This window comes from Balaenoptera borealis (genome assembly GCF_965194805.1).
Source record: "Balaenoptera borealis genome assembly, chromosome: 4".
NCBI classification, from domain to species: domain Eukaryota; kingdom Metazoa; phylum Chordata; class Mammalia; order Artiodactyla; family Balaenopteridae; genus Balaenoptera; species Balaenoptera borealis.
Genome location: NC_138861.1, coordinates 75,968,408 through 76,112,586, shown reverse-complemented (window position 1 = coordinate 76,112,586; position 144,179 = coordinate 75,968,408). Strand labels below are relative to the sequence as shown.

Below are 144,179 nucleotides of genomic sequence, written 5' to 3'. Positions count from 1 at the left end.
GTTTATAGTATAAATGGAAAAATGGGCAAAGGGTGTGGAGAGGCAGTTCACAGAAGGGAAAGCCCTACTGGTTACAAAGCGTATACAGAGATGTCCAACCTCACTAATAATCAAAGCAATGAAAACTTTTAAAACACTGAGATTCTACTTTACATACATCAGGATGACAAATACTGCACAGGAAGATAATACCAAATATTGGCAAGTGACACAAGTTGGAATCTCCAAATAACAAACTCTCTGCTTAAACTTAGTGTGCAAGACATTTATTGGGAAGTGCTGGTAGGATCAACATCTGTGGAGGGAGGTAGAGAGGAGATAGGAGACACGAGTTGCATTGCTGTCCCAAAGAAAGCTTCAGCCAGCCCCATGGGGGACACTAAAAGCTGGGCTCACCCCTCAGAGTTGACCCAGCCAGGGTGTAAGAGATTTATATCCCCTCAATTGGATGATGGCTCACTGGTAGTTTTTTCCAGCTGAGAACATTCCTAAAAGGGCTGACGGCCAAAGACCCTCTTCCAGCACTCTTCCCAGTAGCTGGAGGATTAAATTCCTCATTCCTGAAGGGGGATCTGAAAGTCGTGCAAGTATAGGGTTGGATGTTGTCTTTATTTTTAAATATTAAAATTTGGTGCATACTGGATTTCTTGCATTAATTTTATTGTTAAAAATATTGCATTAAAATATTATCTTAAACAGTGCTGCTGTGAACATTGGGGTGCATGCGTCTTTTTGAATTAGAATTTTCATCTTTTCCAGATATATGCCCAGGAGTGGGATTGCTGGATCATACAGTAACTCTATTTTCTGTTTAAGGAAACTCCATACTGTTTTCCATAGTGGCTGCACTAATTTACATTCCCACCAACAGTGTAGGAGGGTTCCCTTTTCTCCACACCCTCTCCAGCATTTATTATTTGTAGACTTTTTGATGGTGGCATTATGACCAGTGTGAGGTGATACCTCGTTGTGGTTTTGATTTGCATTTTTCTAATAATTAATGATGTTGAGCATCTTTTCATGTGCCTATTGGCCGTCTGTATGTCTTCTTTGGAGAAATCACAATAGCCAAGACGTGGAAACAACCCAGGTGTCCATCAATAGATAGTTGGCTTAAGAAGACAATGGAATATTAGTCATAAAAAAGAATGTAACATGGTCATTTGCAGCAACATGGATGGACCTAGAGAATATTATACTTAGTGAAGTAATAGTCAGACAGAGAAAGACAAATATTACATGATATCACTTACATGTAGATCTAAAAAATAATACAAATGCATCTATATATACAAAACAGAAACAGATTCACAGACATAGAAAACAAACATGGTTACCAAAGGGAAAAGGTGGGGGGAGGAATAAATTAAGAGTTTAGGATTAACAGACACAAACTACTATTCACAAAATAGATAAGCAACAAGGATTTACTGTATAACACAAGGAACTATATTCAATATCTCATAATAACCTGTAATGGAAAATTATCTGGAAAAATTTACATATAAAACTGAATCACGGGACTTCCCTGGTGGGGCAGTGGTTAAGAATCCGCCTGCCATTGCAGGAGACACAGTTTGAGCCCTGGTCCGGGAAGATCCCACATGCCGTGGAGCAACTAAGCCCATGAGCCACAAGTACTGAGCCCGCGTGCCACAACTACTGAAGCCCACACGCCTAGAGCCTGTGCTCCACAACAAGAGAAGCCACAGCAATGAGAAGCCCGTGCACCTCAAGGAAGAGTAGCCCCTGCTCACCACAACTAGAGAAAGCTCGTGGTGCACAGCAACGAAGACCCAGCGCAGCCAAAAATAAATAATTAATTAATTAATTTAAAAAAGAATTGAATCACTTTGCTGTACACCTGAAACCAACACAATATTGTAAATCAACTATAGTTCAATTAAAAAATATTATCTTATTACTAAGTTTGTTGGCACTCCCTTAAATTTTCCCTCCATTTCCCAGCCCTGCCTCTGGTGACTGTCTAAACTGGTTAGCCATTCGGGGAAACAAGCTGACAATACTTAGTGACATTACATGTGCTTATGCCCTGTGATGTAGCAATCGGCCTCTTGGTGTATACTCCAGAAAAATTGTCTCATTCTTCAGTAAGGGCATGTGTATAAGGATGTGCATCAGAAAATTGTTTCTGGTAGAGGCGATCTGGAGACAACCTAGAGGTCCATTGCTAGGGTATGGATAGTAAAATGGTTTGGATGCATCCTATAGAATACAAAGCAGCAGTTGGATGTAGTGAACGGAATATACAAAGATCAACATGGATAGATCTTTAAAACAGAGTAAGAAACAGAGGATATTTATAGCATAATTCTATGTGTGTAAATCAAAAGCAAACATACAAAACACTAGTGAAGATCCACTCATTTTAAGGACATAGAGGAAACACATTAGAGAGAGTCCCCACGGAGGCAGTGAATGGGAGTGGAGACTGGAGATGAAGAGGGAATATATAAAATATAATAAAACATGAGAAGGACCTTGTATGGGTCAATGACGACAATGTTTTACAAAGTAAGGAGGATGATTAACTCAATTTGCTAACCTGTAAGGATCAAAATAAAAGAGGACAATTAATTTTAAATTTTAATGGCAAATTACGGTACATTAAATGGTTTCAAATGCCTTTAAGGATTGCCAGCTTGTTGTTAAAGCTATAGTGCAGACTCGGTTTTTGGTGTGCCACAGCTGGTTCACCCCAACTGTTTAGAAACAGATTTGTCAGTCCAACTCAACTAAATTTCAATTTTGTATGTGTCTTACATTTCAGACACTAACCCCTTCTCAAGAGCTTAAAATACAGGCAAAATATTTATTTGAACTAGCTGATTTACAAATCTGTGAATTAAGAGACATACTAAAGACAGTGAACTGAAATAAAATGTACTGAAATAGAGAAACCTGTCCTACCATTCATAAAATTCTTGTCATCCAAAATACATTCAATCTAACTTGAAATACCAATGAAATTCTCATTCCCCATAGTCACTGACTTAAAGTATAGAAAAATCTGGAATATAGTGAACTTTGGTCACAAAGATACAGCTAGACTTGAACTAAAATTAAGTTAAAAGTAAACCAAAGTAAAACTTCAAACTCATCAACTGATATTTCATGAAAATCTTTTAAACCTGCTAAAAATAACTCCATCCAAAAAATTCATGTACGCATTATGAACAATGAAAAGAAAAAGGTACATTGATAAACAAGGCAAATTTGTTTGAAAATCTGGCTCACCCTGTAGAGATTTGCTCTTCAGTGAATTGACCTGGAGTATAAGGGACTAATTAATCATTTCCTCTTCCCTCTTCAAGTCAGCCTTTGACATTCATCAGAACTGTGGGCGCCTGGATCAAAATGCTGGGGGTGGGATTGGGGGAGGGGCCATGAGATTGGCCCTAGATCAGCTCATCTTCAAGGACGGTCCCAACCACCACGTGCCAGAATTTCAATACATCCCCATCTCCCGGAACCTGACTGCAGGAAACCAAGTGGAAAAAATTAACCTTGGGCTGAATCCAGTCCGCTTGCAGCTGCAGCCCAAATGGCCTTTTTAAAAGCACATGTTTGATCATGCCACTCCCCAGCTTAAACCATTTCAAGGACTCAGGATCAAGTTCAACGGCATCTCAGGACTTACAAGGTCCCTCAAAGTGGACCTGCCTCTCCAACCTAAGCTGAAGCCCCTTCCTCCTCCCCACTGTCCTGTTGCCTATGCTCGGGCTGTGCTTAGCTCTTAGTATTTCCTAGGCACTCCATGGTTGCTGGGCTTTTCTTTACTCATGCTGTTCCTTCTGCCAGAAACACTCTCTTCCTATACCTCCCACCCCAACGTGCCTGCCTTGCTAATCTTCCATCCCCAAATGCCTGCTAGCTAACTTTTATGGTTCCTGTTAGACATGACTTTTTTCAGGAAGACTGAAATGAAGAAAACTGCAACCAGTACTACAGTACTGGGGTCTAATTACATGTATGTACATCTTGTAAGCAGAAGCACTCATTGCCCTTTATTCCAGGCTCGCTTTTCAAGAATGTTTGTATAGCAAACAACCTAAGAAGATAGAGATGGTGACTCCCTGCAAATCAAAGAGCAGGTACACTTGTTGCCCATTTGAAAACATTCGAGGGACTTCCCTGGCGGTCCAGTGGTTAAGACTCTGCGCTTCCACTGCAGGGGTCACAGGTTCGATCCCTGATTGGGGAACTAAGATCCCGCAAGCTGCGTGGCGTGGCAAAAAAATAAATAAATAAATAGAAATTTTAAAAAATAAATAAAACATTTGAGTCCCCTAAGTTCAGGGCTCCTCTCCTGTAAGGCAACCCACTATGTGTGCCTGCAATGATCTGAGCTTAGCCATGTTGCCCCCATAGGACCTGGAGATAAGAAAAACTGACACAAACATGTTGTTCCTACAACTTGCTGCACAATGAGTAATCAAGTCCTTTGTCTCTGACCCAGGAGTCTTATGACTTCTGCCCATATCCGTGAAACTGACATGCTAACATGTTGACTTGCAAGGAGGATAAAAAGAAATCCTTTTTCAGTTCTTGAAAGTAATATACCAATGTTAATAGCCTGATTTAGGTGATTGTACTGTAGTTTAATAGCATTATGTCCTTGTTTGTAGGAAATACTCACTAAAGTATTTAGGGGTGATGGGTCACCACGTGCGAAAGTTACTATTAAGGAACAAAAAAAAAGCTTTATTTTTCTAACAGGTAAACAGTGGTAACTCATTGTTTTAATTTGCCATTTCCTAATGATGTATAATGTTGAGCATCTTTTCATATGCTTGTTTTCCATCTGTACATCTTTGATAAGGTATCTGTTCATTCTAAAAGCCACTCCATTTCCACAAATAGGTTGGCCAGATTCAACAAAACAGTTGTTTCTCTTCTTCTCAAGAAATTGACTTATATTTCTAATACTACAGAGTGAGAATTTATTGTTGTTAAGTTTGTCCACAGATGCTGCTCTTGCATACATGATGTAATTGCCATTTTCTTTTTGTCCTAAATTCTTAGATTCTCCTGGAGTGCACTCTGTTCCAGAATCAGAACAGAGTCTTTTGCCCATTTTTTTAATCGAGTTGTTCATTATCAATAAGATAAGTTGAGTTTTAAGAGTTTAAGGGTAGAGTTTTGAGGTTTAAGTTGAGTTTTGAGGTTTAGGGTTCTTTGTATATTTTGGGTAACAGTCCTTTATTAGACATGTCTTTGCAAATATTTTCTCCTGGCCTGTGGCATATATTCTTATTCTCTTGACCATTAACTTTTTACTTAATGGTTTTGGCATCCATTGAAGATTATTGCCTAGACTCATTATTTCATTAAAGATTCCCCAAATGATGATTTTCTAATTCAGTTATCCCTTCTGAATTTATTAGCTGTAATTTTTACATAAGGAAGAATTTTTCCTCATCAGGTATTTGGTTGCTCTAAAATTAAATTTATACAGGAAAAGCAGAAAAACTGCCTGACTTTGTTCCTTTATTTTCAAAGTTCTGATTTGTTGCCTTAGGGAATGACCAAAGAAATTTGTTTTTGATTGTTTGTTTGCTTCAGATGGGCTCATAATTTTTATGCATTTAATGTTTTCAATTCATTGCAGTCATTTTTCCTTTTGATATTCAAATTTCCCATCTCACATCAGTGAAAGCCCCTTCAAGATTAATCAAGTGGGGTTCCCCTGGTGGCGCAGTGGTTAAGAATCCACCTGGCAATGCAGGGGACACGGGTTCGAGCCCTGGTCCGGGAAGATCCCACATGCCGCGGAGAAACTAAGCACATGTGCCACAACTACTGAGCCTGTGCTCTAGAGCCCGCGAGCCACAACTACTGAAGCCCGCATGCCTAGAGCCCGTGCTCCGCAACAGGAGAAGCCACCGCAATGAGAAGCCTGCGTACCACAACGAAGAGTAGCCCCTGCTCACCGCAACTAGAGAAAGCCTGCACTCAGCAACAGAGATCCAACACAGCCAAAAATAGATAAATATAAAAATAAATAAATTTATTTTCTAAAAAAAATTAATCGTGTTTTTTGTCATGATTTTATTAGTTTTTTATTGCTTCCTTGTTTTGGGCACAGTAAGATATTACAGGTTCATCTTGGACATTTCTTTCCCAGCTCTGAAATCAGCCATTTCTCTAAGAAGCACTGATACCCTTTAGTAGGGAACTGGTGTTTACAGGTGGAACTCTAAGAGCTACAGGTGTTTGTTGCTACTGAGTTGTCATTAATTCCTGCCTTTTCAGTGGGCAGAGCTAAGACATTTGCATTAAATCATGAGTCCATGCTGATACCTACAAGGTTTATATAACTTCTTTGATTTTATCCTTTTTCCTACATACTGAAAACCCTGGTTCCTAACAATCTTAATACAATTATTTATTTATCTTATACTACACAATATATACTTATACTACAAGTATACTATAATGGTTTCAGAATAACAATACTTTAGAAAACACTAGGTCTACAGATGCAGTTAAATATTTCTTCTTGGTTCTTATTTGTCCCTAGAATAGATTTCACTAGGGATGTACAGTCAAAATATTGGATTTTATCATCACTTGTTACGGACATCAACAGCCTTGTTTTGCCCAGTACTGAGGGGTTTCCCCAGATCCATTCTAAAACCTGGTCACACCAGGAGGGCTGTTCACCCTACTTGGAGTAATTCTCTACTTTTCATGATTAGCCACCAACGTGACATAGAGTTAAGCTCATTTGTTTCAGATCGTTGTCAATTGTTGAAAAATTCTTTTTTTAATTTATTTTTTTAACATAAAACATTTACATTGTTCCAAACCCAAAATCATATGATGAGTCACATTCAGAGAAGTGTTGTTTCCATGTCAATCTCCTTCATTTTATTCTCTCTCTCTCCCCTTAGAAGTATCATTTTCATTAGGTTTCTTGTTTATTTGTTTATTCTACCGTTATTTCTTTTTTGAAAATATAAGCAAGCACGTAATATAGTGGTATCTCCCTTTCTTACACAAAAGATAACATTCTATAAACACTATTTTCATATACCGTTTTTAAAAGTTTCCCCCAATTGGCATCGAATCTAGAACTGCAAAGCCATATACCTAAATAATCACACTTGTCATCCTCAGAACGACCCTCAACCTAAGATTCCAGAATTGGGGAAGAAAATCCAACAAGCCAGGGACTGAATGATATAAATAAGGCAGGTTAACTGGGATAGAAAATGCCAAATTTTTTCTCCTCACCAGACCCTTAGCATTACCTACTCAACCCCAAATAGCTTTTTAAAATTATTGCTGAGCTCAGACCTAGGGCGTGTAGGAATTTAATATAATGATGAGTCTTAGATGGTGAGAGGAATTGCTTTCAGCTTCCAGCTGCTGAGGATGGTAAACAGGTGACGAGAGGGAAGCAGGAAGGGCCCTCTCGTGTGGCCCAGTGTTGGGGCACCAGCGCCCAAAGTCAAAGGCACAGGGACTGCTTAGCCTTCTGCTGTGACGGGGCCCACGAAAGCTGTCAGGAGCGTGTGTGAGCTGCTTGCTTGGCTGTGTGAGATTCCACACTGGAGCTCTTTGTATGGTGTATGCACAAGAGCATCACAAGTGAAAGATTTTAGGGGCTGGAAGAGGAGTCATGGATGAGATCCAATGATTTCCTTGAGCGGAAAAGAAGAACAGGCTCCCATTTTTTGAATTTGTGAGGAGCCATGCTCACCTCTTTGCACATTGGGCCCTGCCGCCTGCAGACTGAGCACAGGCCAGCTATGGCTGTCAGTGTTCTAGGCAAGGCTGGCATGATCTGCGGGCCTAATTGGTGCTGTCCTGGTGTAACTTAAGGACAGCCGCAAGCTCCTCCTGCCCTCTCAGATTTCCTTCCTACCAGGGCCTTTGGAAAGGACACAGTCTTCTGAGCTCTTTTTGACAATAAAAGGAGGATATCATCTCTTGAAGGTCACTCTTTAAATGCACTTTTGCCAGTAGGGAGAAGGAGATATGGAAGCTCTCACCAAATCCAGTAGGAAATTCAGATTCAGGTGTGGAGGTGGAGGAGCAAAATGGTTAGAGCCAAGCCCCTGGAGATTGACTGCATGGGTTTGAATCCTAGCTCCACAATCCTCTTTAGGGACCCTGGGCATCTTTTTTTTTTTTTTTTTTTTTTTCCTGTGCTTTGGTTTCTCACTTGCAAAAAAAGAAAAAAACAACGGCTTTTCCTAACTTACAAAGTTGCTATGCTCCTACAGCGGGTTGAAATGTGGCCCGCAAAAGATGTCCACTGAAACCTCAGAATGTGGTCTTATTTGGAATAAGGGTCTTTGCAGATGCAATTAAGTTAGGGACCTAGAGATGAGATCATCCAGATTTAGGGTTGACCCTAAGTATAATGACCAGTGTCCTTATAAAAGGAAAGATAGGGAGATTAGAGACAGAGAGACAAAGGGAAAGTTCTGTGAAGACAGAATCAGAGACTGGACTGATGCATCTACAAGCCAAGGAATGAACGCCGTTGATTGCCAGCAAACACCAGGAGCTAAGAGAGAAGCGTGGAAGGGAAACTCCCCCTGAGACTCCAGAAGAAAACAGCCCTGCCGACACCTTGATTACTGTCCTCCAGAGCTATGAAAAAGTAAATTTCTGTCATTTCAAGCCAACCTGACGGTAATTTGTTATGGTAGCCCTAGGAAACCAATACAGAGCCTCAGAGCAACAAAGCCTGGGAAGCAGTTCACAGAGCAAGAGCTCAGTAAATGCTAGCAGGGATTACTTAGCTCAATTGAAACAAAGCAAAATCGGCTAATGGGATACATCAACTGGATGATAGCGGTGGGAACAAAACAAGGACCAGGCAGGGAAGAGACGCTTGGATCATCCATTCATTATCCACTGCTGCTCAAGTATGCGAAGGAGAATACGAGCTGATTCTGGGCTTTGACGCGCTTGTTATCGAATGGACAAAAAGTCTCACTACGGTGTGGCTTTCATCGACGTACTGGTGACTCTCAAATGTTTATCTCCAGTACAGACTTGTTGATTGATCAACTCCAGAGTTATGGGATCCTGTGAAGCTGGGTTGGAGCGTCCCATCCTCACTTTCCAGCTGGCAAGCTTGGGTAAATAATTCAACATCCATGAATCTCAGTCTCCTCAGGTCTTAAAATAGGCTGAGGAATATCTGCTTCTCAGGTTTTTAAATGAGAATACCTATTCAGGGCACCCCGCTGGGTGCTTGACACGTGGAAGTGTTCAGAAACATTCATCCCTCTGACTATCCCTATGCAAATTCTTACAGGATACCCAATAGGAGCTTCAAACTCAACACAGCCCAAAGTGACCTCCTTTAGGAACTTCTCCCTTCAAAACCTGCCCTGGCCCTTAATTTCCTGATCCAATTAATGGCATTGTCACCTTACTGTCTTCCAAATCCAAACTTAGAAATTATCCTCTCCTCTCTTCTCTTTTCTTAGCCCTTGCATCCAGATAATCACAAGATCCTGCTGATTTTACCTTCCAACGAGCTCTCACATCTATCACTTTCTTGCCAGTTCTGCTGCCACTGCCTTCATTTGGGTGTTTCTCAATGTCCTTCCAGCGGTCTCCTTGCTCTATTCTAACAACCAAATCCCAGCCCCCAGCCCCCGGGTCCTAGTCTTTCCTCTGCTTTACCATTGGACCTATGGTATAGCTATAGTCTTCAAATCTGATCTTGTTATTCTGCTGTTTTTAATCTTCCCATTGTTCCTGTTAACCTAGATGGCAGAGGTCAGGTCCAGCATGTACTCTGAGAACATGGGAACCCTGGGAGAATTAAGAGCTGATGTGTTAAATCCCAGACACTTAGATGCCCAATGAGACAAGAAATAAGGGACAAAAGGTAAAGCAGGGCAGCCAGACTCAGACAGACTCACGGTCACACCTGTCTTCTGCTTGCAGGGCTGAGTCTTGAATTAGTTGTAAGGAACGGGGCTGCAGGAAAGCTCAAGCAAGATTATCCTCTCTCTCTGAATCTGGGACTGAGAACCACAGAGTCAGGCTTAAATAAAATGAACAGGGGAATGTTCCAAAATTAGAAAGCTGCTGTGATTTTCCGGATTTTCTGAAGCCTTAGCCGCAACAGCTGTATGTGCAATAAGAAGTAAGAAAATACTTTCCTGCCATTCTCCCACCTTCCCTGAGTAAGACAGTCCAGTCACAATTCTTTCCAAATACATCACACTGTTTTATGCCTCAGGGCCTTTGCACATGCTACAGTAAGTCCCCCACATATGAACCTTCAAGTTGTGAACTTTCAAAGATGTGAACATGCGTTCCCATGTCCAATCATGTAAGTTAGTTCACATGTCTGGCATATATTGTCACATGCGTGCATCCTCTACAAGTGGTTGTGCTTTTGTGTACTTTACTGTACAGTACTGTATAGAGTACAGTAGTACAGTATCTTTATTTCAAGCCCAGGATGTCCGGAAGCAAGCTTAAAACAGCAGATGTAGCTGGTACTACTGTACTTTTCAAGGTACTGTACTGTAAGATTAAAAATGTTTTCTTTATTTTGTGTGTTTGTTTTTTATGTATTATTTGTGTGAAAAGTATTATAAACCCATTACAGTACAGTACTATATAGACGATTGTGTTAGTTGGGTACCTAGGCTAACTTTGTTAAACTGGACTTACGAATACGCTCTCGGAACTGAACTCGTTCGTATGTAGAGGACTTACTGTATCCATATTTATTTCTTTAATTTGGGACTGTCTATCTCCATTAGAATGTAAGCTCCAATGAGACCAGGCCTAGAATAGCGCCTGGTACATAGCAGGTGCTCAGTAAACACACAGTGAAAAAATGATACTCTTCCTTCTTCTTGGAGTACCCACCCCCTTGTCTGCCTAGGGAACGGCCTACCAATCCTTCAAGACTCAGCTTCTACATGGCCTCGGACAAATCTCCCTGATCCTGCCTCACTCCCCCTCTCCTAATTCACTCCCTCTTGTGGACCCTTTGGGTTTCGTCAGTGATCCTTTAGGATTGAATTTGTCCTGCCATTTACAACATCTAGGAGACCATGGACCACAGAAGGCAGGGCCCAAGTCTTGCTGACAGAGGGCCCCAGTGCCCGCCCAGGGACAGCCATTGCGCACTGTTCATCATGGATGTTTGGGAAACCAGGAAGGGGAGTATCCAGCTCCGTCTGAAGGGTGTGGGGAGGTGAGGTAAGGGAAAGATTGCCAGGAGAGGGGAGGTTGGCAGAAGAGAGATGGGAGATGAGTCTTCAAGGGGGACAAAGGGACATTCCACGAGAGAAAAGACATCCCAAGGTCTACTCTAGGGAATCTTTTGAGAAAAATGCTACTAAGGACTCCTGAGCTGTCCAACCTGAGTCCAAAGAAAGGGGGTTTAGCGGGTGACATCACTGCCTAAGAAGCAGCATTCTGTGTTTTCCCCCTGAGCCTACAGTCTCCTCAGCAGGCCCCTATTCCCAGCCTGGGTCAGGAGGCAGAACAAGAACCTGCAAATTGCTATTCCAGCAGCAGTTTTGCCTGCAAGCAATTTCGGAGACCACTCAATAGAAGTTTTCAAATAGGAGGTTTCAAGTAGCCACGGTGTAATGAGATCAAGACTGCCAGCATGTAGCATGACAGGAAAAATATCATTTATGGCCGGCTTATGAATCCTATTTGCATAAAACTTATGAACCCGAGAGCACACACTCCCTACGCAGGGAAAATCAACAAGAGCTCTCCTGGCTTTTGTTTTGTCTGGATGGTGGCAGCCTATCAGGTGAATAAGCCTTCGTGAGGAGAGATTTCTCCAAAGCTGAACAATGCTACTCATAATAGATTCCTAAATACACGAATGCATTCATTCAGACACTTCCTTTACTGCTGCATTGTAAAAATAAAGTTTTTCCGCTTAAACTGTTTTACAACTCTTAAATCCCTGCCCACCCACTGACACACCCTTCATACCCCACCTTCATATCCACCCACCCATCCAGGCACAGAGCATCACACAGCCTGTACCCAGTGTATCCAGAGTATGTGCATATCTACAGAGGCTGGCCAGGGTGCTGAAAATTGTCTAAAGCCCTCATTCTCCTGGGCTGATCTTGAAGCTCACAAGGGCATAGTCCTTCAATCCTTTTAGAAGAAAAACACCCTTAACAGGCTCAGGTGAATTTTTTCCTAGGTAAATTGAAGCGGTTGAATTATACGAAGTTTGAAGTCCCTTCTCACATTTTAGAATTCTCAATTCCCTTCGCTCCACACTTCTCAACCTCACAACACAGCATAATACAAGTTAGCAAAGAGTAGGCATAGCGTCTACTATGTAAGGACCTTCCTGTGCCTTGAGGGGGGCACGAGCTTTTCTGCTAAATCCCCCCAAACCTTGGTTTTCATTGGTCCCAGTTGCTACTGCACTCAAAGAGTCAAATAAATAAAAATGAATTGAAACCGTACTCTGGACACTTAAGATAATGCCCTTTATGAGTGTCTCTAGACCCAATGTGTCTTCAAAGCCCCTTGGTTTGACTGACTAATGGTGTGGACTAAAGGGAGCCAGTATTAAGATGGGGTAACATTTCTGGACCTCAGAGGTGGTTAGGACCACAGCCAACAGCATGGCTCTGGCGGGTGGATGGGGGCCAGGAGGGTAGACTGGAACCTGTAGAAGGTGGGAGGGTCTGCAGAGAGCTGAGCAGGGAGCCAGGGAAGATGCATTAGGGCAGAGAGGAGAGTGAGGACCTGAACGTGGGCTCCTCCTGTGCGGGGCTTGCAATACCCCCTGCCCCCAGACAGCAGCATGGTTTAAAATTCCCTAGCCTAGTTGGGGCCAGAACAGGGATTGTAGATTCAAAAGCTTACCAAGGGATGGTGGCATAATCGTGGGAGACCTTGCTCCCCAGGGTGGGGGACAGAGCAGGGAGAGAAGGGGACTGTGTAGAGAGCAGGCACCTGGCTCTAGCCAATTGTTGATTTTAACGCACAGGGACTCAGCATCCCAAGGTCCGTCATTTGATGTGAAATTTGCACATTTCAAATATTAGCAACTAGAACAAATTTAGAATATTTTGTGTTCCAGACAAAACAACTCAGTGGGCCGATTTGGAACTCCAGTGGGATTTGTACACAGGCCAGAGTAATGAAAGACATTTCACCAGTTGATGGGACATGAGGACCTGGCCTGGGGAAGGGCTGTAGGGACCTCAGATAATCTGTGAAAGGAAGACAGGTCACCATTGCCAAAATAAACCTCAAAGTGAGGAAGACTAAGAATATTTGGAGTAACGGAAAGCTTGGCTTCCTCAGGAAAATTGTATAATCAGGGTCCGGGGACCCATGCTGTCCCAGGATATATATACCTGTGGTCAATACTGGTATCCCAGGAAACACTCAGGGGGAAAAAATAAAAAAGAAAAAAGAAAACCTCACTTCTGGAATACATGAAGCTTAAAAGAAATTGCTTCCAATTTATACCAGAAGAGGGAAATGAGGTCAGAAAAAGGTGAGAATAAATCAAAATACTTACATTATAGAAAGAGCTACACCCACCTGTTTCCTGATTGCAGGAAACTGAGCAATGCTTTTGGGAGGCCGGACTGCAAAGCACAAACCTGTTTAGCTATGGCTTGATTACAGGCAATTCATGCCCCGAGATCCCCCTCTCACTATGGTTCAAAGTTTGTGTCCTTTAAATGGTGAGCTGATGATGTTGTATTACTGTGAATGCAGATGGATGTTACAAATAAAGTGGGGTTGGGAAATCAATATTTTTTGAGCACCTACTATGTGCCAGGCCCTCCGGGGGTGCTTCAGATATGACAACTGCTTTTGTTACTCACAGCATCTTTATGAGATAGGTCATTTTCATCATCCCCATTTTATATATGAGGAGACTGAGGCACAGAATGGGAACATGACTTATTCAATGTCAGGGAGCTAATAATAAGTGGAAGAACTGGAATCTAAGCCAATTCAGTATAATAATAACAGCAGCTAATACTTCTTCTCTCCTCTAAGGGATCTCTGAGCTACCTCTGACCTGTAACCTTCCATGATTAACTCCAGCCTGTCTTTAGAGGGCTGTGAAGCTGAAAAGAGGTGGCACATGTAAGCACTTAACACACTGACCTGCCCAATAAATGCAATTAATAGTTGTTATTATTAATAGAAGTAACTGGATCTGGCATTCAGAAGGCTCTGGTGACTGCAAGGGAGAGAGACAGGAGGGACAGAGACAGATTGCCATGGACTGGGAGGTGGCTAGAGATGAAAAAGAGGAAGCAGCATGTATAGACCACTCTATGGAAAAGATTGGTGTTTGAAGTTTGTTTTCAAGAAAGTTGATTTACCACAACTGCTATGGACTGAATTGTGTACCCCCCAAATTCACGTGTTGAAGCCCTAACTGCCAATATGATAGTATTTGGAGATGGCCTTTGGGAGGTGATTAAGTCATGGGGTGGGGCCGCATGATGGGATTAGTGCCCTCATTGAGAGAAGATCTCTCTCTTTCCACGACCAGAGGACACAGCAAGCAGACGGCCACCTGCAAGCCAGGAAGAATGCTCTCACCAGACACTGAATCTGCTGACAACTTGATCTTGGACTTCTCAGCTTCCAGAACTGTGAGAAATAAACGTCTACTGTTTAAGCCACCCAGGCTATGGTATTTGGTGACAACAGCCTGAGCTGATTAAGACAATGACTGGGGCTTCCCTGGTGGCGCAGTGGTTGAGAATCTGCCTGCCAATGCAGGGCACACAGGTTCGAGCCCTGGTCTGGGAAGATCCCACGTGCCGCGGAGTGACTGGGCCCATGAGCCACAATTACTGAGCCTTCACGTCTGGAGCCTGTGCTCCGCAACAAGAGAGGCCGCGATAGAGAGAGGCCCGCGCACCGCGATGAAGAGTGGCCCCCACTTGCCGCAACTAGAGAAAGCCCTCGCACAGAAACGAAGACCCAACACAAGCCATAAATAAATAAATAAATAAAATTAAAAAAAAAAAAAAAAAAAAGACAATGACTGTAAGTGGAAGAAGAGAGGCTGATGCTGCAAAGGACAAACGTGCTGGTAAATGAAGAACAGCCCCAGGGGCTGGAGGGAAGGGCACCAGGAGCCCAGACAAGGTCAGTCCTGGAAATGGGGAAGGATGTATATTCCCCTGAAACAGGGGAAAGAAGAAAGTGGGTAGATGACCTTGATATATTTTGATGTGAAAGGAAGAAAATTGAGGCACTAAAGTTTGACCTAATTCCAATAGAAGTGGAGAAAATGCCTCTCTTCAGGGAGGAGAGAAGGAAAGTGCTGGGCGTGGAGGAGCTAGGAAAAGGTGGCATGGTTTCCGTGGGGAACCGTAACCAGGGTTCCCTAGATTTTCCAGCACAGCCCTGATTTTAGGATTCTCCCCCGTTACCCTCTATAAGTACATTCATATGGACACGCATACTTGCCAGACCTTATGCCCAATTTGGGATTCAAAAAAATAGTCCTATCAACCAAGGGTGAATAAAAGTAATGATGAGCAGCCTGAGACACACATGAGATTAGACTGAGCAAATGTGCACTGGATTCTATCAGTCAGGCTGGGGGACTCTAGCTCCACAGAACAGTCCAGAGAACCAGAGGCAGGGAAGGCTTTGCAAGGGGGACATGGTGGAAAACCAACAATGATAGGATTCTATGGCAAAGATGAGAAGCAAGGTATTAGGATGGGAGCACCTCTTTCCCTGTCCTGACCCAAAGTAAAGAAAGCTTACCTTATACTCAAGATTTCTCAAAATGCATTCCCCTTGGTCAAACAAACTTAGGAAGCACAGTGTATTTTCTCCACAGAGGATTTATATTACAAGTCACTGTGTTAAAGTCTCTGAGAAGTCCTGCAGTAAAGAAACTTTGTGTCTGATAATGAAACACATGCATTTTAATGAAACTGATCTCTAGGAAAATACTAGAGGTACTTGGAAGGACTACTTTAATCATCTACTAAGGGTTGGGGTGGCATTGAGTCGGTAAGGAACCTGCTTAAGAAACAACAGATGGGCCCTAAATGCCTGCTATGGAGAGTGGGACCAGTGAACTGCGGGAGTTTTGTTTTACTGAATGCAATATGCAGGTTTGGGGCCAAGACAAAAATTTTCTGGACAGAGAAGAGGAAGCTGGATTTGAGTGGAAAGGACAGGTAGAAGGACTTCCATGTGTGCCAGGAAAATGGAATCTTGGAAAAGAGGTACATCTAGTGAGGATATTTAAGATACCTTTCTATGAGTATGGGGGACAAAACTTCTTCTTCATTTTTTCCAAGAAAATTTCAGCAAAGGCTGAAAAATAAAATCACAAAATAACTGCATGTAGTTGAAAGTCCCTTTGAAAATGGTAAGGGAGCTGAATGCCACATGGCATGGAGTTGACATGGCAGCGTATTAAGATGGGGTAGGGGCGATGTCTGTCCAACTGGGTTCTCTCTGTTCAACCCCGTATTTCCCAAACTTATTTGTCCAAGAACCTGTTTTCTTTTCTTATAACACCTATTGACATCTGGCATTGAGAACTGGCATTCCTCAGATCCAAATCTGGGAACACCTGGTCTTACTCATTCCACTTTCATATAATCTGACTAAAGTAGGGAGCTTGAGAAAATTCTAAATCTGACTTCTGGCAGAAATAACCAAGGATAATATTCAAAATAACTAACAAGTCCAGCATGAGTTTCAATAAATGAGTGGGTAACTGTCAGACCTGAACATTCAAGCTGAATATCAGCCCTACAAAATCCTATTCTTTTCTTAAATACCTAACAAGTCCAGCATGAGTTCCAATAAATGAGTGGGTAACTGTCAGACCTGAACATTCAAGCTGAATATCAGCCCTACAAAATCCTATTCTTTTCTTAGGCTACATTTAATTCTGGCCCTGGAATTTAGACTTATCTCTTAATAGAACTGGAAGGGACCTTGGACACCTTATTCTTCAACTACCTCCTTGGATACAAGAGATAATAAATGGCAGGTTGGTGGCATAGTTGGGGCTGAAACCCCAACCCACTAATTATGGGGAACACTAGCAGTTACTCCATGAACTGCAGTGAATAAATTGCTACTAGAAATCCAAGACCAAAATCATCAAATGCTGCCCTCTTCCTCTTCACCCACCCTCCTCACCTACCATCTGTTTCGGGGCTACAGTTATGCAGAAACCCTGCATTTAGGAGCAAGACCACAGCAGTTGGGCTTTGCTTGGATGTGGAAGAAGGAACTCTTTGGACCTGTGTTAGTTAGGATGGATTAGGCTGCAGTCATAAATAGATCCATACAGGTTATGGCTCAGCACAACAGAAGCTTATTTCTTGCTCACATGATAGTCCAGAATGGTTCCAGATCTGGGGAGCTGGGAGATGGCGGTGGGAGCTCTTCAGTTATTCAGGAAACTAGGACATAGGTTCCTACGTCACCTTCAGCATGTAGCTTCTGAGGTGGCTCAGGGGTTCTCCATCTCAGTCAGCAGGATGAAGGAGGACACATGGTAGCATGTGAACTAGATTGGAAGCAACACACATCACTTCTGCTCCGCTCCCATTGGCTGGAACTCAGTTACGTGGCCACAAGAGAAGATGGGATTGAACCGAGGAAAGCGAAGGAAGACATTTTGGTGAGTAGGTCCTTTGACCTTCATTTTCCCATTAACTTATGAAGCATGAGGATTTAAGACATCAGCTTCTCCATCTGTAACTGTGAATAAAATAGAAAGAAATGACAATCAGCTTCACTGGTGTCTTTTTTTCTTTTTAACTTCCTAATGTTTCCGGTAGCCTGGTTTATGTTTAGGACAAAAACTGGCAAATGCTGATAGTAATGTAGAGTTCTTCTCCGAATCCTTATATGTTCTGATCGCCCCCCTCCGTCTCCTCCATTCTATGAATGAAAGAGAAGTGCTGGATACTAGAAAGCCTATTGATCTAACAGACAGAAGATTTAGGTTCAAACCCTTCCACTTCCTAGCTGTATGACCTAGGGCAAGTCCATTAGCCTTTTGGAGCCCCAGTGTCCTTTAATTATAAATTAAAAATGTACATAGGAGCTCCACCAAGATATCTAGTCCCAGAAAGTGTAAGAGTCCCCTCCATCAGTTCCCGTATACATTCATATTAGGGTCCTTCTTGGAGGATTCATTTCATTGTTCACATAGGTTGACAAGTGCTCTATTTTGGGGCTGGGGGGGATGGAAGGCTAACCCAAAGATGCCATCGAAGTGTCACACTTGAATGGGGCTATTTTAGTGAGTCATCTGTCTCTCCTTGAAAGTAAAGAGAGAGACCAGTTTTTCTATAAACTTGGTTTTGTTTTTTGGGTTTTTTTTTTTTTTGCCATTTCCAAGCCGCTGGTAGTCTGTCTAAATTTATAGTCATTTTGTGTTTGAGTCAGTCCTTAAATTAAGATACAATGCAGGGGACTTCCCTGGAGGTTCAGTGGTTAAGAATCCGTGCTCCCAATGCAGGGGGCCTGGGTTCAATCCCTGGTCAGGGAACTAGATCCTGCATGCATACCGCAACTAAGAGTCTGCATGCCGTAACTAAGACCCGGTGCAGCCAAATAGATAAATAAATAAATAAATATTTTTTTAAAAAAGATACAATGCAGAACATAGACTTGGAGAACTGGATTATGCACAGAAAAATCAGTGAAACTCATATCATGAACTTGGGGCACATTTTTATTTTCCAAGATACATCAAGGTTCAGGATAAATTTTTTTGTACTTGTAGTGTCAGTGATGACGATGATAATGATGACAATGGTGATGATTTATGATGATGATGATGATTTTGCATTAAGGATATAACACTGATTTAACAGGAATACAAATAAGGGGTGGTGGTTGGGTAGAGATGGTTGTGGTTAGACTTGTCAAAGGGGAAAATTATGAAAAGATACATGCACCCCAATGTTCAGAGCAGTACTAAGTACAATAGGCAAGACATGGAAGCAACCTAAATGTCCATCAACAGATGAATGGATAAAGAAGATGTGGTACATATATGTACAATGGAATATTACTCAGCCATAAAAAAGAACAAAATAATGCCACTTGCAGCAACATGGATGGACTTGGAGAGCATTATGCTAAGTGAAATAAGGCAGACAGAGAAAGATAAATACTGTATGCTATTGCTTATGTGTGGAATCTAAAAACTACAACAAACTAGTGAATATAACAAAAAAGAAGAAGACTCACAGATATAGAGAACAAACAAGTGGTTACCAGTGGGGAGGAGGGAGGGGCAATATGCAGGGTGGGAGGCACAAACTCTTGGGTGTAAGATAGGCTCAAGGATGTAGTGTACAACACAGGGAATATAGCCAATATTTTCTAATAACTGTAAATGGAAAGTAACTTTAAAAATTGTATAAAAATTAAAAATTTTTTTAAAAAGAGGACAATTATGAGCAAAATAGTAGAAAGGCAGAAATAGACATAGTTTACTAAAAGACAGTGGAAATTGATTTGGTTAATGAACACTTCTTTTTTTAAATTCATTAATTAATTAATTTTATTTTTGGCTGTGTTGTCTTCGTTGCTGCGCACGGGCTTTCTCTTGTTGCAGAGAGGGGGGGCTACTCTTCATTGCGGTGTATGGGTTTCTCATTGCGGTGGCTTCTCTTGTTGCAGAGCACGGGTTTCAGTAGTTGTGGCACGTGAGCTCAGTAGTTGTGGCGCACGGGCTTAGTTGCTCCGTGGCATGTGGGATCTTCCCGGACCAGGGCTCAAACCCGTGTCCCCTGCATTGGCAGGCAGATTCTTAACCACTGCGCCATCAGGGAAGTCCCTGAACACTACTTTGGTAGAAGGAGCAGACAAGAGGAGGGAGAGAAGGTCAAGAGAGGCAAAGAAGGAAAACCGACAAGGGCAGAGGAGACGAGGGTCAACCGGCATTTAGAATCCATTTCTATTGCCTCCTAGTATATATGTGCACAGCGGAAGCTAGAAAACAAAACACGACATTCCTCAGACATTTTCCCTCCCTCCGAAAGTGGGGTTGTGGATGTTAGCTGGGTTCTACCAGCAAGGGCCAGCCTGCTTTGAGCATGCAAGCTGTGTGAGCAAGGGCCCCTTGCTCAGCAGGGCTCCAGGTTCAGTTTAATGCTCTGCTGTCAAGGTCTGGAAATCCTGAATAATTTTAGCTTTGAATTTGTGTTTTATAAGTGAAGTCCAATGGGACAACAGAGCACGTGTGTGAACAGAGGAGATACACACCAATGTGGGTGTCTGTTACTGTTCCTTGCTGCCCATTCCCATGTAGCTTTAGGGGGACCTCATGAACAAAGAATCTACGTAGGAGGACATTTCCCCCTCCTCCAAGCCCCTGGCAGCCACTAATCTACTTTCTACCTCTATGGACTTGCTTATTCTGGATAGTTCATATACAAAACTCAAAATGAGTACCCAGGAAGGACATTACCTACACAACTGAATAAGCAGGGCTTTCCACTTAGGCAGAACTTCCTTGAATACAGAAAGAAGGTACAGACATTTTAAGATACATGAAGCACCAAGGTACCGTTATCATATCGTTTCTTACTTGCATATTTTTTACTTTCCTATAATCAGGCAACCACTTATGCTGAAAATGAGGGAAAGGGAAAGCTATGGTAACCCATAGTTCCTTTTCTTTCTGTCTGTCCTTGCTCACCAGTAAGCTGAAGGCACAGAGTATTGGTGGAATGTGTACATGTCAAAAAGTGAAATAAAAACAGTTGAGTTAGGGAATTCCCTGGTGGTCCAGTGGTTAAGACTCCGTGCTTCCACTGCAAGGGCCATGGGTTCGATCCCTGGTCGGGGAACTAAGATCCCACATGTTGTGGCATGGCTTAAAAAAAAAAAAAACACTTGAGTTAGTTATGTGCAGTGTTTCCATTGCTCTGATAAGAATAAAATATATATGCATATAGAAGCTATAAAATACAAATTGTGTGATTTTGGTGATTCTACATGCAAATTAAATGCTTTTATATTTGTATTTGAAACTGGCATTGCACAATGTAAAAATGAATGGTAAAACTCATGCTAGTAAATTTTTAACTTTTTCTCTCTGAGAAAGACATGAAATAGCAAATAAAAAACACCACAATTCAAGAGAGAGACTGCAGAAGAAAGGAAAAAACTTTTTATTTTAGTACCCATAACAGTACTTTTTTTCCTTCTTTTTGAACAAAGGGCCCTGCGTTTTCAATTGCACTGGGCCCCATATATTATGGAGCAGGCCCTGTCCGTCAGTTTGATTTCCTCATGTGAGATCTGGGAGGCAAAATAGTGTGGTCGCCATCTTCCTTCATCGCCACTGCTTTCCACGCAATTGCCACTGCCTGACGCAGCCATGGCTCATGGTTTACGCTACTTTCATCACAAGATGAAAACAATAAGAATCCTAGAGTAAGGTTTAAATTAGGTAGGGTTCCTTCCCTATTTCAAAGGTAATTCAGGGTTTTGAGTCGAATACTATTTTTGAATTAATTTTCATTTTTATCGAGGTAATACTTTTAAATAATGGAACATTTCAAATAACATATGATTTTAAAAATTGAGTTGTAATTTGCATACCATAAAATTCACCTTTTCAAAGAGTACCATTCTGGAGTTTTTAGTATAGTCACAAGGTTATGCGACCATCACCACTATCTAATTCCATAATATTTTCATCACCCCCAAAAGAAACCCTCTACCTCCTGGCAGTCACGCAACATTGCTCCCTCCCTTAAGCCCCTGGCAACCACTCATCTCCTTTCTGCCTCTGTGGATTTGCCTATTCTGGATATTTCATATAAATGAACTCATACACTATGGTCTTTTGGGTCTGACTTCTTTCACATAGCATAATGTGTTCAAGGCTCGTCTTAGTGTCAGCAGCTATCAATACTTCATTCCTTTTTACGGCTGAATAATAATCCATGACATGGATATGCCATGTTTTGATTATCTATTCATCCACCGAAGTATAAAGTTTAAGTGAAAAGAGTAATCCCTTGCTCCAGTCTTTCCTTCTCCTCACTCTTACTCCCCAAAGGAAGCCACTTTCTACTCTTGAGTCATTTCTCCTGGTCTGTACATCCCTGTTTCCACATATCCTCTTTATACTGCTATTTATTTGTAATTTTTAGATATTTATTATATTCCTACTTGGGAAGATGTGTCACTTTGACACCTCCACAGAGACCTATTTTTTCTTCCTCCTTTCTCTTAATACAGTTACATGGACAATTTTTGGTTAAATCAGTATGTATTTAGTGGTCAGATTATCGTGACCATGTAAAATGCTATTCACTGCTGAGCCAAGAATTATACCATTATTACTTCTACTTTTCAGAGCCAAGAGAGTCATGTCTCTTCCTGATCTCCACGTGCTGGAGTGCCGCAGGCTCAGGCCTTGGACCACTTCTTTTCTCTATTTATACTCACTTTCTAGCCACCCTCCTGGCTTTCAGTATTATCCAAATGCTTATGACTCCCAAATTTATATTGTCAGGCTCATCTTCATTTGCATTCCAGACACATGTCATCCATTGCTGACTTGACATTTCCACTTGGATGTCCCACAGGTACCATATATTTAACTTGTCCAAAACAGAATCCCTACCTCCTTTCCTCTGGAGCCACAAAATTCCCCATTTCAGGAAATGGCGCTTGCATTCTTCCAGTTGGTTAGGTTCCAAACCTTGGAATTATCGCTGTCTCTTTTTTTTCCCCTTTCATACCCTCTATCCAATCCACAGATAATTTAGTCAACTCTACATCAAAATATATAAAAAATCCAACCACTTCTCATCATTCCCTACTGTTACCATCCCAAGCCCAGGACACCGTCATCTCTCACCTACACTATGGCAACCACCTCCTGACTGGTCTCCCTACTGCAATCCTTGCCCCCCAACAGTTACTGTCTACACAGGAGCCGGAATCATCCCTTTAAGACGTGAGTCATGTCACGTCACTCCTCTGCTCAAATCTCTCCAATGGTTTTCTGTCTCACTCAGATAAAAGGTGCTGTAAGATCTGGCTCTGCTGTGTCTTCGACCTCATCTCCTTCCACTCTTCCCCAACTTACTCTGTTCCATCAACATCGGCTTCCTTGCCACACGTGGAACACTTTAAGTGCATTCTAGCCTCAGGGCCTTTGCACTTGCTGTTGCCCCACCCAGAATGCTTTTCTCCCATTATAGCAACATGGCTGGCTTCCTTACTTCTCTAATGTCTTACCTGCTCAAATGTCACCTTATTGGGGTGGCTATTCCATTAGGCTGTATAAATCAACCCCCTACTGTGACTCTCTCTATACTCCTAATCTTGCTTTATTTCTCCTCCAATATTATCTCCAATATTGTTATCACCTGACACATTATATATTTGTTTATTGTCTGCTGTCTTCCCCTGGAAGGCAGTCATTGTCTGTTATATGTACTACTGTATATCCAGTGTCTAGAATGTGCCTGGAATACAGCAAGCACTGGAATACAGTAAATATTTGATGACTGAATGAATTAATTTAAAAGTGTTAATAAATGCACGTGTTCAATCTACAGGTTGAATTCGGAAGCAGAATTTCGTATTCTGCAATTAAAAATTCTATGTAGTTTCCCCTCATAAATGCCTCCCTAGTGTGTAGGACTCTGTGTTTATGTCTCATTCTCTTCCACAGCCTGAAGCTCCTCAGAGGAATTCTCAGTGCCTGGCACAGAAGAGACCCTCAAATGTCAGTGGGACTGTAATATCTCAGGGATTTAAAGAACTAATGGGTATGGCTGCTCATAAAGGTAACATGTGGCTCATCCTTCAGATACATTTAAGGAGTGAACCCAATACATCTGAGATGGAGAATTCTCCAACCTCGTTCATCCATTCATCCATGTATTCATTCAAGCATTCAATCTGATATGTATTGAGCACCTTCTTTGCGAAAGTCTCTAGTTCCTAAACACTTTCTATTGTATCTAAATGACCTGCCCTCCCCCCTTACTGGTCTAAATGTTATTTCTTGCTCTGACCTCAGTGAAGCTGGAGGACAGCTGGGTACCAGCATCTGTCTAATCACCCTTCATCCCTTGGCAACTATTAAGACATGCCAGGATGCTCTTTGCTGAGACCTCTCAAATTTAAAATGGGGACACTTGGTATTCAAGATAGAGAGCCTTGACATTCGAATACTTGCCCCTCTTTTTTCCTGCCGGAGAGAAATGTCTGGTTGTTGACTCTCAGGGTCAGGCACAGGCAGCCCATCCTTCTGTAGGGCTGGTGTTTGGTTTGGTGGATTGATTTCATAGACAATGGGCACATTTTCATAAGTCGTCACAGCAGGAAGTACCCACCTTCTTGGAAGCAAAGATGTGGCAGCATGAGAGAAGAGGGGTCATACCTTCTGTATGGAACTTGAATTCTATTCAGCTGATATGAGCAATTTTTTAAATGTGGGCATAGAGATGAGGCCAAATTGAAAACCAGACCCCCAAGTCTAGCAGGAGGGCTATTTTGTAGTCAGGTCTTTAGAAGTTCTCTGCAAAAGTCATTGGGCTGGCTGTACATCCTTGCAAACTCCCTGCTTTAGTTGGAATGAAAAGGTGTCCTTGGAGTGAGTTTCCTGAAACTCTGCTGTGTTATGTAAATAAACTTGTTTTATAATCAAATGGTGGGGGGTTTTTACTGTAGGGCCTTGTTTTTAGGTCAGAGATCAAGAAAGCAGGGCAAGGACCAATCAACATTATTGTTTTGCAACAATTATTCACTGTTTATGTTATCTTCTAAAAGGAGACCATTTGCAGGGTAAAGGGATGTTTTACTGCAAGAAACCAGAGGCAAAAATTCATTCTTAAAAAAACCCAAAAGCTGAACCTAATTCTTTTATATTAAGAGGGGATTCTTTGAAGCTCTCCTGTTGTATTTTAAATGATTCAGTTTACACAGATAGCTACGCATATACATACAATTTGTTTTACAACCAGCTTTTGGTTTTTGTTTTTTGCTGCCTGGTTCAGAGCCATTGTGTAAAAGACTATCATTTGTACGTGAGACATTAATAGGGGACATGGGCTCATCTGCCTGGAAAGGTGAGGGGGGGGGTGGTGTCAGTATATAAAACTGACTCCAGATTCCTATCGAGTGCATTTGCCTGTGAAAGGACCTATTCAGCCGTAGTGAGGTGGAGTTACAGCCCTGGGCCACAGCTCTTGGGAAGTGTTCCTGGACCCGCAGGTGGGATGGGCCTGGGGCCGGTTCCTGGCTTAGACTAGGCTCCTTTTGTTTTCCTCTGGGAGGTTGGCTCCGCTCTCCAGGAACCTGCTTGTGGCTGGTTCTCCTGCTAGGTGCTTCCGTCCTTGGAAAGGTACGGGCCATGAACACAGGGGCAGCTCAGTTAGGACACACAGTTTGTAATTTAACCGATACATTTCTCTAGATATGCACAGCCTTCCTTCAGAAGTATTCTTTCCCCTTGACCTCATCCCTAGAAGTTACTTTCTTTTGCTCTAAGACATTTTCAGAATCCTGTGTTTATTAGCCTAACTTCCCAGCTCTTATTCTGTTCCGCATCTTACCCGAAAGTCCCAGATCAGAGCTTTCCACCCACCTGGTGCCCTCAGCCTCCATGGGAGCTACATCCTCTTCACAAGGATGGAGGCAGGTTGGGGAGTCTTCTGGATTGAGTCCCTCAAAGCTCCTGTGCAGTCAAGTCACCCATTGATACCGGGCTAAATAAGCACTGTTTGTGATGGTAGATAAATGATCAGGAATAGATAGAAAAGAAGCAAGTTTCAGGGAGTTAAGTAACAGGCAGACGACTACAAATTTCTTTCTTAATTCTACCATCAACTGCCTGTGTGACCTTGAGTTTCTAAGATGTATCATAAATGCAGAGAACCTCAGATAACTTCCCAGGGCTATTTTGAGCAATACATATTAATTGGCTAAGGAATGCGGTGATTACAAATGACTTTGTAAATGCAAAGCTTTATACATACTAAGTAATTTTTCTGCATGACTTACTAACGATTGGACTAAAAGCTACAGAGGGAAGTCCACATTGTCTCTATAATAATATATATACATATAAAATAAGATATAAAATAATATCTTGTATAATAATAAGAGCTAACAAATATGAAGCCTTTATGTCCCAGGAGCTAAGCTTAGATTACCTCGTATAATTTCCCCAACAATGCTTACGGGTCAATATTTTCATTTTCCCCATTTTAGAGATGAGGACACGGAGGCACAAAGAAGTTAAATAATTTCCCAAAGTCTTGCAGACAGAAAGGGCCAGAACTTCAACAATTCATTTTCATAATTGCTCTTCCCCACTCTGCTGTAACGCCCACCTAGATCTGGAAGTCTCTTAAACTACTGCAGAAAAGTTTGGTAATTCTGTTTCATTAAAAGCTTCAGTCCATCAGAGGAAATAATGAATACCTGTTGAACGATTATTTTGGCAGTTACACATATTAAACCATTTAATTCTCACATCAACCCTAAGAAGTTGGTACTTATTCCCTGTTTATGGATTAAGCACAAAGATGTTAAGAAACTTATCCATGGTCACAGTTAGCAAGTGGCAGAGGCTGGCTTTGAACCTTGGGTAATCTGGATCCAGAGTTTGTGTTCTTTATCCATAAGTAACCCAACCAATGACCAAAAGTGTAGAGCAACATGTAGAATCCCATTCCTGTCTCAAGGAGTGGACTTGACCAATAAACTCACTGTGTGATTTTGGACCGCAGTTTCTTCATCTGTAAAATGGACATTCTCCAAAGACCCTGCCAGCTCTGTAATTCTGTACTTTAACAAGTCTGCATTTCTTTTTTCTTTTTTTTTTTTTTAGTATTTATTTATTCATTTATTTAGGCTATGCTGGGTCTTAGTAGCAGCACACGGGATCTTCATTGCAGCATGAAGGATCCTTTGTTGCAGCATGAGGGATCTTTAGTTGTGACATGCGGACTGCTTAGTTGCAGCATGCATGTGGGATCTAGTTCCCTGACCAGGGATCGAACCCAGGCCCCCTGCATTGGGAGCGCAGAGTCTTACCTACTGGACCACCAGGGAAGTCCCAAGTCTGCGTTTCTTAACAGGAGTCTGGAGAGCAATCTTTGCAGCTTCAGGAACAAGTGGGTAGCAAACATCGCAATTGTAGGAATTTGAGAAGAGAAAGTCTACACAAGTTTGGTGCTTCATGCAGGAGCCGTGGGATGCTTGAAACCAGAGGTGTTAGTGAGACTTCCAGGAGGTAAAGCCTCTTGGCAAGAGAACAGTGTTGCGTTCCCAGGGGAAGTGAGAGCTGGTGAGGGCTTTAGAGGTGTGGTACAGAGGGGCCGTGGAGGACTCACCTAGAGTAGAAGGTAGGAAAATGTTTAAAACAACAACAACAACAAGAAGTAAAAGTGTTTTGTGAATTTGGATGTGATATTGGGAAAGGAAGAGAAGTTGCAATCTTATCATTCATAAAATGCAAATCTTATAGTAAGGGCAGCACCTAAAGAAAGAGCATAAGGGCTTTGGAATGGGACAGACGTGGGTTTGATCCCACTTCTGCCACATTTTAGCTTGTGATCTAAGTGCCTTAATTTTCTCCTTGGTAGAATAGGGGTCACATAACACGGAGCAAAGACTCAATAAATGCTGCTTTCCATTCCAACCAGCCAGGATTGCTTCTCTCCCGTCCCCACCCTCACCCCAGACCTAAGACAGTCAAAAGCCAATGAAGTCTTAGCGGTGATGAAAAGCTTTGATCTTAAAAGAGGAGTGAAGACATCACATCCGCCCCCTGTTTTTCCTTTCAAATTGCACTAGGCTCCCCAAAGAGCTTCACCCTGAGCTCCAAGAGGAAGGGATGGGAAGACCGGGCTGAGCAGCAAAAAAGCAACCCGAGGCTAGAGGAGACCAGCTTGCACCAAAAAGGTAAACCCGGGGAGTCTACTAAGGAAAGTCGTAATCGCAGTTCCTCCCTCCTCGGTCCTGTTTCCCCACCGGCACCCGGGGTCGGGCCTGGAATACAGACGCTGGCCAGCAGCTGACTGGCTCCACTGGACAGAGGGCTGTCAGAGCAGCGGCCTCCATCCTTCCGCTCAGGGTCCTCACAACAGAAGCAGCCTTGACGTTACTCAAAGGGAGGAGTGGGATGAGGCAAGAGTGTCACATACATAGATGCCAAAGGGCAAGTTGCAGAGAGTGGAAAGAGCCTCCCTGTATCAGTTTCCTGCTGCTGCTGTAACTAATCATCACAAACGATGGTTTAAAACAACACAGATAATTATCTTACAGTTCCGGAGGTCAGAAATCTAAAATGGCTGGGAAGGCCAGCTGTCCTTCTGGAAGCTCTAGGGGAAAACTCATTTCTTTGCCTTTTCCAGCTTCTAGAAGCTACCTGTGTTTCTTGACTTCTGGTTTTAGATTAGTCCCATCTCTGCTTCTATCTTCACATCTCCTTCTTGGACTCTGACCCTCCTGCCTCCCTCTTGTAAGGACCCCTGTGATGACATTGGGCCCCCCTGGATAATCCAGGATCTCGCCCCATCTCAAGAGCCTTAATGTAAACACATCTGCAAAGTCCCTTTTGCCTTGGAAGGTAGCATATTCACAGGATCCAGGGATTAGACATCTTTGGAGCAGGCCATTATTCAGCCCGCCACACTATCTAAAATTTGGTAACCAGAAATCTGATTTATCTCCTTATTAAATTTGTAATCTCAAAACAACTCACTTCACTCTAAACCTTGCTGTCTCCATCTGTAAAAAGGAAGTGACACTATTTTACTTGATTCCTTTTGGGCTCATAGGGGTCATCTACATAGGCTGTCCACTCTCGTGTCTCGTGTGGCGTAAGGGAATGGTAAATGTTGGATCGTCTCCCTCTTCTCTAGCACGCAACGGATAGGCATTATAGGGTTAGGGGCTGGGAGGAGGCACTGGGACCCTTGGGAGCTGTCACAGGTCGAATTCCTGGGAAAATAGACGTTGAGACTGAGATTTGTATGCAGGAAGTTTATTGGTGGGTGGTCTCAGGATCAGCACCTGTGGGGTGTGTGGGAAGTAGAACTGGGGACGTTGGGCTGTGATGACGATGCAACAAAGGTCTCAACCTACCCAACGGGGAGCTCAGGGTTGACTCAGGTTAGGCTGAGGGGCTGAGCTTCTATATCCCTGCAGGTAGTCATTATACGAGGGTTGCCTGAGGAGGGGCACGACATTGGCCTAGGGGGCTTTCTCCCACCGAGGGTACCCCGGGAGGAGAACACATCAGCAGCCAGTGCTTCCAGAAGCTGGAGGAATGTGTGCCCCAGTTCTGCAGCAGGGACCTGGGGAGTGTACCCTGGTATCCACTATAGCAGCTAACCTTTCTGTCTTATTGCGTGAAGACCAGAGAGAAAACAGACCATAAGGGTCTTGACAGGCTGTATAGTGCACAAGCTCAGAGGCTCAGAGCTTGTGCTCTCAGGCAGGTAAGTCTGATTTCATATCTCATTTCTACTTCTTCCTGATGTGTGATTTGGGGATGTCACTGTACCTCTCTGTGTCTCTGCTTCCTCATCTCTAAATTAGAGGATAATAGTATTAATCTTGGAATTGTCGTAAAGATTAAACAGATAGTCAATGTAGAATTCTCAGCACAGTGTCTGACATCTGATGGGTCCCATACATGTTAGATTTTCTGGTTAATAATATTCTCACAACTCCTTTCCTACTTTGTCTTTTCAACCCAAACCCAAGTGTTTAACATGTGAGCTGGAAAGGAAAGGGAAGAATCCTACAAGAATACCCATCGTGACTTAAGACACATCTCACTAAAGCCGGGGGTGGAGGGCAGAGACTGGGGCTTAGAGAGTGGGAAGAGGGGCATTAGGAGCACACACCTGGAGCCAGCCTGCCTAAGTGAGACTCCATGCCACTCACGAACTGGCCAGATGACCTTGGAGGGTCATTGTGGGAATTAAATGACATCATGAAAGTAAAGCTCTTAGGACACTGCCTGACACATGGTAGGTACCATGTATGTTTGCCATTATTATTCTTAGGCTACAATGTATCCATAAAGGCAATATCAAGGGAAGAAGCCCTTGATTTAGACCTTGCAGGTTTCCCAAGAAGTTTAAATCACTTGGATGTCCAGACTGAATTTCTGAAGTTGGCTACAAACTCTGTCTCTTCTATTACTAGATTAAACCTCCAGTAGCACCAGTTCCCTGGCTTAAGTGTTTAATCATTTACAGCTGTCACCAGGTTGTCAAAGAGGGTGATGCTAGCTTTAGTTTGAGCTGGGACTGGATGAAGAAAAGGGGCTTAGGAAAAATTACTCCAGGGATCAGCTACAGGGATTGGTGTTCTTTGAGAATCCTGGACCTCCCTTCAAGGTAAAATAAGGGTTGGTAAGAGAGACTAAACCTTTTATGCATTTTATGTCTTTTTCTTAATTCCTTTTTTTTTTTTTTCTTAAAGATTTATTTATTGATTGATTGATTGCTATGTTGGGTCTTCGTTTCTGTGCGAGGGCTTTCTCTAGTTGCAGCAAGCGGGGGCCACTCTTCATCGCGGTGCGCGGGCCTCTCACTATCGCGGCCTCTCTTGTTGCAGAGCACAGGCTCCAGACGCGCAGGCTCAGTAGTTGTGGCTCACGGGTCTAGTTGCTCCGCGGTATGTGGGATCTTCCCAGACCAGGGCTCGAACCCGTGTCTCCTGCATTGGCAGGCAGATTCTCAACCACTGCACCACCAGGGAAGCCCCTCTTAATTCCTTTTTTACCTGGAATGTTAAAACTTGAGGAACTTCAAACACCCCAACCCTTATGTATCTGCCACTTTCTCTTATGTTGACGTTCTCCAATTTTCTTTCTCCCCAGTCCAAACCCATGCTGGAAAGGGTTACAGAAGATGGGACTGATCAGAATAAAACTGGGACTACACTACTGAATTAGGAGACAGAGAGGGGGGCTTTACCTCCTTGCGGAGAGTCCAGGCTCCAGGCTGAGAGCTCCTGCCCCATCCTCCACTCTCCTCTCCTTGCTCCTCTCTCTGTGTCAAAAATATCAGATATTTACTTTGATTTTCCTTTTCAAATGTGCTTGATTTTCAAGCCCACCTTGTTGGGTGCCTACCACACACAGTAATAAAAATAAGCCACAGGAATCCCAAGTCATGGAGCCAGTTTGTTGGACCCATTTAATCTTTCTCCAAGACTAACTCATTAGTTTTATTTAGTTAAGAGTCACAGGAATGTTTCTCCTGCAACTATGGTGTCAAATTTTTTTTAAGCAAGTTAAAAAAAAAAAAGCAAAGTACGCAATAAAACAAACATGCAAAATATTTTGATAAGAGGGGCAATCATGCTGTCTGTATCTTTCAGAATCTGAAGAACTCCTAGTGATCCAAGTTTTTGGCATTAAGAGAGATACTTAGCAGACAGGATCATGGCCCTGATTTTTAACTTTGTGGACTTAAACTCAGTGAAAGTCAGTTCACAGAGTTATTATTACTAGGCTGGAATGGACTGTCCATTTCCTGTACTGGCTTTTCATATCAGGAGGCAGAGTTGACCTTAAATCTTGTGATTTTTATTTCCCAGAAAGAAAAAATGAGAAGAATAGGCAAACAGAGAGAGTCATGGGACTTGAAGGGAAAGCCCCCAATCAAAATGTGTCTGAAATCTATGCCCTACTTTCTACCGCCAATGCTGCTCTCCTAGGGCAGTCTACTGTTACCTCTAACCGAGACTATTACTTACAATGGCCTCCTAATTTATTTCCCTGTATCAATGCTTGCCTGACTCCTGTGTGTTTTTCCCACACACAATGGCCAAGGTGATTTTCAAAAAGTTTAAATCAAATTATGTCACTCCCCTGACTAAAAGTCTATACTAATTTCCCTTGCACTTCAGGTAAACCCAAAATTCTTTCTGTGAATACATGGCCCTGCTTGTCCTTGTAGGCTCAACCCACTATTTTCTAGCCCCACTAGACTTCACTTCCTTAAGTAAGATCTTTCAGGCCTCAGGACCTTTGCACATGCTGTTTCCTTTATTTAGAAAGCTTCCCTCCATCCTATTCCCTTCTTTCAAGTGACTCTCTCTACTCCTCCTTAGACCTCACCTTAAATGTCACTTCTTCAGGCAGAAATTTCCAGACTATTCTATTTAAACTAGGCTTCTCATTCTGGTCATTAGTCTCTGTTTTAGTCTTTACATAGTATTTATCATGATTTGGCATTATTTATTATTATTAATTTTTCTTTTTTTCTGATTTATTTTCTGCTTCGTGCACTTGAGTGTAGAGGGCTAAAAGCATGTTTTTCTTATTCACCGTTGTATTCTTTCTGTCTAGCCGGGCAATTGGCACAAAGGAGGAACTCAACAAGTATCTGTTATATCGAGAAATACTTTATTCTGATAGGAGGTTTTTTAGAAGGCTGCATTTTCAGGACTTCCCTGGTGGTCCAGTGGAGGACTTCATGCTCTCTATGCAGGGGGCCCAGGTTTCAATCACTGGTCAGGGAACTAGATCCCACATGCTGCAACTAAGACCCAGCTCAGCCAAATAAATAAATAAATTTTTTTTTTAAAGGCTGCATTTTCCATGAAGTAGTCTGCTTTTAAATTTTTAATTTTATTAAACTCTATATGACATGCTGAAGTGTCTGTTAAAATCATCTAGCTATAAATTTCACTGAGATTGTTTTCATCCCCTTGTTTCTCCTGTTTTCATCCCCTTGTTTCTCATGTTTTCTTGTCTTGTCCTTTGTGGATTTTACGAATATGAATGTTTGCTAGAATGTAAGCATCACTTTGCCTGTTTTGTTCACTGCTGCATCTCCGGTATCTAGAACAGTGCATGGCACATAGTAGGCATTATATATATATATATTGCTGTTACATAAAAGCTATCCAGGGTGATAGTTCAAAACTGATTTAGCACTAAGACTGTAAACCCACAGAGCAATGGTTCTCACAATATAGAGTTTGCAAACTGGCAGAATATCAGCTAGAAGGGTCCCACAGAAGTGTCTTGTTTAACCTGGGTAGTATTTTAAATTGTTTTAAATAAGTTACCTTTATTTAAAAATTGGCATATCATATAAAAATCCCAACTCCAACTTTTCTTGAAAAGCCAGAAGATCGAGCCACACCAGAACCTCGGCCACATGGCACAATGGGCTGAGGCTGGGGAGTACCTGCCCCTTTTGGAGGCCCACGTCCCTTCCATTTGCTTTTTCTAACACTTTGTGTTGACCCAAGGATCCCACCCTATTGCAACTGTCCTTAAAATAAGTGTGGGATTTTTTAAAAATACATCTTTATTGGAGTATAATTGCTTCACAATACTGTGTTAGTTTCCGTTGTACAACAAAGAGAATCAGCCATATGCATACATATATCCCCATATCCCCTCCCTCTTGAACCTCCCTATCCCATGTCTCTAGGTCATCACAAAGCACCGAACTGATCTCCCTGTGCTATTCTGCTGCTTCCCACTAGCTATCTATTTTACATTCGGTAGAGTATATATGTCAATTCTACTGTCACTTCGTCCCAGCTTCCCCCTCCCCTCCACCTCCCATGTCCTCAAGTCCATTCTCTATGTCTACATCTTTATTCCTGCCTTGGCATTAGGTTCATCAGTACCATTTTTCTTTTTTATAGATTCCATATATATGTGTTAGCATATGGCATTTGTTTTCCTCTTTCTGACTTACTCCACTCTGTTTGACAGACTCTATGTCCATCCACCTCACTACAAATAGCTCAGTTTTGCTTCTTTGTATGGCTGAGTAATATTCCATTGTATATATGTGCCATATCTTCTTTATGCATTCATCTGTCAATGGACATTTAGGTTGCTTCCATGCCCTGGCTATTGTAAATAGTGCTGCAATGACATTGGGGTACATGTCTCTTTTTGAATTATGGTTTTCTCAGGGTATATGCCCAGTAGTGGGATTGCTGGGTCATATGGTAGTTCTAGTTTTAGTTATTTAAGGAAACTCCATACTGTTCTCCATAGTGGTTGTATCAATTTACATTCCCGCCAACAGTGCAGGAGGGTTCCTTTTTCACCACACCCTTTCCAGCATTTATTTTTTCTAGATTTTTTGATAATGGCCATTCTGACCAGTGCGATGTGATACCTCATTGTAGTTTTTAATTTGCATTTCTCTAATAATTAGTGATGTTGAGCATCTCTTCATGTGCCTCTTGGCCATCTGTATGTCAAAATTCAACACCCATTTATGATAAAAACTCTCCAGAAAATGAGTAAGAGGGAACCTACCTCAACATAATAAAGGCCATATATGACAAACCCACAACAAACATCATACTCAATGGTGAAAAACTGAAAGCATTTCCACTAAGATCAGGAACAAGACAAGGATGTCCACTCTTGCCACTCTTATTCAAGATAGTTTTGGAAGTCCTAGCCACGGATATCAGAGAAGAAAAAGAAATAAAAGGAATACAAATTGGAAAAGAAGAAGTAAATCTGTCACTGTTTGCAGATGACATGATACTATACATAGAAAATCCTAAAGATGCCACCAGAAAACTACTAGAGCTAATCAATGAATTTGGTAAGGTTGTAGGACACAAAATTAATGCACAGAAATCTCTGGCATTCCTCCACACTAACAACGAAAAATCAGAAAAAGAAATTAAGGAAACAATCCCATTTACCATTGCAAGAAAAAGAATAACATACCTAGGAATAAACCTACCTAAGGAGGCGAAAGACCTGTACTCCGAAAACTATAAAATGCTGATGAAAGAAATCAAAGATGACATAAACAGATGGAGAAATATACCATGTTCTTGGATTGGAAGAAATCAATATTGTGAAAATGACTATACTACCCAAAGCAATCTACAGATTCAGTGCAATCCCTATCAAACTACCAATGGCATTCTTCACAGAATTAGAAAAAAAAAGTTTACAATTCATATGGAAACACAAAAGACACCAAATGGCCAAAGCAGTCTTGAGAAAGAAAAACAGAGCTGGAGGAATCGGGCTCCCCAACTTCAAACTATACTACAAGACTACAGTAATCAAGACAGTATGGTACTGGCACAAAAACAGAAATATAGATCAATGGTACAGGATAGAAAGCCCAGAGATAAACCCATGCACATATGGTCACCTAATTTACGACAAAGGAGGCAAGAACATACAATGGAGAAAAGACAGTCTCTTCAGTAAGTGGTGCTGGGAAAACTGGACAGCTACATGTAAAAGAATGAAATTAGAACACTACCTAACACCATGCACAAAAATAAACTCCAAATGGAGTAAAGACCTAAATGTAAGACCAGACACTATAAAACTCTTAGAGGAAAACATAGGAAAAACATTCTTTGACATAAACCACAGCAGGATCTCTTTTGACCCACCTCCTAGAGTAATGGAAATAAAAACAAAAATAAACAGATGGGACCTAGTTAACCTTCAAAGCTTTTGCACAGCGAAGGAAACCATACACAAGACGAAAAGACAACCCTCAGAATGGGAGAAAATATTTACAAATGAAAAAACAGACAAAGGATTAATCTCCAAAATACACAAACAGCTCATGGAGCTCAATATCAAGAAAACAAACAGTTCAATTAAAAAACGGGTGGACCTAAATAGACATTTCACCTAAGTGTGGGATTTTAAAACTAGGTAAATACAGAATTTCACCAGAAAACCCATCAGGGATGAAGAATCAACTCGGAATATTTGTACAAGATTGAGATGCGTTAGGCCTGATTGGTCCTTCAGAGATTCATTCAAGGCACTCTGCAAGTGGTGCAGTAGGTTAGTGGCTGGAATAGAAATCTATTACTATTCTTGAGATTTTCTTTGTTGTTAAATTCTGGGCATGGTATAAGAAGCTAGATGGATTTCTTCCTCTTAGGACCAAGGTAACTCAGCTTATAAAAATTATTCAAGGACACCATGTCCCCAGAGAAAGGAGGAAACAAGAATAGGCATTATTTATATCTTGCCTGGGCCATAAGCCTTGACGGTTGGCAAGCAGCCAGTGCCTGGACAAGTCAAAGTGCTTACTGTGTTGATAGATGATGAGTTAGCAACAGCAGAGGATCACCATCACCGTCACCATCACCATCACCATCACCATCACCGTCAATAGCATCATCATCACCGATGAAATCTGAGTTTTTAATCTAGGCATTTGAAAACAAGTGAAGCCTCCATACAATGTAAGCAATCGTCTGAGCTTGATATAAAGAGCTTCAAGTTGCATTTGATCAGGAAATACTTTGGCTCTGTCTGCAATCAGGGTCAAAAGAAAAGCGATTTACTAGATCTAGAAATGAGTTATTGGCCTAAGCAAATCTGGGCTGATTTCAAAATGATAATTTATGATAAGCATTTTGCTTTTAGAATTTTATTTTTTGCCTCTATTCCCTTATTGTTTTGGTCACTGTGGGGAAAAAACTAGGACTGATGAGGGTAAAAACATCTAAGTACTGCAGAGTTTGATTTAGCCTAGCAATTAGATACATTTTTACAAGCGCTACTAATTGTCCCCTAAAATAAACTGTAATGCTATGAAAATGGATGTCACAGTCGAAAATTACTCATCTATTTTGAAATCTAATTCATAGCATCTACTTAAATATTTACAGAGTATAGTAAAAAAATACAAACTATTAAAATTATAAAATGTGTAAGTATAATTTATGAGGAATTTATCATTCGTGATTTAATTAAGTAGTTCATTGCAGCTGTTCAGGTTCATTCTTGAACAAAAATATCCTGCATCCAGCAATACTATTGAAAACCAAAAGTTTTACCACAACAGGGTTAGTTTTCTTTCTCCTTTTTTTTTTTTTTTTTCTTTTCTAAAAGTGTGGAAAAAAACCCCCAAGAATCTAGGAAGTTGGAAGCTTTGTAAAACGTGGTAAAAATTAGCGGAAGAGTAGCAGTGCTCCATGTTCAAGACCAGAGCCTTGGAATGGGATTCATCTGTAATTCCTGGTATGGCCCATGTTGGCTCCCCAGCTTAGAGCAGCTGAGGTTTAGTATCGTTGAGAATCACTGATGGGGCTTACTAAAAATATACATGTGCCTGGAACCTCAGACTGCTAAATTCTAGGTTAGAACCTGGAAATCTATAGTTCGTAATGTTCCTCAGGGGTATCTGATGATCCGCCACATTAAGGAAGTGCTAGTCTAGTTCCAGGGGATTTGAGAGATAGTAGAGGGACCTGAAATGGATCCATTATCCTGTTATCCATCAAATTCAAGCGAGCTTGGAGCCTATGTTCTGAACCAGGCAAGAGCCCTCCAGGCTTGTTCGGTCCTTACATTCCAATGTCTCAGATTCCAATGCTGAATCCAAGGTGAATGATGATAAGGGGATTGGCAATTAGAGGGCTTGGGGTCTAGTCTTCTTTTTGCTTCCAACCAGCTGTGTGAAATCAATCTCACCTGCAGCATATCCATCTATAAAACGAAGGAGTTGGGCTAAATGGTCCCTAAGAGGAGGACTGCAAACCGGTGGCCTCAGGCCACATCCAGCCTGAAGATTGATTTCTCTAGGACCTACACGATGCTTGAAAATGAATGTCAATTCGTTTCCCAGTAGGGAAATCGCCCCCTCCCCCCCGCCCAGATCTAGATTTTCAGTTTCTCTTGGTAAATCGGAAATTCTGGGCAACACTGGGCCCCTCATTCTTACCCAACAAGTGTTGCCTGGTAGGGTAGGTTTGTTCCTTTTAAAAGGACCATGAGGAACTTACCTGGTGGTCCAGTGGTAAAGAATTCACCTTACAACGTAGGGGATGCAGATTTGATCCCTGGTCAGGGATCTAAGATTCCACATGCTGCAGGGCAACTAAACTCACGTGCCACAACTACTGAGCTCGCACACCTCAACTAGAGTCTGCGTGCCGCAAACTACAGAGACCACGCGCTCTGGAACCTGCGCGCCACAAATAGAGAAGAGAAAACCCAAACGCCACAACTAGAGAGAAGCCTGCGCACAACAAAAGATCCCGCATGCCTCAACGAAGATCCTGCGTGCTGCAACTAGGACTCAACACAGCCAAAAATAAATAAAATAAATAAATAATAAATAAATCTTTAAAGAAAAAGAAAAAGGCCACGAGCTCTTATATTCCAACGGTAACCACACTTCCTACCCACCAGCCTACTCATACATTTATGTTTCTGCTTGGTGCCTGCAGAGTTTGGAGCTGTTGATTCTTGTCCCAAGGTCATTCTCAAGACTAACACCCTTTGTCTCTAGATAGCATCATAAGGGTGGGTCCTTTAACCAGGCCTGTGTCCAACTGGCACCACAGCAGCTGCTCAGTTCTCCTTAAATTTTGAGTAAGGAAAGCAACTTCTGCTGTTCCTTTTTCAGGGCCTAGGGAGTCTTTAAGAAAGAAGCAGGAGAGTAGGAGCTTGAAAGAATGTGGTGACTGCTTCTTCAGAAAGGATCCAAAAAGCTGAAGTTTCTATGTTTACAAGTTCCCAAGTACAGTATACCCAAGTGGGCCTTATTTAGGCCAAATGTTTGTATCACTTGTTATGTGCTGTTCCATCAATTGCTAAACTGCCAGGTTTTTGCAAATTATAATGAAAATTGTATGGCACTGAGTCCAAAATCCTTGTACCAATATAATAATTGCTGTATGACTAGAATTACTGAAAGGAAGTGGCTTTTCTGGGAAAACAAAAGTGGGAAAAGTTCTTTTTTGCTTTTTCAGAAGCATCTTCAGCCTAAAGGTGGGATAATTGGGGTTGAGGGACTTGGGAAATACTACTGAACTGATATAAACCTGATTGTGATTTAATCAGATCTCAGTTATTGGAGGGATTGACCTCCCATAGGATGACCTATTCAGGACATGTTTTTCACACCACTTCCTCTTAAACACCTTCAAAATACACCAAATGCAAAGAGTGGCCAGTGTAGATACTATTCTCAGCTTCCACAGGCAAATTAGTGCCAAAAGCACACTCCCTATGATCACTTCATTAAAATCAAACATTTCTTGGTTCCCAGTTATGGGCATAATTCTATGTTATAAAAGATGGATAAAATTTGAGCCCAGAAGCTAGGATATGTTACAAATATCTATGCAAGTGACAAAAATACCCATTAGATGTTTTGAAGGATTCTACTGTTGAGAAAGGAACAACTATGGGAATGGGAGGAGGGTATCATTTAGGTTGGGCCTGGAAGGATAGGATGAATTGGATGGTGAAATGACAAGGAGCATTTAGGCAAAGGGCCTGACAATAGCACATGTGTTTGAGGAAACTTGCACCGTCTGCTATGACTGGAATGAAAGCTTCTTGGGTGATGAGAGAAATAAAAAAGCATGAGAATTGGCAAGAAATAAGGCTAAATTACAGCCAGATTGAGAAGGGTTTGAATGTCATATTAAAGCATTGGAGCATTCTTTTTAGGTAAGAGTGATACTCATTGAAGGTTTTTGAGATAGACATTGAAATTAGCATATTTTTATTTTAGAAAAATAACTCTCCCTGCAGAGTGCAGCATGGATTGGAGAGGTGGGGCGAGGGAGAGACAAAGTTATTTTGAGGTTTCTAATTTAGATTTGTTATTATTATTTGTTATTATTTTCTTCCTGAGATGTAAAAGATAAAATATTTATTGATTTAGATTTTGTTCAATGATGCGGTTTAATGTTAGCTTAATATTAGAGTAAGAGACCTCCCTGGAAATTGAGTTGTTTTGTTAAAATAAAAGATATATATTATTTTATTCTAATATACTTTTTTTATTGAAGTATAGTTGATTTACAATATTATATTAGTTTCAGGTATACAACATAATGATTCGGTATTTTTACAGATCATATTCTGTTAAAAGTTATTACACGAAAATGCTTATAATTCCCTGTGCTATACAGTATATCCTTGCTGCTTATCTATTTTATACATAGTAACTTGTATCTCTTAATCCCATACCCCTAATTTGTCCCTCCCTGCTTCCCTCTCCCCTTTGGTAACTACTAGTCTGTTTTCTATGTCTGTGAGTCTGTTTCTGTTTTGCATATATGTTCATTTGTATTATTTTTTAGATTCCACATGTAAGTGATATCATACAGTATTTGTCTTTCTCTGTCTGACTTGTTTCACTAAGCATAATATTCTCTAGGTCCATCCATGCTGCTGCAAATGGCAGAATTTCATTCTTTTTTATGGCTAGTATTCCATGGTATATATACACCATATCTTCTTTATCCATTCATCTGTTGATTGACACTTAGGTTGCTTCCATATCTTGGCTACTGTAAATAGTGCTACTATGAACACTGGGGTGCATGTATCTTTTCAAATTAGTGTTTTTGTCTTTTTCTGGATATGTACCCAGACGTGGAATTGCTGGATCATATGATAGTTCTCTTTTTAGTTTTTTGAGGAATCTCCATGTTGTTTTCCATAATGGCTACATCAATTTACATATTCTAATATACTCTTTCATTAAAAAGTAGTGTAACTAAAAAAAAATAACCACAGTTCAATTATTTAAGGATTTCCCCCTCCTCTTTATGAATTTCCTAGGGTCTTTTCTTCTTCCTCCCCTTTTTCTTTTTCACCGATTCTAAGCAATTTTGCAGTACTTTGCAGTATAAAGTGTGGGCATTGAACCAGGGATGGTAATGTTTCAGATACAGGTTAGGGGTCTGAATGATCCTCGAGATCCCTGTTCTCTCCTGCTACAGATAGCTGAGAGTGTGATAAGACATATGGGATGGAAACTATCATGTCAAATGTGGAAATAAGCCAATAAATAAGAGATCTGATCATGACAAGAAGTAGGAATGCAAAAGAAGCATAACCCACTGAGAAGGGGAAGAAACATAACACGCATACTAATATTTCTAATATGTTTTACACTGGTCCATTAAATATGGAACCTGTTTCAGCCTCATGGAAAATGGGTGATTTTCAGTAGAGTCTGCCAATGAGAGGCCTTTGGGGATTTTGAAGGAAAAAGGAAGGCCTTACGTATAAAATACAATTACAACCGTGTGAAGTGTCTTCTTGCTGGGTCTGGCACTATTGCACTGCACTGAAACATAATTAAAAGTTCAATTCTTGTAAAATATGGAAAATGACAGCTGATAAGGACTATAATGCTGTTTCCTGAATTTCATATAACTTGGGATATATTCTGCCCACTGAGATGCAAGGCTGAAGAAAAATTCCATAGAATGAGGAAAGGCCGAACTTAATATTTCATTATGTTGCTATTACTTTTATTATTTTGGAGAACTAGTCACAAACTGCTTTATGAGTATTTTCATTAAATATAATTATTGCTAATTATAAATCCATACTATCTTCATAAAAACAATACAATCTCAGACCGTTTTAGTTGGAAAGAGGGCAAAGAACAGTAAGCACACTCACAGAGTTCACACTTTGAGCAAAGCGAAGTCACCTGCCTCCAAGTTCCTACAGGGTTCCAGTGATGGACACTAGGGTCCTATGCAATTCTCTGTTATGTAATCATAAAATCCACTGCTAATCCAAGATTATCTGCTCCCTTCCCACCAATACACCATGGCCAAGGTTAGGGCCTCCAAAGTCAGACAGGTTTGGGTTGCAAAGCTGCTCTGTTGCTTACTAGCTGCGTGGTCTAGAGTAAGCTAGCTAACTGTCCCATGCCTCAGTTTCCAAATCTGTAAAATGAAGACAGTAATCTCTTAGGGTGGTTTTGAGTGTTAAATGAGAAAATTCATCTAAAGCAGGGTTTATCCACCTTTGCACTGTAGACATTTGGGGCTGGATAATTCTTTGTTGTGGGCCAGTGGTCCTGTGCACTTTCAAATGTTTAGCAGTATCCCTGGCCTCCGTCCACTAAATGCCAGTATTCTCCCTGTGCTCCCCTCTCCCCCAGACGTGACAATTAAAAATATCTCCAGGCATTGCCAGTGTCCCCTGGTGGGCAAAACCACCTCCCTCCCCTGAACTGATGATTTGAATAGGATACTTGGCACATAGTGGGTGCTCAGAATACATTAGCTATTATTATCATTTTGTATTGTCGTTAAGAAGCAATCTCTTTGTTTCTTTCCTTGGCCTTGATGAGAAGGTGCAGACAAATGGTCAAATGCATGGAGTAGCAAAGGATGAGCCACAAACCGTACCATCAGTTTCTGACAGTTTTGTTAAACATTGTGATTTCTTATTATTATTTTTTTTTTTCTGCCACTAAGGAGAAGATGGTGACCCAACCCTTGGATCCTTCCTGATATTTTCAGATCTTACCAGGCTCCGCAGATGCCCGAGTAAAGAGAATGTTGTCACGTTACCAAGCCTGCTGCGGAGAAAAGGGAAGATGATAATATGATTAAATCACTTGCCCGCTATTCTACAAGTTGCGCTCGGGTGAGCCAAGCCATCTGCAAATGTAATTTCCATGCATTTCTTCACCTCTCACCTTCCACCACCGCTATTACTTAACCCATTGACCCAGATAGCTGCTTATTAACATTTAACACATGTTGAAATGTTAGTGGGCTTTGAACAAAACGTGAACAAGTTTCTGACTTGCTTTTAGCTCTTTGCCCTTGAACCATTACATGAGTAATTCTTAACACTTCTGCTCTGCCATTGCTATAAACGTGGCTAGTATTTTTTTTTAAGATAAGAATGAACGATTTATGAAAAGAGTTGCCACCCCCCTGGCAAGCTTTCATTTGTTTAGTGAATGTTGATGAGCCCCTATTATTGCTGGACATTGTGTGCTAAGGTCTCAATGAGCAGACATGGTGGTGGTTTTCTAGTTGTTGTGGTAGGGTAAGCAGGGGAGGGGGGTCCCGGGAGACACAGACAGGTAAATGGGCCATTATAATACACCATAATACAGAGCGAAAAGTCCTAAGACACAGAAGGTGTGTCACCCAACTGAAACACATAGTTGGACCCCTAACTTGGGGGCCTAACTTGGGCCCCTGGGACCACCAGGGAAGTCCCAGGACTCTATTTTTAATATTAGCACAATGCTATTACCTTAAAAATAACAATAATCTCATCAGCCTGTCAGTCTTTAGGGGTTAGACAAGTTGCCTCTCTTCAAACACAAATAAAAAGAAAATTATCCCCACTTCCCTCATAAATAAATAAGTAAGTAAGTAAATCAATAAATTAATCAAGTAAGTAAGTAAGTCACACTGATGATAAAAATACAAAACTCTGGGGAATTTCCTGGCAGTCCAGTGGTTAAGACACCGCATTTTCACTGCCAGCCTGGGTTCAATCCCTGGTCGGGGGAACTAAGATCCCGCCAGCCTCACGGTGCAGCCAAAAAGAAAAAAAACAATACAAAAACTTTGTCTGACTTACTTCACTTAGTATCATAATCTCTAGGTCCATTCAGAAGCTAACACAACATTGTAAATCAACTATACTTAAAAAGAAAAAAAAACAAAAAAACCTCAATCAAGGGGGAACCTGAATGTTGGTGACATCTGAAGTGTGTAGCCCTGGGATATGCAAAATGCAAAAGTATTTGAGTATAGGAATATTTAATATTTATTAAACATAAATATTTCTTAATTCCTAAGTTCCTTCCAGAAAATATCTGATGCAGCTAAATTTGGCAAATAGCAACTTATATTTTATTTTTTACATGATAAAAGTAATACATGAATTTACTTGAATAAAAGTTCAAAGAGTACAGAAAGAAGCAAACTCCCCTACTTCCTTCCCCCTTCCCCAAATCTACCCTCCTTGCCTAAGATTAACAGTTAACAGTTTGATGTGTATCCTTTCAGAAATGTAGTTCCGTATTAGGTGGAACCATACAAAATTGCTGTTTTCGTTGGTCAAAAATGGTCAAATTATCAGTACCTTTGTGGGATTCCACCTAATATTTAACATGATTTGAGTCATCTTACACATATTGCTCTGTGACTTCCCTTTTTCTTCAACAGCATATCTTTAAACTCTATGTCAATAAACAGAGATCAACCTTATTTCTTTGTCACATAACATCTCTAAAAGGATTATTTTAAAAAATAATCTTGAGATGACAGATTAAGGCTGATGATGGTAGAGCTGCTGGAAAAGTTACTCATCATTTGCTACCATTTGAAAAATAAACTGCTTGCCTGAGGTCAGCCTGACCAGAGCCCCAGTGCTTTCCAAGGGACCCAGTGTGCATGGTTAAGAAGCTTTTCAGTTTGCAAACAAAAGAACGGCCCTTCCCCTCCCCTGTGCTGGGCTGGCTCTTGCTGCCTCATGTAATTTACCTTTCAGCCATCCAGCGTTCTCCGACTGCACTGTTCTGGGCTCCGGGCTGTCTGGGAGAAAGGCTGGCTGGCTCCAAGACCCAGAGCCCGTAGTCTGCAACTCAGACTAAGTTTTTGTGTTAACAACAAATGTTAACTTGGTTTCTGATGACTGCCGGAGTCTTAGGCTAGTACCAGATCCTCCTAGTTTGTTGTCTAGTATGATTTTTCATAATTGCTATTTTTCATAATAATGCCCTCAGAGGGCAATTTGAGTGGAAGCAGCCTTGGATTTATGATCAGAAAACTTGCCTTTAAATGTCTGCTCCATTGTTTATTAAAATGGATAGACTTCGGCTAAATCACTTCTCCTCACTGAACCACAGTTCATTTTAATAGCTATAAAATTAAGATAGTAAAAAAGATCTCTCATTTATTGGGTGCTTACTATATGCCAGGCACTGCTTTTAGCACTTTGCATATATTAACTCACAGCCGTGTGAGGTGGCTCTGGCCCTATTTTTACCCCATTTTACAGATGAGGAGACTGAGGTGCCGAGCTTAAATAACTTGCCCAGAGTCACATAGCCAGGGAGTGACAGGAATGAAAGCCAGAGGTGCAATGCTTGAAGAAGCTGAAAGAATATGAGCGGTTTTACCATCTCTTCTTGGCCACCAGCACGAAGTGTTGGTGGGGTTTTTTTCCTTTCAGTTATTGCCCCCAAATCAGAGAATCATCAACATTTTGGAGCAGGATGGAACCTCAGAGACTGTCAAGGGCAAACCTCTCAGGTTAAGGGAGAAAGATGCTGGACCCAGAGCATTTAGGAGACTTGGGCTCAAGCTTGCTGATTAGCCTGTGGGGGCGTTGACCTTGCTGCCCACTGCCCTCAGCCGTTCCCCTGCTTTTTCCCATCTGGTGAAATACTGCAAACAACTTAAAAAAAAACACTGTTTATTGTGGATAAAGTTAAACATCTACAATAGTATAATGGACCCCAGGGGTCCCACTACCCAGCTTCAACAATCATCAGAAAAAGAAAAAAAAAAAACAACAACAATCATCAGCCACTTGGCCAATCTGGCTTTGTCTGTATTCCCACCCACTCCCCACCTCCCAGCCCCCACCGGGTAATTTTGAAGGGAATCTCAGACATCATACATTTCATCATAAATAGCTTAGTATATATCTAAACTATAAGGACTCAATTTTTAAAAATGGATATTTTTTAATACATTTATTTACTTATTTATTTATTTTTGGCTGCGTTGGGTCTTCGTTGCTGCGCGCGGCCTTTCTCTAGTTGCGGCGAGCGGGGGCTACTCTTCATTGCTGTGAGTGGGCTTCTCATTGCGGTGGCTTCTCTTGTTGCGGAGCACGGGCTCTAGGCGCGCGGGCTTCAGTAGCTGCGGCACGTGGGCTCAGTAGTTGTGGCGCACAGGCTTAGTTGCTCCGCGGCATGTGGGATCTTCCCAGACCAAGACTGGAACCCGTGTCCCCTGCATTGGCAGGTGGATTCTTAACCACTGCGTCACCAGGGAAGTCCCAATTTAAAAAAATATTTATTGAAGTATAGTTGATTTACAATATTGTGTACAGCATAGTGATTTGGGGTTTCTTTTTTTTTTTTTTTTTGCAGTTATATTCCATTAAAGGTTATTACAAGATGTTGGGTATAATTCCCTGTGCTATTCAATAAATCTTTGTTGCTCATCTATTTTATGTATAGTAGTTTGTATCTATTAATCCCATATCCCTAATTTATCCCACCTCCTTTTCCCCTTTGGTAGCCATAAGTTTGTTTTCTATGTCTGTGAGTCCTTTTCTGTTTTGCATACAGATTTATTTGTATTATGTTTTAGATTTCAAATATAAGTGATATCATATAGTATTTGTCTTTCTCTGTCTGAGTTATTTCACCAAGCATAATATTCTCTAGGTCCATCCATGTTGCTGCAGATGGCAATATTTCATTCTTTTTTATGGCTGAGTAAGGACTCTATTTTTTAAAAAAATATGTATGTATTTATTTATTTGGCTGCATCGGGTCTTAGTTGCAGCATGCGAACTCTTAGTTGCGGCATGCGTGCGGGATCTAGTTCCCTGACCAGGGATCGAACCCTGGGGCCTCTGCATTGGGAGAGCGGAGTCTTAGCCACTGGACCACCGGGGAAGTCTCAGGACTCTATTTTTAATATTAGCACAATGCTATTACCTTAAAAATAACAATAATGTCATCAAACAGCCTGTCAGTGTTCAAATTGCTTGTCCCATTTAACGCACATTTTTTTAATAGTTGATTTGCAGCAAGCAACTTTTGAACTTTCAACAAGTACAAGACACTGTGGAAGACACAGAGATGGTGAGAAACAATCCCCGCCCTTTGGTTCTGAACAGTTGAGGATGAAGTTGAAAACCTATTATCAAAGTGAAACAAACATGCACTGTGTGCCGAGGCAAGCAGCACAGGATGGATGTTTGCTCATTGGCTGCCTGGGTTCAAGCTTACCTCCACCACTTACTAATCAGGTGACTGTAACGAAGTCACTTGACCTATGGGTGCCTTCCTCTCCTTATCTGTAAAATGGGGCGAATGATAGACTGACCTCTAAGGGTTGTTTGGAAAAGAAATGTGTTAATACAGACAAACACTTCAATCAGCACATGAAACATCGTAATTACTTAATAAACATTATCTATTATTATTATATCCTGAAATGGTTATGACCCATTAATAAGTCTTAAAGGCATTTTATAGTAGAAAGGTGGGCAGTTCTGGTTATTATGGCATGAATAATTATAATACACAATAATAATTATTATGTATGAGGATGATGATGATAATTTTGGCCAGGACTGATTTTTTTTTAATGTGCAAGTCAATGAAAATTAATGGACTTTAGGGGCTTCCCTGGTGGTGCAGTGGTTAAGAATCTGCCTGCCAATGCAGGGGACACAGGTTCGAGCCCTGGTCCGGGAAGATCCCACATGTCGCAGAACAACAAAGCCTGGGCGCCACAACTACTGAGCCTGCGCTCTAAAGCCCACGAGCCACAACTACTGAAGCCCGTGCGCCTAGAGCCCGTGCTCCGCAACAAGAGAAGCCACTGCAATGAGAAGCCTGCGCACCGCAGCAAAGACCCAATGCAGCCAAAAATAAATAAATTTATTTAAAAAAAATTAATTGACTTTGTCAATCACAATTTGCAAGTGATTTTGCACTTGCATCCTCTCTCTCTCTATCTCTCCCTTTCTCTGGGTTCACACCTCCTTCAAGCTGAGGGCAGAAAGACTCAATCCCTGCAGACACATGTCCAAGGCGTTTCTGTCTTAAAGGGCCCAAGGGATAGAAGAGATCTGATTCCTAATTGAAATGAGGCGGCTGCCGAGAGGTTGCTATCATCTTTATGCTCAGGATAACCATTCACCCCGGAGGGTTTGGTTTATGCCTGTTGTCCCCTTTCACTCCCCAAAGTGTCTCAGACCTCTTCCTCATGCCCGTCCCTACCCCTTCCTGCCCTGTATATATACCCCCATCTCCACAGACACTTTAACCACTGAAGGCCTGAGGACGAGCCACGAGCAGAGCTACTTCTGTCCCTGGAAATGGTTTCTGCTACAGCACTGGTGTAACAAGGGCCATGCTCGCATTACTATCCCTTCAGTTGTGGAAATAGTTCCTATCAATCAAGAATGAGGGGACTTCCCTGGCGGTCCAGTGGTTAAGACTCTGCGCTTCCACTGCTGGAGGCACGGGTTCGATCCCTGGTCGGGAACTAAGATCCCGTGTGCTGTGTGGCAGGGACAAAAAAAAAAAAAAAAAAGAATGAGGGGAGTTTGGGATTAACACATACACACTGCTATACATAAAATAGGTAAACAACAAGGACCTACTGTGTAGCACAGGGAACTATACTCAATATCTTGTAATAATATATAATGGAAAAGAATCTGAAAAAGAATATATATATGTATAACTGAATCACTTTGCTGTACACTTGAAACTAACACAACATTATAAATTAACTATACTTCAATTAAAAAAAAAAAGAATGAGGGGTGGGTCCCTAATCTGAGATTATTTAGTTGCAAATTTCAAGAACTGTTCAGTAGATTAAACAATTCTGCTCCCTCCCTCCCTCACCAATCAGGAGACCTGATTTACATGTACTCTTTTTTGTGTGTGTTAAATACGTTTTTCCTCCCAGTATTTTCTTGACCGTTTAATACTTTTAATCGTAAAGCAAGTTCTTCTTCCTTCCTTACTTCTGCAATGTGACTTCTTTATCAGATCCTAAGGAAAACGTCAAAAGGTGAAAAGATCATGGCATTCAGTATGAGATTAAGACAGATTTGGATTATACAAATTTATGACAATAATAATTCCAGAAAAAGAAGCTGGATTTCATGGAGGCTGAATAAGCCCTGGTAAAATAAAAATTATAGGAAAAGGCACCCAGTTACATAGTTCATCCGTAATTCCATCTTGCAGACATTCGGTGACGACTGTGTGCATCGTGGCTTCGTTTTGGGCAAGCCCTTCAGCGAGACCCACAGCTGAATTACAGCACAGTTTCCTCAAAGAATGTATTATTTAGTGGAGAGAGGCTGTGACAAGGTTACGAATAATTCTAATAAAAGGCAGTGAAAGATATATGACTTTAAGAGATGCCTGAACAATGTGCTGTGGGGATTTATGGAACACAAATGTGACTCTGAAGTTTAGAAATACTCCTAATTCTGGGAAGTAGCATGGATTTAGATAAGAGGCCCTATTGAGTTGTTTTCTGTTTATTCTTTTTTTTTTTTTTTTATAATTTTAGGAGAATTCTTTTTTTTTTTTTAATTTTATTTATTTATTTATTTATGGCTGTGTTGGGTCTTCGTTTCTGTGCGAGGGCTTTCTCCAGTTGTGGCAAGTGGGGGCCACTCTTCATCACGGTGCGCGGGCCTCTCACCATCGCGGCCTCTCTTGTTGTGGAGCACAGGCTCCAGACGCGCAGGCTCAGTAATTGTGGCTCACGGGCCTAGTTGCTCCGTGGCATGTGGGATCTTCCCAGACCAGGGCTCGAACCCATGTCCCCCGCATTGGCAGGCAGACTCTCAACCACTGCGCCACCAGGGAAGCCCCTGTTTATTCATTTTTGTACAGTGCCCCAGGAGGAGCAATTGCTGTTAAGTATGATAAAGTAATCTTTTAGTGTCATCTTTTAAGTACTAAAAAAATATATATACATATTTAAGTATTAAATATTAAGTACTAAAAATATATATTTAAGTACTAAATATTAAGTACCAAAATATATGAATATGTATATATTTATGTATACATATAAATGACTCTAGGATTTTAAAATTGACACCTCCCACCCCCCTGCAACTTTTCCCATTTCTCACTGGACTCCTCCCTTCTGTTTTCTAATGTTAATTCCTCCATCTTGACTTTAGATTCTGGTTTTTTTGTTTTGTTTTGTTTTTTGTTTTTGCCACGATGCCCGGTTTTGGGATCTTAGTTCCCAACCAGGGATCTAACCCGGAAGACAGTGAAAGCACTGAGTCCTAACCACTGGACCACCAGGGAATTCCCTAGATTCTGTTTTCATCTCCCCTTCTCAATCATCCTCCCCCACCAGCTGGATCTTCCAAATCTCCCTCTTCTGGTGTTTTCACCTCAGCCTACAAACTGCTCAAGCCCTCCCAATCTCCCTTTGATCCCTTGCCCCATCCCCTCCTTTTTTATACCATTCGATTTCTTGAAAACGTACCAAGCAATAAATCTTGGATCCATCTCTTCACCTCTAATGTATTGCTCAACCCACTGCAGCCTGAATTCTGGCGTCACAAACTCTGTTTGTCTGTGTGTCTGAGTGTGAGAGTATAGATTTAGTCACCAATGACCTCTAGGTTAACCAGGGAGGTGAGTTATCACAGGAATTAAGTACAGGAGCTATGGAGTCAGCCTCCAGGGGTTCGAATCCTGGTGTAAGTTTATTGCAAGTTACTTAACTTCCTTGAGCCTCAGTTTCCTCAGCTATAAAGTAGGGGAGACCAAGAGTACCTACCTGGTAGAGTTATTGTGAGGGTGAAATGGGCTAGTTTATGTAAATAATTTGGAACTGGCTAGGCGTTGCCAGTTCTTATTATGATTACAGACCAACTGATGCTTTTCTGTCTTTATCTTATTTAACTTCCCTAAGAGATAGGCAACACCTGAACACTCCCACTCTCCTGAAAACTTCTTGTGCCACAGCCCTCTCTGTGTTTGCCTTTCTGACCCTTGCTTATCAGGATCCTTTGCGGGATTCTCTTTTTCTGCTTGTCCCTTAAATGTGGGTGTTGCCCTAGGTGCTGACATCAGCCCTCTGTTTTCCTCAAGGGGGACACTCCATCTGGGGTGACCTCATCCAAACCCTCGGCTGCAGCCACCTCCCTATGGCCTGGCCTGTGCTGAGCTCCAGGCCTGGGTGTCTAGCTGTCACGACATCCACGAGCACCTCAAACCCACCAGGCTCAACTCCTTCACTTTCCATTAAAAACCTGCTTCTGTGTCTTGCTGAAGGGAAGCGTGTTGGAGCTGACATCAGAAATCGGTCCCTCTTTCCACTCACCTTCCACAGTACTGTTGGGGATCAAGGCCTACAGGTCTGCTCAGCATCTCTCTTTTTCACCCCCTCTCACCACTCTCACCTCCACAAACTTAACCCAGTTTACCACTCCTCCTGTGGATCACCGCATTAGGCTCCTATTTTCTCAAGTTTTGGCCCCTTTCCGTACATCCTTCACTGCGTCTTCCCACTATCTTTTCAAAATGTTAACCTTATCACATCTGGCCCCAGAGTAAAGTCCTTTGGTGACTCTTCATAGCTTCACCCTTCATCAGAGGATGAAGGTCATGATTCCTGGCATGAATAGCTCTTGTTTATCTCTGTGGTCTCAACGCTTCCCTCCCTGTGAGGCCCCACTTCCTAGCTGTGCTGCAGTACTTGTGGTTCACATGCCTCGCGCTGGTTCTTGCCTCTAGCCCTTCGCATGCGTGCTTCCTGCCTCTCCTCTGGATGCCTCAGAATCTGCCATCTCTTTGGGGGAGCTTCATGAAGCCACTGTACATGATCAAGGTGCTCTTCTGTGTTCAAACATCACCCTGTGCAGAGCTCTGTTAGAGCACCTGTATAACCATTTCATCTTTGACCCCCTTATGTGTCTCTCTTCTTTCTCTGCAAATCCCATGAGGACAGCATCTCTGTCTTGTCTAACTCTGCATTCCCAGCACCAAATAGAGCACATCTGGCACATAGAAGGTGTTCAATCAATACCAAGTGAAAGCTTGAACTAAGAACATACATTATCTTTTTTCATCCTCACAAACTGTGAGGGTTATCATTAGTATAGAGTCTACCAATAAGGATCATATACTCATTTCTCCCATTTGATGGACAAAAGACTTTCAAATCGTTACTGGAAAAACAAGGTCTATTAAGGAGCAAACTTGAAAAGGATTATTCCCTCGATGTAGCAATTCCACCTCTAGGAATCTATCCTAAATAATTAATAGGAGGCAGGGAAGTTTCATTCACCAAGATCTTCATCACCAAGTAATTTATGATAGAAGAAAACTGGAAAAAAATAGAGAAATGATTAAACATCCAGAATTATGGTATATAAATAGGACTGACTGAACATTGTATTACCATTATATGGTATGTTTCCAAAGAATTTTTAATGATCTAGGACAATGCTTGTGTTATGATTAGTGAAAAAGCTAGAAAGAAAATTAGCAAATATTGTAAAATCAAATCATATAATGAAAAAAAACCCCTTAGAATAGGCAGAGAAAAAAGACTTGAAAGAAACATACCAGGGACTTCCCTGGTGGCGCAGTGGTTGGGAGTCTGCCTGCCAATGCAGGGACATGGGTTCGAGCCCTCGTCCGGGAGGATCCCACATGATGCGCCCGTGCGCCACAACTACTGGAACTGCGCTCTGGAGCCCTTGAGCCACAGCTACTGAGCCCATGTGCCACAGCTGCTGAGGCCCGAGTGCCTAGAGCCCATGCTCCTGTGCACCGCAATGAAGAGTGGCCCTCGCTCGCCGCAACTAGAAAGGGCCCGCGAGCAGCAACGAAGACCCAACATAGCCAAAGAAAGAAAGAAAGAAAGAATTGCTTTGCTTGGCTCTGTAAAAAAAAAAAAAAAACATCCCAAAATGAACTCTTCAGTAATTATACCTTGGGTGATTTTTGTTTTGTTTTGTTCATTATAATTTTTGGTATTTTCTAAATTTTCTACAATAAGCATCTTTACTTTTACAATCAGAAATATAAAAAATCTTCAAATTACAGATTTGGGCTGTGTGAGACTATACTGAACACTTTGGGTTCTCTTTGTGCAGCATCATTCCTCCTTCTCCTGTTGAGAGGACCTCGCTTTTTCTTTGAGAACACAATCCTCCACATTCCCTCGTGATGTGGATGAAGTGGGCCCCCAACCCTAGCTCCAGGGATGGGCATGTGACCCAGGCCTGGCCCATCCTCATGTTCCATCTGTTTGGCTTCAGTGACTGGTTCTAGATGGGCATGTGACCTAAACCAAATCAGTACTTCTGCAGGAGATGTTCCTGAGGGCAGAAAAGCTCTGCTTGCATTGGTACTAATGAGCTGTAAGTCTAGAGCTGCATATGAGGTCAGGGAAGCAATACAGGAAAGCATTGCTGAAGGATGGAGATGAAAAGGAATGCATGTGTGTTCACACACACACACACACACACACACCACCTTCAAGTCTGATGACTTTGAGCTCGTAGATCTAGGAAAGTCTGGGACATTATCACCCCTGGACTTTCCAGTTATCTGGGCTAATACATTTTAGGTTTCTTTGTTGCACAAACTAGTTTGCAACTTCTACAAGTTGCAGTCAAGAGTTCTCATTAATACAATTACGAAAACAATAAAAATACATAAAGTATAATCCATGAAAGGGTCCAGGGCTAATCACAAAACAGACTACAGAACTGGTCCCACACATCCCACCTGAGATATAAAACATTTCCATTATTGTAAATGTTTCTACTGGACATGATCTAAAGTATAGTTCATTCCCCTGGAAGTGCACTCATAGCACCTTCTATATGCCTCCTTTTAGTACATAGCTGGCAGGGGGTATTATTAAAAATAGCTAATAACCCTAAAGGCACAAAGACTGGAAGCTCTCTGTTGTGCCTGGCATTAAAACTTTAATTGCTGGATCTGGGGAGATTTGGGGTATCTCAAGGGAGGAGTTGGAGTGAGAGGGTACTAAGGTGTTTAGGAAAGTAGATTTTTTTCCAATCAGTACAGAAAGATTTCAATATTCTACCAACCGATATGGTCAGCCTGAGTGTGTACAGGCTGAACACGAGCCCTGTTAACAGATATTATAGTTTCTTATTTGGGTATCTGTTTTTCCTCCTGGAACAAGAATCCCTCTAGGTAGAGACTCTGTCTTACTGATTTTTGTAGCGTGTGCCTACCTAGGTGCTCATAGGTGTTTTTGAATGGTGAACATGAATGATAGTCCAGCATTGTATAATTCCCTATTCTGTTTTTTATTTTTTTTTCTGATAGACGTTTCCTGCCTAGAATTAAATTGCAATATGGTCTCTTTTCAGCCACTCTTCTGAAGACTTGTTATCCTCTCCAGTATCAGTTGATTGAAGAAGAAAATTGTAAATTTTCTCTTTCAGGCAAAATGTTGATATTTTTAACACATAGTGATTTTTTTCCCCACTACAAATGATTTTAGAAATAAATCAAGATCCTAGAAACTTATGATTGCTTTGAGTGGTAGCTTTTATCTCTGTCATTTTAAGAAGAAGATGTGGTCTGATGGCCCTGAGCACAGAGCCCTTTGAATTTCAGTACTCCCACAGCTGTGTCACTTGAACCATTTGCTAGGACATTGGGGTGTGGGTTCCCACACTCGACTGTAAGGATTGCGGCAGGACCCACACCTGTCTATGAACAATGGTCCTCCCAGTGCCTAGCCCCTCCTTGTTCACAGTAGACACTTAGATGCTTATTGAATGAATAAATAAAAACATTTAAAGAGAGGCGACCATATATATTGATGAAGTAATGATAATTTTTAAGTGATTAGCTTTTTAAAAAAATTTTATTTAATTAATTTATCTATTTTTGGCTGCATTGGGTCTTCGTTGCTGTGCACGGGCTTCCTCTAGTTGCAGCAAGCGGAGCTACTCTTCTTGTGGTGCACAGGCTTCTCATTGTGGTGGCTTCTCTTATTGCAGAGCAGGGGCTCTAGGCACAGGTGCTTCAGTATTTGTGGCTAGTAGGCTCTAGAGCGCAGGCTCAGTAGTTGTTACTGAGCGCCCGGGCTTAGTTGCTCTGTAGCATGTGGGATTTTCCCAGGCCAGGGCTCAAACCCCTACCTCCCCTGAATTGGCAGGCGGATTCTTAACCACTGCGCCACCAGGGAAGTCAAAGTGATTAGCTTTAAAAGTCACTTTTCTTAAACCAATTTAGGTCCTATCAACATCGAACAGGTGAGCTTTCAATATTCAATAAAGGGGGTGGCAGAGAATTGGTTAATTATAAATTTTGGCTGCTACTTTAGAGAAGAGTCTAGGTGTATCTAAATTATTCCATAGCTTTTTATTATGGGCACTTCCCATTTCTTTTCCATTCTGAAGCTTTCTGGAGAGGTGTTTACTGATTTATTAGAATGCACAGGGAAAGCTCATCATAGCTGGGGTCAGTCTTATAATGACTGGGTCTCCCCTCTTTTAGCTGTGTGATCTTGGGCTACTTTTAGAATTGAAATAATATACATATCTGTTCCACGACCTCACAGGGCTGTTACTGTGAGCATGAAATAGCATTCAGCGTAAGGAGGAACTATAAAACCCTATACAGATACTGTTGTTTCCTTGGGTAAAGCACTTCCTAGGCCGTGAAACTTGGCTTAAGAGGATCATTTTACCATTGTTTTGCCTTGGTACAGGCTAGGGCAGCTAGGAGGAACACAAGAATACCCACCCCTGTAACTGTCGTCTGATAGAGAGGCAGAGAAACCCTACAGAAGGAAAAAAAAAAAAAAAAAAAAGGCGCCCAGAGGGCTTCTAGAACAACGACTTTGGCGCAAATGGGTTTAAAAACTCGGGCTCCCAGAGTAAACTTCTCAAGGCCCCTTCCCACCCCAAAGCCCCAGTCTCCAGAAAGGTCTCAGCAGGGGCTTGTTGGGCAGAGGCCACGCCCACCAATAGAAACCAACTGTGATCTTACAGGTTGAGGAGCAGGTGGAGAAACTGAGCAGTAATAATTACCTACGCCTGGGCTCAGCTTTTTACCGTGGCGCCCGGCGCCACGCTTGGTCCCCCTCGAATAACAGGAATAGAGAAGAATGTCGGGGCCCAATCCCATCGCCCCCCGTCCCCCCGTTCCTGTCCCCCGCACCACCTCCACCACTAGCGGCGTCCAGCCTCCTCCCTCGGGAGCGTGCTCGAGGGGCGGAGGCGGACCTTTATTGTCTGGGGAGCACCTGCCAGGTGGCGGGCCGGTCCCCTGATGTGCGCGTGGTGCCCAGCTTCACAAAGCGAGCGGGCAGCGGCACTCTCGTCCGGGTACCGCCTCTGGCAGCTCTACCATATCACAGGAGAGAAGAGGTGGAGAGATGAAGGGGCTCTGGGGTCAGGAACGGGCGGCGAGGGCCGGCGTGCTCGCTCGCTACCCGCGGGCTCGGTCCCCCGGGATCAGCACGTCGAAGGAGCAGGGGTCAGACGCCGCAGCCAGGGAACAAGACCCAGGAGTGGGGGAGGGAGGGAGGGGAAGCGAGGAGGGGCGCGGAGAAGGGGCGTGGCCGGCACGCAGTGGGAGGGCGCTGGGAGGAGGGGCCGCTGCTCGGCGCTCGCAGCTCTGGGGGCCCGGCTTTGCCGCGCTCCGTGCACTTGGGCGAGAGCAGGAACGTGGAACGGAGCTCTGCTCCCAGCGCAGCCACCGCGATGAGAGGCGCTCGCGGCGCCTGGGATTTCCTCTTCGTCCTGGTGCTCCTGCTCCGCGTCCAGACAGGTGGGAGGGCGCTGCGGGCACCCGGACCGCGTCCCTCGGCTCACCCTGTGCCCCCCTAGGGCCCGAACACGTTGGGGTGTGTCGGGAGAGGTGGCTGCCGGCCCTCTGGTGCCGGGGCATTTCAGCCTCCGGGAAGATTCGGGGCGGCCCTGGGACTCTCCTGCGCCCTGCCCTGCTCACCTGCGCAGGGAGCCCCCTGTCGCTGGTGGTGGGCGCGCTGAGCTGGGGGTCTTCCGGGAATGGGGGCGGCGAGGGGGGCTTAGGCTGAGGGAGGTGAGGCTGAGGGCAGCGGGTTGCGTGCGAGTTTGGGGATGCTTTTGTGCGGAGGGTGAGCGGGCGCAGAGGCGGGCGGCGAAGGGCTTCGCACCCAGCGCGTTAATCTCCGCCGGGCGAGGCGCGACCGCTGCTTCCTTTTGTTAAAAGTTGTGCGTGTGTGACCGGCGCACCGGAGGACCGGCCGGCAGGTTCTCAGCCGCGCGGAGGGCGAAGTTGGAGGAGAGCCTTTTCTTTGCTCTGCGGCGCCTGCTTTCCAAACCGCGGCGCTCTTTGTGCCCCAGAGCAGGAGACGGACCCGCTGCGTCTTCTGCTTCAGGCGCCATCCTGGACCCGAGTCGAAGACTGCGTTGTCCCCGGGTCCTCCGTTTATGCCTTTTGCACGGGGAGCGTACCGCGTGCGGCTCTGTGGCCGCGAACCTGGAGGTGCGGCTCCGGAGACAACTTGGGTAGGGCGTGTGGAAAACAGCCGCTAGGTTGCAGACTTTTTGCTTTTGTAGATTCCGTGCCCGAGGCTCGCCCCTTTCTGCCGGGTGCCGTTTCTTTCCTGCAACGCGCCTCGGAGCGGCTGAGGGCTGCGTTTGCTGCCTGCTCCCGGGGGAGGCGGGGACGGTGCGCCGGGACACTGCGGTCCCTGACCCCAGCCGCCACCCACTCACGGCCAGAGTGCCCGGCCAGGCTGGCAGGGCTCTGCAAGCCCCTCTACACGGTGTCTGCGACCTGTAATCGCAGGTCCTTGTTTTCTTTGGGAATTTTGAGATTCGCAACACCCCCTCCCATATGATATCTCTACTGAAGGGCTGCCTGAGGTGACGGGTGGGAGATGGAGTGGAACTTTCTGCAAATCTTACTTACATATTAAAGCTGTTATGAAAATCGGTTATATCTGCGCGGGAACTGGGGTCTTCAGGTGGAGGAGGATTTGCAGGCTCCTGGAAGCCCTCAGATTCCTGCCCCTTCTCTTTTTTTCTGGGCGTCGCTGGTGCGCAAGCGAGTGCAGGTCGCCCGGCTAACCCCTGAAGCCCTGCTTTTTCCCAGGTCATTTTTTTTTTTTTTTTGACCTTTAAGGCTAACTTGATGATGTAAGGATAGAAAGTGAGTCTGAACTGGAATTCAAGGGCTCCAAAGGAAGCATCGCTATGAACTATTGTGGGACTCTATCTACTGCTGATCAGTTTTCTCATGAAGTCTTAAAATGCAGCCTTCCCCTTCCCAGTCTTAAAAGGCATTGTGAGGGCTTTCCTGTGGGCGAAGAGAGGTAGGAGGGATCATGAATCAGTGTCCGGATTCCCGTGGTGGATTTGACTGCCTAAGCGTTCAAATTACACGTTTGGTCCTTTCCATCTTTGTGCCTTGACATTTTAATTTCAGTGAAGGGGTGTGCACTGGACCCGACGGGGACACAAGAAAGGTAGACCACACATACTATTTCCCATTTTTAAAATTAAATAAGTCAATTGCTCCCTTATTCCTCATAATTAGCCCACTCCATCCAACAGATTTTTTTGGCAAAGGGGATTTTAAGGTCTGGCTCCTGGGGGGCAGTGTGGTGTAGTGACAAAGGCTTGTGCTGCCTTTCTGGTTCTCCTTTTCTCAGCTTCTATTGGCTGTGTGCCGTTGTGCCAGCCCCTTAAATTTGGGGGAGCCCGGGGTCCTCAACAGGGCAGCAAGGGGTCTGCACCATGAAGGATCCTTTGGGTCCCAAATTCTCCTCTTCCAGCGTTATGAGCGTAGACTCTACACTTCCTCTGAACTCTTTCCCTGAATCCTTCCTGCCTCCTTGAAATTCCACTGCCTCCTGGTCACAGCGACCGCTTGGTGGTGTCCTACTGGTCTGCCTCTGGTTAAAGCAGGGAGATGTGTGTTCCCTCCGGTCCACACATGCTCGCCTACAGTTTCCCTTTGAGGCCTAGGAGGTGCCAACTCTGCAGGACCCTCCATCATCACCACCCCCGCCCCGCCCCAGTGTTTACAACTCCTGTGCCCAGCAGGATGAACCTGCAGTGAAGAGTGAATCATACCCTCCCCTCGTTCCTGCAGGTGTGAGGCTAGAGTCATCCCCAGCAGCTGGACACATAACATTCTGAATTACCATCCTGCTGGAAATAACATGATGGTCTTATAAAAGGGAACCCAGACAATTCATTTATCCCCTTTCTGGTCTTTCCCACCCATCCACACATTTTTTTCTTAAGACTTTATAAACCATTCATGCTGTGCTATTGCAACACGTTTTCTAGGGTGCCTCCAATTTCACATTAGTGCCAGACCCAGTGCTGGGACCTTTGCCTGCAATTTCCAGTCCTCTCAACAAGCCCTGGAGGTAGTCTTGTTACCATCCCTACCATCAAAGCTGGAGAAACTGGCTGAGGATAAGCCAGTTCCCAGAATAATCAGGGGTGAAGCCTGAGATTGGCCCCATATGCCCAGCTGTATATCCAATCACATGATTCCTCAGAATCAGTTGTAAAGTGAGATTTATTTGAAACTATTCTATATCATATGCCAGGCATTGTTGGAGGTTCTGGGAATATAGGATGGCCAAGATCATTACTTTCCCAGTGTTGGTGAAAAAGACCTAGATTGCCTGTCATACGATGTCTGAGTTAGTGTTCTCAATTTGAGGGAAGTATTCATTGAAGGGGGAGTCATTCAGTGATAGCTTCCCTGGGGGGTGTGTAGGCATTTGACGCTGGATATGAGGGCTTTAGGTGTTAGCTGTCCTATTCCAGGTAGAGTCCCTCCGAAATGAAGATGCACTGTCTCTAAAATGATGGTGCAAGTTAGTTGAAATTTTTTTCCACCCCCACTGCAAAAAACTAAAAGTGGTCTTAGCATTATATACTTGTGGCGTACTTGTGAGAGAGAAAACCCCCAGTGATGGGTAACATCATTGGCTGTTTACCCTGGACGAGCACAATGAGATATAATGGCAGCTCAGCACTCAAAGCCTTTCTTTTTCCAAAACAAATGCTTATCAGAAATGTGCCAAGTTATTTTGTGGGCTTCCCTTGGAGCACGTTTACGTACAGATGTTGTTGTGATGGATTTTGCTGCTGTTGTTGACGGCCGTTAGAAGTTGCCCTTAGGATTTTGACTCATTTCCTCAAGTCTCCCCCAGCTGATTAAAGAAAGACACCAGGAAATGAGCCGCGGTGTCCTGAGCGGGAATTCTTGAAGCTGGACTGCAGTGCAGGGACCCCTCAAAGGCAGCGGTCAAGGCTGCAGCGACGTTTTCTCCAGAATGAATTTAGTTTAACAGCTGATAGGCTAGGGAAGTGCTTAATGTTGCTGCATTCACATATGGTAACTTTTTTAAAAAGGGGACTGAAGGACATTTGAAGAAATCCTAAGCATGCAAAATTTCACCTGCAGTCTCTGTAACTTGAATAGATATTTTCGTGGCTGCAAATCCAGAGTGAAGAGGGCCTACAAGGGAGTCACCAGAGGTAAAAGTTTGAATCTAGGGCGAATCCAGTGTAAATCTTTGTTGAAAGCAGAGAGGACTTGTGAGGAAGCCTAGCCTGGCAGCTCTGGTCTCTGACATTTTGGACCCGAGACAGACCATCTTTTGACTTCAGACTCTTAATTGCAAACTCATAGCCCTTGCTTGGATGTGTTTCGTTTGGCCCACATGATGCTTTTTTAGAAAACATTGGGGCAGTATTTAAAATATGGAGAATTTATATCAAGATCTAGATTTCTTTATTCTCTCAAAGAATCGAAACCTCCCCCCCTTTAGATGGGACCTCTACTCTTTCCATTGCTCTAGACAATACCACTCTATACTGCAAGTCGGGCTTTTAGGCATTTAGCCTTGGGTCCCGGTGAGCACAGGTGGGACCACGCAGGTACCTAGTGGAAGGAGCACAGGCCTAAGGAATGAAAACAGCCTTGTATTAGTCTGCTGGCTCCATGACTGACAGCTTTGTGACCTTGGAACAAATTGCTTACCCTTGCTGAGCCTCACTCTTTCATCCTAGTTTTAGCTGTGTGACTTTGGGAAAGTTACTTAACCTCTCTGTGCCAGTAAATATGTGGCTACATATAAAGTTTTTAGAATGGTACTGCCTGGCACGCTCATGGTACAAGCTCAACACATGTCAAGCTCTGTACATATTTATTATCTGTAAATTAGGAATTATTGCTGTCCCTAAAATGGGAATAATGCCTTCTCTAATATGATTACTCTAAAGATCAGAAACAGATTCTTGTAAAGATACTTGGCACAGGGTCTGGGATGGCATAGGCACCTAACAAATGAAGAATCCATGAATATGTAGAATCTGACTATTTCTCTTTATAATCCTTGCATGCAGATACCAATAGGTACTAACTTGACAGCTTTTAAAATGAAATAAACTTTAATTTTTGTCTTGAGTTTTACATAGCTTTTGACAAAACGGTTGGGAATCACTAGTGTTAAAGAGTGAACAGATCTTGGACTATTTTTTTCCCCGGGGGGAAGAAAACCCAGAAGATTTTTTTTTTTTAACATCTTTATTGGAGTATAATTGCTTTACAATGTTGTGTTAGTTTCTGCTGTATAACAAAGTGAACCAGCTATACATATACATATATCCCCCAGAAGATTTCTCCAGTGAAAACATTCATACCTTCTAATTTTTCCATTCATCTTATGCTTTAGCCTTAATGTTTACATTTTGGTTATGAAATGCGTTGGTTAGGTATTTTCCGCTGCATACCTTTCTGACAGGTTTTTAAGGCTTTTGCAAACTTTAAAGTTTAAGCTAAATTGTTATTCAGGGCATGTGGCATCAGAGTTAAGAGTTTGGGCTCTGAAATTGAAAAGTTTATCCAGCTTGGCCTCTTGCCAGCTCTGTGACCTGGGACGAGACCCTTCACCTCTGCTTAAGCTTCAATTCCTCATCTTTAAAATGGGGATGATGGTATAGGCCTACTGAAAGGAGTAAATTAGATCATGCACGAAACACACTTTGCATAGCGTCCCTTACAGGGAAAGCACGGGGACTCCACCATCAGGCTGATTTTATATTTCTTTTTCAGCGTTTGTCTCTTAGAGAAATTTGGAAATGGTTTAAAACCAGATTGTATAGAGGGGTTTCTTTTAGTATTAAGATGAAGCTTATCCATTCAATGTCTAGTTTTTTAAAAGGTTCACAGTTAGTGTTAATGTATACTTCTCTCCCTGGTTCTTTGTTTAACCTTATTCACAGGCTGTTTTCCACTAAAGGGAATACAGCTTTCTGGATAAGAGTTTAGGAGGGGAAAGTTCTGTAAATGGCCCATTTTCTCAATGAATAAGTTAGTGTAGCTCACAGAGGGTCCATGCACCCTATTGCCTTGTAAAGTGGCATTGAAAGCACCTTGAGAGGGAGGAGCTTTTCCGTGACTATATGAGGCCCTTCCCTAGCTGTGAGGGACCAAGCTGAGCTTGTCCGTTGCCCTGGGCTGGACACACAGCAGTGCTCAGGCCATACTGGTTTAACTTCTCTCCTGTTCTCCAGCACTTGTACAGAGCTTTGAACATAGTGAATGCTCAGGCAACATTTCAGATTCAGTTTAACGAAGGATGATCAATCCCTATGCCTTGGTCCTTGGGACTATACGTGTAGGCTCTGGCGGTGGGGTGGGAACAGAGTAAGAGCAGAGCCAACAATTCAAAGAGAGAATTGGTGTCGTGAGAAGTGCAAAGGGCCCAGGCAATATTTCAAAGGAGAGGAGTTTACGTCTTGGTGGGCATGTGATAGAGATCAGGGATCAGTCCATGTGGGAAATAATATTTGACATTAATTTCTAAACTTTAAAAGAGGGTAGAGTGTCTATAGTGGAGGCTTGTGCTGGAAAAAGCTCCTGAAACAGGGAGCAAGAGATGAAGATGTTATTTGAAGATTTTCAAATCTTTCAATTGGTGTTAGGACTTGGGGTAGAGAATTGGAGGCGAAGAGGCTGGAAAGGTGGATTCTGATTAGCCTCAAGTAGCATTGGAGGGGGAGGGTATATTTAGCATTGAGTTTGGTCCAGATTCTGAAAAAAACTTTGAAGTCAAGGCTGCGGTAGACTTGACCCAGTAGTGGCCCTCCCAGCTTTGCTTGCTAGTCCAGGGCTGTTCGCTCTACTATTCTGTCCTGTTAAGTACACTCCCCAACCTGCTCCAAAAACTTGGACATCCCCTTGCTGTGGGCGGCCAGAACTAAGGGAGGGGTGTGAGTGTGTGTGTGTGTTTAAATTTTAGTAAAATGCACGTAACATAAAATTTACCAGCTTGACCATTTTTTTTGGTGTACAGTTCAGTGGTGTTAATTACATTCACATTGTTGTGTAACCCATATCCAGAACACTTACATCTTGCAAAACCAAAACCCTCTACCCATGAAACACTCCCTGAGCCCCTGGCAACCATTATTCTGCTTTCTGTCTGTATGAGTTTGACACTCTAGGGACCTCATTCAGTATTTGTCTTTGTGACTGGCTTATTTCATTTAGCATACTGTCCTCAAGGTTTATCTGTGTTATAGCGCATGTCAGAATTTCCTTCCTTTTTAAGGAAGGCAGTGTATGTATATGTATATGTATGTACCGACCACATTTTTTTCTCCATTCATCCATCGATGAACACTTGTGTTGCTTGCCCCTTTGGGCTATTGTGACGAATGCTGTTATGAACATGGGTGTACAAATATCTAAGGGAGAGTTTCAGAGGGGCCTCTGTTAGGATGGTTAGGCCCACGGCTGAGAGCTATGTGTTGGTGGGGAGCTGGGCAGAGGGACCATCGGTCATACTCTTTAGATGGTTAGGTGGTCTCTGGATGAAGGAGTGAGTGCTTGCGTGTTGGGGTGCATGCTCTGGAAAGAAGGGGGAACACTTAAGAGACATGAGGAAGATAAAGGTGGCAGACTTAGTTACTTTGCTTGGCAAATTTACAGGCATCTTGGATGTGCCAGGCACTGACGAGATTGTGGGGAAGGGGAGCAGGAGCTATTGTGGGTGTGGTAACGGAGATCTGGGGGTGCCATGGAGTTCACAGAAATAAAGCCAAGAAGAGGAGCCCATTTGAAAGAGGGCATATGATGCTGGACTCCGCTATGTTTGTTTATTGATTATTTACAGGCTGCATTTACTTGACACTTAATTTCACAGACACGATGATAGGTATAAATGAAAATCTTCTTAGGGTCAGGTGCATGTAAAAAACTAAACCCCAAAGGTCACAGAACATGGCTCTATAATATTACAGTAGGATTTGGGGATTATAAAGAATTGTGTGTTGCGTACCCATCGTATAACGAAAAGTAAATTTTCATGAAAAGAAATAGGTGGCAGGAAGATAATTCTTCATTTAGTCTCTGCATTAGACTATTTTAAAAGTATGTTTATTGGTTTTCTCAGAGAACAAAATGGATGTTTTAGGCACAGAAGAGGACGTAGAGTTGATTAAAGCTTTGGGAAATAGGCCCTTTGAAGGCAACTTAAAGAATTGGATTTATTAAGCCTGGAGAAGATAAGGTAAAGGAAGGTTTAGTGAATGACAGTCTTCAAATATTTGTAGTATGTGAGTGAAGAATGGGACAAAATGAGAATAGTTTAAATTATAGTTTAAATTGCCCCAGAAAAAAATGGAGGTTTTTTTTTTTTTTTAGGGAATATTCTTTGATTGGAAGGGTTGGAAAAGACTTTATTGTGTTACCAGAGTTATAGGGCCTTGGCTACAGGTATGAGAAAAGCCAAAAGTAATTGTCATTCTGAAATGGTTAGGTCCTGCCCACCTCAGTTGGCTTGATGACCCTTTAAGGGCCCAGCTGAAATCTTTCTAAATAAAATAACCAGCTGTTTTTCTCTCTTCACTGCCTAGGCTGTGGACTGTTTCTCATAAATTCTGGGTAGACTCTAACAGGATCCTCACAGTTTTTGGTTATATTGAAAATAGCCAATAAAGAACCCACACCTAAAAAGGGGTTATTGATCGATCTATTGGAGTTGGGGACAGTGGATCTAACCACAGAATGAACTGTGCAGTGCACGATAGCTTAAGCTGAGTGCCAAAATAAGAAAAACAAGGAAGTTCGGGGTCTAGAGAAATCAGTAATTGACCATAATTAGCCCTAACCTAAGAATGATTGTGCTCTGTGATCACCCGACCGACTGGTGATTTTGAGACACAGCCAGCCATGCTGCATGTAGGCTGACAGATCTGTAAGGGTGAAGGAAGTCCTTTTCCCTTGATTACTCAGGGATGGACTGTTCAGTCTGGGGTTTACCCAGCACCCTCACTTCCCTTCCCACCTGTCCCTTCCCTTTGGTCATTTCGTGGTCATGGCTCAGTGGCACGTTAGATCAGCCAGTGGTCCAGCAGGGGAAGGTGGTAGAAATGAAATTGCAATTGGGCAGTCTCTGGTTGATTACATCATTTCGCTTGTCATGTCAACATGCATGATGATTTCTGAGATGTGATCCCTGCCTTCAAGGAGCCTGGGGTCTGTGGAAACATAAGTGCTTGGTGTAGATGCTAACATAGTAAGATTTGTAATAAGATTTAAATACTAGTGCTGGTCCAGAAGCCAGGACACATATTCATTTGCATTGGGTGGGAGGAATGAGCATCATTTCTTGAGTAGAATGGCTGATTCCAAGGAAGATCTGGGACCTGAGTTAAATCTTGAAGAATGGGGCAGGAATTGGGCAAGGTGTGAACAGCAGAAGTAGAGGTTTACAGTTAGCTGAAAGACTCCCATAGAAAAAAATTTCTGTGGAGACTAGCAGAAGATGAGATAGGATAATTTTTAGGGCACCTGGATTTTTCTTCAATAACTGCAGTATTTCCTGCAGTACCGTATGTGATGAGATTTTTGTTATGTGTAGTCTGGTCAAGTAGGTGCTTACTCAGAGAAATAACTTTAAAAAACGGAAGAGTATAGGTCTCACTTTTGCATGATATTACATATATTGTATGCATAGTGCAAATCCAGAGTAGGTCCACGGATGTGTACTTTGAGTTGCTTTTTTTTTTTTTTTTTTTAAACTTTTGGGTTTTGTTTATTTATTTATTTTTATTTATGGCTGTGTTGGGTCTTCGTTTCTGTGCAAGGGCTTTCTCTAGTTGCAGCAAGTGGGGGCCACTCTTCATCGCGGTGCGCGGGCCTCTCATTATCGCGGCCTCTCTTGTTGCCCAGCACAGGCTCCAGACGCGCAGGCTCAGTAATTGTGGCTCACGGGCCCAGTCGCTCCGCGGCATGTGGGATCCTCCCAGACCAGGGCTCGAACCCGTGTCCCCTGCATTGGCAGGCAGATTCTCAACCACTGCGCCACCAGGGAAGCCCTGAGTTGCTTTTAAGTCCAGGGCTAATTACCCTCCCCTACCTCCTACTCCCCATCACCCCCCAGCCAAGATCACAGATTTTGTAGGCTCAACATCTGATAGTAGCAAGAGATGATCTTTGAGTCTCTGCTTCTTAACAAATTTTAAATATTTATTAAAATGATAAGTTAGGAATGTAACAGTCTGCATAAATTCACTTGTTCAACCAACCAACCAACCAACCAACCAACCAACCCGGCAACAAATGAAACCCCCAAGCCTGATAAGAGTCCTGACTGGCTTAGGCCATCTTGGGATTCTGCTCTAGGTTCCCTAGCCCTGCATTTAGAAGGTAATTAAAAAGGTCATGAGAGATGCTGGTCACTGCCCTTCCCAAAGCAGTGAGCCTTGGGGTGGAGGTGGCTGTTTGCGGGGGGCAGAAATCTATCACTTAAGGAAAAAGTGTGAGTGATGGTACTTCCCAGGGAATGCCTTGTTCTTGACCTAATGGATTAAAAAATAATAGGGAAAATGAAAAGAGAAATCCTTACTTTTTTCCTTGTGTCTCTAAGTTCTTCAGTGAGGCAAAACATCCCACTTCATTTGGGTTTATCCCAGGTGACTCACGTTATTTCAAAGGGTGTTATAAAATTCTTGAAAACAGTCAGGGCTGCCAGTAATTTAAATATGATGGCCTATGTAGACTCGTTAGCAGAGGAATTGCTTTGCAGGGTTAGAACAAAGGTGGCGTTGTCACAAAGAACTTTGGAAATTATTTGGTGTCTCTGTTTATTGGAAGGAAGTATTTATAGAAAGGGATCTAATGTAGATGTGGCTTCTGGGGAAAACATTTACTAGCGATTTTGTGTGGCATTTGGCTGTTATTCTACTTGGCTGGTGCGTGCTTAAAAAAACCCAAAACTATTGTTTAAAAAATTGAAAATTATACTACTTGGAAAGACTATGGGTCTGTTATAAAGTGATAAGTTTTTAAGTTTATAAATGTTAAAATGCATTTCCATCCTAATTTTCACAATGTAGATTTCTTTTTTAACGGCTGATGGAAGATTTTCATTTCAAGGAATGGTCTGGTAAAACTGCACGGACTGGTCTTTCGGCTTTTTGTCATTGTTAAGTCAAACCAGGATTCTTACTCCAAAAATATGTCATTAGAATCACCACTTGAAAACAGTTAATTGGGATGTTTAAAGGTTTTTCTCCTTATTTTAGTATAGTCAGTATATTTACTACAGGGAAATAGTAGACAAGTTTCTAGCTCAAGCAAAATGCATCACTTTCATGAAAAAGAACCTCCCTTTCCAGCTTTTTAAAATAAACTAGCATATGTAGAAGGGTTTATGAATTTTTTAGGAGATCTGAATGTGTAGCCTAATTTCCATTCCAGTCTTTTCAAGGGATAGTATTTTAAATGATCACCATCGTTTCAGAATGACTGCCTTCTAAGAAGAAGCTGGCCAGGATGCCAAAAGAGCTCAGGTAGCGAGCGGCATGCCATCAGGTGAGGACAAGTCCAAGGCAGGTGCAGATGGCTTCTCTCTCCATTCGGAAAACTTGGAACAGCAACTCTGGGCATAAAGCTGTAGTGCTTAAGATTTACAGTTTCATTCTGTTAGTCCCTTCAGTATCTTTTAAACGGACCCTACACGTACCAGGAGTTTATAGATTTGTTCACAAATAATTATTGACGCAGTAGGGGGGCGAGTGGTATAGTTGTAAACACACCAGGCAAAAATCCTTGTCCTCTTGGGGCTTATGTTCTAGTGAATTCTTTTTCTTTCATGAGTCCAGGTCCACAAAGAGCCCAGAAGGAAGAAAAAGTCTAGAGTGTCTCAGAGAAAGCGCCTTCTTTTAGATTTATTTCAGTTTCTTATTATGGTCAATTAAGGAAGGAAGCAGAGAAAGGCAAGGTTTCTCAAAGGGTTGGGGGACAGGGTTCACAGGGAAGGAGGGACCAGAGGAGGCAAAAATGAAATTTGGTTGGGGTGGGTTGGGGAAGGGCCTGGGTCGGGGCCGACTCAGGAGGAGCTTTGTGAGATGTTTGTCACTCGAGTCCTGTCTGCCCCGTCAGTGCCCTTGGAAGGGCTGAGCATCACATGCCAGTCTTCCAGCTTGTCACGGCTCCAGTCTTTGTAACTTCAGCCTCTCCAGCAGGTATGAGGATGTACTGATGAAGGACGTTCCGAAGGGGGTGGCAGAAGTGTCTGCAACGCCGGGGGAACACAGATAGGTGTCTTCACTTTCAGGACTTTGTGGAGCCTTGAATGTGCCAAAGTGCATGGTCCATCTGTGGCTTTGGAACCGTTTTTCCCCAGAATGGACCAGAATGCTTTTTCACAGCTGAGAGAGGATGCTTCAGGGTGGTCCAGGCTGAATGCACTCCAGTATGTCTCCAAGGACTGGAGGCTCTGCACCTCCTTTTTCAATTCTTTCATCTTTTTCTTGTCGAAATCTGACCACCTTCAGTTTTTAATAATACCTGTATTTAACTAATGGCACTTTTGAGTCTGACAGAGCGCCGTTTAGCCACCGTCCGTCATACTGGGCATGGTGTGTCAACTCCCGTGTTGCTGCAGCCAGCCTGGGTGAGGTGACAGGGTGACTTCATCTGACTTTTTGCATTTTAGCCTTAGGGTGGCCTTTCAGAGTTCCATGAAGTGATAAGCCCTCCAGCTTCAAATCAGGGACTCCCCCAGATGAGAATTGACACTGTTGGTGCCCAGAACTGGAAAGTTCCTTCTCTGTCAAGTCTTGGGCATGGAGTAGGATTCGTGCTGCCTTTGGTATTGTTAGTGTTGATCCTCAGGAAGGAATCCAAGATAAAGACTGTCCAGGGACAGAAAGTGATACCCTCTTGAGTTATGGGCAGGAAGGCATCCACTGACCACAGCTGTGATTGAAGGCATTAAGGTAGATACTCAGGTGCTTGGTACCATGTCAGTTAACAATTTTGATGAAACCAACAGCTTTAGGTATACAAGTGTGGATGCCTAAGTAATTATGAAATCAGTTGCCTTAAAGCACTTGGTTTAGATTTGACAAAAGACTATAGTGTTTCTAAGCCAGAGAATTCTTTTTATCTGATGTCATCATCATTGGTTAGCACCTATTGTTTTGGGTGAGAATTTCAGGGCCTAAATTTAAATAGACCCTGTTTAAGTTTGCTATCAGTTGACTAGGAAAGGATTTAAAGAAAAAGGGGGGTGTCCTATGACTTCTAGGCTGGGTTATTTGAAAACCTATTAGCAGCCATTTTATTTCAAGATGGAGGAATTGAATCTCACGTTAACTTTAAAAAATATGTAACTTTAAAATACATAGAAATGTAAGTATATGTATATTTATCATGGGACCATCTCACACACGGAGGATAGTGAACGAACCCTCATATACCTATCATCCAGCTTCAGCAGTTGGATCAACACCAGTCTTTCTGCTTTACATCTACCCACTTCATCCTCCCATTTTTCTTTGGCTGCCCCATGCGACTTGTGGGATCTTAGTTCCCCGACCAGGAAACGAACCCGGGTCCACAGCAGTGAAGGCCCATGTCCTAACCACTGGACCGCCAGGGAATTCCCCCCATCCTCCCATTATTTTGAAGCATAAGCATCATAGAATTGCATTTGTGAACATTTTCAGTACGTAGCTCTAAAATAGAAAGGTTCCCTTCCCTAAACATAATGGTAATGCCAATGTCACGGCCTTCCAAAGCAATAAAATTCCACAGTGTCATTGAGTAACCAGGATTCACATTTCCCTTATTGAAAATAAATATAAAAACATAGATGAATATATTAAATATTTGATAGACTCTAAGCAAGAGCCATATATGGCAGTTTGTTGATACGGCCTTTTAAGTCATTTCTTATTTATAGGTTCTATTCCCCAATGTTTGTTGAAGAAAACTGAGGATTAGTCCTGTGCAGTTTTCCACAGTCCTAATGCTGCTGCCTGCTTTCCTGTGGTGCTGTTTAACATGTTCTCTGTTCCCTGAATTTCCTGTAAATTGGTCATTTAGAGGTTTGATTTCTTTTTTAGTAAGACGACTTAATAGATGGTGTGTTCCTCTATTATTCTATTTTCTTTCCCTTTTTTGGATATACCATTGGGTACTTACAAAGATGACTTAATAGATGGTGTGTTCCTCTATTATTCTATTTTCTTTCCCTTTTTTGGATATACCGTTGGGTACTTACAAAGATTGTGTTGGGTACTTACAAAGATTTGTGTACTAATGGTTGCCTTTATACTTATACCTTTATATGATACCCTTGGTTCGCTCTTTCTGGGGCCCTATTTTCTATTGGTTTCCTTCTGTGAGTAACAATTTAAATTAGCTAGTAGCCTATTCTTTCCTCTCCCTTTTCTCCCCTATTTGGGATTTGAAGTAATATCCTTTTACTATAAGGCAATCAGCAAGCATATTCTACTTTGCAGATACTCTCCCTCCCCTAATTTTTCTGATAACTGCACCAAAATTATCAGAATATACAGCAATCACATACTCTGCTGTCTCCTTTGTTACCACCATTTAATCTTAGTTCCACAAGTAAATATATGTTTAATGCTTGCCACTAGTTCTTATGTTCTGTCTTTCCTGACATTTTGGTTTTCTGAAGCTCATCCTCTAACAGATACCTCAGGAAGCATTCATGGGAAGTGTTTCCTGAATTATGTTCACAACAGCTTGTCTGTAGCCTTTGCTTTTATACTTAAAAGTCAGGTTGTCTGATATAAATCCTTGGCTCATCTTTTCTTCACTCAAGGATCTTTAATATTTTACTATATTGTCTTTTGCCATAAAGTGTTGTCAAAGTCTGCTGGAAATCTGATTTTCTTTTCCTCATGTTTAACTTGGTATGTTTGCCTGGATACCCAAAGGCCTGCTTTTTGCCTTTATTCTTTGAAGTCCAGTAGTTCTGTAGTGTTAGATGCTCTGGGTTGATTTTTCCAGGGACATACTGTGCTACTTTAGTAAGTACAGTATCCTCCCATGTCTGCAAGGGGTTGGTTCCAGGACCTCCACAGCTACCAAAATCCTGGATGCTCAAGTTCCTTATATAAAATGGCACAGTACAGCGGGCTCTCTGTATTGTTGTTGTGGAACCTGCAGACACAGAGGGCTGACTGTAATTTCAAACTTTCTTGTGGTGTAGCTTTTGCTGTTTGTTCTATTCTTCTTCTTGGCTTTTGGAACTCCCATTGTGTGTATGTTAGATCTTCTTTGCCTATCTTTTATATTGATCATTTTCTCTCGAAGCCTTTTAATGTCTTCATAATTCGTTTGAATTAAAAAATTTTTCTCCTTTCGATCTTCTCCTTCTGAGACATTATTCATTTTATTTGCTCTTGTGTTCTTTTTATTTACCCTTTATTTCTGAAATGATTTTTTTCTTTCATTTCTAATTCTTAGTTCTTTATCTCCATTTTCAAATCTTCCTTTTTCTCCAGTTCATTTCTTTTTTTTCCTTTTTTTTCTTTTAATTGAAGTATAGTTGATTTACAAGGTTGTGTTAGTTTCTGGTGTACAGCAAAGTGATTCAATTACATATATATATTCAATCAGCTCATTTCTGAGTTTTAAAAATTCTGATTTAGGCTATTCTTTATAGCTTCTTTTTATTTAATTTCTTTTAGCTCATTTTTGAAATATTAGGTTATAGTTTTCATTTGTTTTGTGTCTTTCTGGCATGATTTTATTTTCTATACTAGGGATGTCATTCTGTTCCTTATTTTTTCTTTAAATAACGTATTTGGAATTCAACTGCTATTCTTTTCTGTTGTTCGCTATGAGTTTTTGTATACTCTTAGTAGAGCCATTATAGCTTTTCCAGTTTCACAGTTCTAGAGTACCCACTTAACATTGTTTTCACAAAGTGTTGAAAAAAATGGCCTTTACTTTTCTACACCTAAGGTCTTACTTTTTTTTGGTCTCCGTTCTCAGCCCTTACTTATCTGAACCTTTCCTTTCCTTTGCCCTATTTTACTCACCTTAGATTCATCCTTAGCAGTTTCTCCTCAGTGTGGGGCTTTGACCTAGTTTGTTAGTTCATAGGGATCAGACCTCTCCCACCCCAGAACATTCCAGCCCATTAGAAATACATGGGTCACAATCCCCTTTGTACTTCCTAGGGAAGTTGGAACCTGCAGAGTCCTCTGCCAGCTTCTGTGGGTGTCCCCAGAATGGCCCTCTGAGAATTGCAGTGCGTACCTATCGGCAGTTCTTGAAGCTGTTGGTAGCTTGTCCCCACCTCCTTCATACATAGGGCTCGTGGGGATACCGTATCACCTGGTTTTGTTGTAGATGCTATCCATGGGGTTTTGGGTTCTGCTCTATTTGTCTGTTTTTATAGTTAGGGTGAGTTGGGGATATTCAATAATTATGCTTCCACTACCATCTTGCCAGAATCTGTGCGGACTTTTTAACATAAAATTTGTAGACCTTTGGGTCTACCAAGTCAGGACGAAAGTAGCAAAGTCTTGAAACATTAAATCAGTAGTACCTGCATTTAAAAATAATTTTCTTCCAAAATATAAGAAAGTAGAGAGAAAACTTAATGGTTTTAACTATCTGAAAACTGGCCACTTTATGGGCTACCTAAGCCATATTCTGAGCTTACTGTTTTGTTTTTGAATTTTATTTATTTTTTTATACAGCAGGTTCTTATTAGTTATCTATTTTATACATATTAGCGTATATATGTCAATCCCAGTCTCCCAGTTCATCCCACTCTAAGCTTATTGTTTATGACAAAATGTAATAGTTGAAATCATCTGAGTACCAGGAAGCCCATATCTGAGGAAAAGGTGTAAAGAGTGACACACTTTTGCCATTGTTTGTTTGGTTTGATATTCCTTGAGTTCTGAAGGAGATAATGCTATTTTATAGTTTTAAAAGGATTAAACCACACTTACACTTTTAATACCATCTAATAAAGATAAAATCATTGCTTAATTAGGTGCATTTTTCTCTTTCAGCCTTTTTTCCCCCATTGAAGAATTTGCATATCTCTAATTATAGTCATTTGAAAAAAAAATGCTGCCAGGACTTGACATAATATTAATTTAGATTTCCAAAAATACTAAATTTCCTTTCTCCAACTTGAGTTTCCTCCAGTTGGCCATTGATTTAAGTTACATACTAAAAGGTGACAATTTTAGAATTGGCCCTTTTTTCCTCCTGTATTTAGGGATAGCCATTATTCTAAAGCCATAGAAGGAAGAAGTAAAGCTTTCTCAATGGGTATATTGGAAACTTTTTTTTTTTATTCTGGAAAATAGAGTAAGATCATTTTCAGACATTCCCTCTGGTTTTCTACAGAGATTGAGAAGAAATCATTTCAAAATGGGGCTGGTCATTAAGAATTCTTTGCAAACGGGTAGCAGGCTTAATGTATTGCTCTAAGTGAATGTCACCCAAGAAAAATTAAGGGAAAAGTCAACACTCATTAAGCAAATTGACCAGCCAAGTGTTTTGATGAATGTCGCAACAAATTTGAATAAACAAATTTTGTCCATTAGTGTGCTTTTAGACCAATGTGATTGTTTTGGTCTAATTATTTTTTATTTTGTGTATTCAAATGTAGAATGGCTGCAGAATTTACAATTGCAGCAATTATCTGATTAGTAATTTAGAAAATTGGTGAATAGTATCTGACTACTCACCAAGAAATGCCTGGCATTTGATAGGGCTGGTGCAGGACCACATACAGTCTAAGGAGAAGCCTGTGCTGCTTTCTGTTTCTCACCCACTGCAGATGAGAGCCCAGAGGCCGTCACTGGGTTAGCATGGGCTGTGGACATGGGCTCTGGGCCCTCGGATGTCATGCACCAGATTGAGGTCTGATGTGCTACAGAAGTTGTATTTGCCACCCAGTGTCACTATTCCAGAGTCCTGTAGCTGTGACTGGTGAATTCTGCAACATTTCCCACTTCTAAAGCTTGGGGATTCAAGAAATCTGTGCCCGAGTGGCTGCCAAAGCTTGTCAGGGGGACCCAGTGTGAGGCCGATTTCTAGGTGTAAAAGCCAGGCAGATTTGCTCACTCAAGAAAATCTGTTTTGCAGGTTTGCTTTGAATTCCAAGATACAGATTCTGGTAAAAAAAAATTTTTTTTTGCTGCATTAATGCCACGGGTTTCTCCTGATAGCTGCCTGCCTTGCGGGGGAGGGGATAACTGGTCCTCCACGTGTGGTCCTGGACCCGAAAGCAGCAGGATCACCTGGGGCTTGTCAGGAATGCAAACTCTGCCTTTCCACTCCAGACCAGGGGGCGAGGCCCAGCGGTCCCTTTTACCCAGCTCTCCAGGTGATCCTGGTACAGACTAAAGTTTGAGAACCACCAGTCTTCAATGCAAAAATGATTGGGTTTTGTCACAGCGTTGGGCAGTGATCGTTAAAAAAATATTAAAGTTCGTGTGACCTCTTGAATGTCAGGCGAGGGTGCAATTCTCAGTTCTCTTTTTGTGGCACTAAAAAGATAGATAGGAGTTTCAGTTGGTCCAGACAGGAAAGCAGACAACTGCAGTACTGTGGGACAGTGCCCCGCAGAGGCTGCAAGGGGCCTTCGGAAAACATGCCATGAACCAGGGGGAGGGGTGATGGGAAGGGCCCCTCCTGGTGATATTTTAAAGGAATCAATGTGATCGTGTCCCTCTCTGATTAAAACCTTTCAGAGACTTCCCAGTGTTCCTGGAATAAAGTCTGTCCTTGTAGATCCCATCCCACGCCTCCAGTGGCTCCTCTTGATCTCCATTTTGCAGATTACCTGCCTCATCCTTTGCTGTCCATGCTTTCTTCACTCCTTAAAGATGTCCTTGTCCCTTGGAGCTGCAGGAACCACCCTGCCCCTCTGCCCACTGCCAGGGGCACTGTGTTTCTCCCTGGTCTCCTAGTGCACCTCAGACCCCAGCTCGCATGTTTTCCTTTGCAGTCCTTTCTGACCCCCCAGGGTAGGTCAGGTCAGCACTCCTTGTGTACAGTGCACTTCTTCACACTCCGCACATTGTAATTATATAATTGTATAAATTATTGGTTTTCAGCTCACCCGTGGAGCTAAATATAAATTTATATAAATTCCACGAGGGACCCTGCCTTGTTTCCCTGCTGCCCAAGGGCCCAGCCCATGGCAAGCATTCAAGAAAGATTTTTAACTGAATGAATGAATGGGGGGGGGGCAGTCCCATTTTTATCCCTAGGACATGTGGGCTGGTGAATGTATGCAATTTTGTTGGAGGTGTCACCTAATGAATTCTATTTACAAGAGCGTATTTGTCACCATCATCTAATCCCCCTGCTAGAAAGGTGAGTCCCTTGCACAGTGGCAGCAGAATCTCATGATTTGGTTCTGATTTGGGGTCTGGCCTGTGGACCACCCAGGAGAAGTTCTTGAGTATTATGCTTCCAGGGATATGGGAAAGGAGGGCAATCCTCTGACCTTGGAGATGTTCATAGTACCCAGGCCAGAAGCCAGCAGCCCGAGTGGTAAAGGTGGCACCTGCGAAGTTTCCAGGGAAATGACTGTTGTCCCCAGTCCCCTCAGGGCTTCCTGGAAGAGCTGTCCACTCTGCTCCTAGAAGTTGATTTTGGGGCAGCTTCTTTCTCCCCACCCACTTTCAGATCTATTTGATGGAAGAACAGAGATGGCGCTCCTTTGCCTCATTTTGGTCAATTTGTCTTGACCTGGGTCAAGCCAGGAGTTTTCATTCCTATTCTAGAAGGTGACAGCATGGGAGTTACTCCCAGAGGCAGCAGCTTCAAGGTGGGGGGCATTTTGCCTCCAGTCGGAAACTAAGTAAGCCTTACATTGATAATTCATGGAAGGACTGGCAATGGCACACATGGGTGTAATTTATAAAAGTACACGTACTGAGAGCAAGGGCTCAAATTCTTTTTAAAGATGGAGATTTAAGATCTAGAGTGGCTTGCGGGAATCTTGCTTTTGATAGAGGAACTGATAATCTGCTATTTGCCAATTAATTGATTGTTTTACATTTGGGGCTCAGCATACTCTCTTCCAATTTTTTTTTTATGTATTTATTTTTGGCTGTGTTGGGTCTTCGTTGCTGCACGCGGGCTTTCTCTAGTTGCGGCGAGCCGGGGCTGCTCTTCGTTGCGGTGCGCGGGTTTCTCATTGCGGTGGCTTCTCGTTGCGGAGCACAGGCTCTAGGCGCGTGGGCTTCAGTAGTTGTGGCACGTGGGCTCAGTAGTGTGGCTCGCGGGCTCCAGAGCGCAGGCTCAGTAGTTGTGGCGCATGGGCTTAGTTTCTCCGTGGCATGTGGGATCTTCCCAGACCAGGGCTCGAACCCATGTCCCCTGAACTGGCAGGCGGATTCTTAACCACTGTGCCACCGGGGAAGCCCCTCAGCATACTCTCTTATACCCAGTGTAAACTCCTGTTAGATTTAGTGAAACATAATAAACACAGTAAGTTTTGGAACAAACATAAACACTATTTCTCACTTGCGACCATTTATTGAACATAAGGTAGGTATAGGATTTGGAGATAATGTATGAATCCTGATGTATCTCACCCCCAATTTATAGATGTCAAAACTCTGAGGCTTGGAGAGGTCAGGTAACTTCCCCAAAGTTTCACATCGCTCAGCTTGGAATCTGCAAAACGCACACCTTTTCCATTATATTTCTGTTGCCTCCTGCGCCCATCCAAGCTCAGAAAAGCACCATCAGTCTCCAGTCTCTGAGCTTGCTTCTAGACTTGAAAATATTGCTGAATAAAGTTACAGAAGTCGCAAGATGACTACAAAGAACTTCAGGATACCCTTCACTTAGACTCTCCAATTAACATTTCGCCACATTTACTTTGTCCATGTATATACATATTGGCTTTTCTGACCCATGTAAGAGTTAAGTTGCTAACATGCTCCCCTGAAAACCCATCTGAGCCTCAGCCTTGGGTTTGATGAGAACACTGAGGCCGCCCAGGCTGAGTTCCTTCTTCTGCCCCCCACCTGTGTGGTCTTCTCCCTGGCCTCTGGGCTGGGGCCTGGCTCCGAAGAGGGACCCTCAGCTCTCTTTCGCCCTCAGCCCTAGTCCCCAGTCCTTTAAATTTAATTCAGACCCTAAAACCCATCCAACTCCCTTTCTGGAAATTGGCTCTCTCCAGCACCTAACAAACAGAACCTCTTCTATGGCAGGGTAACACAGGCAAATAGCAGGGGGCTCCCTGTATGTTTCTACCTGTTTCGTGAAAAAGTGGGAGACCAGGGACTTGCCCCAGCTTGTTACCCAGGGCTGCAGCTAGACTGTTTGGCCCCTGCTAATTCAGGTCTCTTTTCAAGACAGTTACCAATGCTGGTAACTTTTTCTCTGTCAACTGCTTCAGATAAAATTGCTTTTTTTTTTTTTTTAAATTGATACTTTTGTTTTTACTTCCTTTGTTTTAAACCAGCCCTGTGGCTATAAACCGACATTTTGAAAGTGGAACAGGAGGAAAAAACATTCTCTCTGCTCCATGTATGGGATGGAGGGGGAGGTACAATTTCCCTTATCTGACAGGTCTATTAAAAGCAGAATTTAGCATATAATCACTCATAAAATGTATTGATTTACCCATTATGGTGAAAATTAGCTTAAATATCTATTTAAGCCAAGTATTATTCCAAACATCTTTCAAAACTAGAAAAGCAGAGAGGCCTTTCAAAAATGTAGATCACATTTGAAGGCAGAGTTTAAAAACTGCCTCAGGAAAACACCTCAAATGTCAGGATAAATGGATAAGCTAAAATATGATATTTACATACAGTGGGATACTATTCAGCCTTAAAAAAGGAAATTCTGACCCATGCTAACAACACAGATGAACTTTGGAGACATTAGGCTGAGTTAAGTAAGCGAGACACAAAAGGGTAAGTATTGTATGGTCCCACTTACATATGGTCCCTAGAGCAGTCAGATTATTGAGGCAGAAGGTAGAATGGCGGTCACCAGGGGCTGAGGTGAGGAGGTGATGGTGGAATGGGGAGTTATTCTTGAATAGGTTCAGAGTTTCACTTTGGGATGATGGAAAAGCTCTGGGGATGGATAGTAGTGATGGTTGCGCTACATTGTGAATGTATTTATTGCCACTCAAATTTGTATAATTAAAAATGGTTGACATGATTTTATGTTATGTATATTTTACCACCAAAAAATGTTTTTTAAATGCCCCAGTTGGCGTATATTTATGTTCGCGAGTGTAAAAACATTGACCAGACAATCCCTTGCTTATTGGTATTACATTTGATGTCATTAGAATGAAAGGCTCTAGAATTAGAACCAGAGCTTACGGGTGTCACATATTTTTATTTCTTAAAGTTTTCATTTGCTGCTAACACAAGCTCATTTCCCCTCCTGAGCCTGGGAACTGGCATGTTGAGGAATTGTCAATTTCTTGGTTGGAGGAAATGGCATAGTGATTGCAGGCCCACACTCCACCACACATGTCCAGGACAGAGCTAACATGAAGGCAGTTTACGCCTCACAGGTCCTTCTGCAGGTCCTTTCAAGGGTCTAGCTGTTGCCCTCTGTAGAGCGTGCAGCCAGGAGGTCTGCTTGGAGGTGAGACACGCACACGTCTGTTTTCCTTGGTACGTGGTAGGTCTGGGGTGAAGCTGGCCTTTGACTAGCATGGTCGACTTTCCATGCTCTTCTTGCCGTGTTCTTTTCACTTGGCTCTTTCTTGTTCTTCAAGTCAAGGAAGTTAATGTTGCAAGCAGTCAGGAGCTGCCCCACCCCAGCTTCACAGATGGTAAGGGTCTTGTTCTGTTGTTTATTGGATTTGAGTTCTTCTGCTTCTTATCTGCTGCTTATTTCAGTAAGTGCTTTACAGAATTCAAAACGTGGAAATCTACGTATTTACAACAGGAGCTGCACTGGGCTATCAGGAAAAACCCACTGGAAATTAGGACGTTCCTCTTTTCTGCTGCAGGGATGGGTCCTCATACATTATGCTTGTCAAATCCAGACCTCATCTGACTCCCCAGAGACCCACTTCATAATGGCCGTGCGTATCTTTGAGATCAAAAGGGGAAGTCCTGCTCCCTCAAACATCGGGTTGTATTTTTCTTAGGATGACTGAGTAGGAAATATATTAAGTAGCCCTATGTAAGCCTTTGCTGCTGTGGATGTAGGCATGTCCAGAAGAAGTTTTGCAATATAATAAGCTGAGAAGGATCCTCCTTTCATTGTCGAATGGGTGATAACATGCATCTCCACACTTACTGTTCACTTTATAAGATGTAAGAGCCAGGAATCAAGTTCCATGTTTAGGCCCTTATTTAATTCTGTGTTCAAACAGTGGTTTAAAAACAAAGCAGGTGATTAGTTATATTATTTATATCATAAGAGAATCACTGCTATTCATTATTGCCATAAATAGTTGAGTACTTATGTCCAGCCAGTTTTTTTTTTAAATAAAGGGTTTCTTTATTTTGACCCCATTATGGCCTAACTATTTGATTACAGATCCTAGAATCTTAGAGCTTTTGATGGCCTCTTTTTAGTTTTTTAGAAGAGGAAACAGACACCTAGAACCTAAGGGACTTGCCCAAAATTTAGAATCCAGAATTTCTCTATGTCCCCACCATTACATTTTTCATTCACTAACTGCTTCAGAGCAAAAATGCATAGTTACACATCTTATCTAAAACGTACAAATATTAAATATCTTAGCAGACACCAAACAGTAATTTTGCTCGTGCCTCCAACCTGGGAGAAGCTTTGACAGATGTCGTACCTTTAGAAGGCATTTATTGGAAGCCTGAATCCTTGCTTCTGAGTCCTCTTAGTAAGTTTCCTTAGAAGAATGCAGAACATCTAACATCTCCTTGATCTTGGATATGCTTTTCAAACAGCAAAAGCAGCCTGAGGGCAGCTTCTCTTGCCCCCAGATGGCATGCTTGTGATTGGAGAATTGATGGAAAGAAGGAGTTGAGTGTTCAAGTACAAGGAAGCTCCCAGTTGGGCATCGTTGAGGGATCTGCGTGGGGACATGCTTTATAGCAGAGAACGAGGCCTGCGTGATTGGCCCAGGGATCACAGTAACAGCCAGAAAAGCAGAAAATACACATGCTACAGGAAAGGTGTGATCAACACAGGTGATTTATTAGTGCTGGGTTTGTCCATGTGGTTAAAGGCAGAAAATAGAGGGGCTGACTCGGCCCCCAGGAGGAAACTGCTCTCAGGAGCAGAGGCCGGAAGGGCCCAAACCACAGGTGAATCCACCGCGGCTGAAAGCCTGCAGAAAGGTGAGCCAGTGTGGGGGGGGAGTTGGGGTGATGTGGCCCAACCCTGCCTCTCCAGAGAAGGGCACCCCTGTTTGCACTGGGGCATCCCTTTCTAGCACCAGGGAGCCTGGTGAATCACTCTTGCTCAGACGTCCATGAGAGTGTGGGACCCACATGTGGTAGCACAGCTCCTTTGTGCCACAGATATTTTTCGGAAAAGAGCGTGTTCAAAGAAAGAGGGGCTTAAAAATAGTGTTTTTACCCCGCCTCAGTCACCTCATGGCCACGTTCATCAGCCCTTGAGGTCAGGCAGTAGCCGCCTAGGCCTCTCCAGCCAGTCTTGTGTCGTGGTCTTCTCGGCTGGTCACTGCTCTGTGTCCCTGATTCCCATTCCTTCCTTCCTTTGCTGTCCTCCCTGGCTGCCTGCCCCCTTGGATACTCATCCCCCCACCTTTTCATGCGAGACCTCTGGCAGCTTCCATGTCTTCCATTTCCCCATCAGCTACTGCCTTCCTGCTCACTGTCAGGAGTCCTCCCTCCTGCTCTTCCCCCTCCTCCCCTTGCCCCCTCCTCCCTCCCCTCCTCTCCTCCCCCTCCTCTCCTTGACGTGCAGTCAAGGCTCCTCGTCTCCCACATCCCAGGCCTGCAGTACTGTCAGAGATTCTGGCAGGATTGGGTTCTCGTGTGCAGCCAGGGTTGCAAATGAGTGATATAGGTTCCATGACTCTCCATCCCTCCTCCCTACTGCCAGTGACCAGTCCTTTGTGCTGAAGACTTTAGGGCTGGTTCTCTGTCCATTTCTGTTCCCCCGCCTGCTGCCATGTCCTCCAAGGTTCTAGCATCCTTCTAGAAGTCCCTCCGCACCCTCTAGCCTGGAATTTCCTGGTTCTCTCTTACCAGTCGAGTCATCACCATCTCCACCCTACTGTAGCCACCTCGGGCCTTGTCATTTCCTTCTCGGCCCCTCTGTTCTTTGCACTCTCCACTCCCTCCCTGGATGATTTTATGGGCACCCCGGGATACCACCCCCTGTGTGCTGGTGAATATGTCTGTGGCCCTGACCTCCCCTGCTGCCCCCGCCCCCATCAATTTGCAGAACCTTCCAGCTGCCACCTGCTGATCCAAATGCCTCTAAATCAGTTTTTCCCCCTCCAGTCTGTTGGCACCCCATCTTCTCATAGGTGTAAGCCAAAAACAGGGGTGTCTTCTTTCCTTCCTCTTGCTTCCTTACTGCCTAGATCCGCCCATGCCGAGGCCCCGTACTCACCCAGTAAACACCCACCTCTCCTGTCCGTCCCATACCTCTGGCTTATGTTCTCATCAGCTCCTGTCTGGATCTAGTCTCCTAGCTGTCCTTGTCTCTAGTCCTGTTCTGTCAGTACTATCCTTCACTGCTCCCAGAGGGGTCCCCCCAAAACACACACCAGTAGCTCCCCATCTGGGCAGGCTCACCTCCTTACCATGACAAAGACCCTACTGGGTCTCTGGCCTCACACCTTGATGCTGCAGGGATTTTGAGTGACACCTGACTTCTAAGCATGCGTCTTGCTAGTTCTGTGACATTTGCTCCTGCGGTTCCCCAACAGATAGACCATCTGTGCCTGCAGTCTGACCAGGTCACACCCATTTTTTTTTTATTTTTTTTAAAGATTTATTTATTGATTGATTGATTACTATGTTGGGTCTTCGTTTCTGTGCTAGGGCTTCCTGTAGTTGCGGCAAGCGGGGGCCACTCTTCATCGCGGTGCGCGGGCCTCTCACCATCGCGGCCTCTTTTGCTGCGGAGCACAGGCTCCAGACGCGCAGGCTCAGTAGCTGTGGCTCACGGGCCTACTTGCTCCGCGGCATGTGGGATCTTCCCAGACCAGGGCGCGAACCCGTGTCCCCTGCATTAGCAGGCAGACTCCCAACCACTGCGCCACCAGGGAAGCCCCCACACCCATTTTTTAATCTGAGCTCTAGGAATCCTTTCTGACCCCTCTTTTTTTTTTTTTTTTTAATTTATTTATTTTTGGCTGCGTTGGGTCTTCGTTGCTGCACGCAGGCTTTCTCTAATTGAGGTGAGCGGGGACTACTCTTTGTTGCGGTGCGCGGGCTTCTCATTGCGGTGGCTTCTCTTGTTTCAGAGCACGGGCTCTAGGCACGTGGGCTTCAGTAGTTGTGGCACAAGGGCTAAGTAGTTGTGGCTCGTGGGTTCAGTAGTTGTGGCTCGTGGGCTCTAGAGCGCAAGCTCAGTAGTTGTGGCGCACGGGCTTAGTTTCTCCATGGCATGTGGGATCTTCCCGGACCAGGGCTCCAACCCATGTCCCCTGCATTGGCAGGGGGATTCTTAACTACTGCACCACCAGGGAAGTCCCTTGACCCCTCTTCTTGCCCACACACTCTGTTGCCCTTTTTGTCTGCTCTTGCTTCATTGTATGGTCACTATGCGTGTGAGTTCAGCTTCCCCGCTGGGCTGTCATGCCCTGCTCTGTATTCCTGGTCCTCAGCCCGACCCAGGCCAAATGGTAGGAGCTTAATTACCATTGCATCCGTGAAGACACGTTTCTGAAGTGCTGGCTTTGTTACTGAGCCCCCTCTCTGCCACTAATGACTATCGCTCCAGTTTTTCTTTCTCTGTCCTTCGGTTCCCTTCTGTCAATTAGTTCATAATCTTTACACCAACATTGAAATATGCTTAAGGAGCTGCTTTTTTAAAAAAAAGACTGTGCTGCAGGATGTCTTTGTTATTGATATTTTGTGATTTTAAACTGACTTTCAAATGGCTGATCATTTTATAATGGTCTGTTGCCACTGCTTGAAACCCTAAGCTGTCTCGAATATGGAAACAGATTTTGTATAATCACTAAATATCCTGGACCTAATGTAGTACCAAGACCTGGCATGCAGAGAGGAATTTTATTTTTAGAAGCTAAATACAAATTTGCATTGTACCAAGGAATTGTTTTTTTCAGGCCCCGAACATAGGGGTATTACAGTGAGAGACTTAAAGGATGGTGAGGAGACTGTGTCAATTACCTATTGTTTATCTCATGTCTACACCTGAGTAGATTTTAGCAGTGAGTTCTATTCAGTTGAGTACTTTAAATCTCTATGTTATAAGATTAAAGATATATCTGAGCTTTTCTCTTACCCAGAAAATCCTTTGGAAAGTGTTCAATTGTGAATTGGAATTCAAGTGATCCATTTAGGACTGTTCTCAAACTTGTCCGTGGAGGTGCTTTTAAAGGTTGGAGATGGTCGGGATTTGGGTGGTGTGTTTGTGAGTATGTAGTCGTGAGGCAGTTCAGTTTCTTTGAAAGCTCATGTTTTCCCCCTGAAAAAAATGCGTTTGATTTTTTTCTTTCTATTTTATGCTATGTATTATAATATAAAAGGATGTTTACTGTTATTTGTCACTGAGTGAAATTGACCTTCAAAAAGACTGTTAGCAAACACCCTAGATGAGGAAAGCACTGCTCTGTAAGATGATGTCTCAGATTATCTTCCCATATCCTGCACCTCTGCATTTCCTATACGTAGTCATTCCTTCGCTGTGCACTTAGTGAGCACATGCTGTATTCCTGATGCCCTGTGAGCCCTTTGAGGCTAGTGATGGCTACAGACCTGGCTTTGGATTCTGAGAGCTCACAGTTTGGGGGGTGGGGGTGGGTGGGATGGGATCCTCATAGGATGAGCTTTTCCTCGAATACACACACAGACACGGGCACATGCAAACACACAGACAAAGACTTCCTGGCTTAGCTCTCAAGGCCCCTCCCCCTGGAGCTTTTCGTGATCCTTTTGGGCAGAATGATAGCTGCTTCCTTTGAGTCTTGGGACCTGTTTGTGACCTCTCAGTATTTTTGTTTCATTTGTATTAGATTTGTCTCCTACACAAGGCTGAGTTCCTCATCAGCATCTGGTTCACTACCATGGTAATAATTATGCAATAGATGCATGTTGACATGAAAGATGTCTTAATGGTTCTGGTGGCGTGGCCTCACCACAGTGGAATGGGGGCCATGCTGGATCCTCCATGGCGTGGCTTCCTCCAATTTGCGTGGGGATCTGGAGTGGATTCACACTCTCCCTGTCGCTGGGCAAGAGCATTTTTAAGGACTTGTGTGGTTTTCACTGAGTTCATACCCCCAACCCCAGCTTTATTCTATTTGCAGTATCATCTACTTGTTTTCAAAAGCCTCATGGGTGTTGTGGGCAATTACTACGATCCTTCCATCTTGATTTTTATCCAGTTTACTCCTATGGGAATATAAAAGTGTGTCAGAAACAGTAGGATATACAAATCATTAGCCCTTTTATTACGAATTGTGGTTGAACAGTATGTGAACCAGAGAGGAGCTGAACTACAGTGGAGGTTTGAGCTTTGCCTTATTCACAGCTCTACTTCCCCAAAACTAGAATAGGCCTCTCTATGTGGGTTTTCTTCCCTGCCATTATTTCGCCTGGTTCCTTATATTTGTGTCCAAAGAGGAGAAGGTTTTGAAATGACTTCCTTACTTTTAACCCCAGCTATAAATTCAGTCTTTGCAGCTTTAGACATTTGTGAAGGGTATAAAGACCTTAGGAGGACAAGTTGAGAATCCAGATTGATTAACAGTTGACATGGTCCAACCACTACTGAAGGTGGTTGGGGAGCAACCTGTGCTCAAGCCAGTCGCCCCGACTTACACAGGTCATTAAGAAGCTTGTACTGTAGAAGCCCACTCTGGACTCGAGTCTTTTAAGCCACAGATCACAAAAAATACAGGTCTACCTTGAATGGTTTATTTCACTTAAGAAAAGAAAGATGGACGGCTTTGTTCTTTTTGATGGAGAAACAGAACTTTTTCTTTGAGTTTGGGTTGACTTTGAGTTTGGGTTGACTGATGGGAGTTCTCAGGCAGTCTGAGCTGCTGTCTTCCCCATACACCACACCCACAATATAAGGCCTGCAGTTTCTAATTTCAGTTTCTTTAAACGTAGTGCCTGTGAGACAGTCAGAATGCAGACTCCCCCCCCCCCCCGCCCCCGTGTTTGTGAAGTGGAGACCCTCCCCCAATCTTCTAATGTTTCACCCACATTTAACTTGAAGAACCTGTAGGGTTTTTTCAGTTGAGCCACCTTATAGAGTGTTGCTTAGTTATCAGAGAATCAACAGCTTTCCCCAAACACACACACACACACACTCACACATGCTCATATTTCATCAATTTTCATAACATGTACTTACATATAATATAGTATCAAGTCCAACTTCCATAAACAGGTTTGAGAATAAAACCAAAGGACTCAGATAGTGTGAGGAGAAGAGCAAAGATGTACAGGAGAAGAACTCTAGTAGCCTTGAGCGTTCAAGTCTCTTGGGCAGTAGTCAGTGTGGTTTAAAATTTCTAGCTTATTCAGCCCAGAGCGCTAAAAGAGGCTTCTGCCATGCATGACTACTCTGTATAAGGTAGTAGAGAGCTGGGAAGAAAGAGAGCTGGTGTTCAAGCCCTCAAACACAGCTGTGTGGAACAAATAAAAATAATAACAGTGATTAATTTTTTAACGCTGTGATTTAAGATAAACTTGGGGGGCCCACAGAGGCTACTACTAGAGGTCAGAGTGGTCAGATAAGAAAGAGCCCAGGTAGCTGAGAAAATTTGAGGCTTCCCCCGTGCCTTGAAGAATTACTGATTTTTAAAAAACTTTAGTTTTTAAAAAAAATTGTGGTAAAATATACATAATATAAAGCATACCATTTAAAAGTGTCTAATTCAGTGCCATTAGAGTACATTCACAATGTTGTGCAACCATCACCATATCCATTTCCAGGACTTTTTTTTTAATCATCCCGGACAGAAACCCATTAAACAATAACCCTCCATTCCTCCCTCTCCCTAGCCCTTGGTAACCTCTATTCTACTTTCTGTCTCTATGAATTTGCCTATTCTTGATACCTCATATAAGTGTAATCATACAGTATTTATCCTTTTGTGTCTGGCTTATTTCACTTAACATAATGTTTTCAAAGTTCATCCATGTTGTAGCATATGTCAGAATTTCATTCCTTTTTATGGCTGAATAATATTTTGTTTTATGTATATACCACATTTTGTTTATCCATTCATCTGTCGATGGACAACTGGGTTTTTCCACCTTCTGGCTATTGTGAATAATGCAGCTATGAACGTTGGTGTGCAAGTATCTGTTTGCATCCTGATTTCAATTCTTTTGGATATGGTTGAATTTTACACTAGAAAGAGGTTACAGAGGGTATGTTGGTATTTATCTTGAACTATTGTTAAAATCTTGCATTGTTGACTGTTCATAAGTGCCCTTTTCCTCCTTATTTGTGCTTCTTGAGAGCAAGGACTGTTTCCTAGGTCCAGCACTTAGCAAGGTACCTGGGATAAGTATTTGCTGAATAGGTCCTGGAGTTCCTAGCCCAGAGCCATGATTCATTATAGTACTTGGTCCCCAGAATGGTGGGTTTTGCCATCTATCATTTTTTGGGGGGCTCATTAATTAACATGTGTTCAGGAAACAGAAAGCAACTCTTGATATTTTTATTGGCCAAACATAATTAGGGAAGTATATGTTCAAATGCAAAGGGTCCTGATATAGATAAAACCCAATTCAACAAACGTTTGTTGAGAACTTGCTATGTACCTGATATATTTCAAAATGTGTGATTCCAGAGCAATTTCAAAGGTCAGTTGGAATAAATTATTGGTATTGCTTTTTAAATATAATAAAAGTATGTGTGTATATATGTCTGTGTTTGTATATATACGTATACACACACATATATATATGTTTTAACAGGAATCTCTAGTTTGTTTTTTTTTTCTTGTGAGAGCATTATAGTTTGGAGACAAGAGAATAATATCCACAGCCCCACTCTGATATAAGCTCTATTTTCATTTTATAGTATGAGTTTGAGGGTTGAACTTATCATTTATTTTGAAAATAAAACCCTGAATGTTTCTGGTGGGGAATATTTAAAAAATTTATTTTTTAAAACTCTAGAAGTAAAGTGCAAACTAATGATATCAAATTTGGAGGTATCCATAGTAGTTTTAATGGATGAATTAAGCCATTCCCTTTTCTTAGTGGAGCAACGGAATAGACAGTTGTGCTCTTTTGGGGATTGGTCGGAAGACTGTTAGCATCTGTTACAGGAGCTGGGTGTTTTGGAACCTGCCCTTCCTCCAATCTTTTATATGTTCAGGGATTGAAGGGAATCTTTTTTATGACTATGCTAGGGAAAAAAGTACAATTTAGGATCCTTACCCTGAGGGCCCTAAGACCTTGCAGTAGGTAGAGAAGGTAAGATATAGATGTAGACCACTGTGGTAACAGCAGTAGAAGTCAAATGGGTGATGGGGCTGAACATGTTAGAGGGATTTAGTGGGGACAGGTGATCACGACCTGGAGTGGTTAGGGAACAACAGCCGTGAAGACAGGGCTTTCCGTATGACAAAGAGGTGAATTGGTGGAGTAGCTGTGCCCTGGGGACATGGGCAGAGAGATGGGCATAGCAAGGACTGAAGCGTGTTTGCAGCGTCCTTAGCCTAAGGGTCTGTCTGACTGGAGAGGCAGGTTGGGTCCAGAGGAAACAGCTAGAAATTAATCCCGTGAAAATGCTTTGTAAGCCGCACGTGATGTCAGTGTTAGCTGCTGCTTCCTCTGTTAGGGGTTTTGAGGCTGGGAGTGGGGTTGTTGAAAAAGTGGTGTTTTAGGCTGATGGGTCTCAGGGTTATGAGGTTGGATGATTTGGGGGTGGGGTGAGTGGAGGCTGGAGGCATGGAGATTTTTCAGGAGAGGATGTTCTCTCCATGACACTGTAAATGGCTAGTCTGGGGTGGGACAGCAGGAGTGGAAAGGCATACAAGGATGTGTGGCAGAGGCTCTGCGGAAAGATTGCTATGATTTTACTGCCAAGGAGGGCGAAGTCAGGCAGAAATCTGCTTGGGAAATGATGGACCCATTCACATCCATAGGAAGTAAGTCAGAACTGATTGGAGGGAAGATAAGAGATTCTGTTTTTAGAATAATTGTGTCTCGTATTTATTATGTGTTTTCTATGTGCCTGAGCACAATTCTGAGTGCTTTACATAACAGCTTTATGAACAGGTGCTGTTACTGTCCCTACTTTCAAGATGAGGAAACCGAGGCAGAGATGATTGGTAACTTGCCTAAGGATCACACACTTAGTAAGTGGCAGAGCCAGGATGCAAATCTGTACAGTCTTATCTCTAGAGATTATCATACTAACTGAAGTAAGTCAGAACGAGAAAGGCAAATACCATATGATATCACTTGTATGTGGAATCTAAAATATGACACAAATGAACTCATCTACGAAACAAAAACAGACTCACAGGCATAGAGAACAGACTTGTGGTTGCCAAGGGGAAGGGATGGAGTGGGAGTTTGGGATTAGCAGATGCAGCCTATTATATATAGGATGGATAAACAACAAGGTCCTACCATATAGCACAGGGAACTGTAATTTCAACATCCTGTGATAAACCATAATGGAAAAGAATATGAGAAAGAATATATATGTGTATAACTGAATCACTTATAGCAGAAATTAACACAACATTGTAAATCAACTATACTTCAATAAAATAAATTCAAAAAAATTTTAGAGACCTCAAAAAAAATGAGAGCTCTTACCTAGGATGCTTTATTGCTTCACTGTAATAACTAGCATTTATTACAAACTGCCCAGTCCTGTGTTAAGCTCCTTGTGTGTATTTATCGCATTTGATTTGCATTAGAACTCTGTGAAATGAGGGTATTTCTATCATCATTTTCCAGATGTGGAAACTTGGGCACAGAAAGCTCGAGTGGCCTGCCTTAGGTCACACAGCCAAGCCTTGCCTACGTTGGGGTGGCAGGTCTCCAGAAGTCAACAGTATTTATTCAGCCAGGTTGTAGTATCTGCATATGCCCTTAAGACCCACTCATGAGAAGATTGAATTGATTGAAATATATTGCAATATAAATCCTTGAGAATTTTTGCAATCAGTTTACTGTCAACGTCGCTCATATGGACTAGGAAGTACTCCTTTTTTTTTTTTTGGCCGTGCCACGTGGCTTGTGGGATCTTAGTTCCCCGACCAGGGATTGAACCCAGGCCCACAGCAGGGAAAGCACCAAGTCTTAACCACTGGACTGCCAGGGAATTCCCGGAAGTATTCCTTTTTTAAAGGGGATAAATAATTGAAATAATAGCGTCTCCATTTACCGCTGTGCCCATTTTCATTATTTAATGCACTGTATGACTTTAAAAATAATCCTAACCACTTCATTCCCACATTCTGGCTCCTTCATTTAGATACTCAGCCTAGTGGGCTCACAGTCTCGTCCATAGCACTTCTCATATTGTTGGTGCTCAGTAACATTTTTTTTTTTAAACATCTTTATTGGAGTATAATTGCTTTACAGTGTTGTGTTTGTTTCTGCTGTATAACAAAGTGAATCAGCTAAACGTGTACATATATCCCCATATCTCCTCTCTCTTGCATCTCCCTTCCACCCTCCCTATCCCACCCCTCTAAGTGGTCACAAAGCACCGAGCTGATCTCCCTGTGCTATGCGGCTGCTTCCCACTAGCTATCTATTTTACATTTGGTAGTGTATATAAGTCCATGCCACTCTCACTTCATCCCAGCTTACCCTTCCCCCTCCCCGTGTCCTCAAGTCCATTCTCTATGTCTGCGTCTTTCTTCGTGTCCTGCCCCTAGGTTCTTCAGAATCTTTTTTTTTTTTTTTTAGATTCCATATATATGTGTTATTAGCATACGATATTTGTTCTTCTCTTTCTGACTTACTTCACCCTGTATGACAGACTCTAGGTCTGTCCACCTCACTACAAATAACTCAATTTTGTTTCTTTTCATGGCTGAGTAATATTCCATTATATATATATGTGCTACATCTTCTTTATCCATTCATCTGTCAATGGACACTGAGGTTGCTTCCATGTCCTGGCTATTGTAAATAGAGCTGCAATGAACATTGTGGTACATGACTCTTTTTGAATTATGGTTTTCTCGGGGTATATGCCGGGTAGTGGGATTGCTGGGTCATATGGTAATTCTATTTTTAGCTTTTTAAGGAACCTCCGTACTGTTCTCCATAGTGGCTGTATCAATTTACATTCCCGCCAGCAGTGCAGGAGGGTTCCCTTTTCTCCACACCCTCTCCGGCATGTATTGTTTGTAGATTTTTTGATGATGGCCATTCTGACTGGTGTGAGGTGATTCCTCATTGTGGTTTTGATTTGCATTTCTCTAATGATTAGTGATGTTGAGCATCCATTCATATGCTTCTTGGCCATCTGTATGTCTTCTTTGGAGAAACGTCTATTTAGGTCTTCTGCCCAGTTTTGGATTGGGTTGTTTGTTTTTTTTGATATTGGGTGCTCAGTAACATTTGGTGATTATGGTTGAACTTACTGTTAATCTTCTGTGAATCAGGGCTGCTGAGCATCTTCTGATCTGGGCGTGTACTTTGCATGACATCATGGAGCTTCAATTGATGCCGTGGTTGGAAGGTGCCCAGATGAAATATTTGTCTGGGTTAACAAAGTGGAACTGGGAATGGTCATTTATACACACCTTCAAGGGGCAACTTCTTCCCTTCTTTAGAGCACCTTTGGTCTGTCCCTCTCCATGGATTCTGTTTCTTCCATCTTCAAATGCCAGCAGGCCTCCTATTTTTTTTTTTTTTTAACTTTTAACCTTGTTTGACTACAGATCTATTTCTTCTGTGCTTTCTCCTGCCACAGCTCTCTAAGAAGAGGTCTACACTTGCAGCCTTTAACCTTGAAGCCAACAGAAATTCCCACTCAATTGAAATTGGATTTCCTGTGGTGTCTTTCTAACCAAGTCTGGGGAGGCTTGGTTCATTCCCTTTGACCTTGCTCAGCCTCTGCCCTGGGACCCACCCACCTTCTCTTTGAAACCTTTTGTGTGTTGCCTGCCTTGCCTCTTTAGCCTCTCCCCTTCCTTTCTGGTGGTCTCATTTTCAGAAATGTCTTTTGACTCTTTCCTACCCACCCTTAGCTGGTAAGATCGGTACTCGTTGTGTTCCTCTTTTGTCTACAAACCCTTTCCTTGGATTATTTGTTCGTGTCTTTTAACTTCACAGGTATAACTCTTGCTCCACCATCGGAATTTCGGGTTGTCAGGTGAGGAGTCCATCTACCGCCCAGGTAGCACCTGGGAGCAGGTCTCTTGCTTCTCCCGTCCCTGTCCCTTTCTGACCCTCCCTTTCTATCTCCATCTCTGCCCTGAACTTGTGGAGAGGCTCCTGGTATGGCCTACTCCTGCTGCCACCCCTTCCTCTACCTGGCTTGGATGGCTTTTGCTCCTCCTTTATAACCCACGTCAGTTCTGTCTCTGACCTTGTATGTGTGCAGGGGGCACAAATCCCAGGCACATGAACCATTCCCCCCATGATCCTGCAGAAGTGGCTGAAAGCCCCCCAGGGAGCTCTGTTCTCCTGGTGCCCCAGCCCGTCTCACCCAGGTCATATGTGAGTCAACCTTTTGTATTTTTCATGGCACTCTAGCCACTAATGTGCTCTTCCTCTGGCGGTGTCAGATCTTCCTCTTTTCGTCTCAAATCCTTGCTGTGGGTTCTGTGGCTTCTGCCTACCTTAGGACCAGAGCTTTTCACTGGTTTCCCTGCATCTAGTTGACCTCTGGTATCTCACTGTGCATGAGTGTCTCCGTGGTATGTATCTCTGGTACATGTCTGTCTTTTCTTTCTCCTCTTCTGATACTGTGAAAATCCAGCCCACTTCTTTTTCTTTAGCCTAAAGCTAAACCTTGTATCTTTGTTTCATTATTCTGACATTGAACACTGTGTACTTTAAGCTCTGGAAGTGTAAGGACCGTGTGTCCCATTTATGTGGATTTTCTCCCAGCACCTAACAATGCTTTTGTAGATCACAAGTAATGAACAGATACTTGCCTTCATGCTACAGATGCATGCGTACACAAATGAATGAATGAATTGGCTGCTGTGAATTTTCTAAGGTTCAAGTTTCATATTCGGAGCCTATAGTTTATATCTTTAAACTAGTTTCCTATGTAGGAAACCTCTCTAGGCATTAGGTTGATCAGGCCGCAACCCAACGTAGGCCAGGAAATCTCATGATCTGACCATTAAAATAAGATTTTCATTTTCTGCCTTATTATTTGAAACTTACAGATAGTCCTTTTTTGATGACCATCACCATATAAGGAGAATTGCATAGAAATAACTGAATTCACAAAGTTTTAAGAAAAAGCCAAGTTAATCATGATCATGTACATTTTGCTTAAAGAGTGACAGCCCAGTAGTTTTTTTTTTAATAGTGCAAGATTTTGTTTTTGTTGTTTCTAGACTGGGTGTCAGCATGTCAGTGTCATTGCAATGGCCCATGTTCAGAGTGGAAACTTGACCCCGCTGTGTGTTTAACCCAGAGAAGGCCATGGCATCCAGCAAGTCTTGGCTTGCATACCAAGGGTGACCCTCAGGATTAATTGAGGGTTGCAGAAAATAACTTAATTTTCTAGATGAACTTGAGAAACTTTAAAAAGAACTCTCTCCCCATAAATAGCTGGGCAGCTTTGTCCTATTTTTATTGTCGAGTACACAGAAGATGGAAATCAATATTGGAAGAAATCCTTATTTCGCCTAAGAAAAAGATCACATTCAACACGATTTTCATTTTTCTTGGCAGGCTCTTCTCAACCATCTGTGAGTCCAGGGGAACTGTCTCCACCATCCATCCATCCAGCAAAATCAGAGTTAATTGTCAGTGTCGGCGATGAGATTAGGCTATTATGCACCGACCCAGGATTTGTCAAGTGGACTTTTGAGACTCTGGGTCAATTGAGAGAGAAAACATACCCAGAATGGATCACCAAGAAAGCAGAGGCCACAAATACAGGCAATTACACGTGCACCAATGAAGGCGGCTTGAGCGGTTCCATTTATGTGTTTGTTAGAGGTAAATGCTCAGCTTTCTTTGATGCTATACTTAGAGAACTTTATATCCTGTCCTTAATTAGGGATGACATATAGATGGCTGAGTCATGGATAAAATATTACTGGCTGGGTCTAGGAAGCATAAGACAAAAATTTTTTTTTGTTCGTTTCCCCCGTCTTTTGATACATAGTGGCTTTGGGTATGACTCCAGCTGAAGGTCTGCAAGGCTGTGATACTCTTCCTAATGAGATTACAATATGGTTTAGCCCATTTGTCCTGGTGATGTGAGTAAACCCTGAGAATAAATTAGGCCCTTTGGGAAGGCGGCATTTTAATGCCTTGAGATTCCAGATACTCCCACTTAGTAAAAACACTTCAGGGAACTAAAGGCCTAAACAGATCAAAGCTTCAAATGAATTGACCCACTTTTAGGGAGTAAATTCCAGAAAAATAACTCAGTTGGCTAAGCACCCCGTGTCCTTCCTAGGTTCTTAATAGAAGTCAGTTCATTCATTTAAAAAATTGTGACCTCTTAGAAACAAAAGGAAAATGTGATGGTTGGATTTCTGTACCTCATCTCATGTGATGAATGCAGTGATTCATCTGTGTTTGTGCTTTTAATATCCTTGTCAGGAGGAGATTTCCTGGGGGGCTAGGGGCAGGGATAAGGGAGGAGTCTCTTTTTGCTGATGTAAAAACTGAAGCACTTAAAGCTTAAGAGACATACCCACATTATAGGAGGAGAAATAGTTTCAGTTCTAGTCCTGGGTTTGTACCTGGCCTGGGGTTGTCCTTGCAACCTCATGCATGGTATTGTGGAAGAGGACCGAATAAATTTATCCTAGATTGTGGATCTGAGCCACCCCTAGAGTCACAGTTCCTCACGGCAACACTTGGATGAGATCGCCTGCTCTGTCTTCCTTATGTAATTGTTATCAGGGAGACAAAATTGTGCAAATTCTAGTTCTGTCAAGGGTTAGTAAAATTGCCTCTCATGTTCTCTGTACGGAAGGTTGCCGTGAAACTGACGCTGCCTCGCCTTAGTTTATCTTTTACTCTTTCCTGGGTGGGTAGCTGCAAAGGAAGACGCGTTGAAAAGCCACAGCTAGCCTCCGGGTATGGTTCCATAATTGTTGAGCCGACCATGTCCTGTTCTTTGACATTCAAGAAGGTACTCTGTAATTTCCAGGTGGTAATGAAGTATCATTCTGCTTATGAATAGGATGGGTAGACAGCTGAATAAATAGGGAAACTGCTGCATTAGCCAAATCAGTCTCACAGAGCTCACAGATTTTCTTGATGGGGGAAGTCATCCCCAGTAACTTAGAACTGTACTTAATTATTACCGATTTAAGATGTTCGGATGCTTAAGTAATGTGTCTTAAACAGCAATGAAGGAAATTGGGACATTGCTGTAGGAACTATGACTCAAGTGACTGAGAAAGAATAGGTGGAAAACTAACCAGCTATAGCCTCGAACCGTATTTCAGCCATTATGAGATAATTTGTTTGCAGAGTAACTTAGGAAGGCTGGGAGGTGCATAATTTGTTTTGGAAAACTCTTTGAAAATTGATCAAAATTATATGATAAGTATATTTCAATTATGTCATTGATTTTTGTGGGACACCCGATTTACAGATGGAAAGGACAATTAAAAAACATTTTAAGTGTAATCTGTTGGCCCAACCCTGTATCTGTATTATCTTTACACAGTAGAGGCGGCAGCATATTGTGTATACAGAATGAGGTTTGTATTTGCTAATATGAGGTCCCAGTTGACCGGAGGCTTTCCCAGTCCATGCCTGGTGTCCTGGCATAATTATTAAGAGTACCCCTTTCAGTCACAAATATCCTGGTTTGGACAATCAAGTATTTGCCATAGCATTTCTGAAACTCATAAACTCCCCGTGTTCATATCAATTTATTTGATTTCTAGAAGTTCTATTTATACATATCTTTCAAGGAATATGAATAGAGTGAGACCCACATGTTATTTATACTGTGTGGCCTCCTGATAGTTTTCTAGATTCTATTCAGAAGCTGGAAGATCCTGGAGACTGGGAACTCTGGAAAGAGGCCCACGCGGAGGGGTTAGGGTTTTGTAGGAATGAAAACACTAAACGACAATTTTATGATGATTCAGTTTTGTTCATTTTCAGTCTTAATTTTACTCTATTGTTACTTATAAGCTGATTGAAATTTATCTTAATGAAGAAAGAATTGTGTGGAATGTCCCTGTGCTCAGGGTGTTCACCGGGTTGTTCTTAGGAACTTTCTGAAACCCGTGTTGTTACAAACAATGGAGATGCTGGTAATTCTCTCACTTTATAAGGAAAAATATCTGGACCCCTCCAGCTCCTTCTCCACATTGATGTACTCTGCACTGTTACTACTGATTATCATACAAGCTTCAGGCTGACCCATATTCCTTTCTTCTTAGCACATCTTGAGTACTGATAACACTGGTTAGTCCCCTTTTTAAACATTTCTTATTTTTTTCCCTTTCCTCTCATTGAATACCCTCACATGGCTCCTAGATCGTGGTCATTTTGCCTCCCTGTAAACCTCTGTGTTCTTCTTTTAATTCATAGACTCTTTCCCATGCTTCTCCCTTAGTCTTGGAGGCGTATAGTACATATTTGACTTTGAAGTCAAGCACACTTGGGGACAAATGAGGCAAGTTATTGTATCACCAGAGGGAAATTATTTCACCTTTCTGAACTAAATAGGTCTTCTTACTTGTTAAATAGATTTTAAAAATATATATATATGATTAATTCGGAAACTGGTACAACAAGGAAGTATATTTGGACACTTTTCAAAAAAGTGATAAAGGCTCACACAAAAGTAGAAGTTGTGTCAATTAGATAAGATCAAAACAAATTCCAGATTGGACAGTAGGTGGGAAAGTCCTGAACAAGGTATAATTCCACTTTTTCCCATCCTATTAGATATCATCAGGCTGGCTTATTCTTGGCCCAGTTTCTTTGGAGTGTTCCCTGCTGTAGAAAAAAAGTAACTATTACAGTAAAATATTCCCAGAGCTTTAAGAGTTCAAATTGTGGTATCAGTCAGACCTGGCTTTGAGTTCTATCTTGCCATTCCTGGGCTGTGTCACTTAAGGAGAGTTACTGTTTTTGAAACTTCACTTTATCGATATAATGGTGATAATGATAGCGCCTGTCACATAGTGGTGTATTGAGGATTAAATGAGAACGAGAAGTGTGTAATGGTCCAGGCTTAGTGCCTGACACATGGAAAGTGTTTACTAAGTGTTAACTCTTCCTTATTAGTATGATTCGGATAAATTCTACTTTTGTTTGCGAAGAATAAAGTCAGCAGCCATTTGGGCCACTAGGAATTGTTGTTATGAGCGGCAATATTTTAGATTTTTATAAAATGTTTTCAGTGTCTATGACCAGCCATTCAAACTACTGATTGTTGATATGCTGTAGATCCTGAGAAGCTTTTCCTGGTTGAGCTTCCCTTGTACGGGAAGGAAGGCAACGACACGCTGGTCCGCTGTCCTCTGACAGACCCAGAGGTGACCAATTACTCCCTCACGGGGTGCGAGGGGAAACCTCTTCCCAAGGACTTGACGTTTGTCGCTGACCCCAAGGCCGGCATCACAATCAGAAACGTGAAGCGCGAGTATCATCGGCTCTGTCTACACTGCTCGGCAAACCAGAAGGGCAAGTCCGTGCTGTCGAAGAAATTCACCCTGAAAGTGAGGGCAGGTACGGGCCCTTGTTTGCTTTCTTCTGGGAGTCGGAGCATCCTGTGATCTAAAAGAAGACTTCTCTCTTCTCACTGGTCCAACTTAGTATGTCACTCAGGTAGCTTCTCAGATCGTTTCCCCCAGCCTCAAAATAATGCCGGCTGCTTGTGAATACTTTATTTCACAGTCTCCATCCCATGTGTTGGGTCCATGACCACCTCCAGCTGGGTGTGTCTACCAGGGATGGGCATTCAGATGGTCCTGGGGACAGTCTTTAAACCTACTGACATCAGGACATCCCAAAGTTTCATAATTGCACAAAGTGTTCCTTCCAAGAGAAACTCATTGGGAAGCCTTAGTTACACTGAAAAGATTAGCACACAGTTATTCACTCCTTGATTTACTATTGATCTATGAATTGACTTCCTCCTCAGCTATTTAATTTTAATACCTTCTCAAACTATTCACAATCTGAGGAGGAAAGTACCAGCTGACTTTGGACCTTGTTATTAATGTGGCATTATGTAGAATATTTTGATAGCTGGAAGATACCCAGATTTTTGTATTTCAGAGATCATCTAACTCAACACCAGTTGGCATTTAGCTATTGCGTAGTTTTTATTAAGGCTTTTGAAAAAGGATGCTCTTTGGAATTAAGGAAAGTTTGATTATTTTTAAAACCTGTGATTTTAAGAAATAAGAAGTTATTTTTTTTTTTTAATTATTATTTATTTATTTATTTATTTGGCTGTGTTGGGTCTTCGTTTCTGTGTGAGGGCTTCCTCTAGTTGCGGCAAGCGGGGGCCACTCTTCATTGCGGTGCGCGGGCCTCTCACTATTGTGGCCTCTCTTGTTGCGGAGCACAGGCTCCAGACGCACAGGCTCAGTAGTTGTGGCTCACGGGCCTAGTTGCTCCGTGGCATGTGGGATCTTCCCAGACCAGGGCTCGAACCCGTGTCCCCTGCATTAGCAGGCAGATTCTCAACCACTGCGCCACAAGGGAAGCCCTAAGACGTTATTTTTACAGCGCATGGGAAAGATGCCTGTTTGGTTAAAAGAATATAATTAGTTGTTGGTCACATTCTCATGAAACCATCAAGTCAAATAAAGTGAAGGCAGCTTCACTGTGCCAGGGCTTCTACCTATTTCAAAATAGCATTGATCAGGATTATTATAATCTCAAAGTAGACAGTCTATCTTTTTCACTCGGTGTTAATGAAGTTACTTGAGGGATGTACAATTTAATTGCTGATGTCTTCAAATATACAAGTAATACAGATCGGTTAGTACCATACCTTATATCTTATTTAAAAGACCACAAAGTGAGCTGGGGACAGCTGAGGAAAAATGGTAAGTTAAAACGTTATGCTATACTACAGCCAGTTATTTGAGGGCCATGTTTCGTTTTATTCTAGCCATCAGAGCTGTGCCTGTTGTGTCTGTGTCCAAAGCCAGCTATCTTCTCAGGCAAGGGGAAGAATTTGCAGTGATGTGCTTGATAAAAGACGTGTCTAGCTCTGTGGACTCAATGTGGATAAGGGAAAACAGCCAGGTGAGTGGATTGTTTTCTCCATTTGCCTCAATGTATCATTCTCTCTGTGTGGGAGAGTTGAAGGTTTTTCTTTAAAAGAGTCTTTTTTAAAAAATTTATTTTCTTGAAGTAGAGTTGAGTTACAATGTTGTGTTAATTTCTGCTGTACAGCAAAGTGATTCAGTTATACATACATGTACATTCTTTTACATATTCTAGAGAAGTCTGTTAATTGTCCTGGGGATGGCTCAGCTGGTGTGTCTGTCAGGGGTGGAACTGTCTAGAGTGTGTACAGACGTGTACTTACCCCTTTCATTGCACCATATGTAGATGTGTACATTCATTATGAGTAACAAAGAAATGTCATTTTGTAAATTTATTTTGAGAAAGTCGTAGAGAAAACTTCAGACTTGTTATTACTCCATGCTGTTTCTTTGAATGACTTTCGTGGGGGAAAAAAAAAATTAATGGTTCAGTGAGTAACTACCTTGATTTTTAAAGCTACTATGGCAACTATTCAGGCCAGATTATTTAAAATATGGGGGAAAGTTGCCAATTTTTTTCCTTCCATATTAACAACGTAAGTCAATGGTCTCAGATGTTAGCCAAGAAGCCCTTCCCTGTGCCACGGAGAGGCCTGTCGATTTGAGAGATTTCTTTTTGTATGGATCAGATTTCCTCCTTTGAGGCTGCTTACCCGAGGTCAGGTTGCTAATGGTTTTCTATTTGTTTTAGTCGCTATTAATAAAACGGTTGTCATCAATCTGAAACATTTGGACATGTTTAGGTTATCATTCATTTAACAAATGCATATTGAATGTCTACTGTATGTCAGATACCGTGTTAGGCATATCTTAAAATTAAATAACTTTTAGCCAGTTATATTTGAAGGTTTTTCTCCCTCTCTACTACTCGTATTAATTACAAGGTCTTTAAAATGTCCAGTTTCCCTAATATTTTGCCTTAAGATTCCCATTGACTGAGTTTTTAATAATTTTTGTTTGAATGATCTTGGCCAACTGGTTAATTTGCTATCGTGGTAGTTTTTCTTTAGTACACACGTGCGTGTTACATTGGAAGAAAGGAAGTACTGTCTTTTCATCCTCCTCTTCCTCTTCTTCCGCCTCATGCTCTGTATTCAACATTGGCTGTTTCATGCCTGTTTAGAGAATCCTTTGCTAAACAAGTAACTATGGTGATTAGCATAATGCAAACCATTATGATGGCGTTCGTGTAGACCTGTGATGGATGACACCTTGCTAAGTGAAGCCTGCCATTAACAGGAGAGTGGAACCAATGAGTCAGAGAAACAAGTCCTATCATAAAACCAATAGCTTACATATGAATTTTTGACTAACCTTATAGAACACAGTCCCATATTAATTGCCTTTCTATGATCCTTGATTTCAGATGAGAGAACAATTTACGGTGTGTGTAACTGAGCCTCTACATAACTTGAAAATTAGCCTTTTTGAGATGAGAATTAAATTGCCCCAGGCAGTTTTGTTCTGAACCACTTTTTCCCAGGAGTCCTGCATGCCATTCCCAATTAATCCACTGGCGCTGGTAGATAAGCCTGCAGTGTTGGGAACTCTTTGGGGAAATCCCAGTGAGCACCTCCAAGGGTTAAGGAAAAGCAAATCACGTGCAAACAATATGTAATGTGTGACTTGCAGATGGGGCTCATGGCTGTATGCCAGGGTTCATCCATGAATCTTTTATTGATATCCTTTGGCTTAATTTGGAATACCTAGCACTGTTATAGCACTATCAAATTCTTTTAAAAATCCGTAGTATTTGATCTGGATCATTTAGAATAAGTTAAACTCACAATGAAATTTAGGGTAAAACAACTGTTGTAGTATTTTTGCAACTGTTTGTTTTAAAACGTAAGAGAGTCTTGGAGTTTATTCAACACTGTGAATCTTGGTTAGCTTTTCTAAGGTTTCCAAACCCTCATATTTTTGCTTGCTTTTATTATGATCTTTGACAGTATCCTAAATTATGGCCTTCGGGTTTGGGTGTTGATGTTGTATCAATTATTAACAAACTATTCCTTCTAGCACCAATGTATTCATTGTCCTGTTTAGCTCCCTAAACAGGGACTCCTGGGCTCTTGCAGGAACTAGAAGGAAGATAACCAGGAATCTAGAATATAGTCTTGTGACCTGTCCATTGTCACTCTGCCTTTGCCGAGGAGAAGTCTGTAATATGATGGACTGGAAAAGGCGAGAGAAAAATGTCACTTGCCCTTTGTCTCTTCTTAACAATTACTCTCAGGCAGGAAAATGTCAGCTTTCTGCCAATTATTAGAAGAATCTCTTAGAAGGGATTATCTTCAAACTGACATAGTGCTCCAAACCGGAAAGGCCTTTAAAGACCTTTATTCTCTCATTGCCTTTTAGAAACAAAAGCTGAGACCATAGTGGCATCCTTGACTTGGCCAAGATCTCACAGTTAGTTAACCAAGCAGGTTTCTCTTCTTTTTAATTCCAAAACATTCAACTTTGGCAGTCAGCTTTTATGTATGCTTATCTTAGTGAAAAGAAATTTCCAAAAATATAATAACATCAGAAAAAAGAAATAGCTATAATTCTACCACTGTACATTAGCAGCGCTGTGCAATAGAAATAGAATGTGAGCCTCCTATGTAATTTAAAATTTTCTAGTAGGCACATGACAGAGTAAAAAAAAAAAAAGTAAAATTGATTTTAATGTATTTTATTTAACGCAATATATCCAAAATATTTTATCATATAATTAATATTAAAAAAATTTTTTTAAACATCTTTATTGGAGTATAATTGCTTTACAATGGTGTGTTAGTTTCTGCTTTATAACAAAGTGAATCAGTTATACATATACATATGTTCCTGTATCTCTTCCCTCTTGCGTCTCCCTCCCTCCCACCCTCCCTATCCCACCCCTTTAGGTGGTCACAGAGCACTGAGCTGATCTCCCTGTGCTATGCGGCTGCTTCCCACTAGCTATCTATTTTACGTTTGATAGTGCATATATGTCCATGCCACTCTTTCACTTTGTCACAGCTTACCCTTCCCCTTCCCCATATCCTCAAGTCCATTCTCTAGTAGGTCTGCGTCTTTATTCCCGTCTTGCCCCTAGCTTCTTCATGACCATTTTTTTTTCTTAGATTCCATATATGTGTGTTAGCATATGGTATTTGTTTTTCTCTTTCTGACTTACTTCACTCTGTATGACAGACTCTAGGTCCATCCACCTCACTACAAATAATTCGATTTTGTTTTTTTTATGGCTGAGTAATATTCCATTGTATGTATGTGCCACATCTTCTTTATCCATTCATCTGTTGATGGACACTTAGGTTGCTTCCATGTCCTGGCTATTGTAAATAGAGCTGCAATGAACATTGTGGTACATGACCCTTTTTGAATTATGGTTTTCTCAGTGTATATGCCCAGTAGTGGGATTGCTGGGTCATATGGTAGTTCTATTTTTAGTTTTTTAAGGAACCTCCATACTGTTCTCCATAGTGGCTGTATCAATTTACATTCCCACCAACAGTGCAAGAGGGTTCCCTTTTCTCCACACCCTCTCCAGCATTTATTGTTTGTAGATTTTTTGATGATGGCCATTCTGACCGGTGTGAGATGATACCTCATTGTAGTTTTGATTTGCATTTCTCTAATGATTAATGATGTTGAGCATCCTTTCATGTGTTGGCAATCTGTATATCTTCTTTGGAGAAATGTCTATTTAGCTCTTCTGCCCATTTTTGGATTGGGTTGTTTGTTTTTTTGATATTGAGCTGCATGAGTTGCTTGTAAATTTTGGAGATTAATCCTTTGTCAGTCGCTTCATTTGCAAATATTTTCTCCCATTCTGAGGGTTGTCATTTCGTCTTGTTTATGGTTTCCTTTGCTGTGCAAAAGCTTTTAAGTTTCATTAGGTCCCATTTGTTTATTTTTGTTTTTATTTCCATTTCTCTAGGAGGTGGGTCAAAAAGGATCTTGCTGTGATTTATGTCATAGAGTGTTCTCCTTATGTTTTCCTCTAAGAGTTTGATAGTGTCTGGCCTTACATTTGGGTCTTTAATCCATTTTGAGTTTATTTTTGTGTATGGTGTTAGGGAGTGTTCTAATTTCATTCTTTTACATGCAGCTGTCCAGTTTTCCCAGCGCCACTTATTGACGAGGCTGTCTTTTCTCCACTGTATATTCTTGCCTCCTTTATCAAAGATAAGGTGACCAAATGTGCGTGGGTTTATCTCTGGGCTTTCTATCTTGTTCCATTGATCTATATTTCCGTTTTTGTGCCAGTACCATACTGTCTTGATTACCGTAACTTTGTAGTATATAGTCTGAAGTCAGGGAGCCTGATTCCTCCAGCTCCGTTTTTCTTTCTCAAGATTGCTTTGGCTATTCAGGGTCTTTTGTGTTTCCATACAAACTGTGAAATTTTTTGTTCTAGTTCTGTGAAAAATGCCAGTGGTAGTTTGATAGGGATTGCATTGAATCTGTAGATTGCTTTGGGTAGTAGAGTCAGTTTCACAATGTTGATTCTTCCAATCCAAGAACATGGTATATCTCTCCATCTATTTGTATCATCTTTAATTTCTTTCATCAGTGTCTTATAATTTTCTGCATACAGGTCTTTTGTCTCCTTAGGTAGGTTTATTCCTAGATATTTTATCCTTTTTGTTGCAGTGGTAAATGGGAGTGTTTTCTTAATTTCACTTTCAGATTTTTCATCATTAGTGTATAGGAATGCTAGAGATTTCTGCATTAATTTTGTATCCTGCTACTTTACCAAATTCATAACATAAAAATTATTGATGGGATATTTTACACTACTTTTTTCATATTAAGTCTTTAAAATCTGGGGCATATTTTATATTTACAACACAACTCAATTTGGACCTACTACATTTCAAGTGCTCAGTAGTCTCAAGTGGTTAGTCGTTATAAATGCTATATTACCCACATTTTTTTTCATGTTTATTTTCTCTCTCCCCTCATGCATATGTATTAACACATGGTTGCTGTCTTAAGGTACACTCATTTTATGCTTTTTACATAAAAGAAGCATTTTTCTTATTTTCCCGTATTCATAATTTTGATACCTGGTATACATTTAGGTCATCTCCAATTTTTCACTGCAGTAAATATCTTGGAGCTTTTGTTTTCTATTGAGTTGTTTCCTTGAGATAAATTTGCTGGAGTTGCTCAGTGGTCTGAACATGCTTCCAAGTTGCTTTCCAGAAGGACTGTTCGGATTTACAGTACTGTCAGAATGGTCTAATGCTAATAGGTTCACGATAGCCTGGCCAGGGAATCACCCTTGATCTTGTTCCATGTCAATATCAGCTCCTGTTTATTTTCTTTTTTAGTTGCTTCCCTCCCCCCATTGTAATAGGAATGTGTTCATGTTACAGAAAATTTGGAAGATGCAGAAAGCTCTATGCTATTCCTTTTAATCTTTTCAGAGAGTGGTTATCGTTTATATTATGGTTGTTTCCCCATGACGTTTTCCATACAAGAAATCTCTCCATGTCTTATCTGCAGATAAATATTAACAGTGGGATGGTGATATCACACGAGTAAATGCACAACCTTTTCTCTTCAGCTCATGTGTAAATAATTTGGGATTTTGTCTTATATGTCTTATATACTTTGGAACTCCCTTTAATACTTGCCAAAATTCTGCTGGGTAAGAACTATAGGATGAATTTTCGAGTTAGTCTTAGACACTGTAAGTCTATTTTTATTCATGAAAATAATATAAATGTTAATAAAATAGAACGATTGTTACTAGTGATGTGTTTTCTTTCAAACACTGGGATGTAGAATAGAAAAAAATATATACAACAGGAAATATTGATAGGATATAAATATGCTGACTTGTAAAAAATATCAGTATCCTGTATTATTTCTTATATAAGAACTTTTAAAATTTGGCACTGTTAAAAAATATTTAGCACTGCAGAGAATTTGGAATTACGTATGCTGTGGTTATTAAGAAATGAATTTTCATGTTTTTCCAATCATTAATAATGACTATCTTTCAATATAATCCTGTAATATGAAGTATTCCAATGACAGACTTGTCATGATGTTTTATTATACTTACTTAACTAGTGTATAATGAATGCTAATACGGAGAAGTTAATTGCTGCTATTTTTAACTTATCTAGGAAAGATCCTGCATATAAATTTTATGGTAATCTTTGATTTTTTTCCCTCCCCTTCTGAAACCAGCAGACTAAAGAACAGGTGAAGAGGAATAGCTGGCATCAGGGTGACTTCAATTTTCTCCGTCAGGAAAGATTGACTATCAGCTCAGCAAGAGTTAATGATTCTGGCGTGTTCATGTGTTATGCCAATAATACTTTTGGATCAGCAAATGTCACAACAACCTTAGAAGTAGTAGGTAAATATCTCTGGGAATGGATAAATTACTGGCATAGTGAATGAAGAAATTACTAGATAGTTTCCTTTTTACGTTAATGGAATGTTGAACAGATTCTTAGGGTTTTTATAATTACTGAATGAATGGATGAATATATGAAAGAAAATGATCTTTGTAGCCTCTTCCAACTAGAGCACAAAAGCAAATTCTACCAATTTAATAGAGGCAAGTGGAAAGTTGTAACTGTGAAGCTGTTTGAACATGTCATTCTCTGCTTACCTCCCCTACCTCAACAAATAAAATGTAGGTTGAGCCTTTCCAGAAACTCTAGTCCTTGCTGAATGACTTGAGTTTGGAAATGGATGGAGACTTTTGTCTGTGTAGGAAGGCATATGCTTAGAGCTTAATGTATTTCTCTGAATCTTTTGGTGAGGGTCCTCAGCCTTTTGGTTTATCGTTTTACGATTCATGGGCTCTAGTCACCCTTTGTAGCAGAAAGGACTGAATTGGCTTCTCCTCCTCAGTACACCCCTGACCTCACCCTGTCATCCAGCCTTATAGGCTGCAGCATAAACCTTCAGGAAGGCAGCCCACCAGGCATGGGTCATTGATTCTACAGAGCATAAACTGAAATATGTAACCTGTGCCCTAACCCCATCATATCTGGTATACACAACTGGTTTAGTCTTCCGTGCTTTAGAAATCTTACTGAATATTTATTTCCCAAGCATCTACTTAATGAGATCAGAGTGTGGTATTTTAAATTACTGAAAATAATAATAATTTAAAAATTACTTTGTTTACACTTTTCTTGTCTTTTGAGTAGTTTGCATTTAATCTATTTTCTTGTCTTTTTAATGCAACCATATTCTCAGTGCTTGACTTTGATTAAGTACTTGTAGGGTGGTGAAATTCATCATAAGCAATAATAAAATGATGTGATACTTGTTTTCATTTCTCTCCTTTCCCCCATATTTCTTCAATAATTTATGTACCAATGTTAGAGGTCTGCGATTTATCCCACAATAATCTCATATGATTTTGGCGTTTCTGCCCATGTTGTAATGGAAAGTATCTCACCAGACTGAACGTGAAAAAGACACTTTACTTGCAATTACAGAGCCAGCCCAGAGAAAGGGTACTACTCTGTCCCTAAACGTGATCGTGAACCATTTATTAATTTGAATAAAAGGCTATGCTTTTAAAATATTAAACTCCATAAGTGCTAATTTGCTAAGTTGATTAGGGAGCATGTTGATATATCAGCTTCAGCTCCAGAAAGCAATTAGTAGGGATGTTTGGAGCTTATTGTTGTATGTAATCAGATTTTTAAAATCCATTCACCAATTTCCAAGAATATAACTGTGTAACTGGAAAGACTTGAGGCTGTGAAACCTGAATCTGGCTTTGTACTGTTTCAGGAGTGGGTTGGGATGGGATGAACAGTAAGAGACAAAGAGAAAAGTAATTTCTTTAGGGGCTGGGAGTAGGATTTGGACACAAGACTTCGGGGTGGCCCCAAGCTGGTTTTGAGTTGGAGCTCTGTCACTTAACTTTCAAATGCACCCCACTTTAACTCTGCCTGCATTTTCTCTTCCGAGAAACATAGCCTTTAACTCCCAAGGCTGTGGAGGGAGAAAGGCCATATATTTTGCAGATGTGCTTGGCACAGTGTTTGCACTTGATTAAATGTTAATGTCTCATCAATTTCTTAAATCATCCTCTGTAACAACCCAGGTGGGGTTCTTTGAGTCTAATAATTCTTACACTTCATGAATTTGAAGCTGTGTCCTATTATAGGACATAAAACTATATTGAGCAAACTGGACTATAGAAAACTCAGGAGAACTTTAGTATTTTGTACATGATGATAGGGAGAGAAATCAGTGGAAATATTCTTGTCTATGGTGTTTGAATATTTTGCATTGTGTGATATCTTTGAATTTATGACCTTGAGTACCTGTAAATTTAATGTAACATTCAGACAAAACATTTATTTCCTCAAAATTAATCTAAATTAGCTTAAAGAATGGCAGGGGTGTACCATTTATGATTCCAGTATTAGAACAAGGTGGTGTTCTCATTTCATTTGGATGATTTTTGATTTTCACCTGAAAAATATTTTTTCCATTGATACAAAGGACAGTTTGACTCCATTTTTTTATTCTGAATCTGTAGGAAACTAAAGGAGAGTTAAATACTCTAATGTCAACCTCATGTGGGCCATCAATATATTTAACCAAACAGTGCCAAAGACAATGGCACTGTTTGGGTAAATGATAATATAAAATGCTATAATTAATTTTCAAATTTTGAAAAATAAATAGAAGATTAAAGCTCTTCCATAATTCCACTAACTTGATATAACCATTTTTAGGATTTGGTATATGGTTATATTTTTATGTGCAACAGGATTTTAACTATACATACAATTTTATGTTCTCTCTCTTTCTCACTTAAAGTACGTGGAGACTTTAGGCTGTGCTACAGTAAAGAGACCAGCCTTGGCTTCTTACAGACCTGTATTCACATGTAGGCTCTGCTTTGGGTAGCCAGCTATATGGCTTTCCAGGACTTGATTTCTTTTTCATCTATAATTAAGGGTTACAAGCGTTCTCTTTCAGTATTGTTATAAGTTAAATGTTTGTCATAATTATTAAATAAAGTGTATGCTAAAGAACTTAAGGCAGTTCTTGGCACATAATAAGCATTCCATAAATGGACGCTATAACTATGATATTGGCAGTTATTTTATGATGGTCTTTTTCAAGCTCTTCCTTGTATTATTATTATTATTATTATTATTATATAATAATTTCTAAGGGCTGCTTTATTTACTTAACCAGTTCTCTATTTTCTCATTTTTAAAATTATTATGACTAGTGTAAATAGCACTTCTTTTTGCACGTAGCCATCTACCTCACTAAGAAGAGTTCTTGGATTAAATTGAAAAATAGATAATTTTTTTAAATCTATATTGCTAAATGCTTTCCAAAAGAGTTGTGCCCATGTACAAAGTGTAATTCAGTGTGCTACTTTAATTACACTTGCAAAATTATTGAGTTTATTTCAGATTAGTTTTGCTATTTTTCCATAGAGTGGATATACATTATTTTTTAACAGCTTTATTGAAGTTTTGCTATTTTTAATATGTGAAAAGGGACACCTTATTTAAATTAGTAGTTTATTTTTCCTTCTATATTTTCATGTCCTCTTTTTCCTATTACCTTAATTAATTTTCCTATATATAGATATTTTTTGAAAATGTTTATGTATTCAGATTTGTCTTTTATGATTTTTATTTCTTTGGTTGCTTCTAAAAAGCCTAGAAAACTCCCCTCGCCCTCCCCTCCACAAAGTTTGATAGAAGTAAATTCTGTTGTTTAGTTAAAAATATGGTTTAATTATTAAAATGCTGTCCTTGATTCATTTGTGATATATATGATAAGATCTAAGTTTATTTTTCTCTAAATACTAAATGACATTCTTGCAACATTTTTATTAAATATTGGGGCTCTCTTCCCCTTCTTGATTTATGACATCTTCTTATCACATATACAATTATATTGGATCTGGGTATGGGCTAACTATTTAGTCCAAATACTTTTTAGCCTAATAAACATCAGGACTGGTAGTTCTAGAAGATTTATAAGATGGTGATAGATGTTTAACAGACTTGCTTAAGAGACAGAGATAAGAGAATAAACATTTCCAACGTGTGTCCTTTCTCACTTTATGACCATGATTCTCCAAGAGCAAAATAAAATGTAAAATGGCTAGTCAAAATTCTTACTTGTCATTGCCAATTAATACTGGAAATCAGTCAATATCTTTATAATCCAAAGATGAAGTTTTGTTATTTGTCAAGATTTTGGGGATAACAGTTTCTTTCTGTCTCATTCTGCTGTGATTAGATAAAGGATTCATTAATATCTTCCCTATGATGAATACAACAGTATTTGTAAACGATGGCGAGAATGTGGATCTGGTTGTTGAGTATGAGGCATATCCCAAACCTGAACACCGACAGTGGATATATATGAACAGAACTTCCACTGACAAGTGGGAAGATTACCCCAAGTCTGAGAATGAAAGTAACATCAGGTAAGAAAAGGGCCTTGTTTGGGGAATTACACGTTCCTCCCACCCCATCGCCTTGGCTTACTGGATCCTATTTCTGTGACCCGTCAATGTATGAGAGGACAGCTGATACAGAAGGAAGTTTGGGGCTGCTTCCTGAGTCTTCATCATTTCATTTTGCTGTGTGTTGAGAGCACACAGAAAAGTCCACGCGTCAGTTTTCTTGTTTGTAAATTGGAGGATAGTTCTCTCCTAGAGTTCTGAGGATAGTTCAAAGCAGTGACTAGCATATACTAGGGGCACATTAAATAATTTTCTTCAGAGAAAGAGAAATGTTAGTGCCTTTAATCATTTTTTTAAAACTGTAAGAAAACTAAGAATCATTAAGCATCTTTGGGCCAGGCAGTGAACCCAAGTTTCTTTTACATCAGACCTCTCTCTGTCTTTTTTTTTAAAATTTTTAGTTACTTACTTACTTACTTACTTACTTACTTATTTATTTATGGCTGTGTTGGGTCTTCGTTGCTGCGCGCAGGCTTTCTCTAGTTGCCGTGAGCGGGGGCTACTTTTTGTTGCAGTGCATGGGCTTCTCATTGTCATGGCTTCTCTTGTTGAGGAGCACGGGCTCTAGGCGCACGGGCTTCACTAGTTGTGTCACATGGGCTCCGTAGTTGTGGCTCGCGGGCTCTAGAGTGCAGGCTCAGTAGTTGCGGTGCACAGGCTTAGTTGCTCTGCGGCATGTGGGATCTTCCTGGACCAGGGCTCGAACCCGTGTCCCCTGCATTGGCAGGCGGATTCTTAACCACTGCACCACCAGGGAAGCCCCAGACCTCTCATTTGATCCTCAAAACATTTATAATAAAAACACTAGCAATAGTGACACTCCATGTAAGCTGTGTGTGCTTTTTTCCTGCCATGTGCTGTTCAAAGTCCCTCATGTACATTAACTCAATAATTTTGGTCCTCACAAATCCGATGAGGAGGCACTCTTACTTCCCTTCTTTCTATAGAAGAGGAATCTGAGACCTAGATGGGTTAATTTGACCAAGAGCCCACGGCTGATAAGAGGTAGGTGCCTAGATAGAGTTAGTATTTTTTCCTAGTCAGGAGCTCTTGGCTGTTGTAAGAGTGTGGATAAGAAAGGATGCTGTCCTGGGCCTCGGTCTAAGGGTTGGAGGGAAGAGGATGGATTGGGAGGTGTCCGGGCTTCCTCCTTAAAGGTGATCGGAGGGGTAGGAAAGAGGCAGGAGCTGAAGATGCTCTCAGGAGTCTGGTTGTGGCAGCCAGGTTGGATGGTAAGAGGCAATAGTATTTGAGGGGGAGGGGAGAGGGAGGGGGCAAAGGCAGTGAGCTCAGCTTGGGGTTTGTTGAATTTGAGGTTGACTGTGGGATCTTGAGCGGGGATGTTCAGGTAGAATGTATCGTAGGTCAGGTTCCCTGGATGCAGCGCCTACGGGAGGGATTCACAGGCAAGGTCTTCATTAAAGGAGAGAGAGCCGTGGCGGGGAGTTGGGGGGAACAGGGTAGAGAGGGGAAAGGAGAGAAGAAAGGGTGTGGGTGAGCCACAGTCCGGTCCCAGGGACACTCTGGACGGGGGTGGTGGTGGGACGTGAGCATAGGTCTGTAGAGGAAGAAGGCATAGGACAGGGAGGTCTGGACTAGAGGTCAGGATTTGAAAGTTGTGAGCAGACAGTAAGTAGTTCGGGGGAGCGTGGATTGCCCAGGGAGCACGTGCAGTGTGAGAGGAGAGACTGAACCAGCCACCGCGTGTCGAGTCGGTTGTGGTGGTCAAGGGGCGCCCTGGGCGCTCCATCCACGCTGGAGCCCGTGTCAGTAATGCCCCTGATGGTGGTACTGCGTGCTCAGTTATCACAGCCATCTATGATGTCCTTGCTGTGAAACAGAAGGTCGAATAGCACATGCTGCAGAGGACACTGGGAAGAAGCAGCGGGGGGGTAGGAGGAAAGCCAGGAGACGGTGGTGTCACAAGAAGGAAGGTGAGGGCAGCGGTATTGACCTTGCTGTGTGACCCTGAAGCATCTGCATGGAGATGCCTGCCAGCCTGGCGTTTTGCCAGGCAGGTGCTGCTAAAGCAGGGCGGGCGAGTTCAGGGCACTGATGAGAGGGAGGTTGAACAGAGGACCAGGGCAGAGAAGGATGCGGCCGTGGGGACAGCTCAGGAAGAGGAAGAGGCTGCCATCTCTGTGAGGTTGCCTTTATGCCGAGAGAGCCTTTCCCCACTCTGTATTCTCACACGCCAGGCATCTGTCCCAAATGAAATATGTGTGTGTGTTCGTGTTTGTTCATGTGGATCTTGTTAATACTGAATTAAGTGGGGCATATTTTTCCAAAATAAGCATGTATTTCCAGGTAGAAACTGATAAAGCCACATGCTTCGAGGCAGGCCGTCCACAGGTGACTGATGGGTTGTCCTTTCTTTGTAGATATGTAAGTGAACTTCATCTAACCAGATTAAAAGGGACCGAAGGAGGCACTTACACATTTCTCGTGTCCAATTCTGATGCGAATTCTTCCGTGACATTTAATGTTTACGTGAACAGTGAGTAGAACGAATGGCTCCTTATCTTTTTATTTTTTTATTCTTTTAAGTTGTGGCTAGTGTTTGTAACAGCTGCTGCACTGAGTTCATTGTGTACTGGGTCAATAACGTTTCATGATAATTTGACCTTAACAAAGACCTCGTGGTTTGGTGGTTGGAAGACTGTGTACAGAAACCAATTCCTTGTCTACATACATTTCACTGACCACATGACCTTGTAGCTGGCGCTCAGATGCTGGGTGCTGCCTTTGAAGTCAACAGAGGAGTCAAAGAAGTTAAAAATAGCAAACAGTTTGAGGGAGAATGTATTCTTACTGATTGTTGAAATGGGGAGGTGGAGGTTGAATAGGAGCTAGATGATGGTATTAGGTGGGAAAGAAGTGCTATCAAGCCCTGACAAACAGTTTCTCGTTACAACGCTTTCTCTTTCGGGGTTGGGGTATTCTTTGTGTGAGATGAATGCAGTATCGATCAGCCCAGTGGGTCCCTACTGCGTATCGTGTGGAGACTGTGGGAGAAGGGAGCAGGTGGTTTGGGGTGGGAGGGTGGCAGTGGACCTGGGAACCTGAACACCTGAGCCCTGTGTGGCCCACATCGCACAATGTCTTGGGGCAGCTTCTGTGCACAAAGGCTGATGCCTGGGGCTGTGCCCACCAGCTGGGGCTTCTGCCAAGTGTAGGGCCTGCTCTTGGCTCTGCTCTGGGGCCACCTGCATTTCCCAGGAAGGGTGACAGGTGCCTGCCACACCACACCAGCCAGGGGACCAGAGGCAGGAGGCCTCCAAAGACACGGAATCCCAAGGGACCGGCCCACAAAATGACCATCGGGAATTAGCCATCCTGGGCATGGCGGGGGGTGAGGGTGGGGAGGGCGTGAGGAGACAACCTGGAACAGTCCCTAGAGAACAGCTTAGTAACAGTTTGTGTGTGTTGGGCTGCAGGATGGGAGCCAATTCCCTGTCCTCCAGGAGCTTATCACTTGCTGCATAGAGTGATTTTCCATCGTTACTTCACTGATGCAGCCACTCACTAGAGTGGTGGCGAGCGTGATCCCTTTACAAATGAAGACAGGAAGCAGCTAGCAAGTGACACTCAAGACAGGTTTTTGATTGCTTATCTGGAGTCTTTCGTCAATTCCAGCATTTCCAAAATCGTATTTCCTGAACAAGGTGTTAACATGTATTTAGATAAAGAGCGTCACATCTGCATAAACATTTTTCTTAACTGCGGACCTTCTCAGCATGCTTCATATGCTAACGCGTATTTTGCCTGCCCAGGAGGAGGTATGGGAATGAGCATGCACCTCACATTTGTATGACCACAGAACTCTCCTTTTCCAAGGGAAACGTGTTAATTAACATCTCAGTTCCTGGGAACAGTTTTGATTATATGGTATCTCATTGGCCTGCAATTCAGATATCTCTAGATTAATTCAGATGTTCATCAGAAGAGTTTAGTGTATTACACATGGGCAAAACTACCTGCTTACCGTTCAAGTAATTGAAGAGATGATTGCAGGTAAATCAATATCCTTGCAAGCATCGTCTCTGTACTGTCCATACAAAACTTTATTTAGGGTGTTCTAGGGCAGTGCTCCTCAAACTGTCTGTGGTAAAGGACCTTTTGTATTTTTAATTTCCAATTCCTTCTGGATCAATACTTCTTATAAAATACAGAAAGAACCAGTCACTAGGAAAGTGAGATGGAAAAGAACAAAGATATATAAAATCCCAGGAATGGATTTTTTTATTATTAGATTCAACAGATACAATTAAGTCAAATTGCTCCTTCTAAATGCTTAGTCTCGGTTTCTATGCTTAGGTCCTGTGGACCAGTACCAGTAGATCATGGACATGGCCTACCCGAGAGGCCTCACTTTGAGAAGCTTAGTAGTTGGGAATTTTATAAAATTGTGTCATTTGCATTTCTCTTTCCCTGGCTTCAAGGTCCAGGGTGCATTAAGATCTGTCTCTTTCCCCCTTTTTCCTGCTTCCGTTTGCCAGTGTGTGTGGTCTGCCAGTCAGTCATGAGTCACTGACCTTAGAAAGACATCTCTGAAGTCACCCTTACTTTTCTCAGGGTGACAAAATTGCTACCGTTTTACTTACCAGCGTAATTTGCCATCCGATAGGATTGCTGTTAATGACCTCTGCTGGTGAATTCACGCCTGTTTGAAACTAGAGAGGAAATGGCCTGAACTGTCCCAAATGATCCTTTCTTGGATTCCCTGTTAGTGCAGGAGGCCTTTTCTATTGTATATTCTGGGGCCCGGGTCACAAATACCTCCCAGCACGTACTGAGCTCCTGCTTCATGGCACTGGGCACACGGATGAGGGTGTGTAGTGTCTGCCCTCGTAGGTTAAGCTCTTCAGGGAGTCTCTGCATTGATGTCAGTTTATTACAAACACTAAGCTGACTATAAAGGCATTTGTTTCACTTACCTAACACGCTGGATTTCTTGATCTCCAAATGCTTCGACAGAGGTAGCATTTTTGTGTGAATCTTTTATCTGTTTCTTATGAAGTATGTCCCAATTGCTCTTCACAGATATAGTTAGCTAATTTCTTTGTTAACTTTATTTTTTGGATTGAAAAAAAAATTCTAGTTGATGTATCATGGGGCAAGATTTTTTTTTTAATGTTAAATTTAAAATCAAAAGCTAAAAATAGTTTTAAAATTTAAACTTGGACCAGTTGTGTCTATTTTGACATACCATTTTAGCTGAGCCAAATACATATGCAGATCTGCTGCATGTTTTATTCTGTAAATAAGCTTAACCCCAAGGGTGAAAGGAATTGTGCTCTGCAAAAACTAGAATGAATAAAAATCAGAATAATAAATGCATGCTATTAGTGTAGAAATTCAGGCTACTTTCACTCAGGATGGGGATGCATAATTGCTTAATAGATTCAGCTATGAGAAATGCTCAGGAAGATCCTTGATTTTGAATAGTTAAATGTTTGGTGGTTGAAGAATCCATTTGTTTTGAAAATTCCATGTGTAGGTTTGAGGATATTGTGCGTGTGTGTGTTTGTGTTTTAATCACTTATGTGGGAGCCTTTAAGAGAAAAATATGTACATGTTAAACTTGAAAATGTTTTAATACTGTTTTAACTTCTCTAACAAGCCATGATTTACATGGGTCTGGTAAGTAGGCTCACTGACATTAAAGGTGGTTTATAATGGCCAAAAAATGAAACAAAAAAATCAGTGATTCTTTGCATTGAACTTGCATTACTATAATTACTCTTGACTTGCTTATTGAAGATGTATACAGAAATCAGATTCTTAGTTCTAAAAAGAAGTTTGATATCTTCAGTGAAAATGGCCATTTGCTTCCCTTTCAGATCAAAATTGGGAGGAAAATAGAGTTCTAAGAACTATAAAACTACTCATAAGTGCTTTCTTAATAGGCACTACTCTTTCCAAAATTCCTGCAAATGTTAGAAAAAGTGATATCACCAAGATTCTGTAGGTAGCCTGTGATAATGGATTAGAAACCTATGGTCTCTTTGGTTATGATAAATGTCATGCAGTAAAGGTTTTTATCAGATCCAGGACAAATAAAAGGCCAAACACGTATTTTAACCCTGATTTTCCACTTGGCTCCTCTCTCTCTCCTCTAACACACACACACACACACACACACACACACACACACACACACACACACTCACACTCACAGACACATACCACATTTTCTTTCCTCATTCATCCACTGAAAGAAATTTAGGTTGTTTCCATACCTCGGCTGTTGTGAATGTTACTGCAGTGAACGTGGGAGTACTGATATCCTTCGAGATAATAGTTTTGTTTCCTTTGAATTTATACCCAGAAGTAGGATTGATGGATCACATGGTAGTTCTATTTCTCGAGAAACGTCCATACTGTTTTCCATAATGGTTACACCAATTTACATTCCCACCAACAGGATACAAGAGTTCTCTTTCTCCACATCGTCGCCAACACTTGTTTTCTTTTGTCTTTTCGATAATAGCCATGCCGTCAGGTGTGAGGAGATATCTCATTATGGTTTTGATTGGCCAGTAACTTAAAATGACACTAGTAGCATTATAAAATGTTATCTGGTAGCATTTCCAGATCAGTATTATGAATTTAAAATTTGTAACAAATGATAATCCGGAAGCCATAAATAGATCCCTCTCCAATCTCAAAGGTCTATCCTTTAATGACAGACCTATCAGTTGAGTGAGAGTATGGTGGTACTCAGCTCGTGGTACAGGAAGGCCATCAGGACAAGTAAGGTCTAGAGAATGAAAGGGCTTGCCTTTCATCTTTGGGATTACACGGAACACACGTAATGTTAAGCTCGATTGGATATCCAAACAACTGCTGAACTCTACACCAAATTAATTCTCAAAATCACCGATTTCCCTCCATTTATGGCAGAGTGTTAACGGGGTTGAAACAATTTAAGGAAATGCTAAATAATGTATTATTTCTAAACCACGGCATCATATAATTAACATCCTGTCTGGTGTAAGCGATTATTTATAGATCATACAATATACCCAAACAGTCAAAGTAATAAATCATCCAGAATGAGGCTTCTTCATGGGAATGTTTCCCTTTGACCACATCTACAGAATCTGAGCTGCTTTTTATGTATTTTTTATTTTTGGTCATAGTTAAATCCAGTTATGGATAGCTAAACTATCCTTCTTCCAGGGAGAAGCCATCCTAAGTGCAACACTGTGCAAATAAAGCACATGCGCAACCCACTATTTGCCGTAGGTGAGGGTAGACCTAACAGGACAGCCGTGTAGCTAGATGGCTTTGGACAGTCTGCCAGCCAGCCATCTGGGTCATCCACTTGGCTGGAAGTTTCAGTGACTTTATCCAGGGTAAAATAATACCCGTGGTGGCCGTGCCAGTTTGGGGCACCTTTCCAGATCCTCATGAGTCAAGAGAACAAAGTTACTAGGACTTCGCCTTTTGGGAAGGTGGAAATGTTTTCCTACGTCTTAACCTGTTAGCCTTTCTATTTCCATTTTTTAAAGATGATAGGGCCTTCCAAACATTTGGGTGTCCAAACCATACGTGCGTTAGAGGCTAAAATTTTAAGACTTAACTGCTAACACACTTATCAAGTTTTACTTGAGAAGCTTTGTTGTTCAGTGTTTTTCTGTTTTTTCTTTTCTTTTTTCCTACTCGGTGGATTCTATTAGACCTACTCCTATACTAAATTACTGGAATTCTTCAACATTAAATAAAGCTAGTGCTAAATAGACCTCCTTTCTCTGATTTATTTACTTGCTTTTGAGAGTTTGCTGTAAGGCTACCACAGTAACCAGAATGTAGCCTGGTTTGTGCAAACATCTGTATACGTGTGTTTTTAGATTAAAACAATTTTTTCTTATTATAAAAATGTTATGTGAAGGATAGGATAACTTGAAAATACAAATAGGCAAAAATAAGAATCAAACAAGTTTTAATTGTACCTTTTGAAGTTTATTTACATGTTATGGATTACCAGTGCTAATATATCTCTTATATATATCTTTACAGACCATTTTTAAAACCTTGTTTAATCTCAAATGAGCGACCTCAGCTAAGTGCCTGGAAGTTGATAAGGTTAACATCTGTCATCTTTCGTGCTCCTATGTCTCAAACATATGTCACGGAAGATACACTGTGCTGGCTTGCAGGACAGTTCCAAATTAAGGAATAATTTTCAGATCTTCTTAGGAGTTAATCTATGTAAAAATAGTTTCTTATCTTTCTACATTAATTTTTGTATAGGTAATTTGAGATACTTGACAGTATCTGAAGTCTCTTTTTATTTTCTTTTCCTGAACTTGAAATGAGTTTTTGTTCTTAAATTGCTTGGGAGTTATGAGTGTTGTTTTTGATGTGACACTTTAATATCTCCTTCTCCTTATGAAGAAGATCTCTGTGGATGCAAGAATTGCTATAGACATTTAAATTGGAAGAAAAAAGGAATATCATGGCAACCTACTTTAGAGTTTGATTCTCTTAATATTTTGACAAAATTTAGGAAATGTGTTGGTATCATTTTTCTTTCATGTCTCATTAGAAAGTTGGTCTGGTGGGGTCTGTTGGTAATTTGGAGATCTGTTGAAACGCTGAACCAGTTGGAGGAAAGGGTAACCCATCTAGATCATTAGGCCCTTTTTTGGTGTGGTCTGGCCATTATTTCATGTTTATGGTGGAAAAGCAGGAGAAGAGGTTTAGGTTTGGAACCATGTAAGCTTCAGCTAGAATTGACCCTGGACTTGGGATTTACTTTTGTAAAAATAACATGAGTAGTCCCTTTCATATTAGTGGAACTTCTGCTCTATGGAAATTTCCTTCCCAGTTGAGCCACATGTGTTCTTACATCAAATTAGCCCCCTTCAGTTACAAATGTATACAGCGTCATCTATAATGTAGTGGAAATTTAAATTAATCCAAGAATGGGTACATAATCTTTCCATGGGCATTGTGTCAGTAACCCTTCTCTTCCACTTCTGAATTATGTGGCAAATTCAATTCACTACTCATACAGAGTAGAAAAATAGCACTTTATCACATGCCTGCCCTCCTTGGCAGCAGGGAGGGTTGCATTGTGATATGTGTACACATCCCCCCTCCCTGTCCAGGTCACCCAGCGATGGTGCTCCTGTAAATTGGGCGCAGTGATTCTGGCTGAGGAAGGCTTTCTCCAAGTAGTTTCCTCATTTTTTTTAAAGCTAACTTTCAGGATAGGGAGACCTTTTTTGATGGCTGTTTAGAATAAGGATTGGCAAACTATATAGCCCTCTGGCCAGATTTGACAAGTATCCTGTTTTTGAATGGCCCATAAGCTGAGAATTTCTTTCTTTCTTTCTTTGAGGTGGCCGGTGGGTGGTAGGAATGGTTGGAAAAAAAAAAAAACCAGAAGATTTGTGAGATGTGAAAATAAAAGTCAAATTTCAGTGTGTGTGAGTAAAATCTTATTGGAACACAGCCTTGCACATTTGCTTACACGTCTATGGCTATGTTTGTGGCAGAATCGAGTATTTGTGAGAGACCTATGGCCTCTAAAATGTAAAATATTTACTGTTTCACCTATTACATTAAAAGTTTGCATACCTTTCATTTAGGACATCACTTCAGTAGGAGAATGATTTTTTTTTTTTTTTTAAATGATAGACACTCTGCTAAACAGAACTGGATGTAGGACACTATAGTTGAAGTTTTGTTTCGTTTGTTAAACAAATTTCTATTAAAGTACCCATACACCAGTTGCTGGATATCTTTAAGAATGTATAAAACAAAATGTATTTTCTTTAATTTTTTTTTTTATTGAAGTATAATTGATTTACAATGTTGTGTTTCTGGTGTACAGCAAAGTGATTGAGTTGTGCATACATATATAGTACGTATATTCTTCTTCGTATTCTTTTCCATTATGGTTTATTACAAGATATTGAATATAGTTCCCTTATAGGACCTTGTTGTTTATCCATTTTATATATAATAGTTTGTATCCAAAATGTATTTTCAAAATATCTGTTCTGGGGATTTTTTTTTTAAGTATTAAAAAAGTATGATATTCCTTTTATAAGTAAAAGTTAACCTGAGTTTTTTTAATACTTCTATTTTAGTTGATTTAAATTCCTTTATTATAACGATATTATGGCAGGAATGTAGATTTGACTCAGAGCCAAACCAGGAGAGTGACAAATTGCTAGCAAGCATTGCTGTATTGCCATTAAATATCATGGGACCTACAATTGTAAAAACATACTCAACCATAAGATCCCTCTTCATTTTGTCTTTTGTTGTATGGACACTTAAGTCTGTGTTCTTTGCTGATTAGAGAGTGTGGGCAGATGCGCATTTGTAGCGGGAGTTGGTGGAGGTAGTTAAGTTGAGCCAAGAACTATACTCAGTGCTTCCCACCCCCCCCCCACCCCACCTCTTGTTATCTGTGCTGTGTTCTTTAAAATTCGATTTGTTCTTGCCTTCCATATGGACATGATGTTGGTGAAAAGGAATATTTTGTAAGATCACATATCTGTGGGGTAAGTCAGCAAATGGTTGGGATTTTTAATTGTGTGAGCAGTAAATTCTCAGAAGAGTTATAAGCACTCTGAAATCTGCCTACGAGCTGATCAGTGTTGTCGGAGACGCCAGATGACTGAGGTCCACAATGCTTTGAAAGGAGACAAGGCTAATTTTTATCTCCACGGGAAATACATAGCTTATACACCTCTTAGGCTTATCTAAACCTCCAACTTGGGAGGAATTAAGGAATGTGTCATTTGGTATACTGCTGATTGCAGAATATCTAAGAAAACACAGCTCAGATTTAACCTGGAGAATTGCAGGGAGTTATGTGTCTTTAAAAGCAAAATGTATATTTAATGCCTTAGACGGTGCGTTGAGGCACTTACAAAATGCAGATGAGCCCAGATTTTCATTTTTAGGAATCAGAATTATACCTAGCTCATTCTTTATGCATTAAACATTTTTTGTAGGGCAACTTGCCATGTACAGCCCAAACTGTACTCATGTAATTTAGCCTTTTCAGAATGAGGTCTCTTGTCCCCAACATTAGGGACAGGGCTGGAATTAGGATGAGGCAGGAGAGATGCCTAGGTTGCCAAATTTAAGGAGGTGCTCACTCAGGGTGCCAACCTGTATTTGCAAGACCTAGAGGGTGAGAACCTTCTTAAATTCCTCGCCTTAGGTGCTTTTCTTGCCTCACTCTAGTCCCGGCCCTGATAGGGTCCCTTGAAGATTCTCTAAAAGAGCCCTTTGCTGGGTCAGATGCTCAACTTATTAAATCTCTGGAGGTGGGGCCCGGGAATGTGCATTTTAACCTCGTCTCCTCATGCTTCAAATGCACACTGAAGTTTGAGGAACCCTCTGAGCTTGGTTTGCCAGCCTAAGGTCCAACAGGACAAAAGCTGCTCTATTAGCCTTAGGTTAGGTTGGGATAATAGCTTAAAAATCTGCCTAATTAACCAGCACACAGGAACAAGTAGGTCAGCCAGACCGTACCTTTTGCCAGCCCTGGCCGTTGTATAACTGCTACCAGGTGTCATGCTGGAAGGCTTGGATCTCAGAGCACTTGTAACCAAAGCTAAATGCAATGGATTATGTAATTTTCAGCTGTTCCAATTTTTTTAATTAAAAAATGTCTTATAGGTTTGTTATTAGCTATGTGTTCACTGTAAAAAAGAAAAAAAATTAGAAACTAAGTCAAAAGAATGAAATAGAAACTATCCATAACCCTGCTACTCAGAGATAACCACTGTGAACATCATGAGACATCCTTTCAGCCCTTTCCCCCATGCTGAGTAATATTTAATTCCACTAAAAGTCCATCACGTAGCGTTAGGAAGACTGAATGACAAAAGGAAGGTTGGTATGAGGAGATCTGTCTTATGAACTTGATTCCCATTTGAGTCCTATCCAGTTATCTTTACTGTCTATGTGTAGACCTTCCCCTCTCATCATTAATCTCAGTATGCAAAAAAAAAATCACACAGCCAGGGATATGTGTGGATTTCTTATGTCATGGCCCACTATTGCAAAAATAGTGTAAATCCTGCCCCTACACAGGAAAATCACCATTAGGCTGTTCTTCCAGGTCCCTTTTTGTGACTCTAATTGAATTCCTTTGGAATATGAGGGGCTTGTTCCTCTGGGGGGACTTAATCATTCAACAGCTCTTCCTGTATGTCTGCCATAGGTCAGACTCTGCTAGGAGTCAGAGGTACAGTCAGTGAGACGTGGTCCTTGCCCTTGAGAACATACAGTTCTGACGGAGGAGGCACACCAGGATATCGTGTAAGCGCGTCAGGTGCTCTAAAGGGCTTCAGGTGTAGGGAGGCGAGACTATCCAACTTGGCTTTGGAGAGTTGAGGATGGCTTGGAAAAGAAGGTGACACTTGAGTCCAGAGAGACCTGCCGTGTGGTGCCTGCAGTCTTCAGCAAATAGCATTCTCCTGAAGTTCCACAGGTTTCTGTGTTACGTCCTACTTTCCAGCCCGATCACACAGTTGCCCATGATAATTAAATGAAACTTGCCAGATGGATGCTTTCGCAAGACGATGGCTTGTCTTCTTGCTCTATTTGTGAAAGCTGGCAGTGGATCCAAACTCTCAAGGATGCCCCTACCTTGAGACTGCTTTTGGAGTGTTGCTCTTTTGTGTATATTAGCCAAATGGCCTGCGCATCAGCAGGTTGAATGACAGGTGGGTGTGCCACGCATGCAAACACTCTGATCCCTGCCAGGCCATTTGCCTGCAAGGAGGTGAGGTGCTGAGAGGTTGTTCTACAAACATGTCATTTCTCAGCTTATTTCCTTCCTTCGAGGAAATAAGCTTCTGATCTGTCAGTCTTTTCCTCTGACCACGTATATTTTTCCTGTCAGTTGCAACATAATCAATGTCAAATTCCCAATGCATCGGGTTAAAACACACACATGTCATCGTGCTATCTTGAAGCAGTTTTTAGATATTGAAGAGAGAATATTTAGAGTGGCAAATACAGTTAACCTAATTGGTAGCAAACTTGATTAACCAAGGAGGGTGGGTACTCTGAATAGAAAAGAATAACTGAATAAATGAATAACTAATAAATTAGTAATTAATACATTTATTGTTTCGTCTCTGTGAATCATTCTTGGTTCTTTGTGTGCGCCATCTCATTTAGCTGTCACAGCATCCCTGTGAAATAGGTACTCTGGTTATTCCCATTGGACACCCGAGGAGACTTGGTGGAAGGCAGAGAATCTCTAAGTGTCGGAGCTGGGGTGCAGGTCTGTCTGCCACACGCGGCCGCCTGTAGCTCTGTGCTCATGCTTGGCGTCGGCACGTGCGATGCTGTACCAGGGATGCAGGATGAGCCCATCACCATCCCTGCCCATCAGGTGCTTACGGTGGAGCTTACTCATTCTCAAAGGGTTAGAATCCTTCACATATATTACCAGTAGAACAACTGTATGTAAATTCATCTTCCCTTTCCTTTAGAAATAATCTCAAGAATTTGCAGTGCTTTAGGGCACCCTTGATTGAACATCAGTTGATTATTATAGTTACACAGAAATGTCAAATTAGAGCATTCCTGCTGATACAGTTTACTTTTTCAGTGATTATACTCAGGTTTAGACATATGTATAAATAAAACTCTTGAGCTGGTTTCCTCTTCTCATTTTCTGTTCCTGTTTTGTATTTGAAATAAAAGTTTGAAGTTAAAAGCCCGTCTTACGTTTTGGCTTCTCTGTAAAAGGGTGATTCAGCTCCTTATCTGCACTACCCCTTCCACACCCCTGCCCGAAAAAAAGGGGAAATTTCTGAGGGGAGGGGTACTTCTCTTTTCCTGTAGCTCCTCCTAATCTCTTCTACGCTAGTTCCTGCAATAACTTGAAATTCCTATGAAAGTTTCAATAATTTGAAATCCTGATGGCAGGAAACCTTTAAACCGGATTTCTACCTTTAAGATAGTTGGGAATCCTGGAATCCTGATGAGAAGCCATCTTTCAGGTTCCCCCTCACTGGAATCAGAAACCCTGCCTGGTGGTCCTGCGACCTCAGCCATCGCCGGGACAGGGAGAATCTCGGACACACCGGCATCCACAGTATGGACAGTCCACACGGGGTCTGGGCAGCTCTAACCGGGAAAGCCTTTCTTGGTCAGACCCTCACATCTGCCTTCCCTGTGCCTTCCACTCACTGGTTCAGATTCTCCCCTTTGAACAACATGTTCCTCAGGGTCCCCTTCGGCCTCGAAAAAGTTTTTGAGGATTCAGAAAGAGTGGAGTGAGCCTTGGTGAGGTTTTCCAGCAGTCTGACATAAGGCCACTTCTCTCTTCCTGCAGCAAAGCCAGAAATCCTGACTCGTGACAGGCTCATGAATGGCATGCTGCAGTGTGTAGCAGCAGGATTCCCAGAGCCCACCATCGATTGGTATTTTTGTCCAGGAACCGAGCAGAGGTGAGATGATTATTTTGGGTACTACTTAACATGCATAAGGGAAGGACTGCAATTCACTTGAATTTCAAAGATGTTTTCAGATTTTAAAAAAACCAAACTTTGTTTTGATTAATTTTTTTCTATCCATGTGGCTTTTTAAAGGGCATAATTGCTATAGTTTTCTTGGTAGACATGAATTTTGTTTGCTGAAACATGATTACCGAATGACTTCTCTATTTTGGTGGTTATCTTCTTGGATTTATCATGCAATTTCCACCCTGCAGGTAGATAAAGCAATTTTCCAGGACAGGGTAATTAGATTTCCAATCTATACACAGGAGGAAATATGTGTGGGAAATGTGGCTGTAGTTATCATGAAAAAAATTACCTCGGAAGTTAATTGCCAAGTTACCAAAAAGTAATGATCGCACAATTACCACATACATACGGCGTTTGGGAGCTATGTGTTTTAAAAAGGTTTTCTCCTTGATTGAGGTGCCCAGGCCCTGAGCAGAGCACATCTGGCATTGAACTTCCTCTCCCTCACAATCCACACTTAAACCTTAAATTGTCCTTTCACATTACCTGAAGATGAAAATGGGGCCAGCATTGCTGTTTTTATCCATCAAATGCTATTTTACACTCGGGCCAGTGTAACGTCACAATCGAATAGTCAGGATAATAATAGAAATTTCATTTTTCACAGAATAGACCTTTTTTATCAACACCAAGTTGGAAGAGGTTACATAGGATTGTTGTTCTCAGCTGAGTTTTAGTGGAGTGTTTTCTTTGGGGAGTAATAGGGGGTTCAAGACCCCTGGGAAGTATGCCCACAGGGGAGGCAACCACAGTAGTTTTAGACATCTGTTGAGCAAATATTTATGGAGTGCCACCTCTAGGCCAGACATGGGTCTAGTGAACAAAACACCTGAGTCCCATTTGTGAGTTTATATTCTAATGGGCAGAGATGGACAGAAGATGAAATAAATAACTACCATATGCAGGTGTTAAGTGCCAATGGGGGAAAGTAAAGAGCAAGGTAAGGGAATAGAAAATTGCTAGGCATATGGGGGGGATAATTTAAAATAGGGTCATCTGAGTCTTTGCCACCTGGAGTCCAGCCCAGCGGCACGATCTCCATCTCCCTCCATGGAACCTCGAGCCGGTAGGGTCCTCACTTCTGGTGTTTGGCGGCTGACCCTGTCTTCATCCTCATAGACTTTACTGCTTTGCTCCTCCACGCTCTTCCTTTTCAAACCTTCATACGTTCTTTCACCATTTATTTATAAAAGGCTAATGTGTGCCAGGATATGAACCAACCGTCTTATTGAATTCATCTCTGATCCTTTCGATAACCCTCCAAGATGGGTATTACCACCCCAAGTTTACGGCTGTAGGAACTGAGTCTTGGAGAGTTTAAGTACTAGTCGGAAGTCAGCAGAATAGAATAGAATCTGTTTGAGTCCAGATTTCGAACCCACTTCTCACTCTGAAGCCTCTTTCTTCTTTTCCAAGCGCTTTTCTTGCTCACGGTGCTACAGGCGTGCTCATCCGTCATCACACTCTTCAGTTGTAAAAGGAAATGTCTGATTACAAACCTCTGACTTAGTTTTAAAAGTATGCCACATCCAATGTGTTTGATCGATTGATTCTTTTTCCTAGAGTAAGTCTGCACTGCTGTTTTTTTCCCGCTAGATGTTCTGTCCCCGTTGGGCCAGTGGATGTGCAGATCCAAAACTCATCTGTGTCACCGTTTGGAAAACTAGTGGTTTACAGCTCCATTGATGACAGCGCCTTTAAGCACAATGGCACGGTGGAGTGCAGGGCTTACAACGATGTGGGCAAGAGTTCTGCCTATTTTAACTTTGCATTTAAAGGTAACAGCAAAGGTATATTTCTTTTTAATCCAATTTAAGGGGATGTTTAGGCTCTGCCTGCCATGTCAATCATGATTTTAAGTCCATTCCATCACTGGCCATGTCATTTCTGGTAATAGTCACATTGCACATTTAATTGTCATCAAACTTACTCAGTTTCATTCTGTGCTAGTTTGTTAATAAAATGTGTGCAGTAACCATGTACTACCTGTATTTTATGTGTGTGTGCATGTATGTATGTGTGTGCATATGTATCAATATAAAATTAATTGTGTATTTCCAACGGTTTCCGTTAGAAAGGGGTAGAGAAAGAAAATAGGAGAAGTAGACTTACTTTATATCCAAACAAACAGAATTAGGGCAATTTAAAGATTTAAATTCAATTAAAAATTATTTAAGTTGTGACTTAAAATCAGTTATTTTAACAGATTGCCAGACACCATATCAGAAAGTTAACATTACCTTTTATGAAATCATGTTAGTGAGCTATTTCTTTACCATCTTTAAAATTTGATTCATGAGTGACTAGCTCTCCTAACATAAGTTGAATGATCCATGTGGATGAATTGATGAATTGGTATGAAGTCAAAGACAAAGGAACTAGACACCTACATTGTTAGGGCTCGGTTTTTGTTTCTTGAGTTGGCAAAGACAAGTGCCAGAAAGTGGTGTTTGTTCAGTTTTTGAGTAACGAGGGGAAGAATCTTACATTGTTCTTTATCATAGGTTTTTTTTCAGGTAGTGCAATGAAAAGAACACTTTAAAAGTGTTTTTCTCGGTTGTGAAAGAAACTCAATGTGCAATGTAGAAAATTTGGAAAATCAGGAAAACATAAAGAAGAAACTATAAAATATCCATAAAGGAAACACCTTAAAGTTCAAGGCAGGAATTTGAAGTGCAAAGTTCATTGAGATGTTGCTTTTCACTGACAGTGTAACGTTATTCTTGTGCTATGGAAATTGCAACCTCTTTTCCACAGTCCTCTGGTTTAAAGCTGTTATTTTAAAAGATTGCTTTGAATAACAAGAATAAGATAATAATCAAGGCAAGGAGCTCAGATGCAACTGGTTTGACTTCTGCCGTGATGGGCAGTAAGGTGGGAGGTGGGTGAGTTGGGGGCAAGGTGGTCGTGGTGAATATCCGACCCCACTAACAGGTTGTGATTCCACGTTCCTCCTTCATTTTAGAACAAATCCATGCGCATACCCTGTTCACGCCTTTGCTGATTGGTTTTGTGATCGCAGCTGGTATGATGTGTATCATCGTGATGATTCTTACATACAAATATTTGCAGGTAACCATTTATTTGTTCTCTGCCTTGAACGCTGTAATGGCTGAACCATTAACCATTAGAAGATGATGCCTCTTTCCCTTTCTCCCTCCACCAGAAACCCATGTATGAAGTACAGTGGAAGGTTGTTGAGGAGATAAATGGAAACAATTATGTTTACATAGACCCAACGCAACTTCCTTATGATCACAAATGGGAGTTTCCCAGAAACAGGCTGAGTTTTGGTCAGTATGCAACAGGGGCTTTCCACGTAACCTTTTTGTGTACACATAACAGTGACTTTAGGGAACCCCAGTAGCTTCCTTTGTTTTATTTCACCTGAAACAATAAGTGTTTTTTGTGAGATTTCACCACCTTTGACAGATTTGGCATCAAGCACACTTTAAGGAAGTGTATCTAGACAAATTTGTCGCAAATCCTTTGTTGGTTTTGAAATGACACAAATAGTCCTTCAGTCCCACCACACCATTGCCACTTACTTCCTTGTCTTCCTTTCTATAGGGAAAACCTTGGGTGCCGGCGCCTTCGGGAAAGTTGTTGAGGCCACTGCATACGGCCTAATTAAGTCAGATGCAGCCATGACTGTTGCTGTGAAGATGCTCAAACGTAAGTTCCTGCAAACTACTGTGCGTGCTAACCGTCAGTGTCCCAGATTTGTCCTTTTTTGGCTGTTTTTTGTTTTTTGTGGGGGAGGATATAGTTGTTTTACAATGTTGCGTTAGTTTCTACTGTACGGCGAAGAGAAGTAGAATTCCCTGTGCTATACAGCAGGTTCTCATTAGTTATCTGTTTTATACATATTACTGTATATGTGTTAATCCCAATCTCCCAGTTCATCCCAAGGCCCCCCGCCAAGATTTGTTTTTTGCTAAAATAAGATGTTTCTAATTTTAGCAAGTGCCCATTTAACGGAACGAGAAGCCCTAATGTCTGAACTCAAAGTCTTAAGCTACCTCGGTAATCATGTGAATATTGTGAATCTTCTTGGAGCATGCACCATTGGAGGTAAGGCCATGGCCAACCTGACTCTTTTTATTTTTTATTTTTTTAATTAATTAATTTATTTATTTTTGGCTGTGTCGGGTCTTCGTTTCTGTGCGAGGGCTTTCTCTATTTGCGGCAAGCGGGGGCCACTCTTCATTGCGGTGCGCGGGCCTCTCACTATCGCGGCCTCTCTTGTTGCGGAGCACAGGCTCCAGACGCGCAGGCTCAGTAGTTGTGGCTCACGGGCCTAGTTGCTCCGCGGCATGTGGGATCTTCCCAGACCAGGGCTCAAACCCGTGTCCCCTGCATTAGCAGGCAGATTCTCAACCACTGCGCCACCAGGGAAGCCCCAACCTGACTCTTGTTATGGGTCAAATTATCAAAAGATGGGAGATTCTGATATGATTTTTGACAATGCTTGATTATAAGCTCCTTGCAAGATTTTGACCCAGGCAGCTAACCTCTTGCTGGATTCCTGCACCCCACCACCCAAGCTATTGTTCTTAAGAATGTGTATTTCAGGTTTTATCATCATGGGGCAGAACAGCCCAGGACATACCCTAGTTACAGTCATGCATGTCTCACTGACATTGACCTCTTGAATATCTCGAGAATGTCTCATCTCCTCCAGAAAGCTTTTCTTTTACCTTGTGAGCTTTTATATTTTGCTGGATGACATTTAGCCACTAAAGTGTTAATGTTCATGTACATACTATCATTAAAAATAGGCCTCTAAGCCTTCCAGCCCTCAAATATACACCAAATGAGCAAACACTTCACTTCTATAAAAAAGAAATTTCCAATTCGGAAGCAAGTCATTAGTCCTCTCATCAAGGCTTTCTGTGATGTTGCCAGAAGGCATTTTGGTCAAAAGGAACAGAGATGTGTAAAATGAGCCATTCCTCAAGGTCTGGAGAGATCCACTGTCAAGTTGACAGGTTTATATAGTTTCTTAAAACAGCTGCCATAAATGTTGCTTCACCACATCACGAATTGTTCCTGAGAGATTTCTGCCCAAGTTAATTAGTTGCCTGTAAACTTCAGGGCTACGGTTTTTTAGGCGTTCACAACACCAAAAAAAAAAAAAAAAAAAAGTTCGACAGATAGGCCCTGGAACACAGGTGATGTCCCGTCATTTCAGGGTTTCCTCCACCTCCCAGTCTCAGCTGTTGGTTCTGGTGGTTGGTTTTCCTATTATGCCACAGTTTTTTTGTGTACTCATCATCATTTCCATAATAACATTGCCAAGAGGCATGAAGCCTCCATTGTAAACAGAAATGAATCAAAGGATTCATATAGGAAGCTTGATAATAATATAACGGTGAAAGCTATAACTCCTGTCTAAAACCAGCAGTCATGCCTGGCCCCTAATCACTTAGAAATTCAGGCAAAAAGGTTACTCTGCTGCTTTTTGCTAAGTAGTGTTAATAGATAGGATTGTTCTTGTACTAAGTAGGCTTAGCCTTGAACCTGAGTGTGAATGGCCATGATCACCCTTGGGTATTTTTATGGGAGGCTGGATGGTCTGTATATCTCACCTTTTTCTAACCTTTTCTTAAATGCTCATAGGGCCCACCCTGGTCATTACAGAATATTGTTGCTATGGTGATCTTCTGAATTTTTTGAGAAGAAAGCGTGATTCATTTATTTGCTCAAAGCAGGAAGATCATGCAGAAGCGGCGCTTTATAAAAACCTTCTCCATTCAAAGGAGTCTTCCTGGTAAGACTGATTTACATAAATAGCTGTTGACAGGCAGTTCATGGAGTCACGAGGGTTTACAATCAAGGGTGATTCTTTAAAAAAGTGAACCTGAGGTACTTTGAGGTACAAAATCAGAATTATTAAATCATTTAAATGTGATTAACGGTTTAGAAAGTTCAAATAGTGTTTTTAAAGATTCAAATAGTGTTGAACTTAAATTTTTGTTGATTCTTAAAAATGCATCTTTAGTGTTTTTCTAAGCTTTAGTTCTATTCAACTGAATGAATTCTGTACCTATTTCTGTTATCATCGTTCTGTTCTTGTGTGTCATTCTCTTTATACTGTTGAGTCGGGTACTATATGCATCTTTACAGTGAGACACTGTTTATAGGGAAAGTGGGAAAGGCTGCCAAGTTGTCACAGTGAATTCCTTTAAAACCTTTAACAGAATGGCAAAGAGCTCCAGACAGCTCTCTGCACATAGGTTTCTCACCATCTACCTCTGAATTATTTCTGTATACCTTACCCTTTCTTTTCTTAACTCATGCCCTCAAAAGACACAACTACTCCAGCACATTTAAAAAAAATTGTGTGCCTTATTTTCATCTCTTTCATCCTTGACACCATTCTGAATTTGAATGATGTGTCAAGGGCTTCAAGTTCCTTTAAGGAGAATTGGTGTAGTTTACAACCAGAATAGAATTCTGTGCCATGTCTTGCCTTTTCTTTCCAAGTGTTGTTAAGATCTGCCATTTAAGATTTCCTAGATTCACCCTGCCCAACAGAAGTCATAGTAATCATGCCCAATCCCTTATACTTTATATTTCTGCAGTTGTGGGGTGGGTTTCCTCTTTCCTTTTTATTTACTATATCCCCTACATTTTGAGAAGGCAAGACTTGTCTCCTAAACTTAACCCCAGGCCCTCAAGGAGACCTTGGTAAATATTGTTGATAGGTGGTTACCTCCTAAAGTGTTTTTCTATACCTCTGGCTAAAGTTTTAAATCCTTGGTGAAGCTTTTTAATTCTTTTTTCAATCCTGTAAACTTTGAGTAGTGACAAGTGGAAGTAAAATACAGTATAAACCAAACCATCTTTTGTTAGTTTCTGTAGCGCACATCCTCTTTATATGAATAAATGAGCCACTTTGCCTTTTTTCTAAAACCTTGGCCCCCTATATATTTTTTAACTTTCTGAAGTAATGGCCTAAATTGTTCAGTCCTGTTTGTGTTTTTTGTGCTTTGGGATCCCATATGGGATTGGAACCACCAGCACACTCTGAAGGAGATTGTTGTCATGGTGTTTCTATGCTAATCAGAAGCAGGAAGTACTAGAAATCTTGAAGACTCTCCAGCCAAATGTTGCAGATTCAAGAGGTCCAGATGGTTCAGAAAATCATCCAAATTATTGGTGTTTATCTGAACCAAACTTGGTTTTTTTAAACCTTCTTCCATCAGTTGCTGTATGTTAGCGATCTCTGTCTTCCCCCACTAATAACACATCTCAGAAGCTCTGGTTCTTTGTCTCTTTCATCTTGTCTCTCTTGAGGCTAATTTAGAGAGTTTGAAGTAATGTGGGATAATGGTTTTGGTTCTCTGCTTCTCATTAAATCCCTGGTGTCAAGAGGTGGGAAATTTCTGACCTGAGTTCCATCTACTGTTGAACACAAAAAAGGCCATCTAATTCCTGGGGATTGGACCCGAATGTTGAATATTAAAAACTCAGATCTTACTGAACAAGATTTTCCTCATTGAAACTTGGCAACGCTTTCTTTAAATAAAAGCAGCCTCTTATGTTCAAAAAGGGATGGGGAGATAGAGCCTGGCCCTGTGTGCTCCCCCATTTCCCATTTTATTTAATCATGATTTGATGGATGTTTCATCTCTCCCAGCGGTGATAGTACTAATGAGTACATGGACATGAAACCCGGAGTTTCTTATGTTGTACCAACCAAGGCAGACAAAAGGAGATCTGCAAGAATAGGTGGGTACCTATCAAGCAATAAAACCAACTTCATTGACAGAGGGTTTCTCATACCACTGTGGAATCTAACACCATTCCTGTAGTGACCGGTTTTCCTTGATGATAGGATCCATTGCCATAGGATCCAGTGGCAATGCCAGTGGTCAATGGCAGTTAAGGGTTGCAAGTGGATATTTGGGGTCAGGGCATGTGTTATTGTATCTGAGCATCTTACTGCATATATGATAACATGCATATCAAAATATATCACATACATATTTTGCATATAAAAAATATGAGACTTTTGTATTCATCCACTGTTCTTCTTCCCTGAAGATTTAGTAACTTAGCCCAGGATTGGGAATATTAGCTTTGTGATTCAGTACCTACCTGTCCTTAACACTGGGGAGGTGATTTGCCTGCAAGTTCACATCAGTTCCTTGATTACCAGCCCTTGGAGGTATTGTTGTCACTGTCTTTTACTCTCCTTATCTTGAAGGTACTAATTGCTAGGAAAATCCCTTCTCCTCCTAACAGGTTCATACATAGAAAGAGACATGACTCCTGCCATCATGGAAGATGATGAGTTGGCCCTAGACCTGGAGGACTTGTTGAGCTTTTCTTACCAGGTGGCAAAGGGCATGGCATTCCTTGCCTCAAAGAATGTAAGTGGAGGTGATTCTCAGAAGAGTCCTCTCCTTGCCCCCATGGCCCCCAAGGGGCATTTTAGAGCCATAGTTAGAAGGCAGAGTGTCATTTGAAATGTGGTAACCAAAAGCAGAGGAAATAGTTTCTTCATGTTCTAACTGCTGTCTGTTCGGAATTCATGTTCTCATTTATAAGCTTTAAAGTGCAAGCCTGTCTAAATGAGCTTTCTATGAATATATTTTTTTATATGCAATGAATTCATTTAAAACTTGGCTTTTAGGATATAGGAGCTGCTCTTAGAAAATAAAGAGATAAATATTTTATCAGCCAAAGGAGGGGGTAACTCATGTAGTTGCAGTGCTCGGTGAAGCATATACTTGGGTCTTTTTGAAGTTAGACCTCAAATATTGCACGTATGGTTTACAAAGTGCAGGGGAGTAAGGAATCAAGAGAGAGCAATAAACATTTGATCAGAAGGTTGGGGGTGGGAAGAGAATGATGGAACCAAAACAAGGAACATGGTCTCTGGAAGGGTGAGAGGAATTCCTTAGGAAATGGGACAAGCAGAATAGAATGAGGTTACACAACCTACCCTTAAGTATCATTGGTGACATTTCCAAACAATTACCAAACTAAAAGAGGATATAGGATGGCTGAAATAAAGAGCCTCTTCCCTTTGTCCTTAGGAGGTATCAAATTGAAGTTGTAGACATTTTAGAAACTCTTTAAAAGGACATTCAAAGAGAAGCATGTAAAATGAGTTTTCCATTTAAAAAAATGATGCGACTATTTATAATGTATTTTCCTATGAATGAAAGTAGTCCTAAGGAAAAAAAGAAGCATTTATTCAAGTTGGTTTTGAAAGTGATTATAGTAATTAAGGTCCTAACAATGTGAAACACAAATCTGAACATCATTCAAAGTGTAATCTAGATATTTATTTTTGGTGCACTGAATAGTTTAAACGTAAAGCAAAAGTATTGGCACTGTATGACATAAGCAGCATTCTAGTATTAAACATAGCTTTCACTCTTTAAAAGTTTAAAATAAATGTAAATGGTTTTCTTTTGTCTCCCACTCTCCTAATAGTGTATTCATAGAGACCTGGCAGCCAGAAATATCCTCCTTACTCATGGTCGAATCACAAAGATTTGTGATTTTGGTCTAGCCAGAGACATCAAGAATGATTCTAATTATGTGGTCAAAGGAAACGTGAGTACCCACTCTCTCTTGACAGTCCAGTGAAGGAGTTTTGTTTCAAGTTTTCTTAAGTATTGCTTTTTATGATTTTCATAATGCAAATCCTACGTTTGCGGTACCATGCATTTTAGCAGTCAAATTAAGTGTACTTTAGCAAAATTCCGATAATAGAAATCCTAATTCTAATTGTGTAATTATGGAGCATGTGAAGGAAACAGAAATAGCCTTAATTTTCATTATAGCCTGAGAATAGCAATGAACTTGATTTTGTTCAAGTGAAACAAATGTGGACCTGAAGGTCACAGCAGGAGAATTTTATTTTGAGATTGACATGCTATGTGAAAAAGATAATGTTAAGTCTAACATAATGTTCAGAGTTAGGTATATAGAATGTTGAATCTTACAATCAAGAGAGCTTATTAAAGACATTCATAAGGAACAATTGGCTTACGGAACATAGTGATTTTATTTCAAAGTGCTCTCATTGCCAATTTTCATTGTATCATCAGGACAAACCCTTGGCATTAGAATGCAAGTCTTCACATTTTAAAAGTTGGAGAAACTAAAAACACAGTGTATTTTAGTGATATTTGTCTGAGATGACACAGGTCAGTAGAGGCTGAAACTAGAGCCTATGATTTCTAGAGGAATATCCCATTAGTATGGGAAGCCAATAGTCTTGAACATATATTCTTCTACATCTGTTTTCCCAGGCCCATACCTATAGTCCAGAGCTATTCCTGGAGGTAGCTCTTGTGTGCCTTATGATGATGTAATATTACCTTCTCCATCACTATGGCATCTCTGTGGGTGGGCTGTATTAGACTTGTTTTTTTTGCAGAAACGTTCCTGGATTTACTTCCTGATGATTGCATGCGTTTCTAGTAACTCGCTAAGGCTACGAGTGTTAATAACACCAAGTCCTCTCCGTCCTGGTACACTATTGGAAGGAAGAATGAAAGGTGGTTTTCTATCCAGGCCTTTGAGTATTGACAAAAGGCTACTGGGTTCTGGACCCAGTCTTGCTGAGTTCGAACCTGGGTCTATCGTTTAGTGGCTGTGTAATATTTGGCAAGGATTACCCCAGCACCTCTGAACCTTGGTTTTTCTCCTTTTGGTAATAATACTGTCACCTGCCTCATAAAGTTGTTGTGAGGATTAAATGAGTTAATATACATAGTAGAGTGTTTAGAATAGTGCCAGGCACACTGTGGCTAATACTTATATGAGGCACTTATTATTCTGGCTAGATGTCTTATTTGGAATCTAAATAATCATGACAGTGGTTATGCTGCAGCTTCTTAATAGCCCATTCTTGGCTAGTGACCTTAGTTGGAATTAACAAGGATGGGTCAGGTGGTTTGGTCCCACCAGGCTTCAGATTGTGGACTCCAGCTAAGCCAGTTCAACTAACCAGTCACAGATATCACTCTTCACCAGACTACTGGGTAAGGGGACCTAATGGGACAAAATTAAAAGCAGGGAAACTCACACAACATGTTATTGGCCCCAAATTTACGTTATAGTCATTTGAGACCTCCTCGTTGTGTCAGTTCCTCTGAAAGTTCTTCACACGCGTTCTTGGTCATTTTTGTGCTGTGGCCCCTATCATAGTCTGGTGACACCTGTGGATCCCTTGTCAGAACACTGTTTTAAATGCATAAAATACATAGGATACTGAGAAAAGCCGTTAAATGGAAATGAAGTTATTAAAATATTAAAAAGTACCTCTGTGATATTCATTACACGTGCTTCTTTGTTACACAGAATAACATGTTCTAACTGTGGGTCTAACAACTACTGTAATTTCTAAGTGATGAATATAAAACTGTAATATGAAGGTATCTATGTTACTGTTGGTGACAAAGTCACAGGCACTGCTAAGACCTGGTGCTTTATTGCCTGCATTCATAATTTAAGGAAATGCTCAACTTTAGTTAGTGAACACAAGAATGTAATTTTTTCCCTTCCAAGTTCACAAGCCCCTGAATTCAAGACACCTTGTAAATCTCAGGTTAAGGGCCTCTATAAGAGCTTTAGCACAAAATCTGGGAGGGGATACTGGAAAGCATTTTTTTTTTCCTACCGACTGAAATAACTTTAAGACCAGAAAAAATTGTCTTCCCAGTTTTCAATCCTAAATGGATTAAGCGAAGGATTGATTCACCTTTTTATGGTAAATTAAGATCCAGGAATCCAGAAATGTCTCTAAGAGGAATAGTCACAGAAAGTTTGGCTCGAGGTTAGCGGGAGGAGTTCAGGATGTGAAGTTCGGCCATTGAATTTAAACCCCGAATCTGCCACTCACCACCTTGGAATAGTCATAGTCAGCATATCTGCTACTCTCTATCACATGCTTGCTTATACAGGGCAATTTTTCAGACACTAGTGAGTCAGCAGTACCCAGCTAAGCACTGGTACCCATATTATCTCATTTAACCCACAAGACAACTCATGGAATTTGAAGTATTATTTTTGCTTTACAGAAGAATATCCTGAGGCTTAATTATAGATGCATAAGTGACTTTCCCACTGTATTCGTAAGGGATAGTTTTGGTTGCATATGACAGAACACCCCAAAAAAAGGAAAACAAGTATAGGAGTAGCAGGCCGGGCCTGGTATGGAGGTTCCATGATGTACTAGGGGAGCGAATTCCTCCACCTTTCTTTTTTTTTTTTTTTTTCTTTTTACCATCCTTGGTGTAGCCCTTATCTTCATGGTCCATGATATGGCCATGAGAGAGCCAGCCAACACACCCAGAAGGCAGGATAATGGAGGAAGAGACAAGAAGGAAAAGACCACAGGGCACATGCCAGCTTCATTTTAAGGAAGTTTTCCTAAAGCTGTCACACAACACTTATATACCTTAGTGGCCAAAACTGAGCCACATGGCTGCGCGCAGCTGGGAAGGAGCTGGGTCATGCAGTCCTTACCGTGGGAGGCCATGTTTCTATTAAGGGAAAAGGGTAAACAGCGTTCAGTGGTAACTAACCTCTGTGTTACACAAGGCCAGTGGTGGAGCCAGGGTTAGACCCATGTATCTGTGTCTGACATCTGTGCTCCTATCCACCACACTGTGCAGACTCAATGTCCCCATCTTGAAAATGGGGATAGTATACAGTTGAACAATGCAGGGGCGAATCTCAGTATAAATTAGAGCCAGCCCTCCGTATCCACGGTTCCTCTGCATCCTTGGATTCGACGCACCACAGACCGTGTAGCATTTATTATTGAAAAATATTCATGTGTAAGTGGACCCGTGCAGTTCAAACCCTCGTTGTTCAAGGGGCAGCTGTACCTGTGATCCACCTATTTCAGAGGCAGTCGGGGTCATCTGAGGTTATGTGGGTGGAAGGCCTTCGTGAGATGCCCGTCAAGTTCTCACCTCCACCTCTCAGCAGAAGCAACATTTATAGGAATATTTTCTGTTCCGTTTTTTTTTTGAGCTTCATAATTAACATTGTTGACTCTGTTATGCTTCCATTGCAGGCTCGGCTACCTGTGAAGTGGATGGCACCAGAGAGCATTTTCAACTGTGTGTACACGTTTGAAAGTGATGTCTGGTCCTATGGGATTTTTCTGTGGGAGCTGTTCTCTTTAGGTAAAACGAGCCTTGCCAAAGGCTCCTTGATCAGACTCAGAGTATCTTCTTTAAGGTGTTGTCAGCGTCCTGCTTGCTTATTGTTACACTGATTTGCAAACTGTTTGTGCCTCAGGAAGCAGCCCCTACCCTGGAATGCCAGTCGATTCTAAATTCTACAAGATGATCAAGGAAGGTTTCCGAATGCTCAGCCCTGAGCACGCACCTGCGGAAATGTAAGGGCCCAGACATTCTTCTTTCAGATAATGTTTCCCCTTTTATTTTCCTTTTTAAAGACAAGCTCAGATGTTGAGGGTTTTCACTAGCACAGTTTGAAATGTCACTTGGTTCCCTTTTTATGACATCCTGGTCAAATGTCATTTCTGTAGCTGATTTTCATAATTCTTGTCACCAAATATACAGAAAGTTTTGGCAGCATCTCATAGACAGAGTTTTATTTTATGCCCATGTCATTCACTATGTCCAGTTGCGTAGCCCTGGAATTATTTTTGAAATTGCTGCATGGCATACACCTGAAGACCAGTTAAGGGCATTGAGGAGTGATAAATGGCCCTCGTTTTGCAGGTATGACATCATGAAGACTTGCTGGGATGCTGATCCCCTGAAAAGGCCAACATTTCAGCAGATTGTGCAGCTGATTGAGAAGCAGATTTCAGAGAGCACCAATCATGTGAGTACACTCTAGCCAGGCATAGGACCTCCGTTCTCTTGGTTCCAAGCGTGTCCTCCTTCTCAGGCTCTGGGGGTAAGGACTAAGCTACCCACCCCTTCTCTCCTTGGCTTAGGCTGTAAATTGGGCTTTGGGTAGGAAAGTAAAGCAATGGAAACAGTTTCTTTTTTTGCCCAACCCCCCATTCTGGGCCCAAGGGCTATGAGATGAGGAGGTGAAAGAGTAGAGGACTTGGCACTCAGAAGTGTGGACATAGATGTTTCCGTAAGGATTTGCCACGTTTCCTCTTCCACCCCAAGTGCTGGTCATGGGGTCGGCATGTGCTCTGCCTCACGTGTCAGGCTATTCAGCCTTTGGAGGGTTGGGGTGATGTGCACTAGAATAAAATCAGAGAAAAGACAGCTTGTTGCTGCAGTAAAATAAACCTTCAGCTCAAGAAAGCATAACCAGAACGTGGCAGATAGCTGTCATGGCCACAAGCCATAGAGAATGAAGAGTTGTTTGAAGTTGGGAGATCCCTCCCAGTGATTTGAGGAGGGGGGAAATCAAAACTCAAATCCATCATTTCTTAGGCTGTTAAGGAAGAATGAGTGATCCTTACTTTGACTCAGATTTTTTTTAAGCTGCTTTTTTTCCGGTTTGTGTGTTTGGAGCTGTCTTTTCTTCAGCATATACCACTGATACTTTTGGGTCGAAGCTTGCTCTTCCAGGTGTCAAAGCACATTTTTGAATTAAACAGCATTTCACACCCAAGAGCCTAGTTCTCAATGGAAGACCCCTGGAAGGACCACCGATTTCTTAGTGACTGACATCAGCCTTTGCATTGGAGTTGGCTGTAGAGATTTATACACCTTTTAAAAAAGTTAGGGCTTCCCTGGTGGCACAGTGGTTGAGAATCTGTCTGCCAATGCAGGGGACACGGGTTCGAGCCCTGGTCTGGGAAGATCCCACATGCCACGGAGCAACTGGGCCCGTGAGCCACAACTACTGAGCCTGCGCGTCTGGAGCCTGTGCTCCGCAACAAGAGAGGCCGCGATAGTGAGAGGCCCGCGCACCGCGATGAAGAGTGGCCCCCGCTTGCCGCAACTAGAGAAAGCCCTCGCACAGAAACGAAGACTCAACACAGTCATAAATAATAAATAAATAAATAAAAGACCGTGAATTTCTTTAAAAAAAAAAAAAAAAAAGTTAGATCGTTCTCTTTCCCAGATGTGTCCCAGCAGAAAACCACATTTTGCACCATCGCTTCTTAGGTAATCAGACCTTGGGGGAAAATGAGGGCTAGAACAAAGCTTGTCTTTGGTCAGTATGATGTGGTTCTTGGCTGTAAGGTCTCGTAAACCCTCCTGGCTTTAGGAGTCTTCATAAGTTGTGATTCTGAGGCCGCAGATGTGCCCCTTTGTTGCTGTGCTCGTTACGGGGACTGGCGTATTAACTGCGGACTTGTTTTCCTCAGATTTATTCCAACTTAGCGAAGTGCAGCCCCCATCAGGAGACCCCCGCGGTGGACCGTTCCGTGCGGATCAACTCGGTGGGCAGCAGCGCGTCCTCCACGCAGCCTCTGCTTGTGCACGAAGATGTCTGAAGCAGAATGCGCATCCGGTGGGGGGGGACCCCCCCCCCCGACAAGAACGGCCCCCACTCCTTTGGTTTTCATAATGGTTATTTTGTTTTCCTTCGACTCAAATCCTACTCCAGGGTAGTGGACACCCCACTGTACTCCTGTCTTTATGAGCACACTTTAGTGGCCGATGATTTCTGTCATCAGCTACCATCGAGCTGCATATGTTCCCGATAGCAAGCTAGCCCCCGTTAATGGAATAACTTCAGACTTGGAGAAAGGGTGGGTGGGATGGGCTGTAGACACCCTGAGTCCTTCCCAGGGCTTCTCCAATTTCTGCCTGAAAAGTAGAGTTGATAGTTTATTTGAATACATGGCAGTAGTCACCTTCATTCCTCATAATCATCCGTAATGATATGATGATGCAGCAAGATTAGAAGCCGAAAGCTCATCCCTTGATGTGGAAAATAGAATGTTGTTCAAAGGGCAGAAGCCTATGAGTATCTGGGCTCAAGAAATCTAGTATTTCATGCTGGGAGTGAGACGTAGGCCGTGGAAAAATGCTTTCCAGGCACGCATAGACTGCTGGGTGAGAGCCTTTGTGCTCCTGACCTGGTTTCTAAATAGAGTTCACAATTAGGGAGCTGAATTGGAGAGAAGGCCTCCCCATCCTGCATTTTGTATATACTCATTTATAAATTGTACAGATTCACATATTTGAGGGGGGAAACCCACAAGGTGTAGTTTCTGGATACGATTCTGGCTTGAGTCTGCTGTGTGTAGGAATAGCTGAAGAGCCAGACAAGTTTGAAGGAAACAGTTAGTGCTTTTTTTTTTTTTTTTTTCTTTTTTAAGGAAAATACATAATTGCCAAGCACAATCTTAACAGAGATCTCCTTTGTAGCCGATGAACTTGCTCTAGAGATTGTCCAGAACAAGCTGACCAGCTTCAGAATGGCATTGTGTTCAGTGGATTTGATGCCGTTTGAAAAAGTGACCGATTTACTGCATGACTCCGGCAGAAGTGACAAAGCAGTACTGTCTTAGTTGGATTCTTCTGTAGCCGGAAATAAACTTTAGATTCAGCCTCCGTCGCAGGCATGTCCTAGACACTGGGCCAGTATCTATATAAGTGTGTATGTGTGCGCGCGTGTGTATGCTTGTAGACAAATATTTTGGGAGTAGTCTTGCCTTGAGCCCAAGAGGGTCCTTCAGTACCCAGGAAGTCGCTTGGCTTTCTTCAGCACAGCTCTTGTTTCGCTCCACCTAGCTGTGTAGAGAAGCTTACCAAAAGCTTACGTAGAGGCATATAGGAAGTGGAGTGCTTAAGTACCTGTTTATTTGCAATCCACCTGCACTTAAGGCACTCTGTTATTTATACTCAACATACTCTACCTGTTCCTTAGACCTTATTAATGCTACTTTCCCACTGAAACATATTTAAATTTTACACTTTAGGCTGTAGCCTGGATATTACTCTTAGAGTTTACCTTTTTTTTCCCTGCGCAACTATGAGAGATCCACGGGTACATGGCAAGGTTTGTGTGTTATCTCGTGAGATTCAGGTATGCTGCCCTCACGGTTTTCTCCTCCTAGGTCCCTTAGCTTTCATTTAGAGAACTGTGGCCATTTATCTGGAAGTAACCATTTGCACTGGAGTTCTATGCTCTCGCACCTTTCCAAAGGTAACAGGTTGGGGCGTTTTGTTGTCACGTAAGAAGTTGTCGCTGTTTGCCATACTTTGAAAAATTTCCTTTGTGTTTCTATTGACCTTGGTTATAGTAAGAAAAATGGTTGTTAATTGTAGATGTCTAGGTACTTCAGGGGCACTTCACTGAGAGTTTTGTCTTGGATATTCTTGAAAGTTTATATTTTTATAATTTTTTTTTTTTTTTACATCCCATGTTTCTTTGGCAGTGGCTTAATGTTTGAAATTATTTTGTGGCTTTTTTTGGTAAATATTGAAATGTAGCAATAATGTCTTTTGACTATTCCCAAGCCCATGAGTCCTTGAAAATATTTTTTATATATACAGTAAGTAACTTTATGTGTAAATATGTAAGCGGTGCAAGTTTAAAGGATGTTGATGTTCTCTATGTTTTTTCTCTGATATGTTGTCCAATTGTTCACAGTTCTGAAGAATTCTAATAAAAGTGTAAATATATAAATCAAGTGGAATTTTTAATTATTTCAGACTCAGGGAAATTAAACTTGAAAGTGTTAAAGTGCATTCACCCTGGCATTAGAATGGTTTGTACCTAGTATGCATAAGATACATGCGAGGCTACCAGATTGCTAGGATTTATATACTTAAAGATTCAACAGACATCTGTTAAGAATTTGTATGTGCTGTATTTTCTCATTTTATCTCTACAACCCAAGGTCTCTATTTAAGTTGAGAAATAAATATAGAACACATTGAGATTACTGCACATTGCGATGATGATTATTAGGTTGATTCATGTGAAATGACCATCCTGGTTAGCAGCAATTTTATGTGGTTCAATCTAATATAACTGGCATGTTTCTTCCTAAAAGAGATTGTCTAAAAATTAATATGAACAGTAAAGTAATTCACAAGGTTGACAAGGAATCCCAAGAACGTGGTTTGTATTCTTGTTGGCTTGGATTTTTAACATCCCTCCTGAGATGTTCATGCCCCGCCCTTTAATCTTTATTCTCACTTGCTTCTGGAACAAAGTGAAGTTCTATCGCTTGCTTGGAGGGAGGGGACTTGTGCCTTTTAATTTGGTACTGTCCTGTGGCTGGAGCAACCTTTGTGATCAGGAGGGACTGTCCAGACCACTGGAACCTGCATAGAGCCTGAGTGTTATTCCAGCTTAAAACAAAGAATCACCCCAAACCACAAAATCCTATTAAAAATGAGTTAAGCACACAAAACACCATCAGTTTTATTTTCTTTATTGACATGGCATCTACACCTGCAGAAGTAACTCCTGGAAGGAGAGGGAAAAAGGGTGAAAGGTGAACTGTAATGAAGAGGAATCCTTTTAAAATCAGGAGGGAATGGTGTGGCCAGAAACATCAATAATCAATGAAAAACAGACCCACATTTCAGTCAAGCGTTTTCCGTTATATTATTACAGACAGGAATGAATGCTAACTGACCACAAAACAAAGAAATCCTTTATGAATGGTTTCATTGTCATTTAGACTTTTTCATGTGTGTGCAATCAAGAGTTAGAAGCAGTCCCTGGCCCTTATATTATTAGTGTAGCTGTTACCTTCACTGGCCCAGCTTTTAATCACAAAGTAGATGCTTGGTGTCCAGTCTCTCACTGGGTTCAAAGGTGCCAGCCTTGTCTCGACCCCTTACTGCTCTGTGACATTGGGCAGATGAACTCCTCTCATTTTCCAAAACTGTGGTAAGTAACTGCCTCAATGTACTAAAATGAAGCTGTCAGACCACCTTGTTCATATGCCTATTACATAAATAGCATTCAAAAATGGTGACTTTTGGGGCTTCCCTGGTGGCGCAGTGGTTAAGAATCCGCTTGCCAATGCAGGGGACACGGGTTCGAGCCCTGGTCCGGGAAGATCCCACATGCCGCGGAGCAACTAAGCCCATGCACCACAACTACTGAGCCTGCGCTCTAGAGCCCGTGAGCCACAACTACTGAGCCTGTGCACCGCAACTACTCAAGCCCGCGCACCTAGAGCCCGTGCTCCACAACAAGAGAAGCCACCGCAATGAGAAGCCCACACACCACAAGGAAGAGTAGCCCCTGCTCGCGGCAACTAGAGAAAGCCCACGCGCAGCAACAAAGACCCAACGCAGCCAATAAATTAATTAATTAATTAATTAATAAAATAAAATAAAAAAGAATGCTTACTTTAAAAAAAAAAGGTGACTTTTGTCATGGCTGATTAGGCTCGTTAGGAAGGAAGAAGATGCTCCCGTACCAACGTAACCCAATGGTTACCCCGCATAGAACTCTACAGTCAAAAATGTGCTTCTAGCTGTTGTCTTTCTCTAAAATGCAAACGGTACCATACTAGTTTGCTGTGAAAATTGACTTTGCTATAGAGATTTCTGTTTTATTAAAATCCCAACTTTTTAGCCAGGAATTCAAGGCTCTCTATTCTTGCTCCAGCCTTCCCTCCATGCGTCTCTCATGTTACCCTCGACTCATAAATATGCCCCACTCTTCTGCTTCCATCCATTCTGACTTTATGCTGTCTCTTCTCTCCCAACAAGCCCCCCACCCTTCAAGACCAGGGAAATAATCTCAATTGGAAGTTGCCTTTGAATCCCCATGACATTTAGTACCCATCATTTTTATTGCTCTTAACAATCTATTCTGCCTGGTACTGTAATTATTTTGATTTTTGTGTTATCTCCTCCCCACCGATACTATAGTCAGTGTTAAAATTAATTAACATAAAATACCTGTATGTGGTGGGTCACTAGTTTCTCTGGTTATCATTCACTTGTTAAAATTAGACACTCCAGAGGTTAAATTGCTCAAGAGTTTGCAGGAGGTAAAGACTTGCCCAAGTTCGCTTAGTGGTATGTGAAGTCCCTGCACCTCCGTGGTGGCAAGTACCTGGTCTTCCCATGCTGGCATCTCCCTATCCGTGTCCGTGCAGACATCACTCATGTAGCACAGCCCTCTTTCCCATGGAGATGCCTTAGAAGTCTCAGCTTTCTCCAGGAAGCCAGTACTTGTCAATTGGAGTTAGCCTAAGGAGAGGCTTACCCGTCACCCTTAAATGATCACTACGTTTCGGATTTCTTGAGGCACAGGTGTTCTCAGATGCTGCTGAGACTTCTAGCACAGTGGTTCGTGAGTGATTAATTAATACTTACGGAATGAATAATTAAACATTCCATCAGCATGGAGTAAGGGAGAGCCATCTGGGAGGAAATGGGTTCAGAAAAGACAGGAAACATACAACATTTACCCAGAGTGGGTGGGACCTTGGAATGCAGTTTCATTTCACAGTAGGGGTGAGGCTTTGGGGAGAAGAGAGAAGGGAACTAGGAAAGTTCTTTTGGGCAGCCTCACTGAGGCATGCAGAGCTGCTTTGTGGGAACAAGGAGAAGAGAAGTAGAGAAAAGGAGGGTTTGGGTGGCCGGGGAAGGCTAGAGAAGGGAAAGTGGCAGAAGTTCTCTTCTTCATGCAGCATGGAGAGAGGTGTGGGGGCTGCCAAGAGGCCCCTGGGGGCAGAGGGAACCAGCCAGTGGAGCACAGAGGGCGGACGTAGAGAAAACAGTCCAGGTGTTTGGAGACAGCTGGAAGCTGTCCATGCTGATTTTCGTGGTTCTGAAGTCTAACTGAATGGTTAAAATTGCCTTTTCTTTGTTCTGCGTAACGCCTGCCACACTGTGGTTCGTCCGGCGAGGTGTGAGGACTTAAGTCCGAAGCACCTGAGGAGCCGTGGCAAGCAAGCCACAGTA

General features: G+C 41.8%; 1 protein-coding gene across 4 annotated transcripts; it reads left to right on the top strand.

The window, feature by feature from the left end:
• Positions 1-56,132: 56,132 nt before the first annotated feature.
• On the top strand, positions 56,133-140,925 carry KIT (KIT proto-oncogene, receptor tyrosine kinase). Of its 4 annotated transcripts, none has more exons than XM_082390125.1 (21): positions 56,133-56,300; positions 92,807-93,076; positions 96,512-96,793; positions 98,190-98,326; positions 104,545-104,713; positions 108,607-108,796; positions 111,217-111,332; positions 123,168-123,282; positions 124,957-125,138; positions 126,326-126,432; positions 126,527-126,653; positions 126,931-127,035; positions 127,324-127,434; positions 128,983-129,133; positions 131,006-131,097; positions 131,614-131,741; positions 132,814-132,936; positions 136,415-136,526; positions 136,642-136,741; positions 137,091-137,196; positions 138,653-140,925. In XM_082390125.1, exons 1-21 carry the CDS (start codon positions 56,234-56,236, stop codon positions 138,779-138,781), a joined length of 2,919 nt encoding a protein of 972 aa, XP_082246251.1. In that variant the 5' UTR covers positions 56,133-56,233; the 3' UTR covers positions 138,782-140,925. The 4 variants fall into 4 exon arrangements, with proteins under 4 accessions (XP_082246251.1, XP_082246249.1, XP_082246250.1 ...); XM_082390123.1 differs by having other exon boundaries at positions 124,957-125,150; XM_082390124.1 differs by having other exon boundaries at positions 104,542-104,713.
• Positions 140,926-144,179: the final 3,254 nt, after the last annotated feature.

What these genes read in the sequence shown, in the direction of transcription:
- KIT (XM_082390122.1), top strand. Translation starts at nt 56,234, where the DNA reads ATGAGAGGCGCTCGCGGCGCCTGGGATTTCCTCTTCGTCCTGGTGCTC. An exon ending in ATTTAATGTTTACGTGAACA is followed by an intron (nt 111,333 to 123,167) that starts GTGAGTAGAACG and finishes CTCTTCCTGCAG; the next exon opens with CAAAGCCAGAAATCCTGACT. An exon ending in GAGCACGCACCTGCGGAAAT is followed by an intron (nt 136,742 to 137,090) that starts GTAAGGGCCCAG and finishes CTCGTTTTGCAG; the next exon opens with GTATGACATCATGAAGACTT.